This window comes from Pelobates fuscus, chromosome 5 (genome assembly GCF_036172605.1).
Source record: "Pelobates fuscus isolate aPelFus1 chromosome 5, aPelFus1.pri, whole genome shotgun sequence".
Taxonomy (NCBI): domain Eukaryota; kingdom Metazoa; phylum Chordata; class Amphibia; order Anura; family Pelobatidae; genus Pelobates; species Pelobates fuscus.
Window position 1 is genome coordinate 34,296,924 of NC_086321.1, and position 144,179 is coordinate 34,441,102.

At 41.2% G+C, this 144,179-nt stretch overlaps 2 protein-coding genes across 2 annotated transcripts; one reads left to right on the forward strand and one right to left on the reverse strand.

Annotated features, from left to right (window-relative positions):
• The first annotated feature begins 4,884 nt into the window (after positions 1-4,884).
• CCNH (cyclin H) lies at positions 4,885-16,671 on the forward strand. The gene is made up of 9 exons (XM_063456756.1): positions 4,885-5,048; positions 8,338-8,460; positions 9,089-9,162; positions 9,714-9,924; positions 11,472-11,635; positions 12,600-12,670; positions 14,244-14,355; positions 15,219-15,279; positions 16,522-16,671. The coding sequence occupies exons 1-9, from the start codon at positions 4,932-4,934 to the stop codon at positions 16,558-16,560; spliced, it is 972 nt and encodes a 323-aa protein (XP_063312826.1). The 5' UTR covers positions 4,885-4,931; the 3' UTR covers positions 16,561-16,671.
• A 2,091-nt stretch (positions 16,672-18,762) lies between these two features.
• RASA1 (RAS p21 protein activator 1) lies at positions 18,763-86,160 on the reverse strand. Its single transcript, XM_063453706.1, has 25 exons — positions 85,722-86,160; positions 61,728-61,880; positions 60,258-60,393; positions 58,993-59,063; positions 57,582-57,699; positions 48,678-48,709; positions 45,107-45,159; positions 42,604-42,754; positions 39,776-39,854; positions 39,476-39,593; positions 37,753-37,909; positions 36,556-36,643; positions 35,304-35,381; positions 34,769-34,926; positions 33,783-33,859; positions 32,401-32,573; positions 32,166-32,325; positions 31,031-31,173; positions 30,495-30,610; positions 28,834-28,920; positions 26,714-26,781; positions 25,526-25,614; positions 20,612-20,689; positions 20,093-20,227; positions 18,763-19,577 (listed from the first exon to the last, which is right to left on the reverse strand). The coding sequence occupies exons 1-25, from the start codon at positions 85,943-85,945 to the stop codon at positions 19,494-19,496; spliced, it is 2,826 nt and encodes a 941-aa protein (XP_063309776.1). The 5' UTR covers positions 85,946-86,160; the 3' UTR covers positions 18,763-19,493.
• Positions 86,161-144,179: the final 58,019 nt, after the last annotated feature.

Consider the following 144,179-nt stretch of genomic DNA (forward strand, 5'->3'; position numbering starts at 1 on the left):
TTTAACCGGTTAACTGCTGACTGTCAGCAGTCCTTCACAGGTGAGCTACTACTTTGTGCTCCACTGTGGTAAAGCATAAGATAACTCAGTGCAGGCAGCCGTTGTTACACTAGAATATACTGCTAGGTATCTTGGAGAAAAAACGGAGCCAGGTCAGCAACCCCTTACTTTATACTTTACTGCTTGACAGCAACCTTAATTTATTATCAATACGCTGCTATGATCTAGGCAGCTTTTGTGATATTTAACTGGCTAATCGACGTCTGTCAGAAATCTGTCTTAGCTGAACCATTATCTTGGATCTTTCAGAGGTTAAGCACCATAGAACATTATCAATTATTGTATGTTGAGCTTACCCATGTCGTTAGTTGTACTATCATGTAGGGATTTACTTATCCATAAATCTGTTAACTATTGACAGCACTGGTTTAGCAGTTGTCTTATCTCCCCCTCTTGTTACAGCTATTAGTGATATATAATATAGTATCACTTCTATTACTTGGGAATACACTGATGTTATATTGTAGCAAAACAGTATTGCTTCAGCATTAGTGTTATTATGTATACACTTTTACAGCTTGTATAAGTAGTCAGAGTTTTACTCACTGTATAGTCTCCACCCACTTCTGTTGTTCATATGATTTTTCTTTAATATATTTTTATTTTAGATTTATTTATTAAAAGTTACTTTTTAAGCCTATAATCTTCTCAGTAATCTTCTCTATGATGTTTCCCCAGCTAGGAATGGCCATTTAGCTGATCTTTGTGTGCTTTCTTGATCTGGTGGGTGGACCTATGTTGGACTTCCATCTTTAGGATTGCTGTTCTGGTCACAGCTATAATGGTACTTGGAGGTTCAAAAGGAGCGTCTGTTGGCCTTTTCTTCTACTGCATTTTGAGTAATGGGTAAGTTGACTCATGACCTGATATAGGAAGAGACAGAGATACATCACCACAGATGTCATTTAATTGGTTTACAAAATTAGCAACATATAACATTCTAGCAACATCCACTTCCTCAATTATTCTCTGAGGTCACTTACTTGAATAGGGGTAAGGGAAGATCTCACTGCATGGTACAATCTGGATATAACTATAAAGACAATAGCCTTGTACCAATTTAATATTAAGATTTTAAAATGGGACAAGTATGTTGTCTTGTTAGATGTAATCCTGAATCCTGGCTCAAACTGATTGCGAACCGCGGCGAGATAAGGAGAGTCGTGGCACTGCTCCTATATACAGCAAAGATGCCGGTCCCTCTTCCCTGCTGGTTCCTCTTCCCTGCTACTTCCCCCTCCTTTTCACTCCACACGCTGTTTGAGTCAGCCTTAGAAAGGGGGTCTTGTGCAGCTTGCGAACTGAGGTACACAAAGCATTCTCGCTCCTACTATATCAAAGTCAGACTTCCATTCACTACAACAGCTTATATTTTATTTTGGATGTTCCCCTTTTTTGTCCCATCCTTTAAAGGACCACTATAGGCACCCCGACCACTTCAGCTTAATGAAGTGGTCTGGGTGCCAGGTCCAGCTAGGTTTAACCCTTTTTGCAGTAAACATAGCAGTTTCAGAGAAACTGCTATGTTTACTTTAGGGTTAATCCAGCCTCTAGTGGCTGTCTCATTGACAGCCGCTAGAGGCGCTTCCGCGCTTCTCACTGTGATTTTTCACAGTGAGAAGACGCCAGCGTCCATAGGAAAGCATTGAGAATGCCGCGCATGCGCATTCAGCCAATAACGGAAGAAGAGGGAGGAGAGTCCCAGCGCCGAGGGAGCGCGGCACTGGAAAAAAGGTAAGGGATTAACCCCTTCCTCCCCCTTCAGTGCCACGGGAATGGGACCCTGAGGGTGGGGGCACCCTCAGGGCACTATAGTGCCAGGAAAACGAGTATGTTTTCCTGGCACTATAGTGGTCTTTTAAGCATATTTTGCAAGCAATGTGTGTGCAACCACTGAAAATATAAAGAATCAGATTAAAAACCAGCCTTAAGCTTTAAACAACTTTTAACAATTTACAACTTTATACAATTGGTGGGCTGGCTAGAGGATACTTAAACTGCTTTCTTAAAATACTGGAAAGCTAGGGTGGACCTACTATCTACTTACTTAAAGGGAGCTGCACTTTGTGTTCCAACTAAGGTTCAGTATTTTGAGTAAACACACCCGGGAGGCACACATATAACTATGAGGCACAAAAAAGTAAAACAGTTATGCACTCACCGAGTCGAGGTATTCAAAATCTAGGACGAGCCCCCCAAAACTGTTTGTACATCTGTCCTTGGTGATCACCAGAATTCTTCTGTATGGCTTTATAGCTATATCCAGATCGTACCGTGCCCTGGGATCTCAGGGACACTCAATGACAGACCATGAAAAGGAGTCAGTACAGAGAATGTCCAATGTTTATTAAACAGAACAAAGTTTATAAGGCAAAATTAAATAAAGGAGAGTCTATGGTGAGTTTCATTCATCACCAGTCAAATATTGACAACTATTACTAAACACAATGAAAAGCCTTGTGCAAAAAGCATTAATATAGGCTAGGGATGTGCATGGGCAAAAAATTTGGTTCAGTTCAGCATTCCGAAATGCGGCACTTTGGCAATTCAGGACTTCGTCAATTCTTTTCGGCACTTCCGAAATTCGGGACTTCGGCGATTTGGCACTTTGGTTCGGCTCTTCCGAAATTTGGCACTTTGTGAATTCGGCACTTCAGGACATCGGCACTTCAGGACTTAGGGTAAGTGTATGGTTAGGGGTATGGTTGGATTAGGAGTAGCGTTAGGAGTAGGGTTAGGGTTAGCAGTAAGGTAAGGGTTTGGTTAGGAGTAGAGTTAGGCTTAGGGTTGGGTTAGGAGTAGGGCTAGGGTTAGTAGTAGGGTTAGGAGTAGGGTTAGGGTTAGTGTTGGGTTAGAAGTAGGGTTAGGGTTGGGTTAGGAGTAGGAGTAGGGTTAGGGCTTGGTTAAGGTTGGGGATTGGTTAGGAGTAGAGTTAGAGTTAGGGTTGGTTTAGGAGTAGGATTAGGGTTTGGTTAGGAATAGAGTTAGGCTTAAGGTTGGGTTAGAAGTAGGGCTAGGGTTAAGGTTGGGTTAGGAGTAGGGTTAGGGTTGGGTTAGAAGTAGGGTTAGGTGTAGGATTAGGAGTAGGGTTAGGGTTGGGGTTTGGTTATGAGTAGAGTTAGAGTTAGGGTTGGGTTAGGAGTAGGGTTAGGAGTAGGGTTAGGAGTAAGGTTAGGAGTAGGGTTAGGTTAGGATTAGGAGTAGGGTTAGGGTTGGGTTAGGAGTAGGGTTAGGATTGGGTTAGGAGTAGGGTTAGGATTAGGGTTAGGGTTGGGTTAGACAACTCGGTTCCATGCTGCCTAATTTCAATTCTGTGCATAAATTATATCTGTTGTCAGCACCCACTATATGTTGAATGCAGACATTAAAATCTTTTGTTTGCCTTATCAGACTTAACATCACTGGGCTAGCACGGCCACCTAAGATTACAAAATATATATAAAATGAAAATATATAAAGTGAAATATAACGCAATCTATGTATATATGACCAATAATGACTTCTGGCAACAAAATGTATTTTATTAAATTAAAATGTGGAAGTAGGGTCTCTTAGATTACGGTGAGCTTTATTGCTATAGAGCTAATTTATACACATGGCTCATTGCTGTGAGTTTTATTGCCATGAGGCTCTGTGAGCAAGTCATAAACACTGCACTATATTGTGTATTTAATGTTTGTGGAGCTTTGTGATAGACACAGGATTATTTACTAAAGTGGGAATTCAAAGTCAATTTTAAATTTAAGGCCGGACTTGGATAATTTTTTCCACAGTTTGGTTATTTTGACATTAAAGGAACACAATAGGGTGAGGAACACACACATGTATTCTTGATCTTATAGTGTTTAAAATACGTTAGGTGGCCCCACTTAAATGTAGAGTAAAAAAATAACCTTTATTCCATTTTATTTGGTTATTTTGACATTAAAGGAACACTATAGGGTGAGGAACACAAACACGTATTCTTGATCCTATAGTGTTTCAAACACGTTAGGTGGCCCCCCTTAAATGCAGAGAAAAAAAATAACTTTTATTCCATATTTATTTCTGACCCCACCCCCGATCTGACTTCTTGGCTAACATTATCAGAACTGATAATCTCAATATTTTCCCACAGTCAGTTCTGATGATTTAGGCAAGGAGGCAGGGTGTGACGGAGCCAAACACCACCCTGGCCAATCAGCACCTCCTTATAAAGATGCATTGAATCGATGCATTGAATCAATGCATCCCTATGGGGAACGTTCAGCTTCTCCATGCAGAGCGTGGAGATGCTGAACGACAGTGACGCCCAACTCAAGAAGCGCCTCTAGTGGCTGTCTTCGTGTCCGCCATTGGAGGTGTCCCTAGGGAGCAATGTAAACACACAAAAGCAGTGTTTACATGAAAATGCCTGCAGGCACAGGATATAGACACCACAACTGCATTCAGCTTCTGTTCTGGTGACCATAGTGTCCCTTTAAATATGAAATTAACTTGAACTTCAATTTGAATTCTCCCTTTAGTGAGTTTTATTGTTGTGGAGCTCTATACTACACATCACAGCATTAGAATGAATAATGTTTATTGCATTTTTGTAAAAAATAAAAAAACTACATGAACATGTGATAGGACTGCCAGGTCCACCATGTTTAATAATTAATGCCTCCTGTCCAGGAAGTTGTGATGGATCCAGCAGACAAAGCTGCTAACAATGTGTATATAGTCAATAACGTGTCACGTGCTGCTGCACACAGCCGCTGATTGGCTCACTCGCAACTCCCGCACACACAAGCCGCGCCCTCCAGCGGGGACGTCACTGGAGCGCCGTGTTCCTCCCTAGTCGTGACGTGACGTGATACCTGCGCGCCGCTGTTGACATCAGGCAGACCATGTATCACATCAGCACCCAGAAGAAGCACTGGACGTTCTCCAGCGACAGCGAGCCGGTCCGGCTGAGGGCTCAGGCCAACGGCAGGTGGCGAGCGAAGATCCGAGCCACGGGGAAGGTACGGAGATCTAACCCTGGGCTGGACTGCAGCAAGTCCCCGCGATCTGGGGCTCCTGCAGTCATAGAATCTGGGGGGCTGCAGTGACGGGGTCTGGGGCTCCTGCAGTGATCGGGTCTGGGGCTCCTGCAGTGACGGGGTCTGGGGCTCCTGCAGTGACGGGGTCTGGGGCTCCTGCAGTGACGGGGTCTGGGGCTCCTGCAGTGACGGGGTCTGGGGCTCCTGCAGTGACGGGGTCTGGGGCTCCTGCAGTGACGGGGTCTGGGGCTCCTGCAGTGACGGGGTCTGGGGCTCCTGCAGTGACGGGGTCTGGGGCTCCTGCAGTGACGGGGTCTGGGGCTCCTGCAGTGACGGGGTCTGGGGCTCCTGCAGTGACGGGGTCTGGGGCTCCTGCAGTGACGGGATCTGGGGCTCCTGCAGTGACGGGGTCTGGGGCTCCTGCAGTGACGGGGTCTGGGGCTCCTGCAGTGACGGGGTCTGGGGCTCCTGCAGTGACGGGGTCTGGGGCTCCTGCAGTGACGGGGTCTGGGGCTCCTGCAGTGACGGGGTCTGGGGCTCCTGCAGTGACGGGGTCTGGGGCTCCTGCAGTGACGGGGTCTGGGGCTCCTGCAGTGACGGGGTCTGGGGCTCCAGGGATGGGGATCCGGGTCTCTAGTGACAGCCAGCTGGCTGGGTTCATGGGGAATGGAGCGCATTCCATGCATTGCCATTACCACCATTCTGGGACACCCACTGCTCTGGTCACTCCAGGCCATGGGAAATGAAATTACCCCAAACATGTATTCACAGTGCTGGGTTATAGTACTGGATCGGAGCTGGGTTATAGTACTGGATTGGAGCTGGGTTATAGTACTGGATTGGAGCTGGGTTATAGTACTGGATTGGAGCTGGGTTATAGTACTGGATTGGAGCTGGGTTATAGTACTGGATCGGAGCTGGGTTATAGTACTGGATCGGAGCTGGGTTATAGTACTGGATCGGAGCTGGGTTATAGTACTGGATCGGAGCTGGGTTATAGTACTGGATCGGAGCTGGGTTATAGTACTGGATTGGAGCTGGGTTATAGTACTGGATCGGAGCTGGGTTATAGTACTGGATCGGAGCTGGGTTATAGTACTGGATCGGAGCTGGGTTATAGTACTGGATCGGAGCTGGGTTATAGTACTGGATCGGAGCTGGGTTATAGTACTGGATCGGAGCTGGGTTATAGTACTGGATCGGAGCTGGGTTATAGTACTGGATCGGAGCTGGGTTATAGTACTGGATCGGAGCTGGGTTATAGTACTGGATCGGAGCTGGGTTATAGTACTGGATCGGAGCTGGGTTATAGTACTGGATCGGAGCTGGGTTATAGTACTGGATCGGAGCTGGGTTATAGTACTGGATCGGAGCTGGGTTATAGTACTGGATCGGAGCTGGGTTATAGTACTGGATCGGAGCTGGGTTATAGTACTGGATCGGAGCTGGGTTATAGTACTGGATCGGAGCTGGGTTATAGTACTGGATCGGAGCTGGGTTATAGTACTGGATCGGAGCTGGGTTATAGTACTGGATCGGAGCTGGGTTATAGTACTGGATCGGAGCTGGGTTATAATACTGGATCGGAGCTGGGTTATAGTACTGGATCGGAGCTGGGTTATAGTACTGGATCGGAGCTGGGTTATAGTACTGGATCGGAGCTGGGTTATAGTACTGGATCGGAGCTGGGTTATAGTACTGGATCGGAGCTGGGTTATAGTACTGGATCGGAGCTGGGTTATAGTACTGGATCGGAGCTGGGTTATAGTACTGGATCGGAGCTGGGTTATAGTACTGGATCGGAGCTGGGTTATAGTACTGGATCGGAGCTGGGTTATAGTACTGGATCGGAGCTGGGTTATAGTACTGGATCGGAGCTGGGTTATAGTACTGGATCGGAGCTGGGTTATAGTACTGGATCGGAGCTGGGTTATAGTACTGGATCGGAGCTGGGTTATAGTACTGGATCGGAGCTGGGTTATAGTACTGGATCGGAGCTGGGTTATAGTACTGGATCGGAGCTGGGTTATAGTACTGGATCGGAGCTGGGTTATAGTACTGGATCGGAGCTGGGTTATAGTACAGGATCGGAGCTGGGTTATAGTACAGGATCGGAGCTGGGTTATAGTACAGGATCGGAGCTGGGTTATAGTACAGGATCGGAGCTGGGTTATAGTACTGGATCGGAGCTGGGTTATAGTACTGGATCGGAGCTGGGTTATAGTACTGGATCGGAGCTGGGTTATAGTACTGGATCGGAGCTGGGTTATAGTACTGGATCGGTGCTGGGTTATAGTACTTTATCGGTGCTGGGTTATAGTACTTTATCGGTGCTGGGTTATAGTACTTTATCGGTGCTGGGTTATAGTACTTTATCGGTGCTGGGTTATAGTACTTTATCGGTGCTGGGTTATAGTACTTTATCGGTGCTGGGTTATAGTACTTTATCGGTGCTGGGTTATAGTACTTTATCGGTGCTGGGTTATAGTACTTTATCGGTGCTGGGTTATAGTACTTTATCGGTGCTGGGTTATAGTACTTTATCGGTGCTGGGTTATAGTACTGGACCGGTGCTGGGTTACAGTACTGGACCGGTGCTGGGTTACAGTACTGGACCGGTGCTGGGTTACAGTACTGGACCGGTGCTGGGTTACAGTACTGGACCGGTGCTGGGTTACAGTACTGGACCGGTGCTGGGTTACAGTACTGGACCGGTGCTGGGTTACAGTACTGGACCGGTGCTGGGTTACAGTACTGGACCGGTGCTGGGTTACAGTACTGGACCGGTGCTGGGTTACAGTACTGGACCGGTGCTGGGTTACAGTACTGGACCGGTGCTGGGTTACAGTACTGGACCGGTGCTGGGTTACAGTACTGGACCGGTGCTGGGTTACAGTACTGGACCGGTGCTGATCCAGTAATATAACCCAGCACTGATCCAGTAATGCTATAATGCTTTGTACTGCAGACTCTTGCCTTTACTTGTCTTTCATTAGCATTATTGATAATTCAATAATGCTCCTTTAACATTGTGCAGGTATCATACTGTCTTTCTTTGATGTATGTTATTATATTTATACTGTCTCCTTTTTGGCTCAAGTGACTTCACATAAAAAAAACCTGCATGCAATTATTAAATAATTTTAGTAAGAATCTGTTGACAAATGTTTACTTGGTGTGTTCTAAAACATCTCGTGTCATGTATATACATTTTGAAATCATATTCTAATTACAACTTTATTTTAACTCATGCTTTGCATTTTATTTCTAGGCACAATTATCTGAGATATTCAGTTTGGAACCTCATGAAGAATTAATTATCTGCAAATACTATGAAAAGAGACTGCTTGACTTCTGTAATGCCTTCAAACCTGCAATGCCAAAATCTGTTCTGGTGAGTTGAGTCTTATTTAAATTGTGTCTTCATGGACTGCTTTAATTTAGAAGTAAACTATACATAAACATTAGAGGAGGCAAGGCTCATAGTTCATTCTACCGACTGGTATTAATAAATGAAACACAAAGCTTGGAGGAAAGTGGGGGGTCTGTACACAAACCTCTAATCACCTGTTTTTGTCAGAAGCAAATCCAGAAAAAAGATAAAGTGTGGATTGGGAACAAACCCACACAACCATGGCTTGCACATAGACCAGCATAGACTCCACATGGCATTCCAATAAATATGTGCTAAGTCCATATGCACAATGCCTGGAGGGAGCAGCGTGCCTTTTTCTTGTATACAAACTATCACTGCTCCTTCTTGGTGTTTGAGAGGGAGGTATGCTAAGAAAATAATATAGCCCCAATTTCTCTCTTGACTAGAAGGATGCACAACTGTGTGTTTCTGTGCTGCTTTAATTTCAGATTCTTAAGAATTGTTTTGTTGAAATCATCCACTAGGATAGATATTACCTCTTGCTTGTAGTTTAACTGTATGTAGTTAGTGTACATGTATGAGAGATTTGATACATGTAAATGCCTGTTTTCTTTTAATTTCAATGATTTGTTCAATTTTTTTTCAGGGAACAGCATGTATGTACTTCAAACGCTTCTATCTCAATAATTCGGTCATGGAGCATCACCCACGCATAATAATGTAAGTTTGTACAGTTATGCTACTTTTTTCCATTCATCTTGTATTTTGTTATCATCCATATTAATGATCAAAATAATTCTAATGAGAGATGTATTTACGTCCATACTACTTTAAACACATTACGGTCTTTTTCTCTCATGATGATTGCAATATTTATTTTGACTTGCACTCAGGTAAAGGTACCCAAAAATAACTCTTCCATAATGTTGTAATTCTGTTACTACATAAATGCTTCTTACCTACTCGCCCTTCTCTGTACTTCCAGTATGCTTTTTAACGTAAGAACTGTTCAGTGCTGGTTGGTGAAGTCTTAAGATTGTTGGGTGCCAAAATCACGCCCAGAATTGAATGCTACCTTTTAACTCTGTAGTAACCTTCTTCTGACATGTTATCTGTCCGGTAACCCTATGTATTCAACCCCTAGTGGTAGTCCCTATACAGTACACAGAGCTTCATGCAATACACAGAGCTGTGCACATCAGAGAGATGTCCCAAGTGCAGCTATGGGCAAACCTTCACTGAAGTTTTGTATTCTTTGTTTTGTATTTAAGGCTGACCTGTATGTTCTTGGCTTGCAAAGTGGACGAATTCAATGTATCCAGCGCTCAGTTTGTTGCCAACTTAGGGGAGAGTCCAGTGGGACAGGAGAAGATTCTTGAACAGATTCTGGAATATGAACTCCTCCTGATACAACAGCTGAATTTCCACCTCATAGTGCACAACCCATATAGACCCTTCGAAGGATTTTTAATTGATCTAAAGGTAATATATTGTGCAAATTGATGACTAATTATATAGATGACTGTACAGTATTGCTTGCTCTAGCATCATCGGTGTAAAAATGTGCAACTGAAAGATAACACCCATCAGAATGACATTAACGAAACACTCCAGTCACCAGAACAACTCCATTTAAATTAAGTTTTTCTGGTGCCCGGTGGCTCCTGGATGCACACTTACCTTAAGGGGTTAAACCATTCTCGAACAGTTTAACCCCAAAGTTTGCTTCTAGCATTGATCTGCAGGTCACCCAAGCAGCATTCGGCTTCAGAATCTCCGTTACAGGAAGCACGGAGTGTCCCCAGGCAGAGACGACGTCCTAAGCCAATCATAGCTCACCATTAATTTTAAAAAGAAGAGATATATATATATATATATATATATATATATATATATATATATATATATATATATATATATATATATATATATATATATATATATATATATATATATATATATATATATATATATATATATAAAAAAATTTTTTTTTTTTTGGGGGGGGGTTACATTTTTTTTTTTTATTTTTTTTATCAATGGGAAGCAACTCATAGACTTAGATCATCAGCTGACTGCCATAAGCCGACCGGTGGGTGGAGACCACAAGCTCCCCCACCTTAACTCCTACTGGACCACCTAGCAATATTGTCGTCATCCCGACCCCCCCCACACTGCAGAAATCTTTGCAGGTGGGGACAAAACAGAACATATTGCACATTACACATGACCTGCAAACCTCTCACACCCACATATTCAACATGGCCAGCAATCCTCTAATAGGCACGTCTAGCAAACATATTGCACACAGCCTGCACGCACACACAATGGGGGAAGCAGAGGATTATTCACAAAGCTCCAATTTTTCACAAATTAGATTTGAATTGAAAACCAAGGCAAAAAGCTTTGAGTATAACAGAGTTGGTGTATTTTTCCATAATTATTATTTTTTCTTTTTTTTAATTTTATTTAATTTGTGAAAATTTGGAGTTTAGGAAATATACCTGCCAATATCCAGGACTCTAGGGACATTATATTGTGTGTCAGGACACGTATATTGGGCTACCACCTTAGACCCTTGTACAAGTAGATTTTGAAATGTACACACCCCTGCAGATGTAGATCTAGTCTTAACCATGTATTGACGGGAAAGCCAAGGCAAGACCGCTGTTACAAGTAGCCATTTTAACCTTAAGATTGTAAGCTCTTGGCTATCTAGCTAAGTACGTGAAATAAAAGAGCTTCCATAGTTAGATCTCCTCTCACGAACAGGTCCGGCTTTATTATAATTTGTATTGGTCTTTGTATGTTGTAGTGTCTTTTTTCCCAACTGTACAGACCTGCAGAATATCTTAGCTCTTTCTAAACAACAACAATAACAGTATACTTATGCCATATAGCAGTCTTTCAAAGGCTATTTATGGACCATAGTAATTGCATTTCATGAAGGGTATTTCAGAGCTACATGTGTGCACCTTTCAGTCTTCAAGAGACCTAATACACCTAATTTTATTTCCTTTCTTCCCCAGACACGTTATCCTGTGTTGGAGAATCCAGAGGTGCTGAGAAAAACAGCTGATGACTTTTTGCACAGAGTTGCACTGACCGATGCATGTTTACTGTTCCCACCGTCATTAATAGCCCTCACAGCAATCTTATCTAGTGCCTCAAGAGCAGGACTTAATGTTGAAAGGTATTGCTTTGACAACACTATATATTATTTCAAGCAGGCTACTCTTTCACTATATGCACAATGTGGGTCACAATAAGTCAGGAAGGCATTTTTTAAATGTGTAATTTAAACAAAAATATAGATTATCTCTAAACATGTTATAAGAAATTATTGTTTATTTTGAATTTACTTGTTTTTATTTTTAAAATATAGACATGCTCACTTTTCCCCCCCCTATATATGCCCTCAATTGCTTGGTATGAAAATTGAAAGGAACCATGTAGTGTTCAAAATACAATTTTTAGGTTTCCAGCTCCCCCTTGCCTCCCTTAAATAGGGTAGAAACTCAGTTTTTCCAGTGCCACATGGGTCTGATGGCTTGCCCCCTATCCACCTCCTTGGCTGACTTCATAAGAATTATCTCAGCCAATCCAATGCTTTTTATAGAATATCATTTGATTGGCTGAGATCGTCAATTCTGATGATCTCAGCCAAGGAGGTGGGTCGGAGCCAAACACCGTGCTGGCCAATGAGCACTTCCTTATAGAGATACATTGAATAAATGCATCTCCATTGGGAAAGTTCAACGTCTCCATCCAAGTGTTTCACATTTTCTCATTTTAAACACTGATTTGTACACATCTTTATAAATTCAATCTGGAGTTTACATCAAAAGTATCCAAAGTGTACTCACTAATTTGAGAATTGTGGAAAATGTAATACATTTTTTTAATGCCCAGCTGAAAAATTGGTTAAAAGGCTTTTCCAGTTCTTTTTTTTTTTTTTTTTTTTTTTTTTTTGTACAATTTGTAATCCCTTTGCAAGTTCTCCACATTTCCCCTATTTTGGTGTCTGTGTAACTTCTGCACTACCTCCTCTCCATTCTAATGTAGAATGTCATGTGATAAGAATCTGTTTGTCATTGCTATGCTAATAAAATAAATGCTGAAATATATTTTAATATTTTTTTTTTTTTTACTTTTAGTTATTTAACAGAATGTCTTTCCCTAAAGGACGATCGACAAACCATGGCCAATCTACTAGATGAAATGAGAAGTATGTTAATTCTTACATATTGTTAGATGGCAAGAATAGTTTTGTGTGTTTTTATAATATACTATGCTGTCTAAAGCAGGAATTCAAATTTCATGTCCTATCCTACTAGCCAGTCTTCAAAGTTACTTGCCACTGCAAACCTAGAGGGCCATTGTACACTCCCCAGGCTAGTGGCAAATGTTGAGCAATGTCTACCCATCATGCAACTGTGATTAACTGAAAACCTATTCCTAGCAAAGTTGGATACAAGTTAGTTCACTTACAGTTTTAAAGGGACACTATAGTCACCAAAACCATGTCCGCTTAAAGGACCACTCTAGGCACCCAGACCACTTCAGCTTAATGAAGTGGTATGGGTGTCAGGTCCAGCTAGGGTTAACTAATTTTTTTATAAACATAGCAGTTTCAGAGAAACTGCTATGTTTATCAATTAGTTAAGCCTTCCCCCTATGTCCTCTAGTGGCTGTCTCATTGACAGCCGCTAGAGGCGCTTGCGTGCTTCTCACTGTGATTTTCACAGTGAGAGCACGCCAGCGTCCATAGGAAAGCATTATGAATGCTTTCCTATGTGACCGGCTGAATGCGCGCGCAGCTCTTGCCGCGCGTGCGCATTCAGCCGACGAGGAGGAGAGCAGGAGGAGAGCTCTCCGCCCAGCGCTGGAAAAAGGTAAGATTTAATCCCTTTCCCCTTTCCAGAGCCGGGCGGGAGGGGGTCCCTGAGGGTGGGGGCACCCTCAGGGCACTCTAGTGCCAGAAAAACGAGTATGCTTTCCTGGCACTAGAGTGGTTCTGGAGCATAAAGTCTGTCTCTGCATGTTTGTATTTACAATGCTTTAGTGTTTCTTTGAGTTTCTGTCTATATACCAATTTTTGGCAGCTGCATTTATAATTGTGATTTTAGTTTTCAATTTAGCCACCTTTTTCATTCAATGAGTTCTTCATTTCTGCCTCTTGTATAAAAACACAATATGTGACCCATAATATAACAATGACAGGATTATCCACTAACGTGAGGATTGCTGTACATTTCAAATTTATGACCAAAGTGACCGAACTGGAAACCGTTCACTTGCAGAATTTTAACAGTTTGGCTAATTTGGTCTTAAATGTGAAATTCCCTTCTCTGAACTGAAAATCTCAGTTTAATGAAATACCCCGTATGTATTGCTGTATGTCACAAAGTATTATCAGCAAAACTTAAACCATCCTATGTAGTTCACATATAGACCGCAAAGTATTATTCGGCCAGTAGGTGGGGGAAGAAAAGCCAACTTCAAGTAGGTACAGGCCTGTTAGAAACTACAGGGGTTTCAGATACAGCATGGATATCTACCATTGGCAGGAAGAGACAACGTAAAGGAACTTTATAACCTTCAGACACATCATTGCATGGAATATGGATATAGCTTTAAATTCTAATTTGTTTTCTTTTTTTTTTCTCCTGTTGGAGTTTGTGGCATCTACTGTATATACTTACACTTTGCATTTACATTTATTTAATCCTTTGTGGCAGCACAGCCCTACAGCTGCTAGAAAAGCAGCACATTATTAATTCACTTCTATTTTTATACAGGATTAAAATTGTTGGTATCAAAATATGAATATGCCCGACCGGAAGATGTTGTTGCCTTAAAGAAGAAATTGGAGAAATGTCATAGTAATGAAGTAGCTTTGAATGTGAATGTGTAAGTTGGATATTTAATTTACTTACATGGTCATTATTTTATTTAAAGGTTGGTGTCCAGGAGAGATCACGGAGACTTACTGTCCCTCATTTCTGCACAATCTTCCACATGGAGCTGCCTCCTATATGTACCTTGAGCATGCACAAGGCCATGGGATCTTCCATAGATCATCTCTCTCATGTGCAATGAGATTCCATAGGCATTTATTAATGTGTAATGAGTGAGAAGATGGTTGTTCCGATGAACTTTGCTGACTGGATATAGCAAGCTGACACTGTCTGGCTTATTCAGATGCGAAAGTTCCTGCCTTGCAACATAGATGAAAATATACTTTATATCAGAATTGACATTGTGTGAAAGTAGACTCGTCCAGGTTAGTTAGATCCGAAAAGCTTGGCCATAATATAGGCTTACACCAAATTGCTTGAAATTGTTTGACTTCATAAGCTCCACAGTGCACTATGGTGCTTAGAGTACACTTTTAATCAATTTTTTTTTTTTTTTTTTGTTATTCCATATCTACCCTACTCTTTACAAATTGCATAATGCCAAGATCCTAGTGTGTTTATTCACAAAAAGTGAGAAGCAACTGGCTTACAAGCTTTAGACCAGAATAGCAGAGTTGATAAAACTGTCCAGTTCCCCATAAGTTTGTATTTTTTTTTCCTTCTCTGCTATGTTAGCCTTCCTGTAAGTTGTCAACCTGTCACAAAACTCCTTTGCATAATCACCAGGCACCTGCTAACATGAAATAACTGTAGCACTGCTACGGTGCAAAAGTATCTACTGTTTTATGGGTACGATGTGTTGCCTAATGTACAAATTATGAGCGGTCTTCTTTGCGTTTTTTTTTTTTTTTTTAGAAGGAAGAGAAAAGGCTATGAAGAGGATAACTATATATCAAAGAGGTCCAAGACCGAAGAGGTTTGTAAATATTCACTGTCTTGGGATTTAAAAAACAAAAAAAAATTCTGAAAGAGCTAACTCCCAGATGTTTAAAGGCCCATGACCGTCTACATCAGGGGTGCAAAAAAGCTTGATCCCCCAAAAGCTAAATCTATTAGTTGTTGTCCCAGGGAACATTTGGAACATGATGATCATGTTATTTCCTAACTTTTGTGGTCCACAATGTGAATTAAGGGAACACAGATAGCTGGGTGAGTACTTTTCCTCACTCACTTTGAGTGCTTCCTTTATGTGGTTCTTGAACTTCTCCTAGAAATGAATTGGTTCCAATACCTCTCTGTGAGAAGCATTGTCGGCTTAGGGTGGTGCTTTCCACTCATGCATTTTGCATCCCTTGAGAAGAATTTGATTGATCATCACTATTGGAGTGTACCTTGAAAGTTGGTTATTCAGGGTATAGCATCATGGTGTGAATTATGGGATTTCTAAATTTTAGTGTGGCACTTGCAGTAATGAACCATTACATTAACTTTCATATAAAGGCACACCTTTTTGAGACTCCTGCACAGATAGAAGCAAAACACGTTTTCTAGTATTAAAAACAATCGCTTAAAGCATTTTACTGGGCTGAGGTGTGCTGCAGACATAAGTACAAAACCTTCTATATTCTGTGATGCTATGGGTGGAATTGCCATGTGAGTGCGTATTACAAAACAAGGACCCATGATTCCCTTTTATTCCAGAAGTTTGGTCCTTAAGGGGTAAAATAAAAGCACAGCCCTTTGCTAACTTTTAGCTAGCTGTCAGATTGTGCAAACATCTTCAAAGGGTCAGTTTTAGCTTTATTCATTTTGGTGCTTTTTCTTGATTTGCGTGGGTAAACACTAGCGAGGTTATTTTAAGTGAGATTTAGACATTTAAGGTCCAAGTCAGCTTACGCTTTCAGTTTGACTTTTTTTTTTAAAATGTGAAATTCAATTTGAAATCTCGCTTTATTAAATAACCCTGTTAATAGTCCTGTTACAAACAGCAGCGTTATCACTTTAACACAAGAGAACACTACAATGTGAAGAATACGTTATTTTTAATATAGAATGTAACAAATCAATATGTGGCTGTTTTTAGGAAGTTAAATACAGATGTAGTATAAAAGTGACATTTTAGTAACTGTTTAGCGAGGGGATCAAGGAGCTTCATAATTTAAACTATATTGTGTTTTAACTTTAGTGCCTTTAATAAAACATTGTTTTTTGATTATAGGAAGAATGGAGTGATGATGACCTGGTGGATTGTCTATGAGCCATGGAAGCCTTGGAATTGTAGGCACAACACTTGTGTATGTGTTCTCAATCCGAGGGCTTTAACATTCTATGTGCATACATTTAAGCCAGATATTTATATTGTTACAATAAAGTATTTTTTTTGTGTAAACTTTCTCTGAATGATTTAGACATATACAATATCAGATACAGTTTAAAAAAAAAAAAACACACCCGGAAGTTGTAATGGGTAAAAAAAAAATTAAGGAAATCCAAAACAAAATCCAATTGTCACTAAGACTAATGCTATCCGGTAGGGAGGAAAAGTGGGATGGAAATGCAGGCCATATGAGAATATGAGTGGGGAAGTTTGTCAAACTGCATTTGTATGGTAGTGATTGGATATTATATAGCAGCCAGGGTGGCAACGTTGAATCATACTCATTAGTCTGATTCAGGGCCATCTTCAAGGCCCAAGTAGTCTAATTATATTCTAACCCACTGTGTGAGTCCTGATTTGTGATGTTGGCACCAATAAAGTAGAACCAGACTGTTTGTGGTTAGATTTTTTTTAATGAGATGTTTCTATATTTCACTCTAGACAGGTTAGTATGGTTTGTGCAGGGCAGTTTAGGCATAAGAGTGTTCTACACCTGTTTGATCATGTTCAAAACCAGTCTCTAAAATTTGGAAGTAGAACGGATGCCTCAAATATGAAACACCGCCAACATAAGTAGGGTTCTAATGCATGTTGAGTATATAGACTTATTTCTCTGAATGTAAAGCTTTGGTGTGTTCAATTTTGCTGCCATTGTTCACTTCTATACAAGGTTGCATGGGTCCTTTTCCTGATAAATAACCTTATAAACTTTGGCGTCAAAGTGTTTTCTCTCCAAGAAAAGTCTGTACAGGGCTGAGATTCCACAAGACAAGTGAGCGTTAACACAGTTAAGTTCAAGACGTGTGAAAGTTTGACTAACCGCATTAAATTTACTCACAGAGCCGATGGCAAGCGTGGATAGGTTTATCCTTTTTCATAGAAGTAAAGCCGGCTTCCCATTCCATAAGTGGAAAGTTCAGGTTGTTCAAGTGGTCAATGGATTTGGGACCGACGAAATGCCACACCCTAGCTGCATTTACAGGGTTGCCCCAATAAAATAAGTGGCATATTGTAAAACAAGTTATTGCTGAATATAAGCTTTGACCTTGGAAAACTCTTAAAAGAAGCCCAGAGACACAAACAGAGACCACTACCTACACTATACTCAGCTTGTCAATATAGGATATGGGAGTGGAAAGGCTGGGCTGATTTTCATCCTGTATGAGAAGAGGATATCTAGACTGTTGTACAGAAGAAGCAGCAGCAGGGTTGTCTGAGAATACCTACCTCCAACAGTTTTTTTGTCCAAGAAGCATTGGGGTAGAAAGAGCACAGTGTTCAGGAAACCCAGTAAATTGTTGAACCATAGATGGCAACCGATACAATTAGGTGACAGGGGGCATGGGAATACACGGAGTGATAAACAATATGCCTTTTATTTGTAGGAGCAGAATCCATTAGGGCTGTAAAATGGAAACACTAATCAGGATTACATAACGGTGCTGTTTAATAGTTTCCCCCTCACATAGATCCATTTCATTCTAAGCACCATTATTCGATTAAAGCTCATGGTACAAGTTTTAATGCACTCCATGCCACCATCAGAGCAGAGTACTCTACTCACCCCCTTTTATCCAATTTATGCTGGGCAGCTCCTCCTTCCTTGATCTCTGTCTAATACATCTCAAACAGTGAGGACAAATTGTGTATGTGCAGCAATTGACAGACTTTCAAGTCTTTACAAGTTAGTTCCTCAAAGAGCTTCCTTACGAAAACTAAAAGCATCTTTCAGGACAAATTGCAGGGATAAAGTGTACGTGAAATAAAACCACTAAAGTATGAAGTGGTTTTGGTGCTTAACTCACATTGGGGGCACCACCCACATATTCTGCACCAAAACCACAACAATGATTTTATTTTTGATTGGTTACAAAAAGTATCAACTTTTTATTGTACAATATACATGGTTTCCAATCTAGCATGGGTATGTTTGGCAGCCTTTAGTGCAGTTTTGCTATACAAAAATCAATATTTGCCAATTTAAAATACATTCACTTGATAGGAATGTTCTTTGTAGTAAAATAATTTAGTGGAAAAGGAAAAAGTATCCGATTTAAAAACTATACACAACAGACCAAACAATACTTTACAAAACAGTTTAATGCATGCACATCAGATACAACAATAAATTTATTGAACTCAATTATTTACTGGTGTAAACATTTTACAAAAGCTTTTCACGTTTTTTTTTCCCCCTCTGAATACATGGTGTTGATGGAATTTTTTTACCAGAATCAGTGGCACATAAAAAAAAAAAAATATTTCTGTTTTTCATAAACTTAATATGATCCCAGAAAGACAGAACAAAAATAATAAAAAGTAGCACTTGTTCCTTGTCAGTTTTGAAATTAAACGATAATGCAGGTTGGTTGAACAGTCGTGAGCAGTAACAGAGACGAGTTCGAAACACAGTATAAAAATAGCTTGTAATCCAGTTAGAAATGACTGTCCGTCAACAGGTTTTGGGTGTATAGACTTTGGCATGATGCGTGGAAATGTGCTATAGTTCATCTCAACACAACTTGGTCTGTGAAAGATAATCAGTAGACAAAGGCTCAGTTCAGTGGAAGTCAGTTCAAAGTGTGAAGGAAAAAAAAGTGCAGTTATAACGCACAGATAGCTTAAAAACAAAAATCTGCTGGCATTAACATTTACCAACAGAATAATGTTGCTGCATAGTCCCACATGTAGCTTAGCTGGTGGCTAATATGTGCCGTTTTATTTGTTCGGGAAAGAGCAGGAGGAAGTGATATTGTGAACTGATTTCCAGGTGCGCGCATGCTCCATCCACCCAGCTTGCGTGCTCGTAGCTGCTACCTGGTGTTGTTTGTTACACAATACTGGGTTTGTTTTTGTTGAAGCAGCTCTGTAATCGCCAAGAGTTTTTTCAGAACATGCTGTTGAAATAAAAATAAATAAATAACGGTTTCAGTATAATTTATCATTCTGCCGAGATGGTTATATCAAGTTACAAATTTGTCCAAAGTGGGGTTAGCCAGCAGGTGGCTCTTCAGTTATTTTAAAACCAGAATTACAACAGCATAGGAATTACTCCTGCTCGAAAGGTAGTCTTAAAAACTACTAGTGTAGTAAGTAAGCAGTGTACCCTGCCACGCCAATGATAATTTCTGAACATCAGTAGAAGGATGGCATTTGAAGAAGATTAAACACCATAAGCTTAATGCTGCACTACTGATGTATATGAATTGTAAAGGAGTGCACAGGTAACTACTGCATGTATATGTGATATTATAAAACACATAAATATACAAATATACTCGCATATCGCCTGCTCCTAAACAAGCCATTTTTCTGACCACTGGACTTAATGTATTATTTCAAGTGCTTTATAGGAGTAATCGTGTGTTTACTAAAAATATTCTTATACTAGTGCCTGATAAAAACGTTATACCTGTTGTGCGCCTCGTTCATTGCTAATGGTACGGAGTTCATCAGAATGTGCAACACACATTTCATGTAGAGCTGCCAAATTGCGGGACAGGTCGGTCCTAGAGTGCTCAGTAGGATCTGGTAGTTCAGGTACATTCTGAAATTGAAGCAATGCAGGTTTGTTTTTTTCCCTTAAATATATATATATATATATATATATATATATATATATATATATATATATATATATATATATATATATATATATATATATATATGTATATGTATACAAACAACCACTAAGTGTAACATATATAGCACTTAAAAAGAGCTGATTTATTTGTAACAGTCATACACAATGTGTGGGTGTCGCATCCCCTACAAGTAAATTAAGATTTAATATATTGTGCTAGTAAAATTGTCTCAAGGTTTGTTTGTTTTTCACTTGGAGGAAAAACCAAATTCACAATATGTATTTGTTTCCTATTTTTGCTGTACCAACTATTTCCATGACACTAAACACAAACACATTCCTACTCACCCCAAGTTCATCTAAGAACATGATCATGCGATGCTTGTTACTTTTAATGAATGGATTTACCCCTTCCATGTAGGGCTCCTAGAAACACAAAAGCAGATATAAAAGCAGTTTTCTACCTCAAAGGGACTTTTCTTTTTTGCCACGCACGATAGATAATGCAGACACAGAACACTAATCACTTTAACATTACTAATCTTGCAAACGTTTTGATTTCATACATAGAAAGCTGTAACACTGAGACTTTCCAATTGACCCAGACTACTTAAAAAAATAAAATAAAAAAATTATCAAGATTTACTTGTGCAAAGGATGGATGACAGTTTCTTGTTTTGCCAAAGACCGGCAAAACACACACAAAAAACAGCTTTGCTATAAAATACACAAAGAACGGCAAAGAAGCACAGAATATGATATAATAGCAGACTGTCTGATAACTGAACATACAGTTTACTTAAAATAAATCAAATTACAATAGCACTCTACAAATAGAGCAAGAGTCCATCAATGTTACAAGCGACAGATTGCTAAATGCATCAAATCTGTACAGTGACAAACAATATGACGTTGAATAGGTGAGCTATTAAGTGCTAAAATCTACTGAGAGAGAAGGTTTTTTTGTTTCAAGTAATCTACTAAGAGAGAAGGTTTTTTTCTTTCAAGTAAAAAAAAGAATTGATTAAAATCCACACTCCACATGTAGAGTGACAATTTAATTCTATAGCAAGCCTAGCAGCCAATCAGATACAATCTATGGTTTGCATTTATAATGTCCTTGCTACACACATGGGTGGGCTTTATAAGAAATCGAAAAATAATTTAAGTAATTTATATATGTCATATAACTTGCCAATAGTATGCATAATCTTCAATATCAGCAAGGTGATCTGCAGCTTTAGAGTTTTTGGTGTGTAATGCAGAACACAAACAACGTGATGTTTATATCCGTATGTGTGATATTTTCAAATGACACGTTACACCCCCTCTCACAGTAGATTTGAGCCAAGTTCACTACAGAAAACGCAATCACCACAAATTATTTTAAAGGTGCAGTTCCACTTAAGGCATAAGTCTTCTAAAGTATATTCAATATACTATAAAAAGGGCAGATTGCCCTTCTAAAGAAAACATATGTACATTTTGTCAAGAAGACAGTTCCAAAGTTTTGGGGAATTATAAGTGTTTGCTGACACTCCAGAGAGCTACAGTGAGAGTGGCAAAATAACATGAGAAATGGACTGCATTTACAATGAGATGAGTATCATGCAATGGCAAGTGCAAAAGCGATACCAGTTAAAAGATTAAAGAGAAAAAAAATAACTCATTTTCTTACAGCTCCGGAGGAAAAAACGCAGCTTTGTGGCACAGCAGCAGCATGTTCCTCCCGTGCCAACCAGAATAAAAGGAATTGTTGTTAGAACGTATTATGTACTTAATGCATGTAAGAGTCTCAGAGCTCCAAACTGGTGCTGGTACTTCCTGTATGCCCAAAGTCTTTTTCATATTAAAATATGGGGGGCATACGGGGCGATTTCATATTACACATTTATTTAGAGTAGTTTTATTCAGACACATTTTAGTTGCCAACATTCGAAAGTGCTTCCGTGGGCTCCTGGCACTGCACACACAAAGGCATACCGTAACATGAATAAGTATATAATGGATGCCCGTTCACCATACACATTTGCAAGTTACAGAATTCATTAATTCTGCCTTTTGGGAATGAGCCTTAAAGTCAGTAAGATTAGTAATAATATAGATTTATAACAACTATTACACACTAACATGCATCAATTACATTCCGAGGTTTATTAAATACTACATGGGAATTATTCATTTGCTCAATATACAACAATAGTCCTGCTCCGTTATACGGCAAGTGAACTACACTTGTACCATTAAATAATTGCTACTGGTTTTGAAATTATTGTAAACTAGTTCTTAGATAAGGACTTACAGAAAAGTTTGCTCTCAGAGAACCAATTTAGGAAGGCCAAATTATTACACTATCTGTAGTTATTTGACTATTTCCTACAGATTGCTAATACATACATGTCAGAACAGTAACCAACATCTCTGAAACCCAAGATTCTGCCAGATGACATTGTTAAAATAAAAAAAAACAAAGTTTTAACAATTATTAACCCCTTAACGCCGTTACGGCGTGCTATGCCGTCACGGGTTAAGTGGGCTTTAAAGCCGTTATGACGGCATAGCACGCCGTAACGGCTTGCAGCCCCAGGAGGTAAGATGTACTTACCTCCGCCGCGATCCGCTTCGGGAGGACTGCCTCACAGCCCAGGCAGCCCTCCCACGGCAAATGAGGCCCCCGGGGGCCATGTGATCGCTCTCAAAGAGCGATCACATGGCCCCCTATAGCTGGCTGGGGATCTGCCAGCAGGGGGACTGTTTGAAATATCAGACAGTCCCCCTGCTGGTGGGAAGTATAAAAAAAAAATAAGACAAGTGTAAAAATAAATTAAATATATTTTTACATATATATAATATGTATATATAATATATATACATATTATATATATGTAACGTCATACAAAGTGTATTTTAATATTAGTATATATTAATATTAAAATACACTTAGAATGACGTTATATATAATATGTAGATATATTATATATATATAATAGATGTATATATATATTATATATAAATACGTATAATTAAAATAATAAATAAATAAAATAATAAAATAAATAAATAAAATATTGAAACAAAATTTAATATAAATTATATATGCATATGTAATTTCATTCTAACTGTATTTTGTTATTAATATATATATATCGGTAACAAAATACACTTAGAATGACATTCTATATATATCTATATATATATATATATATATATATATATATAAAAAATACAAATAACCGCAAATATATATATATATATATATATATATATATATATATATATATATATATATATAGAGATAAATACATAAAAGATTACATTAGTATACACGTAGAATTGAAATACCTATAAATGCATATATATTAAAATTCTACATGTATATTTAAATAATCTTTTAACGCAATTATGTGATTTGATTAATTAAAATTTGATTGACATGCCTGGCAACACAGGGAGAAAGTGCAGCGAATTTAATTCGCAAGCACTATATTTGACCCTGTAACTCTCCAAGACACCATAAAACCTGTACATAGGGGGTACTGTTTTACTCGGGAGACTTCACTGAACTCAAATATTCGTGTTTCAAACTGGTAAATTGTATTACAACGATGATATTTTAAGTAAAAGTATAGTTTTTTGCATTTTTTACAAGCGAACGGCACTTTTATGGTCTATATTATTGTTGTAATATGTTTTACTGTTTTAAAACACTAATATTTGTGTTTAGTGAAGTCTCCAGAGAATAACAGTACCCCCCATGTACAGGTTTTATGGTGTTTTGGAAAGTTAGAGAGTCACATATAAGGCTTGCATTTCATTTTTTTCACATTGAAATTTGCCAGATTGGTTATGTTGCCTTTAAGAGCGTATGGTAGCCCAGGAATGAGAATTACCCCCATGATGGCATACCATTTGCAAAAGTAGACAACCCGAGGTATTGCAAGTGGGGTATGTCCAGTCTTTCTTAGTAGCCACTTAGTCACAAACACTGGCCAAATATTCGTTTTTTGCTTTTTTCACACAAAAACAAATATGAAGGCTAACTTTGGCCAGTGTTTATGACTAAGTGGCTACTAAAAAAGACTAAACATACCCCACTTTCAATACCTTGGCTTGTCTACTTTTTCAAATGGTATGCCATTATGGGGGTAATTCTCATTCCTGGGCTACCACACCGTCTCAAAGGTAACATTACTAATCTGGCAAATTTCAATTTGAAAATGGAACGTTCTATATTTGACCCTGTAACTTTCCAAAACAACATAAAACCTGTTAATGGGGGGTACTGTTGTACTCGTGAGACATCGCTGATTACAAATATGTGCATTTTTTTTGCAGTAAAACCTAACAGTATTATGACATTCACAGTTAAAATGTCAGACGGAAATGCAAATTTTAAAACAAAAATCTTATTTTCTCACATTTTTTTTAATTTTATTCATAATGAATTATGTTCCATATATGAATAGTTAATGATAGATTAAAGCCCTGTTTCTCCTGAACAAAATGATATATAATAAGTGTGGGTGCATATAATTTGAAAGAGGGGAACTACGGGTGAACAGACATATAGCGCAAATTCCAGTTTTTGTTTACATTTTGTTTTGATCAGAACGTGTACTATTGACTCCGTCCTGAAGGGGTTAACCTAATTTATTGTAGATATGAACATTTGCAGAAGGAGAAGTTAAGCAGAACAAGAATATGAATGGATTAAAAAAGACAAAAAGTTGCAGTTGTAGTGATTGTTTTTCATATAAACGACCCCCCAAACTAAATGTGTTTTCTTTTCAAATAAGCAAAGGACACAGGTTGCTTCTAAGTTAGTTCTACATACATCACTAGAAGAAAGGAGGATTTACATACAATGTGTGAATAAAGGTTTCATAGCTGGGTTAAGGGAACTCTCCAAGCACTCATACTAAAACCATACATACATCTGACGAACCACAGTTGCAGGATTTTATACAGATTTGTTTACATTATACCAAATGCATGTTTGTCGATCCTAAAAATCTGATCCCGAGTTGTCAAACTGAATTAAGCTCAGAACCATTTTCAGACGACGGTGCCATGTGTACATCCACAATGCAGATGCTGAGAGTGGTGACTGAGTCCACTCAGATAAACGGTTACCCACACGAAGTAAACAGAATGCTATTTATAGCAGTATGGTACCTATACAACTTTTGATGCAATCCCCAATTAACTGCTAAGCAATAACACCAAATAATTATGGCCTTTTACTATATTTTGTCAACTTACTTTGGCTCCAAATTCTACCAAATTTGCTAAATTTTGAAGAGACTTGGCGACCAGCGTCAACGTTCTTGCTGCAGTTGGAGAAGGAGAATCTGGCAAAGGGTAAACATCAAATAAGTTACTTAATCTGAAAATAAACAGGACACAACCGGCACAACATTTAAAACCAAATAATCTAAATTAATATTCAAGTATTTCCTAGGCACAATTGAGGTAGCCTAGCTTCATCTAGATCAGGGGTGTCCACTGAAATAGGTATAGAGGGTCAAATGCATACATTTTATATACACATATGCACACGCAAAGAAGAAATAGCATGCACAAAGAACAAACTTAACATAATGTAGTGTTTATTATTTACAACAATAATAAGGTGTATTTGTGTGTAGTTCAATGCTGTTTGAAGTAATGGCATTTAAATTCAGGACTGTGTTTGCATGTTTGAGAGCAAGGGTGTATGTGTGCATTGTTGGTGTTTAAAAGCTGGGATGTATGCATTGCTGCACACCGACACAAATATGCATGCACACACACTCTGTTACATAGAGACACAGGCACACATACAAAAAAATGACACACACACGTATAAGTAACAATTAACATTTTAATTCAGTTTTTAGCTTCCCACCACATTTCGTGTGTGCCTACTCCTGCCTCCCCACACGGCTCTCAGCCATCTAGGAGTTGGTGAACTGGTCTGTTGTACCACTAAGGGGTGATTGGGCCCTTCATACAAGAGCCCCCTCAAGGCCTGCCTAATGGACCTTTCTTTACTGCGTACACACATGCACGCATATACATTATTGCGCGCACACAGTTTCTGTGGCTTAGTGCAGTATAATGGTTAATATAAGGGAGCAGAGGTCAGTCCCTCTTTTTAAGCCCTAGACAGCAGTCCACTGTGCATCCATCCTTCCTTCCTACCTACCTACCTGCAAGTCTCTCTTACAAGCTGCTGGTGCTCCAATCCTGCCTTTAGTCTTTCCCCTGTGCTGCTGTCTGGAAACCAGAAGGAAGTGAAGTTTAATCACTTCCTTTAAGCACATTGGGTAAAAGCTATGGGCTGAATTTGGAGGCTCTGGAGTCCGTATGTTTGACAGCCCTGATCTAGATAATTTATAATACCACACATGGTACTTCATCTAAAAACATTGTAAGCTAATGACTTTGTTAATGCACATTTTCATTTACCTGAGATGATATTAAACATCCTTGGATTGAGTATGGCAGGACAGATTAGTCGTAGGAACACAAACCCACTAGAAGAGAAAATAGAGAGGAAAAGATAAGTAATTTTTTTCATCTACACAGAAAAACATTTAACTTAACGTGTTTCACAACAGCTTCGTCAGAGGTAGGTACAACTTTGTATACACCTCTGAAGTTTATTTTAAATATATATCTTGGTATATCTAGTTTTTATTCATTATTTTTATTGTTTGATGTAATAAAGTATATTCTTTTATACTACTAATTTATTACATCTCATCTGTACCACTCGTTCCAATATATCCTCAGGTGGGGGGATTAAACCACCTCTGCTTACTACCACCACAGTAGATACTTTGCTTATCTCAATGCAAATAGGATATTCCTTTCATTTATAAACCCACCCATTGTGATACTGTTCCATTGGTCCCTGTGTTCTGGTTCTCTTTCCGCACATACCTCCTTGGAAGTGAAGCTCACACTCTGTTCCAGATCCACCTCTATCCACTGTATACCGTCCACAACTTTACTAGTAGAGCTTTTTGTAGCTGTTGGAAGTGCAAGTATGTTCTCGCACTTTAACATTTGGCTATACGCACTATTTTTAAGGTCCTTGCTGCGGATTTCCAATATTTACTTGTATGTATTGCATATTTATATCACCTTGAGGTTTAAGTGAAACTCCTATCTCCTTTTACCTGGCGTGATTACCATTTTATTTATTTTATGTTTTGTTTATGGTGAGGTACTGAGAACACCTTCATGTGTGACATGTCATGATTCCCTTTTATTCCAGAAGTTTGGTCCTTAAGGGGTTAAGTCACTGTACCAGCGGATTAACCAATCAGAGGTCTCTCATTGAGAAGCCTCTGTGCTGGAGCTGCGATCGTGACCTTCCTATGATTCTCAATGAGCTGTAGTACAGACTCCCTAACACTGCACAGCTTCAACTTCCATTACGCTCTGTGAAGCTAGTGATGCGGTAGAAAACCTTCCTGGCTGAATGACAGCCAGGTAGGTGTTTCTGCCCCCAATTCTACAACTAATTTTGAAAATCGGCACTTTTATAAACAGACAAACAAGTATGACAGACTCCAGACACTAAAACCCGACTTCAGCAAATTGTTCCTTTAACCCCTTAACGACCGAGGACCATCATTGTAATTTTTCAATTGCCGACCGATTACGGTCCTGAACCGACCTAACGGTAAGGTGTACTTACCCGATCGCCGTTGTTCCCCCGGCATCGATCGGCGGTGCTCCCGGTGTGGGGAGACTGCCTGCAGCCCAGACAGTCTCCCCGCGGCGGATTAGGACCTCTGTGGCCAAGTGATCGCTCAACAGAGCGATCACATTGTCACAATAGGTGTCAATATGTCTGCCTGCAGGGGGACTGTCTGTGCTGACAGGCAGTCTCCCTGCATGTGTAAAATAATTTTAAACAAAAATAATTACATATGTGTGTATATATATATGATATATAATGTCATATTAAGTGTATTTTTATATTAATATATAAATACACTTATAATTAAATTACACACGTATACATAATATATATAATAACTATATATATTGTATATATATATATATATATATATATATTATAAACTACAAATAATAAGTAGATTAAATAAAATTAAACACGACAAAAGTGTAAAAAGAGGCCTGGTCGCAAATGTACAACATGGCCAAAACAGTCCAGTCCTTAAGGGGTTAAAACTAGATTTCTGGCAAAATGGGAGCGCTTCTTCTGTATTTACTAACAGTTATTGCTTGTTATGCAAGAAAGGACTATGGCAAATTGCTGCACATTAGTGAAGTCAGCTAATGACAGTTTTTTTACTCTAATATGCACAAGGGTATTGAGGCAACTCCTACTAAAACACTAAAATCAAACATTAAAAGATCAACAAAGGAACAAGTAACTTTTTGTACTCGAATATTACACAAGCCCAATAATCAAGAATAGTAGATAGGGCTGGAGTTATCTTACATTCACAGATTAACCTTTTAAGACAGCTGGTATGTATAGTTCATAAAGAAGTTGAGAATTTCTTATTTCTCTACATAACACATCTGATTTATTTTATTCAACTTACCTAACAACCCTGGTCCGCATAGTGTTATTTGAAGGCCACTTTTGTTGAACAGACTTTTGTAAGCATCCATAAATATACCTCAAAGTCCTGTTTGGAGAAAAAAGAAGTAAAGAAAAAAAAAAAAGTTTAGTACACAATTACAAAAAGCAAACCACACTAGCTTTTTAAAATATTTGTTTTAAAGCATCTAAAATAGATCACTTATCATTGATGAATGAATATATCCATTGCAGTGAACATGGCAGAAGCTCTATGTAGTGGTCATGGCTGCGAGCCCAAAACGTATTTTCTGGATTGTGGTTAAACGGTTTACTTCTGGTGGTCTGACTTTGTGAGATTGTAAGACATGTTTGAGCCATAGATAAGTGAAGAGCATTCTAGTAAATCGGCTGTAGGTGGATGCCAGTGTCGGGAAGAAAGTCACCTTCAAAACAACTGTGCTATAATTCTGCTCTCCTAGGTCCACAGTGGCACGTCTGAGGTTAAACAGTTAGAGGGGCGTAAAGTAGCAAAGACGTCTGTGGTATCAAGTGAGAGGCCCGGTAGTACTATGCCATTAGGTATACCAGTGGGAGAGATAGAGCGTTGACATGTGATGGTATGTTTGACAGGGGAAGCCATATTAGCTCCTTGAAGGAGTGTGAATGGAGAAATGTGTTTTCCAGAGCCACTAATTGGAGCGGGTAGCAGTGGGGCAAGTTCTGGAACACTTGGACAACCAAGGAGGCAAACCACGGGTTTGGGTGAGTGCGGAGAAGGCCATGATTTACTCTGGGCGTCCTTGTTTCCAAATAAAGGATATGTGGTTTTGAAACAGTTTCAGTAATTAGGTTCAAATTGATATTGGCAGAGAACACAGGAAAGTGCACTAATTCGAAAGTTAATTCTCCCTAACCAATGATTTTTTTGTTGTATTTGTATCTAGACTTGAGCATGGCAAAAAGAAAATGGTCAATTTAAACTGATTTGTCCAGGTGGGGTGCCAGTTTGCAAGTACTGGCCAGCCACCACAGGACAGATTGTTTCACGAAACAAACAAAATGGCATTTGTTTGCTTTGTGATGCACCCATATGGTGTTTTGAAGTTGTAGAATTTAGATGAACTACTGATCTCTCCAAATTAGGACGAAATAGGATCAGTCCAAAACCAAATGCAGAAGTCGTTTTGTATCCTACATTTTGATGGGCCAAAATGTGACACCAATGCGGTATACAATGCACCGAAACGGCTTTGTTCACAGTTTTTATTTGTCTACTCATAATACAAACCATTTTATATTAATAGAAAAAACCTAACCCCACTTCAAGTTTAAAAAAAAAAAAAACAACACAACACCCAAATCATTTCAGAGTCAAATAAGTATGGCAAACATTGAGCTGGTAATCTTTCATTTAATGGGTTTAAATCTATTTAGATAAAGAAGCAGGAACTTAAGCCTGCAAACAATACGGATGCTTAAAATGAATTGGCTTTCTATCAAACAAAACATTCACTTTGTGGGGTTGAGGACGGGATGCTATTATTACTAGTTTATACTATACACTGATACTATCCAACTCGCAAAGATACATTTTTTTAATGTCATTCTAGATTAAGAATGCATTTTTCAGTACAACAAGGACATTTTTCCTACTTCTCTACAGAAAGTCTATTTACTTACGGAGGAAGTATCTCTGCTGCCATAAAGATTTTCTCTACCAACTCTGAGAGTATGGTCAGTAAATGTGCCAAATTAGCATTTACATCTTCATTTTTTTCCAGCTTTGAAGGATTTAACTTTAAAGAAAGCAAATATCAAGTTAAGCATTTAAGTTACAAACAGAAATTTAATTTAAAGTATATTTTATACACCGACTAGCTGCAATCTGGCTTAATTTTTGCTTCTCAGACTCCCCCCCCCCCCCCCCCCCAAAAAAAAAACAAGTGTTAAGAAACACACTAGCCATTTCATCATTGAGATATATATATATGTATATATAAAAAAAGTTTTCTAACTAAATAAATCTGTTTTCTCTGACAATAGAATAGAATATAGGACCAATGCTCATTTAAAATAGGTTTGCAAGATTTATATTGTTTAGTTAATTTGGCAAATATTTAACTGCACGGTATTCTTGTGTTTCTTACATTAAAAGCCCAATTTGTCCATATTATTATAGCAGTCATTGTAACATTGTATAATTTCACACGACTCACCTCACAAGACAGCTTACTTTCCAGTATTTTTAAAATAGTATCTTTGAGAGCATGATGAACAAACGGTGTTGCAGTGGCTTTCATATATTGCTCCATAAGTGTGCTTGCTAATGTGGTTGCACGAAACAGAGTTGTTGCCTCATCTGTAAAAAATAATTTAATTTAAAAATAAATAGAAGAGGTATTGCACTTAACAAGGAGATGATAAATGTTGCAGACTACACAGTCTGTAGCAAGGAATTATAAAATATATTTACTTTGATAAAGAATTACAAATATGTATGTTAACAGCACCAAAAGCACAGTCATCGAGGCTAATTAAAATTAAAGGGAATGTCCAGGAACCATAACTACTACAGTTTATAGCTACAGCTCACTGTAGTGGTCATGATGTCAGGTCTACCTTGGCCCAGAACCTTGTTAATGAAATTGACCTTTTAGCAACAGCTTACCCGCTAACCTGCATCTCTACCAAGCTCCTAGAATTGCTGGATGAACCCGATCTGGTTGCCATTAACTAGCCAAGAACGTCAGCTAATCAAAGGCCCCGATGCACAACATTGACATTACTGAGACCTCTAGTTCTGGGCTGCTTGATGGCACACCACAAAGCTGCCAGAAATGGAGTAACATCTTCGTCGGGCAATGGGTTAAGCTTGATAGCTGCATCATTTCATAGATAAAACCTGCATATACAGACTCCAGGCACCATTACAACTTCAAATTACTGAAGTGGTCAGAGTGCTCGGAGTAATGATTTAAAAAGAATACTGCTATAATTAGTAGCTTACTGGTAATGGAGGAAACCTTAGTGAAATATGTCAATGTTCTAAAACAGAAGCAGCAGGAAGATATATTATTGGTATTTATATAGCGCCAACTTATTCTGCAGCTTTACAATATTATAAAAGGGGGAAATGTAACCATAAATGAGACAATTACAAAATGTTATAGAAACAATAGGTAGATGGGGACCCTGCTACAACAAGCTTACAGTCTAGACATACACACATTTTGTGTGTAAACTCGACTTGATAAATAAATTCATTCGGAAAGCTAGAGATAGTAAACCAGAGATAGTAATTTTACACAAAAAGTTAAAAAAAAAAAAAAAAAAACATCAAAAAACATTTACCTTCCACACTAATTTCTTTGTCATTTAGTGTTCTCAAAAGTAATGATTCCATTTTTTCATGCAGAAAAATGCGTAATAAGATGCTAGCCAGTAGTGTTCGGTCCTGCCCACATACATGTGATAATGCATTCACTACGTGAAGTTCCTTCTGTAGTATAAGCTACAAAATAAAACAAAAATTAGATTTTTATGCTAATTAGCAATATGAACGTAGAATTTATGGGAATATAAGTACCTCTTTGAACTCATTGTACTCTTCCTCAGGCATTATTTTCTCCATAGAGTATCGTACCCGGACACGCAAGGAACCTGGCTCTATACCTTTTAGCGGTATGTGGGAACTGAGTTGAAACCACTCATCTATTGCATGCCCTCTTTGCAGTCGATTTAACTGGCATCGCATAAACACTAGTTAAAGGAAAAGAAAGACCAATAAATGCTTAGGGCAAAGCTGTGCTTTACAACGGACTGGAAACGAACATTGTAAATAGTGGGTCATTAAATCAATTTTAAAGATTAGCTATACAACTTGCAGCTGTCAAATACACAAATGTTAAAAATCAGTGTCATAGGTCATGCTATAATGGAAAGTCAAAACTTCTAACATGCATAGGGCTCAATTTAATAAGATTTACATATGATTCAATAAGGTTAGAAAGACTTTTCAAATGATTTATCAAGTCACCAGTAAAGTCTATGGGAACAGTTCTAGATAAATCAACTGTAAAGGTGTGTTTTTTGTTTGTTTTTGGAGTGTTATTCCAAGCATCATGATCACTTGGAAATTGATTTGGAGTAGCTATGATGCTCAAAGTCTGTAGATGCAGCATTTCACTGTGAAACATTCACTGTTTAACCCCTTTGCTGACGGAATTGTAACTTCCCCTCTGGCAGCATCATTACCCAGCCCAGAACAGGAGTTCCAGATTGGCAAAAGCTAATTTTGTGCATATTTCCATGGGCTGACAGATTGTCTAACGCTGCCTGAGTGGCACGATCAGCATGTGGCTTAAGCAGAAGTCAGATGTGATTCAGCTAGGATGCAGGAGCCTCAACTACTGGCAGGATCCATGTAAGAGGGAAAACCGTTGCAATACTTTTTGCCCTATTATGATGGAACAGCACCAAGGTACTCCCGACAGAATAACGTAGCTATTCCCCAAACGTAGCATTCAGATTGTGTTATAGCTCTTAAATAGAGCCAACCCCTCAGCAACGTCACTTTCAATTTTGGCATCAAACTGTGTACGTGCTTTGTATTTGTGGTGCATAAAAAATAATAAAAAAAAAAGACACCGGGTGGAGCTGATCCCATGTCATCATATGCAGCAGCCTGGCTCACTATGTTCCTGGAAGTTTATTATGGTGGAGGGAGAGGTGAAACAAAAATGTTGCTGCTCCGGACAACCCACATCTCACCACCTCACCACCTCACCAATACTAAATGAATGTGAAAGCCTGTTAGCATCATATCTGAAGTATAGGCTATTAAATTGGAGATAAAAAAAAGAGGTTTCAGTTTTATACATAGGTTGAAAGTATAAATCGAGGGGATAGAAATGCATGAAAATATGCTTATGCATACTGTGAGGGGACAAAGAAAAATACTATACTTACATATGTCAGGATCTTTGCTTTTCTTTGTTTTGTTACTTAGACTAATCTCAAATCTGTTGATGTCTGGCGATAAATCACTAAAAGAAAAAAAAGAATCAAGAGTTTTTGCAACAAGAGGCACACTAAACTCAAAGTGTAGCAGATGCATCTTCCATGCACATAAAGTTAATTTAAGAAGCAGCCTCCATTATAGTTTATCTCGGTCCTTGAATTAATTATAACATCTCCCAAGCGTCCCTATTTTGTTCCCAAATCTCTTTTTTCTAGGAGCTTCACATTGTTGGTGTGTCTCAATGTATAATAGAAAATGTCCAGGCACTCCATAAGCTTCAAGCACATTTAATGGAACAAACAGAGCACTGCGACGTTTAAACCCACACTTTGTCAAAGACCCAAGTGTGGGTCGAAACGTTGCAGTTCTCGGTTTGTTCCAATAAATGTGCTTGAAGCTTATGGAGTGCCTTGACATTTTCGCTCTACATTTTCATTTCATAAGATGGTGTTTAGCACCCTTACCTTTTGTGAATTGAGGGCGTTTCCTACTTGTTGTATTGTGACTGTATAATAGAGCTCCACAACAATAATACTCCCAATAATGTGTATTTTAAATACAATACATGTGTTTAGAAAACAGTCTGTGTAAATATGATACATTGTTGTTCTTCTAAATTACATTTTAGTTCTATAAATTGTTATTCGTAAATCACCAAAATGTCTCAGAACAGTCCCACCCTTGGTCACATCCACACTCAAAGCCTTAAAATTAAAGTATCCCTCTTTGTCCATTTCAAATGTTAGGAGGGATGTTATAAGCCCTTTAAAACATGGGCTAGTTTAGCTGAAGCTCTTTCAAATAGTAGAAAAAAATCAAACAGAATTATTTGCACAATAAGCCAATGATATCAAGACGGAACAAAAAAAGTACATAATGTCAGCATCCACCGTACAAAGCTGTCTGCGATAGTCAAAAAAGTCCTTGTACTTACTCAAAGAAAAACTCTTCTGACCAAACCGGATTCTGACCGTCTCGAGCATGTGTCTTTGCTACCTGCACACAGTTCAGGTAGATATTACAGTACGGGCTAGTAAAATGTTTCACTGGGAGCTTATGAGCTTCTTCTACATGCAAATTAAGACTGCTGACCTAGTGAGAGGGAAAAGGTAGCATTTGGGTTAGCATTTGAATTAAGAATGCACATCTAGATTAAGAACAATCTGTTTAAAAAGTGCCTTTTTTAAATCAACATTTCAACCTAACAAAAAAAATACTGCCCCTTGAACTATACAGTCCTAGAACATGACAACATGATTTTAATTGTACACTAACTGCTTGAGGAAAAACTATTACTAGTTGAGGGTTATGGCAAATTCCTCAGCGCGAGATATTGAGTAACGGGAACAATATGTTTTGTTAACGGATTGCAAATATACCATTGGAACTTAAAAGGGTAAATGGAAAAGTGATGAGATTGGCATCACAATTACTAAATATTGAAGAATATAGAGAAATTTGAAACTAACCTGTCGAAGACGCTTATTAGAGGACGATTGTGTTGCCTTTCGTAAACTGCAAAATGCCTGCAAACTTTTCATCCAGTCCTAATGTAATTACAAATATTACATAATGTTACACAACAGTTTACCACAAAACAATCCCAACGTTTCCATTTTTCATATGTCATGTGAGGACAATCTCTTCTAAAGTTTAAGAACTCCACTGAGCTGACATACTATCAGGAACTTTAGCCACTTTGTTGTCTCAAAGGGTGGGAAGTCCTGACTTACTGAATTTATTTTAAGCATATACATTTTTGTATGAAAACACAATGTTCTATTATGTTCCTCATAAATATAACTGTCAATCTAATACTATCTGTTAATATAAATGTGCGGACATAGCGCAGAGCATGATGGCTCACTGAAAGTGGCTCCAGCAGCAGACACACTGGGACAGCCAAGTAAACATAAATATACACATTTTCCTCAATATTGGCTCTAAACCATGATGACTTAAAAACACACACACACACACACACACAGTTCAAGAATGATCTATAGCAGGGGTCAACAACCTATGGCACGCCTTTCTACAACACTCAAAGCTATTAGTACCAACAGGCTCTGGCCTATCAGGAGTTCCAGAGGAACTGAAGATATCTGCTAGTGCAAAAAGGAAGAGGGGGCAAGCCTCATTTTACACATTGCAGCACTTAAAGGAAGTGATCCCAGATCTATGAACGGGAATATGCACTGGAATAGAGCAGCCCTAGAGATGTACATGTCTAATTCGGTCCCCAGGGAGCCACCCACACTGCTAAATATACACAGAGCAGCAGAATAAACCTCCCCAATACACAAACACATGACTGACAATCCACATACATGCACACAATGCCACAAGAAGCCTCTCACATGCAATACCACAAGCAGCTCCCCCCACACACACACCCCAAACACACAATGTGACTGACATACATATACACACAATTCCAGTGGAAAGCAGCCCTTATACATAGCCTACGTGCATAGGTATTATACACAATACCACAAACTACTCATGAAGATATACAATATAACAGCGCACATACGCACAAATACAATGCTACAAAGCAACTGCAGCACCCATAAATAAGCAGAAAACAGCAACACATGAATTAAAAAAAAAAAAAAAAAAACCAGGACTGTCATGCCAAGGTTGCCTACCCTTGATATAGAGTGACAAATGTTAGAGAAAAATTGATCAGGCAACTTGAGTGAGGACTAGCGTATTTACCTCAGACTGTTCTGGAGTCTCACCCGCAAAGTAAAATATGTAATGCTCCTCACTAAAGTGCTGAACTACAATCTGGAAACAGTTTGGCCTGAAACAGAAATTAAAAAGTTGTTCTATTAAATAATAGAAAAGATACACATTGATATTATAGATCTACAACAGAACCAAAGCAAAGAATTGGGAACGTGTTTAGGGTTGAAGCATTTGTTTGGAGAAATTGTTTTCAGGTTGACATGCAAACTTTTTTTTTACACATTAAGCTGAGAGCCAAAATAATTTTGCATGACATAAAAAATTGTGCATAGGTTACTAAAAAATTAAAGTGGCACTCCAACCACTCCTTTCACAGAATTTGATACACGGAGAAGCTATGCTTCCCCCTTATCCTGCACAATATTCACACTTTCTACCTCCATAGCTCCAAGATCATGCACAGTGCACAATCCCCATTTAACTTGTATGGTCTCTTTCATAGCTTTCTATAAGATAGCCGACACAGAAGCTGTGTGCATTTGTGGCTGCCAGGAAAAATTCATAGAGTAAAAAAATTCATAGCCAAGATAGGCTTTGCAGGTAATTTTATTATTCAGTTATTTATTGAATGAAACTTCTTGTTACCAATGGACTATATACAAATATTCTGTGTAAAAACAAATTCTCAACACTCACTGTGAGTGTCCTTTTAACCCCTTAAGGACACATGACATGTGTGACATGTCATGATTCCCTTTTATTCCCGAAGTTTGGTCCTTAAGGGGTTAAATGTAAGGTTTATCATTTGTTACAAAGACTAAACACGCTGGCAGGGTTATGCTTCTAAAGTTAGTGCAAATTTGACTTGCATGTTCCAGCAATATTCTCTATAACCAAGCATTACATGAAAGTGCTCCAGTAAAGCGCTTTAAACTGAACCAATGCAAAACAGCTGCATTCACCTTATTATTCAGTCAGGAGAACATGTCAATATATACGAGTATACGAACAAAACTGTACATTTAATAATCCATTAACGACCAACATGGTTTACAAAAACATAGAAACAAATTCACTATATTTACTACATATTTGAAACAAACCCCCACATATCAAAATGAAAAATAAATGAAATAGCGCAGCTTAATTTTTAGCTGCTTTTTTCTCTTTCTTAAACAGTACATTCTTTAAAACATGGTTAACAGAGGACTTGGAACCTCTCACCTGCCAAACAGACTGTCATGGACTACATAGACAGAACACACACTCAAATCAATTAATCCTTTGGGCTTTGTGGCACGCTTTTCACTTTCAAAAAAAATAAGCTGGGCATCATTACCCTCTAAGATAAAATACAAGTTCTTCCACCTTTTGCCTTTACCTGCAAACAGAAAGAACAAATACATGATGAGATGAGTTAAAAGAAATAAGATATCTTCCAGCTCTCAACTATCAGGTACAAATTAAGCAGTGAAAAAACAAAAAAACAAATACATATGTAATTTATCAACAATTAGGAGTGTTCCTGTTGGAAGTAGTAAAGTTTATTGTAATTTGCTCATTTCTAATCATAAAATCATTGTTTAAAAATAAATTTCGCCAATGACACACAAAGCCATACCCTCACACACAACTTAACCAACTCTTTCTCTAACACATACATACACAAATAACCACACTCACAAGTTAACCATGTGAGCCATTCACATACAGACATACATAACTTGCCTAGATGCACACAAACATAAAATCAGACATTTTCATCCGATATATATATATATATATATATATATACACACACACACACACACACACACACCAGTCAATCTATTCAACTTATCCTGCCCTCTGCTGCTCATCTAATCATCGGCTAGGTGGGAAATTGGAGCTCAGTAACCGTTACTGTAATGGGAAAGCAGGCTGTCTCCACCACTTCACCACTTTCCTTGCACTTCCAAGTGCTGTATTACAGAAGTGTGCCTGGTAGATGTGATGTAACACCACTTTCTTTACAGAAGTTTCTCATGATGCTGCACAAGAGATCTGGGAAGATGTCTGCTATCGCATAGAAATAGCCCCGTCTCCCAATAATACCATGGAGAGTGCTGCAAATCTCCCATCTCTTTTTCCTGACAGTGACAAACAGCATGGGGACGATAGAAAAAATAAAAACAGGGCAGTATGTGTTAAGGGAGCTAGCCACAGGGGGGTATTTCTGATCTCTCCTGAGCAACTGAAGGCAATTCTGAGGCCAAGTTGAATTTTTTTTTTACTACTTTGGAGACATGGATTTGTTGATTCATGCAAGATAGTATGTATTAATCAAAAACCTTAGAGATATTTAAACATATGCTATATGAAGAGCCACTAAAATTCATCTTTACTGGTTAAATAATCTGATCGTATATGAAGTTCACCAATTTATTTTATCCCTGGTATTCTAACAGAGCCCATTATCTTCTTGATATCGGAGTATAACCTCTTTCTTGCTCACACAAAGCCCTTATTTTGCTTCACACATTTATTTTTATTTATTTTTTGTAAGATGGGAACTATTCACCTCCTTTACTACACTAAAATGTTTTTCTTTGCTGTATTACTGGCTGGCCATTTTACAAAGAGTAACTTTCCTATCTGCCCTGCACAACAGTTACACTATAATCACTCTTTTCTCCACATTCCTGGTTTTGTCCTACAAGTCTCAAATAATTCCATCTTTAAAATATACTCCCATAAATTCCTACTGCTTGAATGAATAATTTCACTAGAACTGTAATAATACATACAATTTATGATTACATTTAAAATGTATCCTCCCAGCTGCACAATTTCTTTGAGGAGATGCCTAAGAAGATCAAAATTGAATCCTTATTCATAAAGACAATAAGTAAAATAATGAATACAGACGCACATATATCATAGTATTTACAAATAAAACCAGTCTTACTCTTCTTCAGAAGGTAGCCTTTTTTGACAATGTTTTTGTAAAATGCATCCTTTGTTTTGCGTCTTATTGTGTTGTAGATTTCTTTGCCTTCCAAATCATTTAATACTTGCTCTTGATGCTGGTAAACAAATAACAGGCGTCATTATTACTAAATCAGTCTTCAAATGTTGCAGTTTAAAAATTAGAATTGTTACTTCTAACAAGACATATGCACATTTATTACATTCATAAAATTATTACAAACTCAAACCTCAACACATTCCACACTACCAAGATTTAAATAGCAAGTTTGTTTCTTACCTGCACTGGGACAGGCTCTTTTAGATAATAGCCTTCCACAATTTGTTCTTTTCTGTAGTGCTCTATGATGTCGTCAATTCTGTTAAAAAGCAGAATTGTTTTTTATTTTCCTCGAAAGTTATATAGATTACATACCAATTACATGCCGGTGAGATAGCTTAGTTGGCTAATGCATCATCAGTAGAATGACAATCCAGGGTAATTAATATGGGGTATATCCAGCCTTTTTTGTAACCACTTAGTCACAAACACAAACCAAAGTTAGCATATTTGTTTGTGTGTTAAAAATGCAAAAAACAATTATGAACGCTAACTTTGGCCAGAGTGACTAAGTGGCTACTAAAAAAGACTGACTATACCTCATTTGCAGTACCTTGGGTTGTCTTTTTTTGCAAATGGTATGCCATCATGGGGGTAATTCTCATTCCTGGACTACCATACACTCTCAAAGGCAACATAACCAATCTGGCAAATTTCAATGTGAAAAAAAATGGAAAATCAAGCATTGCATTTGACCCTTCAACTTTCAAAAACACTATACAACCTGTACATGTGTTCTACTCGGGAGACTTCGCTGAACACAAATATTAGTGGTTTAAAACAGTAAAACGTATCACAACAATGATATCATCAGTGAAAGTGCTGTTCGTGTGTAAAAAATGCAAAAAAAAACGTCACTTTCACTGACAATGTCATCGTTGTGATATGTTTTACTGTTTTGAAACACAAATATTTGTATTCAGCGATGTATCCCGAGTAAAACGGTACCCCCATGTACAGGTTTTAGGGTGCCATGGAAAGTTACAGGGTTATATACAGTGCTAGCAAATTAAATTATCTGGATTTTTGGCCTGGGTTGTCAGGCAGGTCACTAAAATTGCAATCAAAATGACTTAATTATGTAAAAATATGACAAATATGCACATAGAATTTAAAAATATACATATATACATATGTATATATATATTTATATATTGGAAGTCTACATGTAGAATTCTAAAAAAAAAAATATATATATATACACACACACACACACACACACACACACACACTTCACATTTTTAATTTATATATACATAGATATTATATTTATATTTTCATTCTCAGTGTATTTTGAGATATATATATATATATCAAAATACAGTTACATATAATTTATTATTTTACTTTTAAATTTATATTTAATTATAATATACACACACACACACGTGTAATTTTACTCTAATATGTATATATTAATAAAAAAACACATTTCGTATGACTATATGTATAATATCTCAAATTATATATACATACACACACACACACACACTTTATTTAATAACTTTTTTTATTTTACAGATGCAGGGAGACTGCATGTCAGTTCAGGCAGCACTATGGAGGCCTATTGAGGCCATGTGACCACTCTTTCAGAGTGATCAGATGGCCCGCGGTGGCCTACTTTGCCGAGGGGGATCTGTCTGGGCTGCCAGGCATCCCCCTCCCCCCCCGGGAGCAACGGCGCCGATCGGGTAAGGAATATATTTGCCGCGGATGTACCTTAAAGACCGTTTTGTCGGATGTACCTAGTACGTCCGTGATCCTTAAGGGGTTGGGAGCACCTGGACAAGTCACTTTATGTAGAAAAACCAAAGAACAACTATGCGGGATACGGCTGAGTAAATCTAAAAGGGAACACAAGCCACTTTATGGTCTGGGGAGAGCTCAATGCAAACGCTACATAACCTGTTACAGCAAATGCAAGAACATCAATTAGTTTATCCAATGTTATCTTCGTATTGCATTGAAACTGGTCAATGGGAGCCAAGAGTGTGTTAAAAACGTGTTTTGAAGACAATCAGGGAGTGCTTACTAGCTTTTTGCGAAATTTATCACTGAAATTGTAAATCTGTAATACTGACAATTTAAAACTTTTTGTTGCTTGAATTAAATTAATTGTTGCAATAAAAGATTCACACATCATACCTCATTTAAGAAAAAAATACCAAAGTAAATAGCCGCAATCCCCTCTATAAATTAAAATGTGTAATACATAGCATAGTCTGCCCTCAATCACATGTACTTTCCATTATAAAGCTAATTCACTGCAATCTGCATTTTTACATCTAGCTACTCAAAATTAAGCAATACACTTCTGCTTTTTTGTCCTACTGATCAGGCAGGTATGCTGTTTATTGGAAACGTAAAGGGCTACTGTAGTCACCAAAACAACTTTAGCTTAATGAAGCAGCCTGTGTACAGATCATGCCTCTGAAGTCTAACTGTTCAATTATGTAATTCAGAAATTAAATCACTTTTTTTTCTGTCTATTCGGACCTATCTGCGTCTCTCTTTTCTGATTCACAGTCTGTGTGAAAATAAAAAGGTTTAATTTTTAATCAGATGTAACTTAGTTCAGAAGTTTTTATCTCCAGTTCTGTAAACCGAGCTTTACTTACATATAGGATGCTCCTGCAAAGTCTAGCAAGCAACTAACAGTGCATGAGATAACTTCTAAATCAAACAGACAGCAGTAAAGGAAATGTAAATAATAGCTCTCACTTCACATGAAGTATTTAGGAAGTCTGTGTGAATCACATGCAAATGAGGTGTGACTAGGGCTGCATAAACAAAGTAATTTAATTTGTAGTGAGGCTCCAGGTGTATGCTATATACACCAAAAGTGCTTCATTAGGCTAAAGCTGTTTTGGTGACTGTAGTGCCCATTTAACCAGGCTTTTGAAGGTTTTGAAATTCTACAAGATACATTGTGCCATATATTCATTAACTGAATTTGGTCTTTAACTTTATATAATCAAGACAACTAATAACATAGTAATAGAGGTTACCTGTTGTAGTACCGACCTCCCATCACAAATTGATTGTTTGGTGTTGGACTGATCTTAAATCTCTGGATGTTTTCACTGGTACGGAAATAGAGTGAGTAGTCACCAGGAGTATTGTCAGATGGTCTCACCAAAAAGCTGCTAATTTGACCAACTAAAAATCAAAGTCAACATTTACAAGTTATTTTATATTTCAACTTTTAAGACTGTTCTATCGTGGCTCAAAATTACCACTAGCTGCTGTTGAGTGAAAAGTAAAAAATTCACAGCAGTGAATCTGCCATAGACCAGTAACTTTTTGGCACGTCTAATAGAATAGTACTTGATATTCTGGGCCTTGGTATCGTTTCAACTCCACTCCAGTACAATTTAAGATGCAGGAGGAGTATTCATCACAGGAAGCATAATTTACCAATCAAATTCAATACAAATAGCATCCATGTTTGTCCCAGACTGCCAAAATGCAATTGAGATCCTGCTAATCTTAAATGTCCAAGTAAAAACAGGATCCACAAATCAAATCTTAAGCTTGTGTCGCTGAAGCAAGTTATACTGTCTTCTATAATACTGCTAAGCGGAACACATATTTAAACCATTAGCACATCTACTTAACATTCTATTATTACGGTCTTATGAGCAAGTAAATTGTATTAAAACAGACATTACCAGAGAATTTGATACTGAGAGAGAAGTTACATTGTTAAATTGTGTTTACTATTGCTACGTCTTGGTTGTTACAATGTGATTTCTACAACTAGGGCAGGGGTCACTGTCTACTAAACTGCATTTGGATTTTTTATTTTATTTTATGATCTTGTGAACAAATAAATTGTATTGATCTGACACCATGAGATATAGATCGATAGCTATAGACAGACAAAAAAATGTTTTTGTGTGCCCTCTGATATATTATTTTAACAATATAAAAATAAAACAAATTACTGGATCAGATGTAAAAATATCAAGCATTTGCAAGACATACTGTAGCTATAAGCACCATAAATTAAAGCATCTTTATATTTTGCATCTCCCATTTTTATTAACGTCCCTATCCTATCTCCTTACCTTTATCCATTGGTAAAGATGTAATTTTATGAATGCAGCCACTCTGCTCTGCATTTCACTCAACTAAAAAAGCACAATTACCCGTCAAATCATCCTGTTATGTAGCTCAGTACATTACATTCACAAAGTAGAGGCAAGACATGCCCCTTCTAGTACCAATCAAAGAGAGTGACAATGGAAAATACTAATGTAATGTAGTGAACTGTGTAACTGAATGAACCTCTGAGTAGCTGGGCCTCTCTCTAGTAAATGAAGCACTACTCTGAGTTCCTATCACATTGCTGGCAACGAGTCAAGAGTCCAGAACTCCTTCTGGTGTTCCTCTTATCTAACAGACTCTTACTTTGCAGTCATGGATTTAAACACTTTACTTCAATATAGTGGTTATATAAAGCTTAGCCTTTGGATAAGCACTCATGTTTTATTTGTACATTAGAGGGGAAAAATATTGGTGAAATTGTGCAAGAATTGTCTGTGAACCAACTGAACTGCGGTAAGCATTTTTTTCCCTAACATTTAAAGGGTTACCGTATGATACATGAGTAAGAGTTGAGTCACTTTCCTTCCCAGGTTAACCAGCTAATTGATTCAGGTGGGTGTGAGCAGGAGTTCAAATTACAGACTGAATTCTGGGTTTGTGCCAAGCTCTGACGTTGCCCACCCTCATCTATAAATTATTGATTTCTCACAGCCATAGTGCCAATGTCCATGCTATAAGCATGTTTTTGCAGGAAATGGGCGTATTCCTGAAGTTCTTTAGCAGCCTTTGACGTCAACTTCACAGGTCTTTGCTAATTTGCAGGAGGTGAAAAAATATTTAATTCTAATTTACAAGTTCACGGAGGGTGTGATGACCAGACATTTGCGTGCCAAGATATAATACAAATAATTCTGGAAGCTCTGCATACACAGATAGCCAAAGCACTAAAACAGATATCAGAAAGGCCTAGAGGTCAAAAAAGGAGAGATTTTGCATCTGCAAACTGTAAAAACAGATCTAAACAGAATTATGTTCATTTTCAACAGTTCATGCTTAAAGTATGCTTCAGTGAAATGTCAAATAACTAGTATAAAAAAAATGGTTTCTATAAATGACCAAAAAAAAAAAAAAGAATATGCAGAAGTAGTTACATGAATTAAAACCAAAAAAAACAAAAAAACTAATTTAGAATGATTCAGATTAGATTAATTCTTCTCATGGCAAAATAGAGTGTGCTTATTCAAATGGTTCTCAATAAATAATGCTTCTAAGAGATGAGCAACACGGCATAGCTAAATGAAGATAGTTCTTCAGTTGGACCTAGACATGCAAAGCACTTCACTGAGCGAATAGATAATCTAGCATTAAGGTTCAAAGCCAAGTTTCAAGTGGCAGATGTGGGGGGCAAAAACTTATGGAGGAAAAAAAAAAAAAAATTACAACATGCATATTAACATTTACCTGTCATGAGAAGGTTGTAAGCTTCTTGCTTGGATATTTTTCCATGGAACCATCTTTACAAATGTAGAGAAAATGATAGATTGAGGGGAAAAAAAAGTTGTTGAATCACCAGACATGCTCAAATTGTTTTTTAAAAAACTTTAAAAAGGTGGGGAGGGTAGACTCACAAGAGATTCTTAAAAAGGAATCAGTAAAAATATATTTATCATTGAGCTTTTGTGATAACGCTGTTGTTGTGTTGTCTACCAATTTAAAAAAATGACACAATGAAACTAGGGAGATCAGAAGCACTGTCTCCAAATAGTTTTCATATATCCTCAAAATCATATCAAAAGTTTGCAATACATTGTACTAGCAGTGACATCCAACATTTGCCCTACAGCAGTAGCATCCTTTTGCGTTTGTGACACACAGTTTGCATGGTACCTCAGTAGATAACTCGCTTATGAGTCCCATTACATGGATGATAAAGGTTACACATGTGGATATGAGACCAGCAAATAGCCACAAGGAGAAAATCTCCACATATGCACCGGTTATTCACTTAACCCCTTAAGGACCAAACTTCTGGAATAAAAGGGAATCATGACATGTCACACGTCATGTGTCCTTAAGGGGTTAAATTAAATTGCCCCAGATCAAGATTAGCAGAAATCCTTAGGACTGCAAAATCCAACATTTCGAGGTTTTGTCTAAAAAGTGGCCTGCCTATTTTCACACCATAATCTTGTTGTTTGTGTCGCATTTTCCTCCAGAGCCTGAAAAAAATAATAATCCTTCAATCTTTTATTTTTGTGATTTTACTATGGATTGCATTCACAAAAGAAGATAAATCAGTAATATTAGGCAGGAAAAAATTAGCAAAAAAAAAAAAAAAAATATTTGCCAAAGTGAGGCTCTGAATGAGATTGCAATATTTTCATACCTACTAGGGAGAAAGTGCTAACGCTTTGAAGAAATCCAAGGCATCCTATTAAGTTAATAAATGTAAATTCTTTTTACTTAATTTTATCAAAATTTTTATATATGGACCGAATTTGGCTTATAGTGAATAACCTTGCCTGATCCTAATACCCAAGGAAAGGAAGTAGCGGATACAAAATAAAATTAATTTTATTATACAAATAATATATTTGTGAGTGAAAAATGCAAAAAACTAATTTGAACGCCAATTTTTGCCAGTGTTTGTGACTAAATGGCTACTAAAAAATACTGGACATACCCCATCTGCCATACCTTGGGTTGTCTACTATTGCAAATGGTATGCCATTATGGGGGTAATTCTCATTCCTGGGCTACCGTACGGTCTCAAAGGCAACGTAACCAATCTGGCAAATTTCAATGTGAAAGAACTGAAACGCAAGCCTTATATTTGACTCTGTAACTTTTGAAAACATCATAAAACCTGTACATGAGGGGTACTGTTATACTCAAGGACCTCGCAATCGCATGGCTCAGGGGGGCCAGAATGGATGAGGGGGACTCCCTGGGCTGCCAGGTGAGTCCCTGAACCGCGCAGGTTCGCCAGCGACTGGGTAAGTAGAAAGGACGGCAGGGACGTGCTATGCCGCTCCCGGGCGTTTAGAGCCGAGTCCCCAAGGATGGCATAGCACGTCCGCCATCCTTAAGGGGGTTAAAAGGACACTATAGTCACCAGAACAACTACAGCTTAATGTAGTTGTTCTGGTGTCTACAGCCAGTCCCGGCATGCTTTTCAATGTAAACACTTCCTTTTGTAAGAAACACTTCCATTGCTGCCTAGTTTCACCTCTAGTGTTAGTCATTCAGGTGGCCACTAGATGGTACCTTCAGTCTCCACGCTCTGCATAGAAGAACTGAATGCTCCTTTTAGAGATGCATTGATGCAGTGTTTTGCTGCCATGCTGCCCATGCGCAATATCCTCCCAATGCTTTCCTATGGGAAAGCATTGGTTTAGCTTAGATCATACAGATTGAGGATCTCAGCTATGGAGGTGGGACCAGCTGTGGCAAAACAGACATGGTTTCAATGCTCCCCGGCCTGCTGCGTTCGCTAAAGGGCTAACAAAACTGTGACCTGGCATCTGGGATTTGTAGAGCTCTGATTTATGGAGTTCATTGGAGACTGTTGCATCTCCAAGGCTCTTAGCAGTTGCAATAAAGTACTTGATTAGGGCAATTTGTTAGAGAACAGAGTCTATTCTTTACAGCATTTAACAGTATGTTTGATTTGTGTTAAATTCACTGAGCGCATTGGGAGCTTTTTATGCAATGTATTACTTTGCTTAAATAAATATGCAGAATTCTATCAACATTTACATTTTAGAAAGTGTTTTTTCTTTAATTCCACTTCTTCCATTGTTGTACACTAGATTTCTCCAACTGCTTTTGGAGTATGATCCATATACTTCTGGACTGGATTAGCAAATAGGAAAAATGCAAGCAGTATCAACAGTATAGATCTGCGATATGTCTGGCTTGCACTGTACATAAATATTAAAACAAGTCTTGCCAACTATTCAATTACATTTAAAGGAATACTATAGCATTAGGAATACAAAACCGTATTCCTAACGCCATGGTGTCTCTGCATATGTCTTTAGCCTCACTCCCCCTCTCCAGCATGTAAAGTGATTTTTTTTTTTTTTCACTTACCTCATTCCAGCGCCAATCTTCTCCTCTAGCGGCACCATGCTCATGGAGGAACCTAATGTGCATGCACGGAAAACATCACAAGTGCTTTGTAACTTCCCCATAGGAAAGCATTAAATCAATGCTTTCCTTTGGGTATTTTGAAGTTGCTCAACTTCCACAAAGAGTTTTTTGAAAATGCAGGAAGCTCCTCCAGTAACGGTCTGGAAGACTGCCATTAGACTATGTCTTAACCCTGCAATGTAAACAATGCAGTTCTCAAAAACTGCAATGTTGTACAATGCAGGGTAAGCGGACAGAGGCACTTCACCCAGACCACTTCAATGAGATGAAGTGGTGAGGTGCCTATAGTGATACTTTAAACAGAAAGGTGTGGGGAACATGAATGCAAACCTTACATTACCTTAGTAAGCAAGTCATGCCATATATATTTACTGATGCAATCGTTCCAAATTTCCCAAATATTTCATCCACTCACAAAAAAAGTGCTTAGGTGCAATCATTTCATGTAAGAATATTTAAAAGCTGTATTTCATGGATAGGTTTTTTTTTTAGAGTTATTTTTAACCCCTTAAGGACACATGACATGTGTGACATGTCATGATTCCCTTTTATTCCAGAAGTTTGGTCCTTAAGGGGTTAAAATACTGGACAAAAAATTTCAATACACAACTTGACAGATTTACTAACTAATTCTTCCACATCAAAGAGAATGCAAAACAGGTTTCCCCTTGAGCAGAAAGCTGAAGCCAAGCAGACTGAATAATAGCTCCATATTAAAGGTCAAACTCCCCTTTAACAAAGGACAAATATAATCTGGGGCTGAAAGGGAGCAATTGGGGCAGGAAGTCGTAATGGATATGGGTTTTGCTGTGAGCTACAAAGACAGAACGCAGGATGAGGTTAGAAGAATTTCAGAATGGTTTAGACATATACTTACATCTTGCCTTCATGAGGATCTTCCTCCCTCCCCTGTAAAATAAAAATGGAAATTAAAATGAAGTAAAAACATATTGTCAAGATTCAGAAAAAAAACTTTATCTATATTCATGTTTAAAGTTGCAGCCCAGGATATATTAATGGTGACCTTATTTTTAAAGCATTACATAGAAACAAATAAAAAAAAATACAAAACTAAATAAATAAGGATAAGCATTTGAGATTCCCTGCACATAACCAGGTTTTGCAGCTTCTGCAGTGAGCTCACTTAAAAACCCAGAAGTGGCTCAGCCTATTAGGATTCTGGCATTACTATTGTATCTCCTGAACCTCATTAGAGGTTCAATTAATAGCAATTCCATGTATCAGATGAGATGTATGCAAGTGCTCTGTAAGCAGAAAGAAGCTGCAACCGCTGACTAAGGGAAACTAGACAGCCACATGCTAACGACTGCTCTATAAACCTAAACAGAAAGAAAGAAATGGGAAAAAGAAAATCTGCCCCTTAGAACGTGGGTGGAGTCTATTCCCATTTATTGGCTACTCCCTTTAAAGTACAAAGTCACATAAGTGTGGTAATAAATCTTTAATCAACGTTAAGAGTAATTTTGGCTGGTAACAATTTTACCAGAAAAAATAAATACATTTTATTATCAAATACACCCTACAAGTGTTTAAAGTGAAAATATAAATACAACCACCTATTAAAAACCTGGAAGGTTGCTCCAATAATAAACACCCCGATATTGGCACAAGGAGCCTAGATGGATAAGTATCGAGAGCCCTTTAAAAGGATCAAATAAATGACATCCATATCTCCTAATCGGGGTGAGAGTACTGTCTATTCTGGTTCCAGCAGCACATAATATTATGGATACTTGCTATAGATGCAGCAAAATAAAGTATTCTGGTTCTAGTATCACAAACTAGTATGAATACTTGCTGTAGAGGCAGCACGTAGAAAGTGGAGAAAAATAGGATTTGCCGTAGTTAGTCAAAAGGGGGGGGCATACAGGTGAGTTCGAAGTGACCTATTGGAGGTCTGCTAGAAGACCACAGAGAGAGCTTCCCAGCAGGACCTAAAGGTTTTCAAAGTAACGTGCCTGTAAATGCCCTGAAACTAGCTGACAATTCCCCCACCAAATAAACTGCTGCTTCAAGGCAGCCTAGCAGTATCCCTCAAGCTTGCATAGTGAGACCAGTGTAGACCAGTGTAGACAGCGTAGGAGCCCAGGTAAGTAAATTAGCAAATCAGCCCATCTGCTCGACGCGCGTTTCGGCGTTTCTAAACGCCTTTGTCAAGAGCTAACCAGGGAGTGATCCCGGACCTGTTTATAAAGGGGGTCCACTATACTCCTCCCCTCGTTAATCCTCCAATCCGTCATCTCGAAATTAGGGGTTGGTCCGAGTGGGGTTGATCCTTTTAAAGGGCTCTCGATACTTATCCATCTAGGCTCCTTGTGCCAATATCGGGGTGTTTATTATTGGAGCAACCTTCCAGGTTTTTAATAGGTGGTTGTATTTATATTTTCACTTTAAACACGTGTAGGGTGTATTTGATAATAAAATTTATTTATTTTTTCTGGTAAAATTGTTACCAGCCAAAATTACTCTTAACGTTGATTAAAGATTTATTACCACACTTATGTGACTTTGTACTTTAAAGGGAGTAGCCAATAAATGGGAATAGACTCCACCCACTTTCTAAGGGGCGGATTTTCTTTTTCCCATTTCTTTCTTTCTGTTTAATTTTTCTACCTGGGGTTAAGCCCCTACTACTCCCTGTAACCTCCCTTTGAGGTTTGGAGGTGATCTATTTCACACCCATAACCTCTCTCTCCGTTTTCTATATATAAATTTTAAGGTTTCAATACCTAGGTTACGTATCACTTTAAATACTATGGCCGGTTTTTTATCTAATAAACAGGATTTTAACACCTGGTGCAAAGACGCTGAAAACGTATTCTCTAACGATAACCTTGAGAACAATTATGTGTCCCCTGATATTAATCAGTCCTTCAATGCAGTAACAAAAACATATAAACAACAAATTAGGACTTGTTGGGAAATATCCTCCTTGGAAAACTATATCAAGAAGGATATGATCCCGAGGGGCCTTAGAGTAAGAAATATCCCGACAGCGTACACAGAGAACCCTGACTTTATGAAGGAATGGGAACTCTCAGCAGGGATTTGCTCTAGGAGGTTTATGGAAATCATTTGCACCTTTGAAAAAGCAAAACTAGAGAATACCAATCTAAAACTTGGAGAGGAAATTGAGAAACTCAATCAGTTCAAAGGTGAATCCATCTTCCCACCACTTGAAAGCAAACTTAAATTAAACTTGGAGAGATATCAGGAATCAATTAAGTTCAGGAAACATCAGAAATTCCTTAGAGACTCTAGGGATTACCAAACAGGTAATATTTACAATTTTCCCACCCGCCGCTTAAGACGGAATTCTGAAAACTACTTAACCTCCGATTATGATTCCTCTGACCCTGATTCTAACAATACACCCTCAAACTCACAACTTCCAACCCAAACTCCTCCCAATACTAGTAATCCCCGTAGCATTTTAAAAAAAGGGGTGGATTTTTTAGAAATAAGCCAACAGGAAGAACTCCCCAATTACCAAACACGGTTTCAATCCAGAAACAGAGACAGAGGGAGAGACAGAGAGGGGAGGAGAGGGGGAAGAAGGAGACGCTACTAAGACCTGATTCTGAATTCACAACTGCCCATACCCCTAAATTGCAAGTAATTAACTTATCATCTTGTCAATTAGATGAATTCCAGCTCAATATTTTGGGGAAGGGACTTTCTTTTGTTCCCACTCCAGCTTTCGACAGATTTATGTGGACCAAAGATCTACATTTATTTGTACGAAAATTGGCATTACATAAATTTCACGAACTGAACAAAGAAAAGAAAGCTAAATCCTTAGGCCTCTCTAGCAGAGATATCGAATGCCTTAACACTCTAGTCTCTCTCCTTGATGAAAATGACCTACAATCATCAATTAAACACACCGAATTAAAACCTAAAAGCCACTTTACCCCCAACTTGTCATCCTTCAGGAATATTGATTTATTCCTTGAAGCCGTCAAAAGCGAGATTGATGGTATAGAACACAACAACCTCCACTCCCTCCCTAATGACAACTTGTCCAAGAGGGAACAGACTGCGCTGAAATCACTCAAAGACAACAATGACGTGATTATCAAGCAGGCAGACAAGGGGGGCAGTGTTGTGGTCATGGATACATCTAACTATGAGAAAATGGTGAAGAGGGTTCTGAGCAATACAGACACCTATAGTATCATCCCCTCCGACCCTACCAACACCTTTCTCAGTAGCTATAAAGCGATTCTGGATGAAGGCCGCAGTGGAGGGTTGCTATCGGATGGGGAATACCACTTTATCCTCAACCGTCAGCCTAGGATAGCAACCTTCTACTGCCTGCCCAAAATCCACAAATGTCTAGAGGATCCACCAGGCCGCCCAATAGTTTCTGGGATTAACAACCTAACCCAGAATGGCAGCCTCTATATTGACCAGATCCTTAGACCTTTCGTGGAACGCCTACCCTCATACATTAGGGATTGCTTCTAAACCAAAGAATCGAACCCACCGCAAATCTGTGTAGTCTCGATGTGGAGGCACTCTATTCCTCCATCCCTCACCAAAGGGGGATTGAACACGTTAAACACTTCCTAGACAGAAGAGGGCCCGAATACCAAGCACACACCACCTTCACCCTAAAACTTCTCAACTTCATACTGTCTCACAATTACTTTTTGTTCCATAATAAATACTACCACCAGGTGAGAGGTACGGCGATGGGCACAGCTTGTGCGCCATCGTATGCCAACCTCCACCTGGGCTGGTGGGAGGAACAAATTTGGGCTTCTGACATCCTCTCTCGCTTTAGACCCAAGATTGCCTCTTGGTACAGGTACATCGACGATGTCATCATAGTGTGGCAGGGTACCTGTGAGGAATTTGATAATTTTGTGTCCCTCCTTAACATCAACGACGACAATCTTAGATTTACGGCAGAATTTGGGGGCTCAAATCTAAACTTTTTGGACCTAACCATTTCGGTCTGTGACGATGGCTCCTTGAAAACTACCTTATTCAAGAAACCCTCGGCATCTAATTCCCTACTTAAATGGGATAGCTTTCACCCTAGCCCTCTGAAACAGGGCATCCCTACTGGACAATATCTCAGACTACGGCGCAACTGCACGGATATATTGGACTTCCAACTGAAAGCCAAAACTCTGAGACAACAGTTTAAGGAGAAGGGATACCCTAATAGGTGCCTTAAAAGAGCCTATAAAAGGGCGCTCCTAACTGACAGAGGACCTATTGACAGAATCACCCTGTATTGAGAACACTACCAAGAAAATAATCAGGATGATAGGGACTTTTGACACCGGCTGGAATGAAGTCAAACATTCTATACAGAAATTCTGGCCTATCCTCCTAAAGGACACCCATCTCAAAGATGTACTGTGTCCCCAAGCCACCATAACGGCCCGCAGAGGCAGGAACCTTAGGGACATCTTGGTTCCCAGCCATTTCACGATTAAACAAAATCTAAATCTTACTTGGCTGGGACGGAAGGTCCCGACAGGCTCATATGCCTGTGGCAGATGTGTGGCATGTAGATACATTCTTAGAGACTCAAAGAAAATAAGTGACAGTGAAGGCAAACAAACCTACCAAATTTCCCATTTCTTCAACTGTAATTCAATGGGGGTAGTATACCTTCTCACTTGCAGTTGAAAAATGATGTATGTGGGTAAAACTTTCCGGGCCTTTAAAGAACGTATTAAGGAACACGTTAGGTCCCCAAAAAATCGTGTTGATACCCCAATCTCCAGACATCTAAAAGAGAGTCATGGCGGGTCCTCTAAAGACATACGTTTCTGTGGCTTGGAATTAGTGAAGCGTGAACAAAGACGGGGTGATTATGATAAAATCCTACGCCAAAAAGAATGTAGGTGGATCTACAAACTTAAAACCTTGCACCCAAGGGGTTTAAATGAGGGTTTTTCCTTCTCCCCATTCATATAAGGCACCAGCCCTTGTATATAGTTTGTTTTTTCATTTTCTTTTCCTTGTATTATTTATTATTTTTACTTAACCGGCAAGCACTATTCAGTGTTTCCTTACTAATAGTGATCATTTTACGTACACATTTCATGGTAGTAATAATCTTCAAATACCAGCGATGTCTATCTATGCTGTCCCTCCCTACTTAGGGATCAACACTGACAACATATCCCTATAGCTACCGGATCAAGGGAACATTCATCTATTGCCTAATTTACACATCGTTCTGGCACTGCTAGTACTGCAACAAAAAACTGCATTTATAGGTGCTACAATGTGGACGGTGACCTCACTGCACAGTGGATAGACCCCTACACTGGGACATGCCACTTATGGGAGAATTGGCCCCTCTCTTTGGACGGAGCGATAATATTTTCGCCCTGATATGTCCATATGGCTTCCTGTAGCTCCCTAGACTACGGCAGACTTATGTCTACATTGTGTGTGATAACTAACACATAATGTGGACACTTTGTATCCATATGTATCTGTTCACCGTCCTTACTCCGGTACACAGACGGACGGGCATCAGAGTTGTTTAGCACTGATCCCCCTACCTTTCCACACGCCCCCCGCCCCTCCAGGATTGGTCCGGGGAAGAGAGTGGGCGTGGAACCCCACTCAGACCAACCCCTAATTTCGAGACGACGGATTGGAGGATTAACGAGGGGAGGAGTATAGTGGACCCCCTTTATAAACAGGTCCGGGACCACTCCCTGGTTAGCTCTTGACAAAGGCGTTTAGAAACGCCGAAACGCGCGTCGAGCAGATGGGCTGATTTGCTAATTTACTTACCTGGGCTCCTACGCTGTCTACACTGGTCTCACTATGCAAGCTTGAGGGATACTGCTAGGCTGCCTTGAAGCAGCAGTTTATTTGGTGGGGGAATTGTCAGCTAGTTTCAGGGCATTTACAGGCACGTTACTTTGAAAACCTTTAGGTCCTGCTGGGAAGCTCTCTCTGTGGTCTTCTAGCAGACCTCCAATAGGTCACTTCGAACTCACCTGTATGCCCCCCCCCTTTTGACTAACTACGGCAAATCCTATTTTTCTCCACTTTCTACGTGCTGCCTCTACAGCAAGTATTCATACTAGTTTGTGATACTAAAACCAGAATACTTTATTTTGCTGCATCTATAGCAAGTATCCATAATATTCTGTGCTGCTGGAACCAGAATAGACAGTACTCTCACCCCGATTAGGAGATATGGATGTCATTTATTTGATCCTTTTAAAGGGCTCTCGATACTTATCCATCTAGGCTCCTTGTGCCAATATCGGGGTGTTTATTATTGGAGCAACCTTCCAGGTTTTTAATAGGTGGTTGTATTTATATTTTCACTTTAAACACTTGTAGGGTGTATTTGATAATAAAATGTATTTATTTTTTCTGGTAAAATTGTTACCAGCCAAAATTACTCTTAACGTTGATTAAAGATTTATTACCACACTTATGTGACTTTGTACTTTAAAGGGAGTAGCCAATAAATGGGAATAGACTCCACCCACTTTCTAAGGGGCGGATTTTCTTTTTCCCATTTCTTTCTTTCTGTTTAATTTTTCTACCTGGGGTTAAGCCCCTACTACTCCCTGTAACCTCCCTTTGAGGTTTGGAGGTGATCTATTTCACACCCATAACCTCTCTCTCCGTTTTCTATGCTCTATAAACCTATATTATATTATTTACATATCAAAGGTTTTGACAGTTTGACATAAATTAAACAGACAGAAACATATTGATAAAACAAAGGTGAAAATGAAGAACACCACAGACTAACAGAGAAGGTGTATTGGTCAGATGTAGATTTGAAAAATGAGAGCTGGTGTTTATAGAATATGCTTTAAACTCATGGGATGAGTTATGAAAACATAGTAAGGGAGGCTACAGTAGCCTTTGCATGGTGTTGCAAATTATGGGGCAACACGAGAAAAACATTGCTGAGACTTAGACAGCCTTGAAAAGACATTCCACTGCCTAAACACCAAAAAAATAAAGATCAAAATATATCCCAAATGAAAACAGGCACATTTAATTATGCATGTTTATCTAAAAACAGCCAGCAAAACTACAGTTTTACTCTTCTCTGCTGCATTTTGCAAGTACCTTCCATTCTAACCCCACTGAGACTTTCTGTGACTCTCCAATCACAAACATTAAATTGCAGCTCAATGAGTCAAGTCTCAAGTCAAGTGCAAGGCGGGTGCACTGGACAATTGCTGCCTCTGGTGTTTAGCTCCACTGAGCTAAATGACCAGGAAGTAACCATTTATTTATGTTGGTCTGATTTCTATTTAAATCTGAACATTTTGTAAAGAGGGCATACTCTTCACACAAAGCATTTCAGCAAGCTAAATTGATTTAGGGGTCTGAAATGTCCCTTTAAGTAGGAGGAAGATGCAGAGTTGTGGAGGTATTTTTTTTAATCAGTCAATGGAACCAAGATCACCTTCCAGCAGAGAAGGAAAGTTAGTGAAGTCAGATGAGTGATAAGCATGTATAGGAATGTACATAATGTATAGAAGCAGCTTTAAATTCATATCTTGGGCAAGACAGACGTTCAACTCAGGGATTTCTTGATAAACCGGAGAAAATGGACTGAAATGTTGAAACAATGTTCATGCAGCCCTATAAGTTGTACTAATGTCCTTGAGTGCTTCTTTCATTGACTAGTACTTTGACTGGAGACTGCACCTAGAAAGTGTAAACAAGAATGGCACACTGTCTGGAGATCCCCAACACGGCTAAATGTACATGTTCGGTGCCATTAGGCACAACATTCTAAAACGTTCCCTACTCCCAAAACCAAAAAGGGCAGACGAAATAAGTATAATGACATTATTAACTGGCCACTGCAGGCATAATGCAATCTGCAAGCAAAAATAAAAAGACAAAACTTATTTTCGACAACTGCATGTATAAATAGATGTGTGTATATTTCTGCGTGTAGTATGTTGTGCTAGAATATGTGAGTATAGCAAGAAGTGGTAAGGGTAAAAGGGGTAAAGGTTAGAAATGGGTTAACGTCGGTAAGATTGCATAGAGTGCATTTAGTGTTAAGAGGATTTAAAGCTTGAGAGACGTTTACGTTATAAATAAAGTTACAGTATGAGGGATGTTTAGGATTATTGGGTTCAGGGTTAGAGTGGGGTTTATTTAGAATTTGGTTACACTGGGTGTTTTAGGATTAGTTTGGACTAGAGGTGGGTTACATTTAGTACTGGGGTAAATTAGGTGTTTAGTAGCTAAACATTGGATTAAGATTATTCTTTATACAGTGCCAACATATTCTATAGCACTGTACAATAGGTGGACTAACAGACAATTATTTGTGGAATAAGGTAGAAATGAAAACCCAGGACTTGCGGCAAATGTAATTTTCAAAACACAGCTAAACTGTAAAACCAAGTTTTGTTTTTTGTTTTTATTAGAAGGATGCATCCATAGTGTTTTTTTAACATTTCCACTGTAATGAATCCCGAACTAAACAGAGGGATCCAATCAGCAACAGATGCTCATTGTTCCCACTGTAAGACATGTTGCTTCAGGTCAATGGAAGAGATTTTAAACGGGTCTCTCCAGTCACATTCATGTGAAAACTAGAATCTCTCATAACAGGAACAATATCTGCTGAATACACTGGTGCTCTCAGAGTTTTCCACATGTCACATGCAGTTTTTCAACCTGCACTGATCACATTTCCACGTGTAAAAGGAAAAGCTTTCAAGAAAACAAGGAAAAAAAACAAAAAACACCATACAACACAAAGAAAATATTTACTGACCACTTCCTTAACCAAGTCTTCAACAATAAGACCCTGTTCGTTTGTACGTAGATTGGTGGCCCACATCCATCCATCTTCTAATTCATTATGGACAATAAACATATCTCCTTTTAAGAAACTGCAGGGAGACAATTAAGAATTAGTTTTTAATTGCAATAGAGAAAGTGAAAAAACAAAACAAAACAAAAAAAACTCCTGATTTGTATGTTTTGTTTTCATGAACTGCTTTGCCATGGAAAAAGTAACTGCTATTAAAGTATAAAAAGAAGAATATATTTACTGATGGTCAAATATGTGTTGCAGTTTAGGTTGAAATCAGCACTATGATATTATTAAATTACCACGGAACTAATAAATCTAAAGGAAGAAGCAGATACATCCAGTGAGTATCCTATCTGCACAATTAGAAATGCATAACGCCAAAAGTTACTGCTTCTGTGAATACATCAGGATAAAACATCTTTATTTACAGTGCATTTATTTATTTCTAAATGTAATCAAGCATTCATTTTTTTCAAAGGGACACTATAGTCACCAGAACAACTGCAGCTTGATGTAGTTGGTGTCTACAGCCTGTCCCTGCATGCTTTTTAATTTAAACACTGTTTACACTAGTGCCTAGAAACACCTCCAGTGGCAGTCACTCAGCCACTAGAGGTTCTTCCTTAGTCACGTCAAGCGTCTCCACTCTACGTGGAGAAGCATAGAAATCCATTGATTCAATGCATCTTTATGAGGAGATATTGATTGGTGCAGTGCTATATTTTGCCACGCATGCTAAATAGCCTCCCATTGGCTGTGATCGTCAAAATTGATCATTTCAGCCAAGGAGGCGGAGTGGCGCGAGTGACAGCCTGTGCAGAGCCGAAAATAAGGTGAGCAAATTAAAGGCAGGCAACGGTGGCTAGACACCTAACCAGAGCTTTTACCACTATAGTGTCAGGAATACATGTTGGAATAGCTCCCGACGGATTCCTCTTCTGCAACTGTCACTAGTCTAACCTTTTCCTTACCTTTTTGTGTCACTTTACCCCACTCCCTCTAGCATGTAAGCTTATTGAGCAGGGCCCTTAACTCCTCTGTTCCTGTGTGTCCAACTTGTCTGGTTACAACTACATGTTTGTTAGTCCACCCATTGTACAGCGCTGTGGAATTTGATGACGCTATATAAATAACATAATAATAACAAAAATAATAATTCATGACACTATAGTGTTCCTTTAAACACGGATATACATGAATAGCTATAAAATCCACTCGTTTGTCTCAGTCCAATAAAAAAAGACATGGAAAAGCTACAATAAATTTGTGTAAATTAACAGAAAATATACAGAAAGAAAGACATTTCATTTTTTAAAGGTAATCACTAACTTACTTTCTACATATAACAAATGGACTCGTCAAACATTACCTAATTTCATCTGTATCTGGCACTTTAGTGTAAGGAAGAATGGCTCGAACTCTCCGTCTGTCTTCCACAGGCTAAAAGAAACAAATGCAATCTTAAATCAAACATTTTATGCATGAAATTAACAATTGAAAGTAACATTTAAGGAGCAAACCATTGTGCTGTACCAATTATTGTACAACGGTGGCTATCATGCTTCATAAGAGGATAGTGCTAGATATGCTTTTTAAATATCCTATAGGGATTAATAAAGTGAAATTTGTGAATTGGCAAGTATGTAACCAATTACTCATTGCTTTTAATGATTTGAACCCATCTCAGTGAGCTCTTACAAGAAAAGAACTCTGTGAGCGTTAATACATCCTATCTCCATCTGATGGGTCATTCACATATAGCTTGGCTGCCTAAGTCGCGAGTGCAAAAGGTTGCAGCTAGCTCCGCCACAAAAGTTCCAATATCTCTGCAATATCTGTGTGTGCAGTGTTCCAAGCAGAAACGCTGCACACACAGATTTGATTTTCTATGACTAAATGATCTGCAGCCATGCCCTGGCTACCCAAAGGCTCATGAAGAATAAACGTAGTTTAGCAACATATTGGAAGATTATTAGCTGCTGACTTATGTACAATCAATAACGAACACAATTACAGAAGATGAATCCGTGAGTTATTCACATGTCTGAAAACACAAAAAGACACGCCAAGCACAAAAACAACTTAAAACAGTGCTGTCTTTTCCCCTTTGGGTTTTCCTTCCTTCTTTGCTTATATCTTGCTGATTTAAAAAAAATAAAAAATAAATTCCTTTCATTAAATGTGATCAACTTTTGAAAAATGAGAAGTGACAATTTTAGCGCTGAACATTGTCAAGTTTTCTCCACTTAACTACTATGCAAAAAGGACAGTAGTCCCTACTTTTCCTTATGTATATAAATTTAAACATTTTTTTATTTTTTTTAAATGAATAAACAGTGAAGCCAAACCCTATCAAACACAATTAAGCTGTGTTGCTGCCAGTTTTGGTCCTTTAATGAACGTAATGCAGTGTGGACACAACTACCTAATCCAGGGAAAGAGTCGTCATCTCTGGGCGTAAGTCACAATTGGCTAAGGCAACTCAGCACATGACAAATGTTCCCTGGCTTAGTTACACTTCATAACTTATTTAAAAAAAAATAATTGTATTATATTCCAAATTCTATCTGGTCTAGACAGCACTCAAATCAAGCATTATTCAATCTATTTTTCTACATAATAAATACCACTTACCTCTGGAGGTGCAACAGGAAAAAGAAGCTTCTCTTCTTTTAGCAAACATGACACATGACTATAGTATCCTATAAGGTCTGACAGTGAGGAAAATCGTCGCCCTCCGATGTAAAAGTCCCCACACATTGCTATTATCCTACAGAAACAAACATTTCACAAATTAGGATTTTCTAGCTTTCAACATAATGTATATTGTAAGTTTATGCACACTGAACAAAACTATGACAGAAAAGGGCATGGCTCTATAAATATGAAGTCAAATACTGTAAATGAAAATTAGACTACCGGTCATTTCAATGTGTCCACAGTTCTTAAAGAAACACTCCCCTCCTCTAAATCACATTAGTTTGCTGAACAGCTTTATGTTTGAGTTTGTCCTTTTTTTTTTAAATTTACAAAAAAGAGCAGGTTTCAGTAGAAATTAAAGGAACACTATAGTCACCTAAATTACTTTAGCTAAATAAAGCAGTTTTAGTGTATAGATCATAACCCTGCAATTTCACTGCTCAATTCACTGCCATTTATGAGTTAAATCACTTTGTTTCTGTTTATGCAGCCCTAGCCACACCTCCCCTGGCTATGATTGACAGAGCCTGCATTAAAAAAAAAAAAAACATGTTTCACTTTCAAACAGATGTAATTTACCTTAAATAATTGTATCTCGATCTCTAAATTGAACTTTATTCACATAGCAGGGGATAAGAAAATCTTAATTAAACAGAACTTGCAATAAAGAAAGCCTAAATAGGGCTCTCTTTACAGGAAGTGTTTATGGAAGGCTGTGCAAGTCACATGCAGGGAGGTGTGACTAGGGTTCATAAACAAAGGGATTTAACTCCTAAATGGCAGAGGATTGAGCAGTGAGGCTGCAGGGGCATGTTCTATACACCAAAACTGCTTCATTAAGCTAAAGTTAGTGTCAGTGTCCTGCTCAAAGTGCAGTTGAGGTGTTAAATCAATCTTTTAGTTCATACACTCCACAATGCAGCTCACTGAGAAGTACATGGTTGGCATGTCAACTGCATACATGGTCTATCTGCAAGACTTTTCAATGAGATGTCTGAGTGGACAATATCCAGCACAAAGTCTGCAATGGACAAAAAGAAGAGGTCTAACAGTATCTGCAAAAACTGTTCCTGTAGCTAAAGCAATCTAACTTTCTCCCTCCCCCCCCCCCCCCCCCCCCCCCTAAAAAGGCAACCACCCACATGGAGTGTTCATATAACAAAAACTTTGTATGCAATGTGGAAAATATGTTCTAGTTAAATAGCCATAATAAAGCTCTAAAATCTGGTAATAAAGATTAAAAATAAATAAATAAAATAAATAAAATAAAAAAGAGCAAGAGAATAAAAAGAAAAAAAAATGGTGGTGCTAAGGTACCATTTGGATACATTTGTAGTTAGGATGATATAAAGATGGACAGATAAGAAACAGAAAACTAAAGGCCTCACATGTACTGTTGCTTACCTAAAATGGGTAACAGCATTGGTTTTACTAAGGAAGGATAGCACAAATGAGCCCGGCCTACGATCACTTTCTCTAATAAGATAGCTTCCAGTCCTGACGGCTTGATAAAGGCGCTCTTCAGCAATAGTCCTATCCAGCTTGCCATGATACCACCTGAAAGATTAAAAGAAAAAAATATATATAATTGAAGACATCCAATTTGTTTCAATTATATGCAACGAATATCAATAGAGACAAAAACTTGTTTAATTTTTAGGGTTTTACCTACTGTTCTTAATATCAATTTAGTGGTCTGGATGCCATGTGCCCCCTTTATAACCTGGCAAATTAAAATATTGCTGTGTTGAAGGAACAGCTTGGCTTTCTTTGCAGGGTTAGTCTGTCTCTAATGGTGGTTATAGTGCACTAAATGCACTGCAGGGAAAAAGCAGAGAAAGAAACCAACACAATCAGATGGTCTTAGAAAGACCATATTTGATTTTCGCAGCGCTGCGTTTTAACGCGCATTTGCACTAGCCTTCCAAAGCTTTCCTATAGGAAAGAAATGGATAGGCTGACTTTATCAACATTGATATTCTCAACCAAGGAGATCAGCACTGCAAGAGAAAACATAAGTAAAATCAAATGTATTTATTTAAATTTTTTTTTTTTTTTTTTTTTTTTTTTTTAACACTGGCAGCGTTGGCCCGCTCACCTAAACTGTGACTAGGGCACTATAGCGTTAGGAATACACATTTGTAATCCTGACACTATAATGTTGCTTAAAGTTCATGTACTCTATATACAATGGGAAAAAAAAGGACACAAATAATACAAACTTTAAATTAAAAACATAATTCAGGTTCACATTAAATAAAAAAAATGTCTAGGAGTGTATAAAGTAGTAAACATGGTTTTCTAAATTGTGAAGACACTTCAAAATCATCTGCAAAATTATTTGACACCACAAAAGATGGACACACTATACGTATCATAACTAATACGACCCATTGTTGCAGCTATAGTTCAGAGAGTCTTTGGGTGTCATCCCCACACACTTTTTCTGTCAAAATTCAGGACTCTCCTTGGCACCCAAAATCAAATCCTTTTGCAGCGGTCAGCAAGATTCACTTCCACACTCCTCTTCTCAGAAAAGCTGAGTGATTTAACTCCCAAATGGCAGAGAATTGAGCCGTGAACCTGCTGGGGTACGATCTACAGACCAAAACCACTAAATTACGCTTAAGTTGTTTGGGTGACTATAGCATCCCTTTAACTAAAAGCAAGCTTTGGGATGCGCTTCTGGTTTGGTAGTGAAAGTCTAGATGTGCTAGGCACATGCCTGTAAATACTTTAACCCCAGCAGTGCCACACAGATTTACATCACGATAGAAGAAATGCATTTTTCCCCCCTTTATTTATGATGCTATTTTCACCACAGTAAATGCTTATTTTTCTGCAACAAGGTATTGAGGAACGGTCACTTCCAGAAAAGTGACAGTCACACTATTGTTTATGTATGTAAAATAGATGGAAATATTTTGATATAGTTCTGGAATATGTGTAGTCTAAGTGGTTCCTCACTGTAAAAACAATCAAGTAATTATTGTCAAATTCATTAAAAGGGACCCTATAGTCTAACAACTACAGCTAAATGTAGTTCTGGTGAAAATAGCATGTCCCTGCAGTCATTTTTATGTAAACACTGCCTTTCTAGAAAAAAAGCAGTGTTTATATTGGTGCGTAGTAATATCTCTAGTGGCAGTCACTCAGATGGCCACAAGAAGTGTTTCCTTGGTCAGTGCACGGATGTTTAGTGTCTCCACGCTCTGCATGCAGGCATTGAACTATCCCTATAGACCCAATCACATGTGTAAGGGTTTTTTTTTTTTTTAAATCGCTTTTCCCCCCCACGCTGTGCTGTTCTCACCGCAGCTGGCTCTACCTCCATGACTGCAATCATCAATCTTAATGATCTCAGCCAATCCAATGCTTTCCTGTAGGAAAGCGTTGGGAGGCTATTGCACATGTGTGTCAAAACGCCATGCTGCACCAATCAGCAACTCCTCATAGAGATGAATTGCATTAATGCATCTCTATGGGGAACATTCAGCGCCTTCATACAGAGCGTAGAGACACTAAATGTAGGTGCTGCGTACTGTGCAGCACTGACTCCGGATGCATTCTAGAGGCAGTCAGAGTGGCTTTCACTAGAAGTGTTACTAGACAACAATGTAAATACTGCTTTTTCTCTGAAAAGGCAGTGTTTACATTGAAAATTGTGGAGGGACAGGTTATAGACACGAGAACAACTCCATTAAGATGTAGTGGTTCTGGTAACTATAGTGTCCCTTTAAGAATTGTATTTTTGACATTGTATTACATACTTACACTGGAGGGGGACACGTACAACAGCTCAGGAGCTCTGTTAATTGGCAGAGCATTGAAAAACCTGGCTCCTAACTTTTTTTTGCTGGCTCCTAGATTTCAAGCAAATTTGTCAAGGGGGGTGCAGTTTTGTTTTTTTCTATACTGTACTTTTCAAAACAAACCTACGTTTCTATGAAAAAATTTAAGTGTTTTTTTTTTTTTTGCGGCCCACATAAACTTAAACCTGGTTTATTTGGCCTGTGCTAGCCTTTGAATTTGACATGCTTGATCTATACGAACGATGTTTGGGAGATATAAACGACCGACTGAGGGGAGCATTCGACATTTAAAAGCGTTCGGATATTGTACATGGCTTTCATATAAAAACTCTCGAACTGAGACGGGCCGTTGCCACGATTTCACTGGAACTATTTTGGGGTTTCCACCTTGTGGCCAGCTGGTCAAAACTGTACCTTGATGGAAATTCCAAACCACTGAACCGATCAGAATGCTTTTTGGATATGTTAAGTACTCAGATCAGGGCTATCTGGGGTTGTGACTCTCGAGGGGTTTCCATGGATTTTGGGGGTACTTTTGGGGTGTTAATTTTTTTTATATTTTTCTGTGCCTGGGAGATAATGGAGTTGTAATTTTCCCTGACTCAACCATCTCTCAGGCACAGGGAGTTTACTGTATGTATAAATTAAGAGTGCTTGCCTAAATTAAAAAAGATCTACTCCCAGCATTCAGTCTCAACTAATGCGTGGAGGAAAGGCTATGCCAGCGATATCTATGCTGATGGTCTATAGAGTTACTTCACTTTGGGAAAGGAAATCTGTGGCAGCAATATACTGGCGGTCCGCCACAGGTGGTGAACATCTAACACCAGGTAAGCTGACAAACCACTTTTAAACAACATCTTAATGTAGTTGATTTGGTGTATAGCATCTGTCTTCTTACTTTGCAATGAAAAACACAAATTTTGGAAAAGAGCAATGATTACATTTGTTAAAGAACACTCGTCAAGTGACTGAAAAAAAACTGGAAAAATAAGTAAGCCTTCACATTCAGTGTTATCTCACACAGCAGGATGATGCCAAAGAATGCTTCTCATAGAAGAGGATTTACAGAGTGCATCTATTGTCTGCCGCAGTGGTGCAGGTCTTACCTCATTGGCTAAGAGTGGTCCGCTGCCCCTAAATCTAAAAGCTAAAGAGAGCTAACAGAAGCTCCTGCTAGGAGCATCCAGCTCTCACGCCCATCTGCAGACAGGCTGGGAGCAGCATAAGGCCGACCATTACATAACAATTTGACCACTTACACTGGAGGGGGACACTTACTACAACCGCTCAAGAGCTCTGTTACCGTATATACTCGAGTATAAGCCTACCCAAATATAAGCCAAGCCTCCTAATTTTAGCACAAAAAAATGAGAAAATTATTGACTCGAGTATAAGCCTAGAGTGGGAAAGGCAGCAGCTACTGGTAAATTTCTAAATAAAATTAGATCCCAATAAAATTACGTTAATCGAATATTTATTTACAGTGTGTATATATATAATGAATGCAGAGAGTGTGTGTGTGTGTGTGTGGATATATAATGAATGCAGAGTGTGTGTATGTATATAATGCATGCAGTGTGTGTTTATGAGTGTGTGCATTATATATATATATATATATATATATATATATATATATATATATATATATATACACACACACACACACACACACACACACTGTGTGTATATAATGCTGTGTGTGTATAAACTGGGTGAGGGGAGGGCATTTTTATTATTTTAATATATTTTTTTAACATTATATTAATATAATTTTTTTTTTTTATATTAAATTATTTTAATATTTATTTAATTTGTAACAGGTGGTCCAGTGGATGGGCTGTGCAAGCTCTTACTTACCTTTGTAGCAGCTCCGGTCAGCTCACAGTGTAAGTCTCGCGCGGAGCGTTGCCACGGTGGCAGGTGTCTCGAGACTTACACTGTGAGCTGAAAGGGAGCTAACCGGAGCTGCTACAAAAGTTAAGTAAGAGCTCGCGGCCAGCCCCCGCTAATGAGCCCGGCGGTCCTGGTCTGTATTATGGCAATGTAAGTTGCCATAATACAGACCTTGACTCGAGTATAAGCAGAGTGGGGCTTTTTCAGCACGAAGAATGTGCAGAAAAACTCTGCTTAAACTCGAGTATTTACAGTAATTAGCAGAGTTCCATTCAAATAGTGAAACTAAGTTATCAAACTAAAAAAAACAAAAAAACCAACACACATGTAACACTGCTCACAGATCTATAAAAAAAAAAAATTGTACATTAGCAACATGCTCGTTTGCAGAATCAAAGCACAATTAGAATAACTAAAGGATTTTAATTCTAATGAATGAATCACTTTTAAATGAGCAAATGAAAATAAAAACAATAAAAACAATTGAACAATGGGATTTAGCCAAACTCAGTGCAGTGATAGTGGTTTATTTGGGTAGTATTCAGCAATTAAAAGAAAGAAAAGCATGAACTCAATATCCTCAGGAAACCCCTCACTGTACACATTTTTAAAAAAACAGGATATATGTAGACTTGAAATGTTATAAGTAGGATAGTATTTGAGAGCTGCGGTTGTTGTATCCATGCATGTAAAGAACTTTTTCCAGAACAGAAAATATTAAATATTAAAAAAAAACTACAATAAATGTTATATGCCAGAAGTGCAAGCCCTCACAGTAGTAAAAGGAGAAAAAACACTTTTCATTAACCCGAAATACAAGCTGAAAGCAGCATCTGGGGCAGGGGTAGCAGCACACTTCAATTTGGTAACAGAGTGCTTTAACAGGAGCCAAATTCAAATTTTGCACCAAGCAGTGAGATCGTATCCGCGCAAGTTCATCATATTCATGATAGTGTATTGCAGCTCTTTCCAAATGTCCCTTCTCCTTGCTTCCTGCCAACACAGCCCATTTCCTACAGCATTAATGGAACTTGCGACAGTCATATGCTTTCCACCATAGATCAGGTAGATTTTTTTTTCCCAAGGTGCACTGCTCTCCACAAGCCAAAAACAGTGGTTGGCCTAGCACCAGAGTTCCCCCTGACATAGCATGCCACCTGTCAGAAGAAAGAGGGAAAATAAAAGAAGTACCTGTACTTATCTGACTTCATTGAAGGACAGACAGGTACAGGGGAGGTTTGTTTTTTAGTTTGGCTAGCTGCGCGAGGGGGGAGGGCAGGGCAGAGGGAAGTATAGTGTTCAGAATACAACTTTGTATTCCTAGCACTATATCATCCCTTTAATGGGACACTCCAGACCCGTAAAGCACTTTAGCTTGCTGAAAAGCTTTCTGTGTTAAGAATGTGTTCCTTTTTTTTGTGTGTTCTATTTCTTTTTTTAATTTACTAAAATGTGCAGATTTCAATAGAAAGTTACACTTTTATAAATTATACATGTTACACCCCGCTGGCTTTTCAAACAGATCCGGTTACTTCCTGGTTTGGTTATCTGAGATGCACTGAACTCAAGAGGCAGCAATTGCCCAGAGCACCTGCCTTGCAAAGAGCACCTGCCTTGCATTGACCTGCGTTGGGAAGTCTTTGAACTGTCACAGAAAGTCTGGGCGGGATTAGAAGAGGAGGATTTGCGAATGCTTCAGACAAGAGATCTGCAGTTTTTGCAAGCTGTGTAAATACAACTCCAATTCATAATTAAATGCATGATGGTTTTCATATGGGGTATATTACTAAACAGTGATTTGTATTTTGTATTTGGACAGTGGAGTGTCCCTTTAAATAAGGGTTGCTGGCCACCTACAGCCTGAACCCAACGGGAGCTATGGCTAAGGCAGATAATGTTAAAGCTTTAAGCCGGATAACCCAATGAATAATAGCCTCAGACTTGATTCCACCCCACAGCCAATCAGTATCCTCCTATAATTAGCTGTAGGGCAGTGATGTCCAACTCAGAACGGTTTTCGCATTGTTTCGTATATACTCTGAAATGATCTAATGAGAAAGTTGCTTTGTGAAAAGAGAGGGTACGGTTAAGGGCATAGTTGTAGTGTCACAATGTATAAAGAAAACATTTTTTATTTTTAGCAAGTCACATTTGAATGTGAACAAAACTGTGCATTAATACGAGGACAAAATGACACGCACTTCAATTTTTGCTGCCCAGAGTGTTATTTTATGTATGCCTTCACCGGAAATCTCTATCTTTATGAAAAAGACATAACAGTGAGAGTTAGTTCTGCATGACTGGTATACCTTAACGGTAAGCAGGAATGTAAACACTTCAAAATGTAGGACAGAATTGGAATTGCAAAATAAGCTTTACCAACTGAAATTTATCAACTGGCCATTTAGTGAATATATAAGAAAACATGTCTGGGCTTGTAAGAAAGGTCTTACAGACACCAAGGAGGAAAAAACTCTTTACAGAGTACACATACTATCTATACATATCTATTAGCCAACATTGTGTTAAATTAAATACTGGTAATTACGAAACGCTATACACCTGACGGAGATTAAATCCACCAAGATAGGTGGTATTGTGCAAAGTTGAAAAAAAAGACTAGGTTCTAATCAGGTATAGAAAGAAAAATAACTAAACAAAAAATATAATACTCATACTACCTGTGGTAAAAGCCACATCCCGTGAACAATATTTACAGCCACAAAAGCTTCCTGCCAAGTAATCAAATGTCAGTGGTATTACAATATAAACACCAGCATTAACCCTAAATATGCCAACCATGACAAAGGATTATTCTATATATTTATTTATAACAAACATTAATGAACTATTATTAAAATATTTTGTGCTTTGTGTAGAAAGAATGGTTCATGTGTAAAATGTATACTTGGCCAGTGTAGGACAGTAACAATTAGGACCTGACTATCACTGGTCCTGGGGGCATTTTAAATAACTAAACAAATTACCGTTTAGGACAGGGGTAGGCAACCTACGGCACTAGTGCCATGCACGGCACTCGAGGTGCCTTTGCATGGCACTCAAGGGTACAAGAGCCAAACAGGCTCTGGCCTGTCAGGAGTCCCAGTGAAACTTAAGATATCTGTTAATATGAAAAGGTGGTGAAGGACAATCCTCCATTTATGCATTGCAGCACGCAGAGGAAGTGATCTCAGATCACTTCCTCCCAGCACTTGTGAATAGGAATCCACACTGAAGTAGAGCAGCCCACAGCCTCCTGTTGCAGCTTCTGTCCTTGAGCTGTACCTGGCCAGCCTGGTCCCCACTAAAACCCAAGGAAGCCTCAGAGCTGCAGAATAACCCTCCCCTCATTCAAATAATACAAACACACACACAGTCCGCACAAACACAACACCACCAACAATCCACATACATGCACACAACCCCACTTGCAGCCTCTCACATGCAATACCCCAAACAGCCCCACACATACACACACTACCAAATACACAATGTGACATATCCATCCACACACAATTCCACAAACAGCCCCCATACACAGCCCAAATTCATAGGTATTATACATGATACCACAAACTATTAATGAACATATACAATATAATAGCTCATATACGCACAAATACAATGATACAAAGCAAATGCAGTATAAATAACACAAGCAGAATATGGCAACATACACACCTCAATTTAAAGAAATAGGACCGGCACGCTACAGGACATCACAATCATATTTTGGCACAGTGCTGCTAAAAGGTTGCCTACCCCTGGTTTAGGAAGTAAATATAACCACGCTGGTCACAGTAGTGATAAATTCAGCTGTTTTGAACTGTCTCTGCGCACAGACATGTTTCTCTCCCTGCGGTTTGAAAAGGTCTCATGTTGGTTTTCCTTTATGTAATTTTGCCAGTCTTTCTGTAACGGTCCTTCATGTTTAACTAGGAGAGTCTCTCTGTAGCTCCCAAGCAGTTTGAGCACAACTGCAAACAAATGTTTGTAGTTTATGGAAAATATAGGTTTTATTCTTTGTGTACTTTATAAAAGTATGCACAGATTTGATATTACTCACAATAAAGGGTTGTAAGTACAACTTTAGTTCCTGGGACAATCCATAGTTTTGGGTAACTGTCCTGACAAAGACTGGCCATGGGACCAGAGCGGCATTCTGACAGTCCTACAGTTCAACTTGCCATTATTAATACTAACCCCTAAAGGGCCACATGACTGCCTATGGCATCACACAGTGCAGATCTGTAATGCATGGGCGCACTTAAGCAGAATGGATGAACTTATGGCAAAAACGTATTGGTCACAATATCATTGCATCTCAAGAGATCATTGGTCCTTAAAGGTTAAATAAATCCATAAGTGACATTTTATATTCAGATTTCCTTTTGCTTACATCCTTTATGTTAAAGGGACATTATAGTTAACAGCATAATGTAGTGGTTCTGGTTTCTATAGCCATTCCCTCCAGGGTTTTCAATGTTAACCGGCTTAGCTTAGGCTTCGTAACAGTAAACGTTAAAGAAGTCTGTAATGAGAATTCTATTTGAATTGCATTCATGCACCGCATAAATATTTGGATGAGCAGGGGAGTAAGTATATATTCCTCTTGTGACATGCGTTGTTTATTAAGTGGGCTTACAGCAACAGTATTTTTTTTTCACAATTACTGCAGCTATAAATAACTTTGTGCAAGGTGGCCTTCTTACGCCATAGGTTTAGATGGAGCACGGAGGGTCCCTTCTAATTGGATGCATACAGCAGCTGGGATAAGGACAGAATGCGTGGTATAACAATATGCACAAAGGAGAAAAAACAATTACAGGTTTTACACACTGAAAAGGCAGTGTTTACATGGAAATGCCTGCAGGGAAGGAATATACTTACCAGAACAACTACATTAAGCTGTTTAAAATTTAAATAAAAATCGGAAATATATATTCCATTATAGGCATATTCTGCAATAGTTGCACTGATAGAATAAATTTTGAGGTAAGGACATTTTTTTTTTTTTTTTTTAAATCCACTGGAAAAGAAAACCAAAGGAGGAGTAATAATGGTAAAGTATGATTCAAAGCAAGGCTGGCAAACCTGCAGCCTTCATGATGTTGTTGAAATACAATTCCATATGCCCAACCCACTTTTGAAGTACATTCTCCATCTCATTTTTAAGTGAACGCAAGTCATTCTTTGCCTACAATTAAGCCAAACCGGTCTTCTCAGGAGATGAATAAAGCAGGTTATTAAGAAACATACAATGCCGCTAGTCACGTATATTTAAAAGTCTTTAGCTGAACAACATATTTGAACATGCCGACACGTTTTAAGATACAAAAGAATTTGTCCAATGTCTGGAAATTAAGGCGTTAATTACTGCTCAGAAAATGTCCATTACAGGCACTTTACCAAGGAAAAATTATGCGCACGCAAAGTCATGCGAGTACACATACAGAGCTTCTCCTATTGGTTATGGTTTTAAACCAAATATGGATTGACTAAGATATATCACACTCACCTCCAGACTAAAAGGGGACTTCAGAGGAATACGATATAGTTAAATGAAGTTTAGAGGGAAAAAAATGTGAAGAAGTTGGACAGGTAAAACTCATTACTACCGGAAAACGGATGAAAGCACATCAAACCAAAAGTCTACCAATGAAATAATATGCATAATGAAATTACTACAATACGGGTTTGCTTCTTTGTTTATTCATGTCCAGTGTAAATTTTGAGTCACAATGTTTTAATGAGTAAAACAAGATCCTTATGGTGGGGGGGTAGAGGGGGGAAGTGACTGAAAACCCCTTCCATCTAAAGTCATTGGATGGTCAATACATTGTTAAACACAGATCTGCACACACCAGTCAAACCATAAGACTAGCTTTTCCCACAGAAAACTCAAATTTGCAGTGATGCAAATCCCTTGCAATAGTAACAGCGCTGCAAATTTGAGATTAATTTAATCCATGATTAAGGGGGGGAAAAAAAAATCTTAGTACATCTAGTACTTCACTGGAGCACCGATTAAGTGTACCTGTTATTAACACACACATTTAGCTAGATGTTATGTGCATTACATTTAGTTTATACAATGTACTAGCAAATAAAAACATTTAATAATAATAAAAAATTGCATTCCAAGTCCACAACTGACAGGCAGGGAGGGGATGAGACAGGAGAATTTCCCTTGTTCTTCAGGACAGCAATTATATTACAAACCTTACTCATCTAAGCAGCATCTCTTACCCTAGCTAGAAGAATACAGGAACAGAATGTCTACATGAAGATGTCTGGTCACTGGCACTGTTTGGGAGTTTATTCTCAAACAAGGCAAATCCAATAAAATTTGCAAACTGGGTATAGAAGAGACTTGTGGTACATGTTACATAACCACTGGAAATTCACCATAATGGCTGTGCTGGAACAAGGTAACTAGTTATTTTTATAAAAATTTCATCTGAATAGATTATTCATCTCTTTGATAAATTATATTATACCTATGAAGGGGGTCAAGGCAGATGTGTAAATCATAATTACATTCACAGAATACATTTTTAAACCTTTTTGAATGTGCCAATTTTTTTTTTATTTGCAATTAAAATATAAAAACAATTCTTTAATAGTGATGTCCCGAACTGTTCGCCAGGAACCGTTCGCCGGCGAACAAAACTTGTTTGTGGCGAACACGGTGGGCGAACATATGCGATGTTCAGTCCGCCCCCTATTCGTCATCATTGAGTAAACTTTGACCCTGTACCTCACAGTCAGCAGACACATTCCAGCCAATCAGCAGCAGACCCTCCCTCCCAGACCCTCTCACCTCCATGACGAATAGGGGGCGGACCGACCATCGCATATGTTCGGCCGCCGCGTTCGCCACGAACTGCTATGTACGCCGGCAAACGGTTCCCGGCGAACAGTTCGGGACATCACTATTCTTTAACACTCCATGTTTTCAAAATGGTTTCCTCTCTTGGCAGTATGAATAATATATGTATGTACTTGGAATCGCTTTTCTATATTTCATGTAAAAATATAAAAAAATATTGTATAGAAAGCTTAAATTCAAAAAAATTTATTAACTATAGTAGTCATTGGAATATAACAAATGCCTGTCACATGCAGAAATACCAAGTAGCGGACCATGGGTACCCCGACTGGTTATCTTCCTTCAGCCACTCTGGAACCATCAGCACAAGTAAATACCCATTCCCACAGTAACCAGACAAAACAGTCCTGGGAGTCAACTGAACTGATTTATGTAATGTTTAATGGGACATGGTACAGCCAATGTATCCACAGACCCTCCATACAATTACACAAAACTTTCACCAATGGGAATACAGAACAGGTCACAGAGAAAGAACTACAAAGCAACAAAGTGATTACGTACAATCTCCAATACTGTGCCTCCCACAGCAGGTGGTCACTCACAGTGCAGCATTTAACTTTATTAACAAACAGAATAATTTTTTTAACACCTAACTATACTTTAGGGTTATAGAGCTGCTGCCCCACCCTTTGTTGACCCACAGTTGCATATACAGACACACACACTGCTCTATGTAGAATACAGGTACACAATACAGCGATATCTAGACACATGGAAACCAGTCACAAAATCCGGCCATCCATCATATATCTCCCCCTATAGAAGTAGACACACTTGTGGCCAGACCCACGACGGGCCTGCAACAAGTCTGTTTGATCCTCCTATGTCCACAGTCCAAGTCCTTGGGGGTCCAATGTGACTGGACAAGTGTGTGGGCACATGTAGGCATGATACTCAGTGATGGCATTCTGTCACATACCAGTTACATTTTCATAACACTATGTATGCATCCTGTAATGGTATAAATGGAGTCCACACAGAGATAGGTGCAGGATCAGTCAAATTATGGAATGAATGGTTACAAGAGCGTTTACTAAAAAGAAAAAGAAATGCAAACATCATCTTTTATTTTTTAGAGTTCCATTGCACTCTATGAACATCCATATCGGACATTATCGAGGCGTAACATATAGAAGTAAACTTCTGACTGATTGTCTCTGACTGTCTAATTGACAGCTGGACTGAAATCCATAGTTCTTATAAAATGTAAAAAAACAAAACACAAACCTCCAAACAAATAATATAGGGTCAGGAACACAAACATATTATCCTGGCACTATAGTGTTAAAAACACTATGTAACCCCCCCACAGCCCTCCTAAACATAGTAAAATTGTACCTTTATTCCAGTCTGCTGGTGCTGGCTCTGCCCCTTAACTGCCTCTTTTGCAAGCATCATCAGAAGTGATCTACTCAGTTAAAGACAATGCTTTCCTATATAAAAGTATTGGATTGGCGGAGACTGAAGGAGGCAGATCAGGGGCAGAGCCAGCACAAGCTAAACACAGTCCTGGTACAACGCAATATACACACTACTATAGATAGTGATTGTAGTGAAATATATAAACACAGTCCTGGCCAATCAGCATCTTATCCTAGAAATGGATTGAATCAATATATCTCTATGAGAAAAGTTCAGTGTCTCCATGCAGAGAGTGGAGACATTGAATGCCAGTGTGCAGCACTGCTCCAGGAAGCACCTCTAGTAGCCATTTGCTGGGTGGCTAGGCTGTAAACACCGCCTTTTTCCTGAAAAGACAGTGTTTGCAAGACAGTCCTTGCAGGGCTGATTGAATACTAGTTTTTAGTGTTATTTTTTATTTATGATACGCCCATTAATCCTTGATGTATTTTATTAAATACCTAAATTACTAAAGATGATATCACAGAATAAAATAATACTAAAAACTACCGTTCATCTATTACCCTTCCAGATTAAACTGGAATTTTAAACTTTGTCATACCAAATGTTAAGATCAGGCAAAGGTAAAAATGCACAAATTGCATAGATTAAAACTTAGTAGAATGAGCAATGAAATGTATACACCGAAATATTTGATCTTTCTACCAAGTTTTAATCTATCTGCAATTTGAGCAGGTACATTTGCCTATTTATTAATTCATTTTTACTTAAAAAAAAAAAAGTGTGTGTGTGTGTCTCTCAAGGCCACAGTCCTGAATAAAACACAGAGCATCCGCAAGTACATCACGAAGATGGCTCCCAAAGACTAACTGCTAAGTGAATGCCAACAGACAGAGGATGCAGAAAAGGATGAGGCTCCATGGCAAGAAAACCCTCCTCCATTGGGTGTACCTCCAGCAGATAGTGGATGTGTCTCACATGACAAAATCCTACTAGTGGTTGAAAAAGGCACAACTGAAAGACAGCACTAAGGCATTAATCCTAGCAGCGCAGGAACAGGTACTCAACACCAGATTGATAGCAGTAAGGGTCTACCACAGAGGCAAGACCCAAGGTGCGGACTGTGCAAAGAGGCCTAAGAGACAATCCAGCAAATAGTTGCCAGTTGAAAGAGGTTAGCAGGAACAGCATACACTGCTCAGAATATGGGCTGAACCTGCCTAGGTTCAGATGGGAGATACCACAGCAGGTAGTTGATAATGATAGGGATAAGATCCTGTGGGACTTCCAGATCCAGACAGACATGTACTGGCCAAACTACCTGACATTGTGGTGGTAAACAAGAAGCAGAAGACTGCAGTTGTTGTGAATGTGGCAATACCCACTGACTATAACATCAGGAAGAAGGAACATGAGAAGATGGACAACTACCAAGAACTGAGCTAGAAAGGATGTGAAAAGTGAAGGAAGTAGTAGTACCAATTGTGATAGGAGCACTCAGGCCTGTGACTCCCAATTTGGGTGAGTGGCTTCAACAGACTGTAGGTGAGACATCTGAGATTGTTGTCCAGAAAAGTGCAGTTCTATGAACACCGTAGATACTGCGCAGAACCTTCAGACTCCCAGGCCTCTGGTAGAGGACCAGAGTATGAGGAATAAAATATACTACCCATTAAGGATGAGAAGATCCTGGGTGGTATATTTTATTCCTCTTACTCAGGTCGTCTACATCTATATATATTTTAACAGATTCTAGGTTAAATTGCTTTTGGGTAGTGTGACCAAACCCAAAGTCATGCTCTACCCTGCGTTGTTGGATCCCTCATATATGAATGAAACGTCTATATAATATGCAAAATAATTGAAACTATAAGAGTATGTTTTAAAACAAAACATGTGTTCAGGTAATGGTAGATTTGTGTAGAGATTGTGTTACTTTGAAAACTTTCAACACACAGAATATCTGTACCAGTTATCAACATCAGTATCGGCTCTGAAAAATGAATATCGGTTAACCCCGAATATGTTGCTGGTCCTTAATGGGTTCAAATTAAGTGGCTGTGAGCAGTTATTTTGCTTTCTAGGATAAGGTTACTGATAGACCAGTTTTTAATTATTTGATGACAATGTTCATACTTGTTTACATAAAAACAAGTTTATTTATATTATCTTACAAGTTACACACTTTTCACAAGTAATATAATCACAAATAAAGCAGAGATGTCACTTCCCTAGAAGTGACATTTCCTTAATCCCTTAACCCTGTAAGCACAGTTGAATGTATACAGCACTGTAGTGAGTAAGGCAATTGATTTCACATGCCGGACATGTCAAGTAAAAACAACTTTTGGTAAAACAGAATCACAGCCCTTAACCAACTTTGGGCCGTGCAAGTGTCTTATTTCATGTAAAAGGCCAACTTCAAAAAGGTTCTCTCTCTCCACCATGTAGTCTTATCAAAATATTTGCCCATTTATTACACAGTATATCATACAATTTCTTTATTTGTAACTTAAAAAAAATATATGCATTAATATAACTTTCGGCAGTAGTATCAAACATTTTCTTTCCTTAAAACAATTCTGATGACAGTCACATCTACAAGACAGTATGGTGAAGTTACTGAGTGTTATACACGACAAAACCCAGTGAATGGTGGAGCGCTTGAAAAATAACTTACCCCCCTTGGGAATCAAAGTAACCTAAGGGGGGAATAAAACACAATAGTGTAGGGTGTTTTGGTATAATCAGAGTGAAGTAACCAAAAAATGGTTCACTCACGTGGTTCTGAGCCTAAACAGGACAGGCTCAGATTGGAGGGCGCGAATCTGCCCACCAATGAAACCTACAGACAGCATTTAAAAGAAGACAGGGAACCAAGAGGCAGACACCGATTGAAAACGCCGACCAGGCGAAACGCGTCTCGGATCAACTCAGAAGTTTGGACATTTTTCTCATTTATACTATTTGTTGTTTTTATAGTTATATATATTTTTTATCAATAAATGTACTTTTATAATTTGTCCACCTGAGATTTTGATTAGTCTACACCTACAGTTCCTGCTTCAACTAAAGAAGGGTATGTGTCCTCTTATAGACACATTTGCTGAATAACTTAGAGCCAAGTCTTAGGCTCTATATAAGGTGAGCAGTTCCATTTATTTACCTGCACACACTGGTATCCTGAATTTATTGCACCAGATATTGGTATCGGTTACATTTTACAGAAAGTGAAACCAGAGAACCATCTTTTAAAGGGTCTGTGTCTCCTTAAGGACACGTCCGCCTGAGAGATCTGAGCCTGTCCTGTTTAGGCTCAGAACCACGTGAGTGAACCATTTTTTGGTTACTTCACTCTGATTATACCAAAACACCCTACACTATTGTGTTTTATTCCCCCCTTAGGTTACTTTGATTCCCAAGGGGGTAAGTTATTTTTCAAGCGCTCCACCATTCACTGGGTTTTGTCGTGTATAACACTCAGTAACTTCACCATACTGTATCTGTGAGTGCCAAGTTGTGAGAGGACGGCACTTTAGGTGGTAGCAGCTTTATACACCTTTACCTACTTTTAAGCGCCATTACACACAAATTCTATATATTTTACACATCTACAAGACAAGCAGCTTGGGGTACTACATATTTTATGAATAAACAGTTTTTAATCTTTGTTAAAAATCTTGTATTAGTGTTCTTTAGGGTTTGCTGTATATCAATGTCTGGAAGCCATAGTTCATGTCTCTACAGAAAGAATAAATAAGGCAATATATTATTACTGCACACAGTGCATGACTTGATGAGTAACCCACTTTGCATTTATAAGAACAGATTAAGCACCATAACCGTGACATGCTCAAAGTGGTTGCAGTGGGCATAGTCCCGGATTCTTGGTCAAACTGCTTTTGAATGTGGTCTGACCAAAATCAGTCACCAAGGCACGTGCAGCCCAGCTCTCCCTAGCTGGACTACTCATATAAAAATTAAACTGCAAGATTAGCAATATTAATTGTAAAATGATTTCAACTATAAAAGTATGAATTCAAGCAAATTGTTGTAAAGCAGTCTTCAAGACCAACAGTACTGTTATTTTTGTGTCTTTATGGTTACTACATCCATAAAGCAGGCAAAACATCATTGGAGATGTTGTCCACAACATCTGGAGCAACAAAGTTTGCCTACCCCAGGTATAAACAGAACACACAAAAGAAAAAAAAAGAAAACTAATCTCTGTGACAGATAAAAATAAATTAAAAGAAAACTGTAGTCATATGATTCATTCCCCAAACCAAGCAAAAATAAGTAATTCTGGTAATTTTCTGTACCTGACTTAGTTATGCAAAAATTACAAAAAACTAATTTAAAAAAAAAGTTTCCAAATTACTTTAGATGTATTCATATTAAATATACCTACTGTGCACACAAAAATCTGGTAATAAAGTAAATCTGTCAGTCATGTATAAGGGATATGTGGGTGCAGAGGTTAATTATAGCGGACAAAAACAACACACAGAATAAGTGTCAAAATAGATTGACTGTTTATGTTCCAAACAACTAAAGCAGTCTTTGTCCTTAAGGAATTAAAGAGGGTCTAATCATGTTTGTGCTCTTAGTTAGAACTTTACATGTACCAATAAACTGTTTACATATATCCAACAGCAAAACACCATCTGTTCACATTATAGTTAAATGTTTTGCTTCAACACACAGGAAATGTGAGATATGCCACATTAGAAAGGGTTAGGGAATGTAAACTGTTACATTCATGCAGATTATTTAACCCATTAAGGACCAAACTTCTGGAATAAAAGGGAATAATGACATGTCACATGTCATGTGTCCTTTAGGGGTTAAATGAAAACTTCAAGCAACAAGACAGCTACAACCTGCTGTAGTGTTTATGGTGCCAAGAATCATCTAGCCCCATTCTTCTGTTAAGAGTCAAATGGTTTTCAAAACACTTAAGAAATCCAATTCTGTCAAAATTGGATGGAATGCATTTGTACAAAATGTGTCAGCTAGACAGAATTGATATCCAATGCTGAATTAGGAACTTCCGCTTATAGGGACACGCTAAGGGCCAAATAAAAAATAAATAACTGTTAAGTAGCTAAATCCCTAAAGAATTTTTTTTAATTGGGTGGGTAGGCTTTAAAAAGCTGCAGATTCATTGTCTGAAACCTTTGCAAACTCACCTTCTAACCTGGTCTAGGCTTTCTGTGTCTGTCCAATCACAGACTTCCCAATGCAGCTCAATGTAAAGTCTAGCAAGGCAGGTGCTCTGTGCATTTGCAGCTTCTTGTGTTTAGCTCCACTGAGCTAAACTATAAGTGATTGGCAGCAAGGAGGTGTAAAAAAAGGTTACATTATAAAAGTGACAATTTCTATTAAAATCTGCACTTTGTAAAATATATAAAAAAAAAATTAAAAAAAATGATACATTCTGCACACATAAAGTGCTTCAGCATGGGCACACGAAACCACAATAGCACACTGTTATTGCCATTGTTCTTAGAGTTATCCGTCACTTTTATCCGAATAAATCTTATTGAAGGATTGTGGTGTAAGTAGATACTTCTGGAGTCTGACACCAGCATCCCACAAAGCTCCCGGTGCACTTATGCACACCTGGGAATCTTAATATCAAATGCAGTACAAGATTATGCTTATGTGGGCATTCATTTAATAGTGAGCTATTGGGTTGGGGGGAAATCCAAGAAGTGACATATCCACTTTACTCCAACAAGAAATGTTCATATGCTCTAGAGTGGGCAAACAAAGGTATCACTACAAGCTAAACTGATCGTTTTAGAGGGCTGCTTATTTCCCAATAGACAGAAAATGACAATCAGAAAGATATGTATTTAAAGAAAGACTAGAATTAAATATATTTTTTTAATCTTAAGAGTGTTCCAATGCTGTAGATTCAGATCACTCCCAGAAAAACTTTATTCCATCACAGGTACAGTCTCCACGCAGCAGGCGCTCTGCTTCTAAGATCGCCATAATCTTGGATTAATTCGGCATGAAAGGGACACTATATTCACCAGACCCACTACAGCTTAATGTAGTGGTTCTGACATCTATAGCATGTCCCTGCAACCTTTGCAGAGAAAAGGCAGTGTTTACATTTCTGGCTAGATCCAACTCTAGTGGCAGTCACTGAGACTGCCACTAGAAGTGCTTCCTGTGTCAGTGCTGCAGTGTCCAGCACGGGGCATTCAGCATCTCTACGAGGAAATGCAGATTGGCACAGCGTAGCATTTTGCTACACATCTGCAATAGCCTCCCCATGCATTTCCTATGGGAAAAAGCATTGGATTGGCTTAGACCATTATAACTGATGATTTCAGCCAAGGAGGCAGGGCCAGCCATGGCAAGACTGATTTGGCGTGAGAGAAAGGTACCAGGAACCTATCACTGCATTCCAGCCCCAGTGTCAGGAATGCATGCTTGTATTCCGGACACTAGAGCTCCATTAACTGCATTCAGTGTCATCATGCAGTGTGACAACTGATGACATTTGATTTTCGAAGAAGGAAGTGCCACTCAGTCTTACAGCCATTAGAGGTCTGATCTCTGGCAAACGTAAACACAACCAGAGAAAAGGAACAGCATTTTTACAACAAAACCACTTTAAGAGTGTACTTTTAAATATCAAGAAGTTGGGTGACAGCAGTAACCCTTTGAAGCACCTCTCCTACCAGCAGCCTGGGACATATTCAGAGTGGGAGAAGAAAGTTAGCTTCATCAAGAATACATCATGCTCAGGAGAGGGGAGTATTATTTTGAGTTTATATTTTAGGTATAGGTAATTCCTTCAATAAAAAAAAAAAAATAGATATCAAGTAACAAGCATATCTTTTGTAACTACAAAATAGTTAGCATGCACATTGCTATTCACAATTTAACAGTTACATGTAATGATTGGTACAGAGTTAGTAAAGGAGATAACTTAAAGGACCACTATAGGCACCCAGACCACTTCAGCTCAATGAAGTGGTCTGGGTGCCAGGTCCACCTAGGGTTAACCCTTTCTGCTGTAAACATAGCAGGTTTACCTATGGGTTAATCCAGCCTCTAGTGGCTGTTTCATTGACAGCCGCTAGAGGCGCTTCCCACTGTGAATTTCATTGAGAAATGCTTTCCTATGGACTGATTGAATGCGCGCACATTCAGCGCTGACATCAAAAGAGGGAAGAGAGTTCCCCAGCGCTGCAGAAAGGTTAATGTTTAACCCCTTCAACCCAGCAGGAGGGGGGCCATGAGGGTGGGGGACCTAAAGACCCTATAGTGCCAGGAAAACAAGTTTGTTTTCCTGGCACTATAGTGGTCCCTTAACAAAACTGCATTTTAAATCTACTTAAAGGGACACTATAGTCACCTGAACAACTTTAGCTTAATGAAGCAGTTTTGGTGTATAGAACATGCCCCTTGCAGTCTCACTGCTCAATCCTCTGCCATTTAGGAGTTAAATCCCTTTGTTTATGAACCCTAGTCACACCTCCCTGCATGTGACTTGCACAGCCTTCCATAAACACTTCCTGTACAGAGAGCCCTATTTAGGCTTTCATTATTTTAAGTTCTGTTTAATTAAGATTTTCTTAACCCCTGCTATGTTAATAGCTTGCTAGACCCTGCAAGAGCCTCCTGTATGTGATTAAAGTTCAATTTAGAGATTGAGATACAATTATTTAAGGTAAATTACATCTGTTTGAAAGTGAAACCTGTTTTTTTTTTTTTTAATGCAGGCTCTGTCAATCATAGCCAGGGGAGGTGTGGCTAGGGCTGCATAAACAGAAACAAAGTGATTTAACTCCTAAATGACAGTGAATTGAGCAGTGAAATTGCAGGGGAATGATCTATACACTAACACTGCTTTATTTAGCTAAAGTAATTTAGGTGACTATAGTGTTCCTTTAACAAAAATGGTACCACATTTGCTCTACAAATAAGGTATAAGCTGAGTACAGGATCAGAAATTTGGAATACATGGTCCTCTAGGGCAAGCAATGTTAATATATCAAACCGTGATCATTATTGATTTGAAACTGATGACAGCAACAAGGCAGGTGGAACAGTGGAGGCTGACATAGAGGGCAATGGGTAGGTTGACTCAGATGTTGAATACAGGTATAGAGCAATAGCCAGGAAGTGGGGGGAGAAGGTAGAAGCCAAGTGTGTAGGTTTGATTCATGTGTTAACTGTTCTCCAGCTATGGAAACAAAATTCAATAATAGCTGAAGTGCCAGGGTGGAGTTTGTATTATGCGCCTCTTAAAAAAAAAATAATAATAAAAAAAAAAACTCCAAAACTGAAAAATGTTCAGAGAGACCGATTCCAGAAAGAATCAGCAATGTAGCTTTTAAGCTGCCCCGAGCAGGGTACTGACCCATGAGTTGTCATGAATATAGTACTTACTGGTTAGAGTACTAAGAAAGTCATGATTTGTGGGTTTTTTTGTGGGCTATGGCAAGTGATACTCTTGCTGTTTTGTTGACCACAGAGAGTTAGGTTAATTCTCTTTTGTGGCTGTGGTTAGTGAAGTAATACTAGGTCCATGGTGAGCGGGTTACTTGTTTAGTCGCTGTAGGAAGTGTTATTACTGGTTAGTAGCTCTGCTTATGTACAGTTTAACATGCTTTGAGATGAGAACCCTTACCGGTCAGTCATTAAGTCACAGAGGGGCACCCTTACCGGTCGGTAGGTGGGGCACCCTTACCGGTCGGTAGGTGGGGCACCCTTACCGGTCGGTAGGTGGGGCACCCTTACCGGTCGGTAGGTGGGGCACCCTTACCGGTCGGTAGGTGGGGCACCCTTACCGGTCGGTAGGTGGGGCACCCTTACCGGTCGGTAGGTGGGGCACCCTTACCGGTCGGTAGGTGGGGCACCCTTACCGGTCGGTAGGTGGGGCACCCTTACCGGTCGGTAGGTGGGGCACCCTTACCGGTCGGTAGGTGGGGCACCCTTACCGGTCGGTAGGTGGGGCACCCTTACCGGTCGGTAGGTGGGGCACCCTTACCGGTCGGTAGGTGGGGCACCCTTACCGGTCGGTAGGTGGGGCACCCTTACCGGTCGGTAGGTGGGGCACCCTTACCGGTCGGTAGGTGGGGCACCCTTACCGGTCGGTAGGTGGGGCACCCTTACCGGTCGGTAGGTGGGGCACCCTTACCGGTCGGTAGGTGGGGCACCCTTACCGGTCGGTAGGTGGGGCACCCTTACCGGTCGGTAGGTGGGGCACCCTTACCGGTCGGTAGGTGGGGCACCCTTACCGGTCGGTAGGTGGGGCACCCTTACCGGTCGGTAGGTGGGGCACCCTTACCGGTCGGTAGGTGGGGCACCCTTACCGGTCGGTAGGTGGGGCACCCTTACCGGTCGGTAGGTGGGGCACCCTTACCGGTCGGTAGGTGGGGCACCCTTACCGGTCGGTAGGTGGGGCACCCTTACCGGTCGGTAGGTGGGGCACCCTTACCGGTCGGTAGGTGGGGCACCCTTACCGGTCGGTAGGTGGGGCACCCTTACCGGTCGGTAGGTGGGGCACCCTTACCGGTCGGTAGGTGGGGCACCCTTACCGGTCGGTAGGTGGGGCACCCTTACCGGTCGGTAGGTGGGGCACCCTTACCGGTCGGTAGGTGGGGCACCCTTACCGGTCGGTAGGTGGGGCACCCTTACCGGTCGGTAGGTGGGGCACCCTTACCGGTCGGTAGGTGGGGCACCCTTACCGGTCGGTAGGTGGGGCACCCTTACCGGTCGGTAGGTGGGGCACCCTTACCGGTCGGTAGGTGGGGCACCCTTACCGGTCGGTAGGTGGGGCACCCTTACCGGTCGGTAGGTGGGGCACCCTTACCGGTCGGTAGGTGGGGCACCCTTACCGGTCGGTAGGTGGGGCACCCTTACCGGTCGGTAGGTGGGGCACCCTTACCGGTCGGTAGGTGGGGCACCCTTACCGGTCGGTAGGTGGGGCACCCTTACCGGTCGGTAGGTGGGGCACCCTTACCGGTCGGTAGGTGGGGCACCCTTACCGGTCGGTAGGTGGGGCACCCTTACCGGTCGGTAGGTGGGGCACCCTTACCGGTCGGTAGGTGGGGCACCCTTACCGGTCGGTAGGTGGGGCACCCTTACCGGTCGGTAGGTGGGGCACCCTTACCGGTCGGTAGGTGGGGCACCCTTACCGGTCGGTAGGTGGGGCACCCTTACCGGTCGGTAGGTGGGGCACCCTTACCGGTCGGTAGGTGGGGCACCCTTACCGGTCGGTAGGTGGGGCACCCTTACCGGTCGGTAGGTGGGGCACCCTTACCGGTCGGTAGGTGGGGCACCCTTACCGGTCGGTAGGTGGGGCACCCTTACCGGTCGGTAGGTGGGGCACCCTTACCGGTCGGTAGGTGGGGCACCCTTACCGGTCGGTAGGTGGGGCACCCTTACCGGTCGGTAGGTGGGGCACCCTTACCGGTCGGTAGGTGGGGCACCCTTACCGGTCGGTAGGTGGGGCACCCTTACCGGTCGGTAGGTGGGGCACCCTTACCGGTCGGTAGGTGGGGCACCCTTACCGGTCGGTAGGTGGGGCACCCTTACCGGTCGGTAGGTGGGGCACCCTTACCGGTCGGTAGGTGGGGCACCCTTACCGGTCGGTAGGTGGGGCACCCTTACCGGTCGGTAGGTGGGGCACAGAGGGGAACCCTTACCGGTCGGTAGGTGGGGCACAGAGGGGAACCCTTACCGGTCGGTAGGTGGGGCACAGAGGGGAACCCTTACCGGTCGGTAGGTGGGGCACAGAGGGGAACCCTTACCGGTCGGTAGGTGGGGCACCCTTACTGGCTGGTAGGTGGGGCACAGAGGGGAACCCTTACTGGTTGGTGGGGGGCTGAGGGAGTACTTACTGGTTGGTGGGGGGCTGGGGGAGTACTTACTGGTTGGTGGGGGGCTGAGGGAGTACTTACTGGTTGGTGGGGGGCTGAGGGAGTACTTACTGGTTGGTGGGGGGCTGAGGGAGTACTTACTGGTTGGTGGGGGGCTGAGGGAGTACTTACTGGTTGGTGGGGGGCTGAGGGAGTACTTACTGGTTGGTGGGGGGCTGAGGGAGTACTTACTGGTTGGTGGGGGGCTGAGGGAGTATTACTGGTTGGTGGGGGGCACTTACTGGTTGGTGGGGGGCTGGGGGGGTACTTACTGGTTGGTGGGGGGCTGAGGGAGTACTTACTGGTTGGTGGGGGGCTGAGGGAGTACTTACTGGTTGGTGGGGGGCTGAGGGAGTACTTACTGGTTGGTGGGGGGCTGAGGGAGTATTACTGGTTGGTGGGGGGCTGAGGGAGTACTTACTGGTTGGTGGGGGGCTGAGGGAGTACTTACTGGTTGGTGGGGGGCTGAGGGAGTACTTACTGGTTGGTGGGGGGCTGAGGGAGTACTTACTGGTTGGTGGGGGGCTGAGGGAGTACTTACTGGTTGGTGGGGGGCGCGCTGAGCGGGATCTCCACCTCCTCCTCCTCATATTCCGGTCCGTCCAGGGAATCCACCTCGTCCACGGGGCCCATCACTCCGGCCACGAGGGACAGGGGTGGAGGCGGCGGCAGGAGAGGCAGCGGAGGGAAGGGCTCGGGGCCCCGGGACAGCACGGCCTCCCCGCCTCCTGTCACCAGCCCGTAGGAGCTAGAAGCCGCAGACATCCCGCCGCCCAGACAGACCACGGGCCGGCGGCGGAGAGAGGAGCCGGGGCTGTGCGGGTCACCGTGCGCCCGGAGTGGGGGCCGCTCCCTGCTCCTCGCGGGTCCCGATCGCTCGGCTGCAGGACGGACACACCGAGCTGGCTGTGCTGAGGGGGCGGGGAGCGCACGCGACGCATCCGCGACAGGCTCTGGGCTCAGCTGATTGGCTGCCCGCTTCCTCGGGAATGAGCATCCGCGCGCCCGCTCACTGCGTGGGTGAGTCTGTGTATATCCATAGGGAGCTGCAGCTCTGGATTTTTTTTTTTATTTTTATTTTTTGGGTAAGTACTTTATTAACACATGAAATAATGAACAGACTGAACACTCTGTGCTGTCATGTCGAATAACGCGTTATAGTCAAACTTCCCTGAAATAGATTTTAACAATATTATAGTAAAAGAATCCAACTTTTATAAAGATAATGGAAATCCCACTGGAGAATATATCCTATTACACACACTGCCCAGAATTTAAAGGCACACTCCAGGCACCAAAACAACTTCATCTAAATTAAGTTGTTATGGTGCCAGGAGGTTCCTGGAGGCACTCTTCCCCTAATTGGTTAAACCATCCTTTAACGGTTTAATCCCAAACTTGCCTACAGCGCTGGTCCCTGATATACATTTTAACAATTACTTTATTTTATTTACTTATTTTGCCAGGAGAGATACATTGAGATTTTTCCCATATTCAACCATGTCACGGAGGAACACTTACAAATAGTTTGTTTGTTCCATATATAATATGAGACAGTAATTTCTAAATACATTGCTAGACCTACAATAAACATATAAAATAACATACGCTACCTTTATAGTCAGCTTTTTGGAGCAGCTTTTTATACACATAATACAATTTACAAAGCATTTTTTTTGTAAAATTACTCTTTAGCAAAACTGCCAAAATATACTCAATTTGCATTTCACACATTATGTCTTTTACAGAGAAAAAAAAAAGTGCTATATGTCAAGACAGTCTTGATATTGACAAGAGCACTACACTGTATTCTATATCTGGGCATTAATGGGTATCACACCTTTAGGTTCTATTGCACTCTATTACTATGCTGTATTAGGCACTGTATAATCATAAAATATGATTACGGATTTGGAATTATTGTAGTCTATCTGTAACAAGTGCTATATTACACATGTGCTCTTTCTCCAGTTCTTCCACACTTTTTTTGCCCTAATTTTCAATCTTTTACTTTTATTTCCACTGCTTTCTATATCTCATTGTTGTGCACTCTTTACTTAGATTCCACACCTTTACTCTCCACTTGTTTTTGTGTTGTATTTTATGTTTGTTTCATTTTGTACAACACATGTGGATCCTGCTAATATTGGAACTATTTCATACTAATACTAATAACCAGTATTTTTGGGGGGTCGGGGGTTAGTGGCTGCCTGCATACAGTACGTGTGTTTGTAGATATACAGGAAAGATTTGCGTATGTTCTAGAACACGTCACCTGCTCAGTGGTCTGCCTCAGAGCCACATTAAAGATAAAAATAAAACACTATAACTGAATTATAACAATAAAAATGACTGCACACAAAGCTACCACCACAGCACTAGGTAGCAGCACAGCAGTTGCCACAGTATTTGGAGACACAGCACTAGCTATAGCACCAGAATGTGCCCACAGTACCAGATTGCATCCACAACACTTCCCGCACCTTATAAATGCCAGTAATAACAATAATAGTGAAGGGCCCTGGAGGGGCATCCATTGGAGAGTCTGTTTGAAAAATAGACATTTTCACATGTGTGTCTCTTAACCCCCGTTTTGTGTTTCTTATCCCATCTTTTGAATATCTTACCCCTCTTAGTGTATCTACCCCCATTAGTTTACTTTATCCTTCACTTTTCCCCTTTGTGTCTTACACTCCCCTTTGTGTGTATCTTACTTCTCCTAGCTCCTTTGTGTGTCTCTTACTTCCCCCAGCCCCTTTGCGTGTCATTGTCCCCTTCCCCAGTTCCTCTGTGTGTCTCTTTATATTCTTCCCAGCCCCTCTGTGTCACTGTCCCAGCCCCTCTGTGTCACTTTTCCAGCTCCTTTGTGTGTGTCATTGTCCCCTTCCTTAGCCCCTCTGCGTGTCCCTGTCCCCATCCCCAGCTCCTCTGTGTGTTATTGTCCCCTTTTCCAGTCCATCTGTGTGTCCCTGTCCCTTTCCCAGCCCCTCAGTGTGTGTCATTGACCCTTTCCCAGCCCCTCAGTGTGTGTCATTGACCTCTTCCCCTGCCCCTCTGTGTGTCATTGTACTCTACTCCAGCCACGCTGTGTGTTCCTATCCCCTTCCCAGCCCCTCAGTGTGTGTCATTGTCCCTTTCCCCAGTCCCTCTCTTTGTCATTGTCTTCTTCTCCATTCCCTCTTTGTTTTTGCTTCCAACCCCCAGACTGCTAAAAACACACACAGAGACTGCTGAATACATGCACACAGGCTGCTGAGTAAACATACTGCTAAATACATACACACATACTTCTAAATACACACACACACAGACTGCTGAATACACACACGCAGATTGCTGAATACACACAGAGACTGCCGAATACATGTCAAAACTGAATACACACACAGACTGCTGAATACACACACACACAGACTACTGAATATACACACGCAGATTGCTGAATACACGCAGAGAGTGATTAATACATGCACTCACTGCTGAATACACACACACAGCAAGCAGCCCTCTCTCATTTATTGGCAACACCAAGGATCCAGTCCCTCCATAGGTTCAATATGACATTTTTCAAAGGCTGGGATATGGTTATAAGGTATTAAAGGCTAGGATAAGAGATAGAAGTTTGATAGAACCTGCTAGAAAGATTACAGGCTTCTCATGACTCACAGCTACAGTCTAGGAGCAAGACAGCAGGTTTCTGACATGTTGGACATTAGGAAAGGGTATACTGCCCTTTCCAAGTGTATTTTGTATGCTCTGTGTAGCCCCAAACACACTGTGGACAGCAGTAATGCAGTGGTGTATCCTGGTTTTGTGCTGCCCTAGGCAGGACAAAACTCAGGCGACACCCCCACCCAACCCTTCTCCCGCCCCCGTCCCGCTTTCTAAATACACACACACACAAATTCACTGACAGATACGCATACACTAGCTAACAGACACACACACACTCACTAGCAGACACACACACTCACTGTCAGACACACACACTCTCTGATATATAATATAATAATATATAATATAATATATATAATATATAATATAATATATATATAATATATAATATAATAATATATAATATATATATATATAATATAATATATATATATAATATAATATATATAATATAATATAATATATATAATATAATATATATAATATATAATAATATATATATAATATATATATATATATATTAATATATATATAATAATATATATATAATAATATATAATAATAATATATAATATATATATAATAATAATATATATATATAATATAATTAATTTAACCTACCCCCCCAGCCTCCTTACCTTTGGGAATGCTGGGGGGGGGTTTCTTTACCTCCCTGGATGGTCTAGTGGGGCTGCCGGTCGGGCTGCTGGGCTGGTTGCTGGGCGGGCGGCTGGCGAGGGAGCTCTTCCTCTGAGCTGTCTGCTCAGCTCCCTCGCGCGCCGCAGAGTGAGGCTGGGAGCCGGAATATGACGTCATCTTCCGGCTCCCAGCCTCACTCTGCGGCGCGCGAGGGAGCTGAGCAGAGAGCTCAGAGGAAAAGCTCCCTCGCCAGCCGCCCGCCCAGCAACCAGCCCAGCAGCCCGACCGGCAGCCCAGTTAGCCGCAAGGCTAACAAGGCATTTGCCCTGGGCATTTGGGGGCGGCGTTTTTTGCCGCAACCTGGAAAATGCCGCCCAAGGCAAATGCCTTGTTTGCCTCGCGGCTAATACGCCCCTGCAGTAATGCACCTAGTTAACCCTTTCGTGACTGTAACCATTTCCCTTTTCTCTAATATATCATAGTCCACATATGTGGTAACAATGAATCAGACTAAATGGGACATACAGGAGAGATTGAACTTTAAAAAAAAAACTAAGGACTACATCCTCCTATTCTGACTTCATACATGAAGTCCTGAATATTTTTTTATAATCCTGAAGGTGTTAAGTCCATGTGTTATTAGATTGAGATTTCTTTTTTAGCAGAGCCCGTCAATCCACTGGTGTCCCCCACATTCCCCTCATGCCTCACTTACCTGATCTGTAAGATGCCTCCCCCCATGCCTCACTTACCTAATCTGTAAACTGCCACCCCCATGCCTCACTTACCTAATCTGTAAACTGCCACCCCATGCCTCACTTATCTAATCTGCAGGCTGTCCCCCAAGCCTCACTTACCTGACTCTGTAGGTTGCCCCTCATGCCTCACTTACCTGATCTGTAGGCTGCCCCCCATCCCTCACTTACCTGATCTGTAAGCTTCCACCCCATCCCTCACTAACCTAATCTGTAGTCTGCCCCCCATGCCTCACTTACCTAATCTGTATTCTGCCCCTCCCATCCATCACTTACCTAATCTGTAGTCTGCTCCCCCATGCCTCACTTACTTGATCTGTAATGGTAATAACTATTATATCCTTGAATAAGCTATTTTTCCAAAGCAACAACCTGACTTTGTTTAAAACATATTTACAAAATCTGATAAAACGAACTCTTAGTGAATATATTTTTCTTATATACTTTTCTTTGAGAAATGCCAGATTTATGGTTTTTGGATGTGTAATATAAGTGTACTAATATGGGGAAATAGTCTTTATTGAATCATGGTTAAATTCTGAGACATTTTGATATATAATTTGTCAGGATCCTACTTAGCGACTTGGGCTGAATTTCTCTTACATTTCTATTCCTGTAATCAGTTAGTACGGTAATAGAATTACTGTATCCGTCTTTTGATGATCTCAGTGCTCCAATGTTATGGATAAACGATCACTATTGTATATATTAGAGTGACATATCAGGACCATTAGATGAATATCATATTACAGTTTTGTATATATACATGTACAGCATGACATCATTATATGACTTGGGGAGAGTGACCAAGCATAGTGTCAATATACAGTACATTGTGAATACCTATCTCATGTCCAATCTTTGTAGTGCTTTTGGATTTATATTCTCTATAAAAAAGATCGTTCTAGCAGTTAAGCATAATCTTTATTTTAGCTTTAGCTTCCGGGAGCTTGCCGTATATTTTCCCTTAAACACCTAGTGCCTCTAAGCCCATCCATATAAAATAATGATACAATTAATCCTCTGATCACTTCTTTCCCTCTGTATTTTAAATATACACTTATACACAAGGATGGTCAAAGAAGGGTTCTGTGAATATATCTGATATATCATTTAATTCTCAGCTGCTGTTTCACTCATCAGAAAAGACAAGCGAAAAGACAGATAAGTTGATACCAGCAATACTAAAACTGTTACAGGACTATTGCTTTATTCAGTTATCATATACACACCATGCAAATATGTTTTAGCTTCCGGGAGCTTGCCGTATATTTTCCCTTAAACACCTAGTGCCTCTAAGCCCATCCATATAAAATAATGATACAATTAATCCTCTGATCACTTCTTTCCCTCTGTATTTTAAATATACACTTATACACAAGGATGGTCAAAGAAGGGTTCTGTGAATATATCTGATATATCATTTAATTCTCAGCTGCTGTTTCACTCATCAGAAAAGACAAGCGAAAAGACAGATAAGTTGATACCAGCAATACTAAAACTGTTACAGGACTATTGCTTTATTCAGTTATCATATACACACCATGCAAATATGTTGTACAGTCAAAGTAGGAACTATAGAGCCAACCGGGAAGTTAAAGGTATAAAAGGAAGACTTTTAGCTACATCCACCTTTGCTCAAAGCTGCAGTTATAACCATGTCCAGAGAGACATAGATAAGGACTTCTTTGAAACATAGCCTATTCAATGAGTATAGATTTCCTTGAGTGTCCCTTTAAATATTATGTAAACAGCTGTGAACAAATTGCCTCTGGGTGTACAAGAACAATTACATTTAGTAACTCGAAAGTATTCGAAAATCTCTGCTACAGTCAGTTCTTTGTCTGAATGCATGACAGATTAATGGCAATGAAAGTGTAAACACAAATCGGGCCTTTGAGAGTTTATGCCAATTTGAGTTTATTAAATTATGTTTAATAACCTTTTTGCGTTGACTGTTTGACCAAGTGTGAAATTTGTAAAGCGATAAATGTCCAGCTGAAGGATTGTACACGCAGACTTTTTATTTGGTGTCTTTCAGCATATGAGCAGAATGCAATTATTTCATGATGATTGTACATCACTATCCTATTTTATTTACTACAATTCTGTAGCTTGCGTTTTATGCTCTTTGTAGCTGTAAATCTAACTTTTTTTTAAATCATTTTACAGTATACTAAGGCATAAAGCTGCCTGAAGTTGTTATGGTAAACAAACCACTAGTGGTGCTAAGTGAAATAGTGATGTAGACGGTTACAAAATGGAATACCCGTGAAGCGATCAGTTACGCATGGGCAAAGTCACTTTAATGCCGTCCAACAGAAATTTAAATTACCATTCCTAGGGTCCTGTCCCACCTCTGATCCCCGGTGTGCCTTCTTTGGAGAAACCAAGGAACTGACCCCAGAAAGCATCACGCAAGCGCATTTTTGAAAGAAAGAAAAATCATTCTAAAGGTTTATCCACAATATTAAATAATTTGAAAAGTGAATCCAAATTTTAGTGTAAGAGCAAGATGCACAAAATGTGTTGGGCTCTACCCAGGAGTGGAGGCTACTTTCTTGTGCAGTAAAAGTTATGTGCTTCAAAAACACAACACAACTAGATTCTGCTTTGTCATTCTAAAGAGCTGGGAGTCTGAGAGAAGTCTCTCCTTTAACCCCTTAAGGACCGGCCTGTTTTTGCGATGTTTGTACGTTAAGGACCAGATTAGTTTTAAAGGGACACTATAGTCACCTGAACAACTTTAGCTTAATAAAGCAGTTTTGGTGTATAGAACATGCCCCTGCAGCCTCACTGCTCCATCCTCTGCCATTTAGGAGTTAAATCCCTTTGTTTATGAACCCTAGTCACACCTCCCTGCATGTGACTTGCACAGCCTTCCATAAACACTTCCTGTACAGAGAGCCCTATTTAGGCTTTCATTATTTTAAGTTCTGTTTAATTAAGATTTTCTTATCCCCTGCTATGTTAATAGCTTGCTAGACCCTGCAAGAGCCTCCTGTATGTGATTAAAGTTCAATTTAGAGATTGAGATACAATTATTTAAGGTAAATTACATCTGTTTGAACGTGAAACCATTTTTTTTTCCATGCAGGCTCTGTCAATCATAGCCAGGGGAGGTGTGGCTAGGGCTGCATAAACAGAAACAAAGTGATTTAACTCCTAAATGACAGTGAATTGAGCAGTGAAATTGCAGGGGAATGACCTATACACAAAAATTGCTTTATTTAGCTAAAGTAATTTAGGTGACTATAGTGTTCCTTTAACACTTTTGTGGTGTTTGTGTTTAGCTGTAATTTTCCGCTCTCTCATTTACGGTTCCCATACAAGTTATATATTGGTTTTTTTCACGACGAGAAGGGCTTTCTTTACATACCATTATTTGTATTATGTCATATATTGTATTAAAAAAAAAAATGAAAAAATATGGTGAAAAATAAAAAAAAAAACATGTTTTTGGACTTTTACTTGAAAAATCTTTTACTTATCTACAGAAGCTAATGAAAAAAACTGCTAAATAGATTCAAAATTTTGTCCCGAGTTTAAAAACACCCAGTGTTTACATGCTTTATTGCTTTTTTTTGCAAGTTAAAGGCCTATAAATACAAGTAGGAAATTGCTGTTTCAATATATATATATTTTAAATGTATCAATAGTGACATTGTAACACCGTTATCTGTCATAAATGCCCGAAACACACCTAACATGTACATATTTTTTTAAAGTAGACAACCCAGGGTATTCAAAATGGGGTATGTCCAGTATTTTTTAGTAGCCACCTAGTCACAAACACTGGCCAAAGTTAGCATTTATATTTGTTTGTGTGTTAAAAATGCAAAAAACGCTAACTTTGGCCAGTGTTTGTGACTAGGTGGCTACTAAAAAAGGCTGAACATACCCCATTTGCAATACCTTGGGTTGTCTTCTTTTGCAAATGGTATGCCATCATGGGGCTAATTCTCATTCCTTGGCTACCATACGCTCTCAAAGGCAACCTAACCAATCTGACAAATTTCAATAAAAAAAAAAAAGTAAAATCAAGCCTTATATTTGACCCTGTAACTTTCACAAACACTATAAAACGTCTACATGTGGGGTACTGTTATACTCAGGAGACTTCGCTGAACACAAATATTAGTGTATCAGAACAGTAAAATATATCACAGCAATAATATCCTCAGTGAAAGAGCTGTTTGTGTGTGAAAAATGCAAAAAACTTCACTTTCACTGACAATATCATCGCTGTGATATGTTTTACTGTTTTGAAACACTAATATTTGTGTTCAGCGAAGTCTCCCGAGTAAAACAGTACCCCCATGTACAGGATTTAGGGTGTCATAGAAAGTTACAGGGTTAAACACAGTGCTAGCAAATTAAATTATCTGGACTTTCGGCCTGGGTTGGCAGGCAGGTCCCTCGAATTGCAATCATTAAAATTACTTAATTAGGTAAAAATATTACATAAATATGCACGTATAATTTTAATATATATACATATTTATATATTTGACGTCTAGGTGTATATTTATGAAATTATTTATGTCATTATGTATGTGGACATATGTATATTTCGTATTAGTTTTTATTTATTTATTTATACATAGATATATATATCATTACATTCTAAGTGTATTTTTATATAAATATATATATATCAATATCAAAATACTGTTAGAATAAAATTGCATATATATATATATATAATTTTTTTTAATTATTAAAAAATATTTTTATTTTTTGTTATTTATTTTTATTAACATATTATTTGTATTTTATAATAATATATATATACCATATATATAGTTATTATATATATTGTATATATTCGTGTGTAATTTAAATATAAAAGTATTTTTATATTAATATACGTATATATAAATATAAAAATACACTTAGTATGACATTATATATATGATATATATACATATATTATATATAGGTATATATAGATATAATACATGTATATATATATATATATACATATTATATATTTTTTTACACTGATTGTTTTTTTTTTTACTTTATTTTTTTGATTTTTCACTTGCAGGGAGACTGCCTGTCAGCACAGACAGTCCCCCTGCAGGCAGACACATGGACCCCTATTGCGGTCATGTGATCGAGTGATCACATGGCCGTGGGGTCCTGATCTTCCGAGGGGGGACTGCCCGGGCAGACAGGCAGTCCCCCTGGACCGGGAGGAGAGCTGATCGCCGCCGTGGGACCGACGGCGATCAGGTAAGTTGCCCAAGACCGTTATGACGGTTCAGGACCGTCAGCGGTCCAAACGCACGTTTTACCGCTGACGGTCCTGGACAGTCAGCGGTCCTTAAGGGGTTAATGTATACTGTGTATACATGTTCTATACACCAAAACTGCTTCATTAAGCTAAAGTTGTTCAGGTGACTATAGTGTCCCTTTAATTTAACTTATGCATGTAACCTTTACACGTATCCTCAAATGTGGCAATTGAAGGGTCTTTTTTCTTACTGTTAATTAACCTGCTGTCAATTATTGAACCTGCTAAGCCAGAGTTAAAGGGTTACGCCAACAACCATTACTACTTCAGTGACTTGAAGTTGTCATGATGGTCAGAGTCTGTATGTGCAGAGATTCTGCTTGGCACGTTGCACATTCAGAGATATTTGCATTTGTATGCCAGGGGCTAGTTGCACCCCCAGCTCACATGACTGTTCTTGATTGCCGAATGTCAATTCTGTGCATATTTTACATCTGTTGTCAGCGCACACTGGCAACAGGCGTAATAATCTGCTCCCTTGCAAGCAACGTACCTGCAAGGGGAAAATCAAATCCCCTTACTTCCCTCCCTCCCAGCCTCCTTCTACTACTTATCTACTTGAATTTAAATATATATATATATTTAATTAAAGATCCCTTCCTCCCTCTCACAACTCCCTCCCCTCTCGCTGCCTCAGATTGCGCGCATGCACTCTGAGCCGCTGGAAACACATAAAAAACGCTAGGATTAGCACTTCCTAGACTGTTCATGACTTACTGTAAATTCTGCAAAATCTTGACGATTTGCAGGAAACAGATGAACCTCAAAGCAAAGTATATCTTTAGCATTTATAATTATGTTTACGTAGCTTTAATTCATTGTCAATATAATGTAATAATACTGGAGATTATTTTTAGTCTGGATCATTTTATTAAGCAAAATTCATTCCCACTTAGTCAGAATCGCCTACCTTGCATCTCACTTAGTCACTTTCTGATGTATTGCAGTACAGTCATGCTGAGAAAAATATTTTGCAGAGTACATACTATTGGATGTTTGTGCTACTGTAAGCGGAAATCAGTGTACTCATATATGGGGGTGAAGAAAAAATACTCCATTGCTAGAAACTAGAATATTTCACATTCAAAGAAAATGTAATTCATTATGTGTTGCCAATATGGTTGACATAATACAGCTTGATTCGTTACCTGCTTATCAATGTTATGCCTTAGGATACCATAGTGTTACCTCACTTTATACCAATATTGTATAAAATCAATGAGAGTATATACAGTGTATAAACAGTATACATATCTAATCACACCATAACTGTATAATATATACAGGTTTATATGTCCCAACATTTTAAATGGACAAAGAGGAACACTTTAGTTTAAGGGGTGTGAGTCAAGGTGTGGCAAGGGGTGGGACTGTTCTGCGAGATTTTAGGCGACTTGCCAATTACAATTTTATCACATGACAGGAGGCTTCGTATTTTGCATAATCTTTCTTTACTAACTCCATAGCAGCAAAGAAAAGAGTGACATAACTTTTAACCAATCATAATATAGAATAGGGTATAAGAGGTGTGACCTATGACATCATTTCCTCTTTCTTTGCTGCTCCATCACAAGCTAAGTACTATATTTTGTGTCTCTATACTTGACATATTTTATTCATGCATTTGTACTATTACTGTACCTTTTAATATTTACACTGTTACTTCTCATACCCTATCTGTATACAATGGGACCCTGACTGGCTCCCTAGGTGTCTTTCACGGCTTCACCGCCGTCTATATTTCCCTCCATGTCTCTATTTCTGCCAACGGCTTTTCTGTGCGCTCGCGCACATCATTTTCGGTAGTTTTCTACCGAACGCGTTGTTCTGTAGTTTTTTGCGCATTCGCCTGTTTTATGCGAATGCCGCGGTTCTTCTATGCAATCGCTCATTGACTTTCATTTCTTTCTACCGAACGCTTCGTTCGGTAGTTTGAAGCGTTCGCCTATTTAAGGCATTCACATCATTTTTACAGTTCGCACGTTCGGCAGTTTAACTATACGAACGGTAAACTTTCAGTTTTGCCGCCCCAAACTAGGGGAGGTACTATCCTCCCCACACTAAGGCTGTCAGTCCGGCAGCCATCTTAAAGGGATAAACTGTGCCTGATTTTCTGCTCCAGCAATCCTGCAAGCAATTGAATTTCTTTTTCATTCAGTGGGACCAGGTTAGTGCCTTACTTTAGGGGTTGGTTTAGCCAGTTGGTCTACACCTTATTCTGGCCGGGGTGAGCCCCCATTTTATGCTGCTAAACAGACCTGTTTAGGCAGGATTCCTATTACCTGGGTGAGCCCCAGTAAACAGCCCTCTCTTCTTTACGACCTACCGGTCTCTAAACTCAGGTTATTTAGTCCTGATACTATACCACCCCGGTCCCCAGGCCTCTCCACCTATTGTGCCTAAGTGCCCTCACGCAATTTATCGGGTGAGCCCCGAATTCTCATTCATTATAATGGAGGAATCACAAACCTCAGACCTCCAGGCCATAATAACAGTAGCCGTGGCTGCAGCTATGGAACAAGCCGCTTCCAAGTCGCTCCAGACAGACTCTGAAGTCCCCAAGCCCATCTCTAATCGGGTTCATTATAAAGCGGACTCCGAGGACTCCGACTCCTCCAGGGAGCGTTCACAACGGCGAATGTAACCCCACGCAAGGCTAAAGGGAAAGCCCCTGCTGATCGCAGGAAAGCCACGGTTCGTGCAACCCACGAGCTCACACAACTTTCCTCAGGTGAGGAAGATGTAGAACCCACTCAGGCACTAGCTGTGCTGGATGAATGGCAGGCGGCAGCCTCCGACCAAGGGGACTCAGACAGGGATTCCACGGCCAACTCTGACCCTTACTGTATAAGGGAACAAGGTCTGGGTGAGCCCCAGGACTCCATGGCAACACCCATGGATAACCCACAGGAGGGCATGGAGATTTTCCTCGATAATTCGGGACTCCAAATGTTTGACCCACGAAACATCCGGCACCCCCGTTCGGAAGAATGGTCACCACCTGAGCATCTGGCAAGGTTTATGCACTTCTGGCTCAGAAAATCGTTGGACAAGGAAGTTAGAAACCGGATGAGATCCGAATGCCCTCGGCCTGGTCTCCCAGACAAAATAACACACACCCCAGAATTTGACCCGCTCATGACTACGTTCATGTCCCGAGGGGGTCGGGATCCGCGCAAGGGCATAGAGCGCGGTTTCAAAGGAGCGCAAGACAAACTGCTAGATGCCATTGGGCCACTAGCCAGAATAATGGATATGGCGGATGAAGCCTACGAGAGGGCTGATACTTTTACCCCAGATACGGTGCGTGAATGGGCACGAGATACCCGGGAATGGGCACAAAGATGTTTCTGTTTCCTAGGGAACACCAACGTAGCGCTCTCTTCGGAGAGGCGCTGAGCAGCACTTTACCGTATCAACGAAAAACTGGTCGAACTGGGGGACAAGGAATTAGGACCCTTAGCACAGGGTAAATTATTTGGAGAGGCCTTCCTTAAGGAATTAAATAAAAGGGTCAACATATTCACGTCCCTTAACAAGGCACAATCTTCGATGCGGAAAGTCTTCCGCGGCTCTCATACCCGTGGGGTTTTTGGAAGGGCTGGACGGCAGAGGGGCCGTGCCGCCAGCCGTTTTTGGCCATCTGGCCCCCGTACAACAAGGACTCAGCAAATGTACTACCCGGATTCATCTACCCGACATAGATTCCACCAATTCAGGGGATTTGATCATGGCCGAGGCAGCCGAGGACGCTCACGGGCAAGATTCTCCAACGGTAAGTCGGAATCTTACTCTGTCTCTAACCTCCTGTCATATCGCAGGTCGTGTTTCTCTTTTTTTCCAGAACTGGAAAGAACTATCTTCAGACGCGTGGATACTCCAGACGGTGCAGGCTATCGAATAGAGTTCGACTCGACCCCGCTCCAGCGGGCCCCTCCACGTCCGATTCAGACTACACGGGCAGATGCCCGCCTCATAGACGCGGAACTCCGAGAACTCCGCTCCAAGGGTGCCATCCAACCGGCTCCGGATGCCACCGGTTTCTACAGCAATATCTTCCTGGTCAGGAAGAAAACCGGCGAATTTCGCCCTGTTATCAATCTCAGGGAGCTCAATTCTCACGTGGTATACCGTCATTTCAAAATGGAAGGTCTTCTCCGGGACTTGCTTCGACGCGACGACTGGTTCACTCGTCTGGACCTCAAAGACGCGTACCTTACCATTCCGGTACACCGAAGCAGCCGTCCCTACCTCCGTTTTTTCTGGCACGGGATTCCCTGGCAGTTCACCTGTCTCCCGTTTGGCCTCAGTTCGGCCCCGTGGTGCTTTACCAAGATTATGAAGCCAGTAGTGGCGAAGCTCAGATCCCAAGGCATAAGATGCATCATCTATCTCGACGACATCCTGATCTTCGACGAGGATGCAGAGACTCTTCGGAGACACACGGAAAACACACTACTCCTTTTGGACTCTCTGGGCTTTGTCGTCAACCGTCCCAAGTCCGCATTGACCCCGGCTCAATCAGTCCAATTCCTCGGATTCGTAATAGACTCCACATCATGCACTCTCCATCTCCCGACTACCAAAATTACAGCAATCCGCAGGGAGATCCGAAAAGTTCTTCGTCGGACTACCATACCTCTACGATTACTGGCACGGATTGTCGGCCTTCTCTCCGCATCCATCCAGGCCATTTTTCCCGGACCCCTGCACTACAGGGCCATGCAGCGCCTCAAGGCAAGTTTCCTTCGCAGGCAACCAACATACGACCAACCGGTTCCAATGTCGGCCGAGGTTCGGGAAGAACTACACTGGTGGCTGAACTGCATGCAGGCTTGGAATGGCAGGGCCATATTCGGGAACCAGCCAGACTTCGTGCTGGAATCGGATGCCAGTCGTTTAGGCTGGGGAGCAACAGACGGAACCACCTCCACAGGAGGAGTCTGGACTCCAGAAGAGCTCTCGATGCACATAAATTGCCTGGAACTCTTGGCCGGGTCCTTCGCCATTCGCAGCCTGGCAAAGAATCGATCCAACTGCTGCATCCTACTCCGCATGGACAACGTCTCAGCGGTCAGATACATCAACCGCCTTGGAGGCACTCGTTCTCGAGCACTGGCGGATCTCACGAAAGAGATCTTCGATTACTGCCTTCCACGCAACATCTCCTTGCTGGCAGAGCACTTACCAGGAGACTCCAATACGACGGCGGATTGGTACTCACGCCACTGGCGGGACGCCAGCGATTGGCAGCTAGACCCTCATATTTTCACGCTACTGGATGCACAGAGGGGCCCTCTCTCCATAGACCTATTTGCGTCCCGCAACAATCGACAAACAGAGGTTTTCTTCAGCTGGCTCCCAGACCCAGAGAGCCTCGCAACGGACGCGTTTCTCCAACAGTGGCCAAGGGACGGTGCCTACGCATTCCCTCCTTTCGCAATGATAACGAGGGTCCTTGACCGGATCCGTCTACAGGGAGTGAGAATAATTCTCATCACGCCGCTCTGGCAGAGCCAGCCATGGTACCCGGACCTTCTGGAACTTTCAATCGAAGATCCCCTCCTCCTTCCAGATGCCCCAACCATCCTCAGGAACCCATTGGGCCTACCTCACCCACTAGTCCTGCAGGAACGCTTGCCCCTTGTGGCCTGGACTCTTTCCGGGGCTCCTGGAGAACCGAGGAATTATCGCAGGAAACTAAGGACCTGCTATGGGATTCATGGGCACCAGGAACAAGGAGGTGCTACTTATCAGCATGGCATTCCTGGACAAGTTGGTGTGTGGGACGGGACCTCAATCCCTTTACTGCACCTACTCACTCCATCATGAATTTCCTGACCTCACTCTTCACTGCCGGAAAATCATACCGTTCCATCAATGTGGTACGGTCGGCTATCTCAGCGGCTCATACTCCGACTGTTGGTAAGGACCCGCTCATCTGCAGACTGCTCCGTGGCATGCGCCTACGGCGCCCCCCGGAACCCAAATACTCTAGACTTTGGGACGTTGGTGTGGTCCTCCAATTCTTACGAAATTGGCCTCCCAACGAAGAACTGTCACTCCGCCAGCTTACCGCAAAATTCACCCTCCTGCTCTGTCTGGTTTCTTTCCGACGGGTATCGGACGTACGCGCATTTGACGCCAACGCGTTTACCTTCTGTCCGGCGGGTGTCACCTTTCGGATCTCACGTCGCACTAAGTCCAACTCTCACTCGGTTTTCTACCCTTTCTTCCCTTCTGACCCTCAACTCTGCGTGGTCTCAACCCTCCGTCAATACATGGAAGCCACCGCGACGTTGCGGCAGCCTTCCACTCATCAGCTTCTCATCTCTTACGTCCGCCCTTATGGTCCGGTTTCGGTCACTACACTGGCCAGATGGGTTAGATGTCTATTATCCCTTGCCGGTATTGACCAAGCTTTCGGAGCACACTCCGTGCGTGGGGCAGCGGCCTCTTCCGCTTATGCGGCATGCGCGTCCCTTTCGGACATCTTGCGAGCAGCGGACTGGACCAGAGAATCTACCTTTAGGACATTCTACTTTCGTCCTCTGGATAACCCAGCTTTTTCTTTTCTTTCACAGCGTTGAAATTGCAAAATACGAAGCCTCCTGTCATGTGATAAAATTGAAGATTATGCTAGCTTTAGTGTACAGATAATCTTAATTTTAATAACGACAGGAGACGAGTATTTTCCCTCCCTGTTCTCTTTCGTTCTTCCCTCCCTTTCATCTTCACCTCTACTTATGACACTTGACTATCTCATATGGGGGTATAATGCCTGACTCGGTAACACTTGTTTCAATGTCTTATTTTCATTCACTTATGGTTCTATATATATACTGTTTGGGGTGGGATACTTATTTAACACCATTAGGGGAGGACGTTTAGTTTAGTTTATTCACATTTTATTAGTCAATATTGAGTTGAATTAAGGGACAGACAATCATTTCTGGACTCTAACGCACCTTATACTCTCGTTTCAGCTTAAACAGAGGTTACACGGAATCATCAAAGTCTCCATACAAGATGTCTTCATCACCGCATCAGGAGATTTATCATCAGGTCTAGGGAGACCATCGTTTGAAAATGGGATGCCTTCATCTGCATTCTACCTGTTTCGGTTCAATTTATTCTGATTGAGTTTCCAGTTTCTTATTTTATGGACTTTTCTAATGTTCTGTTATTTCTACATTATTACCTTGTGATGTCGCAAGTTTAAAGAGGAAATGATGTCATAGGTCACACCTCTTATACCCTATTCTATATTATGATTGGTTAAAAGTTATGTCACTCTTTTCTTTGCTGCTATGGAGTTAGTAAAGAAAGATTATGCAAAATACTCGCCTCCTGTCATTATTAAAATTAAGATTATCTGTACACTAAAGCTAGCATAATCTTCAATTTATAGAACTAAAATGTAATTTAGAACAAGATAACTATCTTTTTTTTTACACAGACTAATTTTTAAACACATCTATTGTAGTTTATAGACACATTACTGTGAGTTTTATTGTTATACACTCAGACACACCAACAATATGAAGCTCCTAGAAAGGAGGAGACAGTAGCATAGAAATGAGGAGGATAGAAGGATTTGGGCTCAAAAATAGGGACTGTCCTTCCTAAATAGGGACAGTTGGGAGGTATTAGGTGTTTGATTTGTAAAATGAGAATTAATTAACAGCAGTAAAGCTTGGATTTTCACTCATATGAAACTGAGCAATTACATACCTCTCGATTTACTAATGAGAAAACCTGCATTAGGAATAAAATTAGTTAAGCTTGCATATTCAGTGGGATGTACTAGTCTAACTTGTTAATATGTAATTTGACAGTTCCAGTGTAATTAATCTTCCAGGGAAAATCTTTTAAACTGCAAAATAAGATACGCCTGTTTACATTGTTACGAGTCGGCCTCTTCCAAGGGAAACCGACAACCTGCTGTCAAACACTTTCAAACAAACAGCGCCATTAACCAAGTTCTATCAATATGGCAATTGAAAAAAATAAACATTTAGAAAAATTGAGTGTGTACAGAGGAGGCTTTACTTATCGCTGCTCAGGACAGTGGTCACATATTGTTTCCTCTGGCGACAACTAAACCCGCTGCTGTATTTAAGTATGTACAGAAGAGACTTTGGTTTTTGAGGGCAACAATAATATGTGACCATTGTTCTCGCTGGTGAAAACCAAAGCCTCTTCTATATTTGAGTGAGTACAGTAGATGCTGAAATACAGAAGAGACATTAGTCTTTGCTGCTGACAAAAGCATGTGATCTTATTCTTGCAAGCTATTCTCGCACGAGATATTGAGGGACTGAGGGTTGAATTATTATGTGTTCTTCTGGTGTATGCATTAAAACTTTGATGATTTGTTACACCTTAACCCCTTAAGGACCAAACTTCTGGAATAAAAGGGAATCATGACATGTCACACATGTCATTTGTCCTTAAGGGGTTAAAGGGTTTCTGCAAGCACCATGACCACTTAAATGATTTAAAGTGGTCATGGTGGTATGAATATGTCTCTGGAGCCAGCACAAACAGAGATTAACCCTTTTGGCAGCATCATTGGAGTGTCGGTGGGGTGGAGTTACATAAGTCAAAGAGCATCACTTGATCTCTGCCTAGAACAGGTGTAGGATATACAGCGTAAATGTCCCCTACTTCCCTGAGTATAGGGCTTTATACATCTAGTCTAGTAAGTATGTATTAATGTCACACGTGCAATGCATTTTTATGGGAGATTAAGAACTTGTTTGGAGATATTTCTCCTCTGGTGTAGTGCACTAGGTATGGACAGTAAATACCATTTTGGTATACCTTTGATATATAGCTCGTGTATTAAAAAAAAAGTCCACACATTCCCAAATAATGCTGTCTTCGCTGTTGACCGTTAGTTCCTTGAAGCATTTCCATGTCACACTTTCAGATGTTAAAAGAGGAAGTAGAATGTGTGAATACTGTGTGGGCGAAAACTGCATGCGTCCCTATTTTAACACTGAGCTCCGACAAAGCGCAGAATGTGGTCAGCAAATGAGGAGAATGCTGTGCTTTGCCCAGTTAAAAAAAACTGTTATCAGTGCTATCAATAAATTTATAGTCGCTCTGGTACATCTGCTGCCATTTTCTTTAGCAGTTCCATTCGTCTCATCTGAAGAGCGGAATTATGACTGGAGTGTTAACTACATATGCTTTATACCAAGCTAGACTTTGTATTATAACATCAGACCCCCGTAGAGCAGAGTAAGAGGTTCCGATTAGCGATTTTTTTTTCCTGGTCTGAATTAACGCAACAGCAGGAAATTTAATGGTAACATTTTATTTAGTTATTTTTAAAATCTTATATAGCTATATATATGCATATTTTTTTTCTCTCTATCCATATACTGATTAAAAAGAAGGTCACTTCCAGAATGGACTGTCTGTTTAAGAATTTTACTGGCACAATATAGTTCAATAAATTAGTTATACAGTTTTTTATAGTATTTTCTTACCAAATTATACCACATTTAATCATACATTTGTCTTGGGAGAACAAATACACTTTTTGTTTTGGCAAGCCTTGTAGATAGAGAATTACTTGACATTCCTTAGTTCCTGAATAAAACTGGTCATATTTCTGTCCAAGAGAAGTGATCACACAAAGCTGTAACTGTTACAGTAATGTATGCTATTTTGATCTACATTTCCTCAAATGGTCAAAGGTTAGTTTACTGAATGTCAAAACAAACATTTAAAGTCTCGCATTTATTTATTTATGCATTTTTATGTATCTATGCATTTATATACATTTTTATTTATTTCAAAGGGAACTTCCTGGTATATTTAAAGGGACACTATAGTCACCAGAATAAGTACAGTTTAATGTACTGGTTCTGGTGTCTGTAGTATGTCCCTGCAGGCTTTTCAATGTAAACTCCGCCTTTTCAGAGAAAAGGCGTTGTTTACATTACTACCTAGGAACACCTCTAGTGGCAGTCACTTAGACAGCCGCTAGAAGTACTTCCTGGGTCAGTGCTGCAAAGAGGCAGAGCAGGGCGGGGCAGAGCCAAACGCCACTAGACCTGCATGGTTTGTGTGTGAAAAATACAAAAAACAAATTTGAACGCTAATTTTGGTCAGTGTTAGTGACTAAGTGACTACTAAAAAATACTATACATAACCCATTTGCAAAACCTTGGGTTTTCTACTTTTGGAAATGGTATGTCATCATGGGGGTAATTCTTATTCCTGGGCTACCATACGGTCTCAAAGGCAACATTACCAATCTGGCACATTTCAAAGGGAAAAAAAGGAAATGCAAGCCTTATATTTGACTCTGTAACTTTTGAAAACACCATAAAACCTGTACATGGGGGGTTCGGTTTTCCTCGCAACAGAAATATTAGTTTTTTAAAACTGTAAAATATATCACATAACAATTATATCATCAGTCAAAGTGCCATTTGTTTGTGAAAAATGCAAAAAAAAAAAAACGGCACTGACGATATCATCGTTGTGATATGTTCTACTATTTTGAAACACTAATATTTGTGTCCAGCAAATCCTGATTAAAACAGTATCCCCCATGTACAGGTTTTATGGTGTTTTCAAAAGTTACAGAGTCAAATATAACATTATTTGGAAGCAGACTCTATTAAGTAGACTCTTTCAAGTAGGAGTTAAAAAACCAGCAGTTAAAACTAACTAGGGGTTTAAACTATCAAGGTAATTTTTAATTTTTTTTTTATTTATATATATAGATTTTTTTTATTTTTTTACTTATTTATTTATTTTTTTATCTGTATCTGGGGAAATGAGTGTTAGCAAGATTGTTAGTTTAACTCAATGCACATCTTGTTGCATGTATGGATGCCTGGATGTACCCGTCCATGGTCCATACCTCTGTGATGGTTGTGTGCGAGTGGCTTCTCTGGAAGCTCAGATTGGAGATCTTGAGAAGCAAATCGCAACTTTGAGGGAGATCGACAATCTTGAGAGGAGTCTGCTGCTGACTGAGCAGAGTTTAGTGGGGACAGGTAGTGGAGAGGGAGGAGATATGACAGATGGGGAACAGGCATGTAGCTGGGTGACAGTGGGGCGAGGAAGCAGGGGGGGAGGGAAGAGGAAAGGGCTAGCTAGTCCTGATTTGGTGCAACCTAGCAGATTTGCCCGTCAGAGGGAAGATGTCGGGAGCATCAGCTCTGTAGTAGCTGTATTAGAGGAAGCTGTTACTTCTAACAGCCGAGGTGACAGCCCCTCTAGTACGGGTGGGGATCAAAATGTAAGGAAGGCAAGACAGGTTGTGGTGGTAGGGGACTCTATCATTAGGAGAGCAGATAGGGCAATCTGCCACTCTGATCGGCTCAACCGGACAGTTTGCTGTCTCCCGGGTGCTCGGGTCCGGCATGTTGCTGACAGAGTGGATGGATTATTGGGAGGGGCTGGGGATGACCCAGCGGTCATGGTCCATGTTGGTACCAATGACAAAGTAAGAGGAAGATGGAAGGTCCTAAAGAATGATTTCAGGGAATTAGGTAGCAAACTCAAGAAAAGGACCTCCAAGGTGGTATTCTCTGAGATATTACCTGTGCCACGTGCTACAGTGGAAAGGCAGCGGGAGATTAGAGAGGTTAATGCGTGGCTGAAGTCTTGGTGCAGGAAGGAGGGTTTTGGGTTTTTAGAGCACTGGGCCGACTTTGCGATTGGGTACAACCTATATAGTAGTGATGGATTGCACCTAAACGGAAGGGGGTCTGCAGTGCTGGGGGATAGGATGGCTAGAAGGTTGGAGGAGATTTTAAACTAGTAGTAGGGGGGGAGGGTCATAGCAATCTACAAAATGGAGATAGGACAGAAAGGAGATGGGCTTTAGAACAGTATAAGGAGGGTGGAGACGGGGGGAGGGGCAAGCTCAGAACAGAGAAGCTATGTAATGTTGGTAATTCACAAAATAAACAAGAGACGCATGATAGTCTGAAAATGTTTGAAAAATTAGCATTTAACTTTTAGGCTTTTTTTTCTTGGGTCGTTCCTTATTTGAACTAAAATATTCCCCCCCTTACTTGCAAATATTGTAAACATTTATGGAAATCCTACTTACACGGTATCATAACAAAGAATTCACCTAACATTCCTAAATCACAATGGATATGGATTGACACCTGACATATGACATATTGACACCTTGACATATGGATTGACACCTGTCCTCAGAGACCCTGATACACACTGACACAGAGCAGAATAGGGACTGTTCCCCCTACATAGGGTCACTTGGCAGATATGGATGGACACCTGTCCTCAGGGACCCTGATACACACTGACACAGAGCAGAATAGGGACTGTTCCCCCTACATAGGGTCACTTGGCAGATATGGATTGACACCTATCCTAATGATCCCTGATACACACTGACACAGAGCAGAATAGGGACTGTTCCCCCTACATAGGGTCACTTGGCAGATATGGATTGACACCTGTCCTCAGGGACCCTGATACACACTGACACAGAGCAGAATAGGGACTGTTCCTCCTACATAGGGTCACTTGGCAGATATGGATTGACACCTGTCATCAGAGACCCTGATCCACACTGACACAGAGCAGAATAGGGACTGTTCCCCCTACATAGGGTCACTTGGCAGATATGGATTGACACCTGTCCTCAGAGACCCTGATACACACTGACACAGAGCAGAATAGGGACTGTTCCCCCTACATAGGGTCACTTGGCAGATATGGATTGACACCTATCCTAATGATCCCTGATACACACTGACACAGAGCAGAATAGGGACTGTTCCTCCTACATAGGGTCACTTGGCAGATATGGATTGACACCTGTCCTCAGAGACCCTGATACACACTGACACAGAGCAGAATAGGGACTGTTCCCCTTACATAGGGTCACTTGGCAGATATGGATTGACACCTATCCTAATGATCCCTGATACACACTGACACAGAGCAGAATAGGGACTGTTCCTCCTACATAGGGTCACCAATTTTAGCCCAAGGCAGCTCATCTCATCAGGCCTTTTTGGTCGAATGTATCGCCCACTGTCAGTCCCTTTGGGATCCATCCCTCATTCATCTTAATAAAGGTGAGGTAATCTAGACTTTTTTTACCTAGGCGACTTCTCTTCTCAGTGACAATAGCTCCTGCTCCACTGAAGGTCCTTTCTGACAGTACACTTGAAGCGGGGCAGGCCAGAAGTTCTATTGCAAATTGGGATAGCTCAGGCCACAGGTAAAGCCTGCACACCCAGTAGTCAAGAGGTTCATCGACCCTCAGAGTGTCGATATCTGCAGTTAAGGCGAGGTACTCTGCTATCTGTCAGTCGAGTCGTTCTCTGAGGGTGGATCCCGAAGGGCTGTGGTGATGCGTAGGACTTAAAAAGCTCCGCATGTCCTCCATCAACAACACGTCTTTAAAGCGTCCTGTCCTTGCCGGCGTGGTCATGGGAGGAGGAGGATTACTTTCACCTCTTCCCCTGTTAGATTCCGTTGTGCTGTGACATCACCCTTATACGCTGTGTAAAGCATACTTTTTAATTTATTTTGCAAATGCTGCATCCTTTCCGACTTGTTGTAATTTGGTAATGTTACGACACTCACCGCCTGGAGAGTGAAGCCGCCGTTTAGCCGATAATCCCCTTTCTCCAGAAATGCAATTCCAGCATAACCGATCATAAAACTCCCGACCGGAGCATACGAATGCGGTAACTCCCGATCAGCAATCCATCCGAAATCCTTCCACAGCTAGAAATAAACGAAAACGCTGTCCCAATAGTCAATCCCTCCACAAACGAGACAAAGCTCCGTTTTGAAGGTCAAGCAGAATGTGTTTAATGGGGGCTACCTGCCCAGTATTTATGCAGGTCTCCACCAGGTAGACACTCCCCTAGGGGACCTGGTGGAAGACTGTAAAATATATTAAACAGTAACCAATCGCAGTGGCTATAACACAAGCCCTCCCCATTTTACCCATAATACATCTCTTCCTATCCTGGAGATAATTAGGGAAAAACCTAATTAACTCCGAGGATAGGAACCATCGCCATTTTAAACACAAACACAAAAAATGCAATAAAATACATAAAATCCGAAGTACCGAAGATATAGTGTTCGTGCAACGTATCCCCAGATAGCCTGAATCTGAGGGCATATTCCTACCGAATAGCGCTCAGATCCGAAATACACAGTCCAATCGCCATGGAGTCAAAGTCTCTCATAAGTCTTTCGGTGTACGAATGACTCCATGGGCCGGCTATCTGGGTAAGTCCATACGGATGAAGAAAACCCCCGAACGGAACAGGGTTCGTATGCCTCCAAGGGAATAGAAGGAGGGACGGCCGTCTCCAGCGGTGTTCGGTAGATAAAGAGTCCGTTTTTAGATCCATGGGTTTCACACCGAACACCGCTGATTCGCCTCGTGTCCAAAATGGCCGCCGCCTCGTGGTCGGCATACGAACGACGACCACCCGTACGATGGAATGGAGAGGTGTTTGCGGTTAACCACAGCGTTCTAATGTGTGGTCAAGGTGTTAATGAGCCGCACACTCCTCTCCTGGGTGGCCGATGTTCGGTAGTTTTACTCGGTACTTTAGGAAACGTAAAAACAACAGCGTACGGACAGGAAATCCACGAATCCAATGGGAACAGATGAACCCGCAATACAGGTCTATGCAGCAGGGTTCGTCACAGGTAACATTTCAGACACTTTCTGCTTATACCGGCGGTCTAGTACAGGTCGTTCTACTTCAGCCTTTTTATACGAGGGTCCCTCAACAGGAACGACAGCATGAAAGACCCCATTTGCACAAGGTTGGATGCCGAGCTACTAATTTCCCGTTCCTCCTCCTCAGTGATCTCAATGAAGGTATGTTCTTCCCCCCCAGCCACGTACAACACCACGGGTACCAGATAGGTGACGACGAGCACCCTGGGATGCCTGTTGTGGTTGGTCTTCCTCCTCCTCCTCAAAGCCACGTTCCTCCTCTGACTCCTCTTCCTCACAATCCTCTTCCAGCGTTGCCACAGGTCCAGCAAGCGATGCTGATAAGGCTGTTTCTGGTGGTGATGGTGACCATAACTCTTCCTCTTCCTCTTCACGCTCATCTACGGCCTGATCCAGCACTCTTCGCAGGGCACGCTCCAGGAAGAAAACAAATGGTATGATGTCGCTGATGGTGCCTTCGGTGCGACTTACTAGGTTTGTCACCTCCTCAAATGGACGCATGAGCCTACAAGCATTGCGCATGAGCGTCTAGTAACGTGGCAAAAAAATTCCCAGCTCCCCAGAGGCTGTCCTAGCACCCCGGTCATACAAATATTCATTAACGGCTTTTTCTTGTTGGAGCAGGCGGTCGAACATTAGGAGTGTTAAATTCCAATGTGTCGGGCTGTCGCAAAGCAAGCGCCTCACTGGCATGTTGTTTCCCCGCTGGATATCTGCTTCAGGACTGCTTCAGGACGTCCTGTATGCCTGTGTACTTATGCACAAAGCGTTGTACGATCAGATTACACACATGTGCCATGCACGGCACATGTGTCAACTTGCCCAACTTCAATGCCGCCAACAAATTTGTTCCGTTGTCACAAACCACTTTGCCAATATCCAGTTGCTGCGGAGTCAGCCACTTTTCCACCTGTGCATTCAGGGTGGACAGGAGTGCTTGTCCGGTGTGACTCTCTGCTTTCAAGCAAGTCAAACCCAAGACGGCGTGACACTGCCATATCCAGGATGTGGAATAGTACCTGGGGAGCTGGGGGGGTGCCGTTGATGTGGAGCAAGATGCAGCAGCAGAAGAGGACTCAGCCGAGGAGGTTATGGAAGAGGATGGAGTAGGAGGAGTAGAGGAGGTGGCAGCAGGCCTGCCTGCAAGTCGTGGCGGTGTCACCAACTCCTCTGCAGAGCCATGCATTCCATGCTTGGCAGCCATCAGCAGGTTTACCCAATGCGCAGTGTAGGTGATATACCTGCCCTGACCATGCTTTGCAGACCAGGTATCAGTGGTCAGATGGACCCTTGCCCCAACACTGTGTGCCAGACATACCATTACTTCCATTTGCACAATCGAGTACAGGTTGTGGATTGCCTTTTGTGCAAAGAAATTTCGTCCAGGTACCTTCCACTGCGGTATCCCAATAGCCACAAATTTTTGAACGCCTCAGACTCCACCAGCTTGCATGGTAAAAGCTGGCGGGCTAATAGTTCAGACAAGCCAGCTGTCAGACACTGGGCAAGGGGGTGACTTTCTGACATTGGCTTCTTACGCTCAAACATGTCCTTGACAGACACCTGACTGTGGGCAGATGAGCGGGAACTGCTCAAGGCGAGAGATGGAGTGGCAGATGGTTGAGAGGGGGCAAGGAGGACAGCAGTGGTTGACGTGGCTGAAGATGCTGGACCAGGAGGAGGATGGCGGCTTTGAGTTTGTGTGCTGCTTGTACTCATGTGTTGATCCCATAGGCGTTTGTGATATGCGATCATGTGCTTACGCAAAGCAGTTGTACCTAGGTGGGTGTTGGACTTCCCACGACTCAGTTTCTTTTGGCACAGGTTGCAAATGGCATCGCTGTTGTCACAGGCAGACACACAAAAAAAATGCCACACTGCTGAGCTCTGCAATGATGGCATTCTGGTGGTGGACACAGCATGCGTTGATTGGCGTGCTGTCGGGCTGACCCCGGGTGCTGATGCATGCTGTCTGACTGTGCCACTAGCTCCTTGCGACGACCTCCCCCTGCTTCCAACTCGTCTCCTCCTCCTCTCTGTCTCCCCATCTGAACTTTCGCCCTGTTCTTCTTCTTGCCGAGTGGGCACCCACGTAACATCCATGGACGCATCGTCATCATCAACCGCTTCACTTGTATCTGACAACTCAGCAAAGGAAGCAGCAGCGGGTACAACATCATCATCATCACACCGTACGTCCATATGGTGTAATGCTGCCTGACTGAGACATATCCCTGTTATCTACATCCTCTGGCAATAATGGTTGCGCATCACTCATTTCTTCAAACGGATGTGTAAATAACTCCTATGACAGATAAAGTGAAGCGGCTGTGGTGCTAGTGTTGGTGGTGGCGGCAGGCGTGTGAGTGGTATCTTGAAAGGTGCCCGAAGCTAAGCTGGAGGAGGATGGTGCGTCAAGGTTCTGAGCGGAAGCTGTAGAAGATTGGGTGTCCTGTGTTAGCCAGTCAACTATGTCCTCAGAACTTTTCAAGTTCAGGGTACGTGGCCTCTGAAAATTGGGCATTATTCTAGGGCAAAAGGGAATCACAGCACCACAACCACAACGGCACCTGCGGGGTGGCCTGCCTCTGCCTGTCATTTTTTTTGGATTAGTGGTACTATGCGTGCAAGCTACTGTGAGACCAGATATGAGTGGCAATGTGCACTGGCAGAGGTTGGCAGAGTACACGCTGTAGGCCTGACACACCCGCTTGAAGACAACTAACTGCTATTCAATCTATAACAGTGAAAAAAGTTTTTTGGTTTTAAATGCACGCTATTGTGACACCAGATATGAGTGGCAATGTGCACTGGCAGAGGTTGGCAGAGTACACGCTGTAGGCCTGACACACCCGCTTGAAGACAACTAACTGCTATTCAATCTATAACAGTGAAAAAAGTTTTTTGGTTTTAAATGCACGCTATTGTGACACCAGATATGAGTGGCAATGTGCACTGGCAGAGGTTGGCAGAGTACACGCTGTTGGCCTGACACACAGACGCTTGCAGACAACTATCTGCTATTCAATCTATTACAGTGAAAAAAAGTTTTTGGGTTTTTAAATGCACGCTATTGTGCCACCAGATATGAGTGGCACTGTGCACTGGCAGAGTACACGCTGTTGGCCTGACACACAGACGCTTGCAGACAACTAACTGCTATTCAATCTATAACAGTGAAAAAAAAAATTGGGTTTTTAAATGCACGCTATTGTGACACCAGATATGAGTGGCACTGTGCACTGGCAGAGGTTGGCAGAGTACACGCTGTAGGCCTGACACACAGACGCTTGCAGACAACTAACTGCTATTCATTCTATTACAGTGAAATTTTTTTTTTTTTTTTTTAAATGCAAGCTATTGTGACACCAGATATGAGTGGTGGCACTGGGCAAGTGGGCACAGATTTCTTTAAATTGTGGTTTATTTATCAGCGTTTTACTTATGAAAACGGTTAGCTGAACTGAATTTCCGTAAACCTCTTTTCGTGCTTCCTAACTGCATGAATAAATGTGTTAATGGGGAAACATTGCATGAGGGTGGGAAGGAAATGGAACTGTGACTTCATGTTAACACAGTACTGTAATTCACAAGAAGAATATATTTTATGGTGAGATGGGACAGCATACCTTTCAGCCATCCCAAATTTAGCAGGACAGTTACGATTTTGGGGTCCTGTCCCATGACTGGTCTCTGATGTCTTGCAAAATTTGTCTTGTCCAATGCAAAATATATTCAGGGCATTCAGCCCACATTGGAATGTTTCAAGGTGGCTATCTGCAAGTGCCTCCTTAAATGGGGTTGGCCAGTGTGGTGTCAGTCAGGGCAGTAAGATTAAACCACGTCCTTTTCAGTCCCCGTGATTTCTACAGACAAGCCCACCCCCTGTGATGCTGCAAGTATTGCCATAATTTGTTTGCCCACCTCAGCTCGTACATTCATGTCCCCAATATTAGAAGAGTTAAGATGCAAAAAGTTGCAAAATTGTGGGTTGTTATTTTAGTTTTTTTGCAGATACTATACAAAACTAAACATGCAAAAACTACTGCTAATTACACACACAAAAAAAAAATACCTGAAAGTTGAGATGCCTGGAGTGTCCTTTTAAATCTGGGGTCTTAAAGTTCTAGGCCATGGTTCATTTCCCACCTCTCAATATTTATGTGTGGTCTGCAGCTATCCATTCCAGTTTGACCAAGACATTCTCGGAACAGAGTCCTACCTCTATAAATCAGATTGCAGATGACTTGGTCCACATAAGCATAGGAATGCACCTTCCACCAAGGCTTGACCAAACTTCAGGTGCACTTGTGGATGTTTAGGGGTAAGTGTGTGAGTTTGTGTGGATCTGGGAGTATAAATCTGTGAGTGTGCACTTGTTTCTGGGGGTACAGATCTGCATAGGAGAAGACAACTTGGCCGGTGGTTCCTGGGTAATTTTAACCTCTGAGACCTCTGCTTCAAAAGAATAGGTTTGTGATAAGGCATTGTTAACTTCTGTGCAGGATATTATATTTATGGCACAGCTGAATAATGTAGTTATTATACACAGAGGAATATAACACCGGAAATACCTCTTGTATAGAATAAAAAGTGGTCACACTGGAAAACCAAGGTTAAAAACAGATAAAGACCGCAAAGATAAAAATATAAAAAGAGGAAGTGAGGAAATAGAACAAGTAACCATACAAAGACAAAATCCACTCCAAGGCAGCTGATTTATACTGTAACATACCACAATATATATGTACGGTATATATAAAATGAAATGTCACATTGCACAGAAATGTAAAACATGAAATAGAAATTAAAGGGACTGCCAGTATTAATCCCTTATATAAATAATGTATTAAAAATAATTTAAAATAGTAAAAAAAAAAATATATATTATTTTTAAGTTCCTGCATTTGATGCTAATTCCCAGGTTTTCAGTTTATGCTGTGAGCTCACATTGGAAAATGGTTCAACCAATATGAATGCACCCCAAACTATTGCCCAGCAGGTGTTCGTGGTGTATCTTCAGTCCGTACTCCAACCTCTGATGCTCGCCTTCAAGATTTCTCGAGGGCTGCACCGTTCCTGTGGAACTCGCTTCCCTCCTCCGTTAGATGCTCACCCAGACTCCACTCCTTCAAAAAAATCGTTAAAAACCCACTTCTTCATAAAAGCGTATCAATTAAACTGTTAATAGCTCTCAACTGATTCCTCTTCTGCAACTGTCACTAGTCTAATAATATCCTTACCTTGTTGTGTCATTTCACCCCACTCCCTCTAGCATGTAAGCTCATTGAGCAGGGCCCTCAACCCCTCTGTTCCTGTGTGTCCAACGTGTCTGGTTACAACTATATGTCTGTTCGTCCACCCATATTAACGCGGTGCGGAGTTTGACGTCGCTCTATAAATATCATAATAATAATAATAATAATATATATTTCACATGTCAGCAAACCTCTTGATTAGATAAAATAAATATGACACACTAATTGCGCAGAGTACTTCCATCAGGTATATGTTACGCTTGTATTAAAATGTAACGACTATGCACATAAATGGTGAGACTTCCTTACTTTCCCCCGGCTGCTATTATTAACTGACCCTTTGCATTTGGTGTTATCATGGGCTTTTTAATTCATAATGAAAGGTAAGTGACATTTCAACTCCTTCGGTATGGTGAAACTTTAATTCTTGATAATATTACTAAGAATCATCTGCAGGTATTTTCCGTGGGCACTGTAGGCTGGAAATTACATGGGTATTCTAGGTTAAAAAAATAACAAATGAATTCAACAAAATTCTAAATAAATAAATAAATAGCACATCACTTTAGGATCCTAATGATCTTGCTCTTTGTTCAAACGCCTAGACGTTATATTGTTACCTTTCAACTCTGCTCAACTCAACTCTCTCAGGAATTAGCTTTACCAATGAAGACCCTCTCATTCTGGTCTACAGACTGAATTGTTTGACTTGTTTAACCTAGCACTGCAAGGGTTAATGTTAAGATAGGGTATTAGGAGTTTAACTCTCTTTGCAGACATTGGAAATGTGACAGTCAGTATCCCACATAAAGGTGACCTATATATGTGTTTTAACAGTTATAAATGGTACTCTGCCTGTTTGAGCCTGTTTATCAAGGAGTGTGGAGGGTATGTGATATAACACATTTTATTTTTTTTTATTTATTTTTTAATTCTTTATTTTGGTGTGCAATAAAGAGATAACATACAGGCTGGTAGTGCCACAACAGCATTTACGAGCTTAACGAGGTCAAACAATAATGTACAGTGTCGTGGCATGAGTGACGATTGCACTTTTTTTTTTAAGGAAACATGCTTCATTGTAGATAATAGTATAACATTTGAGTTATAACCTTGGTGTTGTAAGCTCTGGTATTTGTAGTCTTCATAACATAACATAGGGCCACCAATTTTATGTTACTTACACGGCTGCAGAGAGGACAAAGCAGCGAGTTGACAGGCCGTGCACTCTACACTAGTATTTTACTACACATTAGTGTGTCATTGGCATAGGTTATGCCTACTTAGTTGTGCTAGGTATTTCAAGCTGCATTCTGTATATGGCAGGTAACATTAGATAACGATTTAAGAGATTATACTGTTTAGGTAATGGTAACCGGCTTGGCCGGACAGTGAGATTATCATATCTAGTAAAAACAAAATAATATACAGCGTTTCAGCCAGTGAGCCCTGTTTAAGCTCGGTAATCTACCTCAAGGCGTGGCCGCCATTATATTATATGCTTGACGCAAGATGGCCGCGTCTGGCTACTAATTGAAAACCAGCACAGCCCGCGTAGCCAGTTTATGCATACAAGGAGGACTGTATATAAATGAACAATCTAGATTATGCCCAACATAGGAAGGAGTTTAAGAAATAAAGATAAGAGGCAAAGCATAAACCAAAAACAGAAACACTCTAAGAATCACCAGTGAGTAAAAGCAGGATAGCGTTCGTTTCTGTGTGGTTACACACTGAGTCTCTTGCATATAATTGGTGGCCATAAGGTCATCACAGTGGGGACAGTTAGCCCGATATCCGTCTGGTGTTACTTAGAGTTCCATGGCCGTGTAGTATGCTGCAGCGTGTCTCAACCTGCACCGCGTCCGGTATGGCTGCGGGGAAGGGTATGCTGCCCGTCTGCCAAGGGATTAGCCGATTCCTTTAGGTGAGGCTTGCACTGATGGCGTCGTGTAGATATGGGTTACGGTCTGCCGCTGTGCATCTCTCTGGTTCTTTCCCGAGGCCCATCTGTTTTGTTCTCCGTTCCGGTGAGTCTCGCTGTCGTGGGCTGGTGCTCGGGGGTTGGTGTGTTTGGCAGGGTGATCTGAGATACCCGAAGTCTTCGAGGGGTGGCCCGATTGGGTATCTGGTTTGGTCCCGCTTTGGCTTGTCTGGGGGTCAGTGCGGTTGCATGTGGGGTATGTCATCTGTGTTCGCCCCCTTGTTAGTCGGCGCTGTGTCCTTCGGGAGGCCGCTCTAGCGGTTCTTGGCGGGAATCCGCACAGGTGTCGCCGGATTACTGGGCGAATCCATGCTGCCGCGGTTCTCCTTGCCAGCCTGAAGGCCCGATTCCTGTCCCGCAGCTTCTCCCAGATGCTTGCGCAGAGCTGGCCAAAGAAGTCCAAGGTATGTTTAGGTGGTTTGATGAGATTACCTTGCGTCGCCATCTTGCTAGTTCTCTGGCTATGTCGACTCTCCACATTGTTTGTCGTTTGTTTTCTCCGCTTTACTGGGGTGGTCGCCCCCAGCGTGGACCGGGATATCCCCCGCCGGTCCAGAGGGGGGGGGTAGCAGGGCAACGGTTGAAGCAGGCTTGCGAGCAGTTCCCGTGCCGGGCGATCGGCCGCCTCCCCCAGGCTTTGGGCTCCGCTCCATTTGAGGCCTCGTGGTCGGATCCAGCTCTGGTGACCTGATTTTGATCGAGACGGGTATCTGCGTGATCTGTGCAGTGTCCCGCATTCTTTTCCGGGCACCTTGTGTTGCTGGCTTTGCTTGGTTGTCTTTGATTATCGTTTTTGTGCCAGTTAGTGCCGGAGCTGTTAGAAAGCGCGTCCGGCCATCTTGGCAGTCAGGCCCCGCCCCCCGATATAACACATTTTAAAGCTCTCTGTGCACAGCTTCAGTTCTGCTCAGCATAAGGGACTTGCAGTATATTGATCAGTTTTCGGTTTCTAGAACTGTATCTTATAGAAATGTGTTTTTCTTTATCATGGCATGCACAACTGTGTTATTGGATAGTAGTTAGTTCTAGCAGCAGTGAGCACAACTAAAAAGCTGGGAAATTGTGGGGGAGGGAAGGGGGGGGGGTCCATCAAGATCACCCTAAACCATACTTCATTTGAGTAGTTGCCCTAAATTTTAGAAGTAAATCTAATCCATCAACTGCTGCAGAATACAGCTCCTCTTATGTTTTCCGAACCTTAAAGGAGAACCGTCAGCTCAAAACTATATATTTGTTTTATATAATAATCTTTTCATCAGGATTTATAAGGAAATCTGCATATTTTAAAATGAAGTATATGTAAAAAATAAAACAAAACAAATAAAAACCTGAGAAAAGCTCATCCCTACCTTTAATATATGACAGGATCCTTCAGGCGTATGCATACGCATTGGGTCAGACAGTATTTTAAAACAGACAGTTTATCTAATCTTCCTTGCTTCGGTGCAGGGAGTGAAGCAGTGAAGACCATAGAGACTGTTTTGTATGTATATGGCTGAAGTATCCTTTCATATACTAAAGGTTGGGAGGACATGTTCCCATTGTTTTTTGTTTTTTTTTTACATATACTTAATTTTTCTTTCAATACTTAATGAAAGGATTATTATATTTAAAAAAATATATATTTTTTTTACAATTCTTTATTTATTGCCACACATATCATAACATAAGCAATTAAATAATTCAAAAGGTATAGCAGCATATTTTCATACAGTGAACCAGGGCAACAAGCCCTAAAACAGTAAAACAAAGGTTACATAATACAGAGGTTATCGTGGAATGGTAAGTTCATCCTGTAGCATCCACTAGTGACTAGGCACATTGCACATTTGGGGTATGCCATTTATGTATTCATTAATGTGGTGGAAATGAATGAAAATATTTGCAATTCTATAATATTGTACATTTGGGGATGCACACCAACCTTGTGTAAAGGTTATAAGCAAGTGGTGTCTTGTGAAGTAGGGAGGAAAAGAGTGAGGTACATGTGAGGGAGTTAAGGAGAGTGGAGGAGAAGCTGGAGAAGAGCCTCTGCCACCGGGGATGCAATTACGCCCATAAAGCCCAAGTTAACAAACCACCCTCATTCTACCCAGAGAGCCCATGTTTTATCAAATGCGGGGATAACGTTTCAAAAGTGTGCTGTCAGTTTGTCCATTAGGACATTATCCTGGATTTTTTATTTTACCGTCTTAAACGGTGAGGTCTCCTCTTTTAGCCAAAATTGGCTGACTGATATATGACTTGCTAGCATAAATTACTCAGGAGTTTCTTCTCGTTGGAGCTAAAACCCTCTAAAGGATTTGAAAGCAAGAAGAGCCAGGGATCCATTGGTGCTGCTCTTTGTAGAATTCAACCGTCGAGAGCCCTCACATCCCACGAGAACGACACTACTCTTGGACATCACCACCACATGTGGTGATAGGTTTCCCTATGCCCTCATTGCCTCTAGCAGCCGCCTGATTCTGTCTTCCCAATACGAAACAATTTAACTGGTGTGGTGTACCATCAAAATAGGGTTTTAAATGATTGATTAAAAAATAGGTTTGGGGTTGTAGCGGAGAGCTGATTTCTCGCAGCTATTCTCCACTTTAGATCCAAGGAAGGCTCAGGAACAAGTCATCCACAGCAGAGTTTCCAGCAGGTAAAAAGGTACAGAAATATCCCCACAGCACTCCCAATAAATGGACGACACACAGTTTCAGGAGTAGAACTGACTATCGTTTATTCCAAGGTTTCTTATAAAGCCTGCTCCCATGCAAGGGAGGGAACTACAGTAATTATGACAGTAACCAATGCAGTGCTTGTTACCTCCCACACATCTCCTCCCCTCAGAGAGCGTCATAATCCCCTTAACTTGTACAGTACTTTACCCCCAACTTGGATGTACCCCTAAACCATCACATATCTTTAATATTAGGGTACCGCTAGGTAGCCCTGATCTGGGTGAATATAATATCCAAAATTCACCCAGATCGGACCAGTGGTTCGGCAGTTACAGGCAGGTGAAGTTTGACCGACCGCACACGAGTTGGTATCCGAAAAGGGTTCCATGAGAATGGGCCCTGCGGTCGGTCTCCGTTCGGCAGTTAAAACAGACATTTATAACTGCCATCCATACTTTAATTCCCCTAGATAGTGCTTCCCTCATTCGGTACTTTGTAACTACCGAATGGGGATTCGTTAACTCTCTCCGTTCGGCAGTTACGGAGCTCTGGAGGTCTCAGCGGTGTTTGGTTGTTTGAGTGTCCGATTTGAGTTCCAGACACTCGACGACAAAACACCGCTGAGATTTTCATGCGTAAGATGGCCGCCGCCACGTGTACGCATGCCGAATGGCGGCCACCCAGACACACTGTTAATGAGCCTGTTAACTTGCGGTTTGGAGAGAATGTGAACCTTAATTGCTGGCACACTTCTCTCCGGGGTGGTCTCTCCGTTCGGTAGTTTCCAGAAGTATATAGTACGGATGGAAACTACCGAATAACATACAATTCACATATTACATAGGCGAATAGCAATTTCAACATAGGTAAAAATATAACAATTACAGTCAAACAGGCATTTTGCAGGACAGGCTTACTGCATTCCGCTACACTGCTCCCCCTTGCCCACAAGCCGGCATACACAGTCTGATCCCACACGGATCGGCTTGGGGATGACCGGGGTGCTCACGGATTATTTCTCCAGATCAGTTTGTCGTGACAACCCGTCGGCGTTCCCATTTTGCTTACCCGGGCGGTATTGAATGTTAAAGTCAAAGGGCTGCAGCGCCAAACTCCAGCGCAGCAGCCTGGCATTGTCCCCAGCCACCCGGTTCAGCCAGACCAACGGGTTGTGATCCGTGAGCAAAGAAAAAGCCTGTCCATACAAATAGGGTTGTAATTTCTTCAAGGCCCACACCACAGCCAGGCATTCCTTCTCGATGGCGGCGTAGCTTACTTCCCGAGGTAAAAGTTTGCGACTGATGTAAGCCACGGGGTGTTCTCCGCCATCGGCCCCGACTTGGCTCAGTACTGCCCCCAATCCAAACATAGAAGCGTCTGTGTGAACAAGAAAACGTTTAGTTGGATTGGGAGCGGCCAAGACAGGGGCATTAACAAGTGCATCTTTCAAGTGTTGGAATGCCTGCTCACACTCCGGGGTCCAGGTTACTTGGCGGGGAAGGTTTTTACGGGTCAGGTCAGTGAGGGGTTTGGCCAGGGCACTATAATTGGGCACAAACTTCCGGTAATACCCTGCTGTCCCTAGGAAGGCTAATACCTGGGTTTTAGTTTTCGGGGTAGGCCACTGTGCTACTGCCTCTACTTTGGCTGGTTCCGGCTTTTGTTTACCACAGCCCACTCTGTGGCCCAGGTACTGTACCTCGGCCATCCCAATGCTACATTTCGCTGGTTTTAAGGTCAAGCCAGCCTCCCTGATCCTGTCTAGAACCGCTCCTATATGGGCCAAGTGTTCCTGCCAGGTATCGCTAAATATGGCAATATCATCGAGATACGCGCAGGTATAGTCTTGGAACCCATCTAGGAGGCGGTCCACCATCCGTTGGAAGGTAGCCGGCGCGTTTTTCATCCCAAACGGCATGACCTTAAATTGGTACAAGCCGAATGGGGTGACAAAGGCGGACTTAGGGATGGCGTCCGGGGCCAAGGGAATCTGCCAATACCCTTTACACAAATCAATAGTGGTAAGGTATTGACCCCTGGCCATCCGGTCCAGCAACTCATCTATCCTAGGCATCGGGTATGCGTCGGATACGGTTTTCTCATTCAATCTCCTGTAGTCCACGCAAAAGCGGGTCGTGCCGTCCCGCTTTGGTACGAGGACTACTGGAGAGGCCCAGGGGCTATCGGAGGGCTCAATGACTCCTAACTGAATCATCTCTTCAATTTCCTTGCGCATATTCTCCCGTACCGCTTCAGGGATGCGGTACGGAGTCTGGCGCATGGGAAGTTGGCCAGGGGTTTCTACTCGGTGGGTAGCCAGAGGGGTGTATCCAGGTACATTAGAAAAGGTCTCCTGCTTTTCTTGCAGTAGTTGTTGTACCTCGATACGCTCCTGTGGGCTTAACCGATCCCCCAGTACAACTGCTCCTAAATCCCCAGCCATCTGTCCGTCCTCTAACAGATCGGGGAGGGGTAGGCTGTCGCCTTCTTCAGAGGTGGGGGCGCAGATAGCTGTCACCTCCTCTGATCGCTCTTGGTAAGGCTTTAGCATGTTCACATGGATCATGCGTCGCCCCCCATTCCCTGCGCAGTGGCCAATTATATAAGTGGTGTCACACCGTTGCTCTACCACCTTATAAGGGCCTTGCCAGGCGGCCTGTAGCTTATCGTGTCGGACAGGTTTTAAAATTAAAACTTTCTGTCCGACCTGAAAGCTACGGTCCCTGGCGCCTCTATCGTACCAGGTGCGCTGACGCGTCTGAGCTGCCTGTAGGTTTTCCTTTACCGTCTTTGTGAGAGCTTCCAGGCGATCTCGGAGGGCCAACACATATGGTACAATAGGGGTGCCGTCAGCGCTACGGTCTCCCTCCCAGTGTTCTCTAATCAAGTCTAGGGGTCCCCTTACTCTCCTCCCGAATAGCAGTTCAAAGGGAGAAAATCCCGTAGATTCCTGCGGCACCTCCCTGTAAGCAAACAGTAAGTGCGGCAGGAATTTTTCCCAGTCTCGGTGGGTCTCTGCGAAGGTTCGGAGCATCTGTTTTAAGGTGCCATTGAACCGTTCGCAGAGCCCATTAGTCTGGGGGTGGTACGGGGCACTAATGATGGGCTTAATCTTACAGAACTTCCAGAGCTGTTGGGTGACCTCTGCCGTGAACTGAGTGCCCTGATCCGAGATGATCTCCCTGGGTAACCCCATCCGGGAGAAAATCTGCATCAGCGCCTCAGCCACCGTCTCTGCATGGATATTAGTTAAGGCTACCGCCTCGGGGTAGCGAGTGGCGTAGTCCACTACGGTCAAAATGTACCGTTTGCCTGATGGGCTAGGCTTCCGGAAGGGGCCTACAATGTCTACTGCAACCCTATGAAAGGGTTCCTCAATTATGGGTAGGGGGTGCAGCTTTGCCTTACGCTTATCCCCCCTCTTTCCTACCCTCTGGCACGTATCGCAGGTGTTACAATACCTGCGCACCTCCTGGCTAATCCCTGGCCAGAAGAAACTTTGGGTCAGCCGATATCTGGTACGGCTGACCCCCAAATGTCCGGATAGCGGAATATCGTGCGCTATCCGGAGTAATTCGGTTCGGTACCTCTGCGGTACCACGAGCTGTCTTGCGGTTATGGGTTCTGACCCAGCTACCTCTTTACTTGTTTCCCGATATAATAACTGCCTGTCCCATACAAATCTTTCCCCCTCCGCCCCAGGTTGGATAGAGGTGACCTTGTCTCGATATACTTGTAAGGTAGGGTCAGTGATCACCTCGGCTACAAACTCGTCAGGAGGGGCCCACGGCATACAGTCTAGGGAAGGGGAGGAATCTCTTACCTGGACCTCCGGCAGTGCGTTGTTGTTGTGCTGGGTGCGGGCCTGTTGCCTGGTGAGTACTGGGTGTGCTTCCTCAGTAGTTTGTGGTTCAAAGGCAGAGGTGAGTTTGCCCAGATCATTCCCTAGAACCACCTCAGCAGGTAATTGCGGCATTAGTCCCACTTCCACATTCCCAAACCCCGCACCCCAATGCAAGTGTACCCGGGCTGTGTCTAGCCGATACACGGCTCCCCCTGCAACCCTGACAGCCACAGTCTTATTCAGTTTGGCTTTGTCCGAAACCAAATGACTTTGCACCAGGGTGATGGTGGCTCCCGAGTCTCTGAGCCCCTGCATAGGCTTCCCTTCGAGATATACGGTCTGCCTATGGTGCTGTCGATTATCCGCCTGTGCTTGTAAGGGATTGGCCTCATGCAGCACTTCCCACTGTTCCACAGTCGTGACTGGAACGGCAGAGCTGTAGGTAAGTGGTATCTCATCTTGGTAGTGATGTGCGGCTGCTCTCGGTGGTGGTGGTGGAGGCCCTGGTCGGATCCAGGTGTTGCGGTCTCTAGACTGTGGACACTCTCGTTGAAAATGTCCCCACTTCTGGCATCGGTGGCATTGCACAGAAGCAGGTGTGCGGTATCTCTGCTGTGCTGCCGCTGGTGCTGGTGGAGGGAGTTGTCTTGGTGGAGGTTGAGGGTTAGGAGAGAAGGAATTCACCCCTGGTGGCCGCATGGCAGGTTTGGTACTCACTGCCTTGGTTTGTCTGCGAGCGTCCATAAAATCATCTGCCTTTTTGGCAGCCTCGGTGAGGGTGATGGGGTTACGATCCCTCACCCATTCCTGTAGTTCTGAGGATATCCCCTCATAAAACTGCTCCAACAGCAGCATTTGTAACAAGTCCTCCATGGACCGTGCTTTACTGGACTGCATCCACCCAAGAGCTGCCCTTTCTAGTCGGCAAGCCCACTCTGCGTGCGAATCTTTGTCCGCCTTTTTCAATTCCCTGAAGCGCCTCCGGTATGCCTCTGCTGTTATTGCATACCGGGCCAGGATAATTTCTTTTACCCGATTATAGTTCCTAATTTCAATATCAGGCACAGTGCGGTAAGCTTCAGCTGCCCTTCCTGACAGCCGTCCGGCTAATATGGGTACCCACTCTTCCCTTGGTATGTTATGCAGCGTACACAGTCTCTCAAAGTCTTGGAGGAAGGCATCTATATCCTCCTCTGCTTCCACATACGTTTTAAAAGCTTGATAGGGAATTTTGGGCTTACCCTCTTGTGTCACAGCTCCTGCTGCACTTCTTTCTGGTGTTTGTGGTCTCCTGTTTCTCATCACAAACTCCTGTACCTCTGTCATCGTTTTAGAGATGATCTCTGTTGGTGGGTTTTCTCCATAAAAGGCCAGTCTGAATTGTAAGTGCCTTTGGAACTCCTCCTGTTCTGTTTCAGGTCTTTGTTCCGTGGCCTGGACCTCTTCTGCTCTGTACTCTGCCATTACTTCGGTGATAAGCGTTGCTTTGGATTTGCTGCTGGCAGAACCACCTTTCGCTTCCAGAAGGTCTTTCAATGTGGTTCTCTTTAGCGTAGAAAGGTCAATCTCCATTAATCCTTGTTCCTCTGTGAGTCTGGATCCCAGCGCTGCCAACCAATGTAGCGGAGAGCTGATTTCTCGCAGATATTCTCCACTTTAGATCCAAGGAAGGCTCAGGAACAAGTCATTAGTAAATCCACAGCAGAGTTTCCAGCAGGTAAAAAGGTACAGAAATATCCCCACAGCACTCCCAATAACTGGACGACACACAGTTTCAGGAGTAGAACTGACTATCGTTTATTCCAAGGTTTCTTATAAAGCCTGCTCCCATGCAAGGGAGGGAACTACAGTAATTATGACAGTAACCAATGCAGTGCTTGTTACCTCCCACACATCTCCTCCCCTCAGAGAGCGTCATAATCCCCTTAACTTGTACAGTACTTTACCCCCAACTTGGATGTACCCCTAAACCATCACATATCTTTAATATTAGGGTACCGCTAGGTAGCCCTGATCTGGGTGAATATAATATCCAAAATTCACCCAGATCGGACCAGTGGTTCGGCAGTTACAGGCAGGTGAAGTTTGACCGACCGCACACGAGTTGGTATCCGAAAAGGGTTCCATGAGAATGGGCCCTGCGGTCGGTCTCCGTTCGGCAGTTAAAACAGACATTTATAACTGCCATCCATACTTTAATTCCCCTAGATAGTGCTTCCCTCATTCGGTACTTTGTAACTACCGAATGGGGATTCGTTAACTCTCTCCGTTCGGCAGTTACGGAGCTCTGGAGGTCTCAGCGGTGTTTGGTTGTTTGAGTGTCCGATTTGAGTTCCAGACACTCGACGACAAAACACCGCTGAGATTTTCATGCGTAAGATGGCCGCCGCCACGTGTACGCATGCCGAATGGCGGCCACCCAGACACACTGTTAATGAGCCTGTTAACTTGCGGTTTGGAGAGAATGTGAACCTTAATTGCTGGCACACTTCTCTCCGGGGTGGTCTCTCCGTTCGGTAGTTTCCAGAAGTATATAGTACGGATGGAAACTACCGAATAACATACAATTCACATATTACATAGGCGAATAGCAATTTCAACATAGGTAAAAATATAACAATTACAGTCAAACAGGCATTTTGCAGGACAGGCTTACTGCATTCCGCTACAGGGGTGATAGTTGTCCTTTAACTCTTCACCCCAAAGTGGAGGAATTAAAGGACAGACATAAAGGAAATGCTGAAAGTAAGGCATATAGATAGTGAGGACATAAAAAGAGAAGATGAGATAAAAAAAACTAAGGAGAGAGGTGCAAAGATAAAAGTGGCAGCAGTTGCCCACCTCTCTGACCAATATAAGGTGGAACATAGTGCCAGTGACTTAATAAACACTCATTAGTAGATAATACCTGTTAGCTGCCCATATAAGCTAAACTGATTTAATATTTGCTAATCATTAAATTCCTGTTTGTTGCGACCATTATTCCATTCTATTCTATTTTATTTTTACTTTTAATTTGCATCAGGGCAAACATGACTACATCAGTATGCACTTTGCAATTAGATATGGATTCATTTAGGAAGAAAAAAGACCTCCCATTAAAACATATTTTCTCAGAAATGCTAAAATACTTTTGTTTAATTTGCTTACATAAAACAAATGGAAGGAGACAGTAGATTGTATAATATCGTAATATGGGTTTCGCAGCTTAAAGGCACATTTTTTTATTGCATTATCTCATGGGATGATATCATTACTTTGGGAATGAATCAGTAGTGAAGTATAGATCCTGATGTAATCCTCAATAACAGTCAAGGATATTGAACAACATTCAGCGGTTCAGAATAGTCACATTTCATATTTACAAAGTCACAAGTGGGCTTGACTTATACTCCATCAGGGCAGCCAGCAGGAAAATAGTTAAAATAAAACCCTAGGCAGGTTTTTAAAATGTCAAATTAAAAACACTATCAAGGTCAACATGACCCCCATATTAGTATAAGGGAGATGTAAAAACCTCCCTATGGCTTGTAGCACTGCCATTCAGTATCTCTACCCTGCATGGAAACACTGGACTTTCCTCATAGAGGTACATTGATTCAATGCATCTCTATGAGGAGATGCTGATTGGCCAGGGTGGCATGTGACTCCGCCCCCTGCCCATCTCCTTGCCTGAGATCATCAGAATTGGTAATCTCAGCCAATCCAATGCTTTCCAAAGGAGGCAGATCAGGGGCAGAGCCAGCACCAGCAGACTTGAATAAAGGTAAGATTCTACTATATTGGGTCAGGAATACATGTTTTTGTTCCTGACTCTACAGTATAGTGTTCCTTTAACTATTTGCTATTTACCTAAATAGTAATTCAAATTATCATTCACTTGCAAAAAGCAAGTGAACAATCATTTATAAATGTGCATCATACTGGATGCATTTGACCCTGATTTTTTTAGTTGGTTCTTTGTACATATTCCGAATCATATACTTTGTTTAGAGTACAGATGAGAAAAGCACTGATTTAAAAACCAGACACTGAATACATCTAGCCAGTTGGTGCAGCTTGGGTCAGGTTGGAAAAATTCTAAGTGGAATTAGCTTGAATAAATATGAGAGAATTACCCTGCTTTTCTTTTCAACGTAGCATATTGTGTTTTAATATAAACAGGAAAATAGTTTGCTCTCTGCAAGAATTCCAGAAGACATGGGATATGTTGATTTACCAGATATGCTAGACAGCTAGAGTCGAGTCGAGCTATGTATTTGTCCATCTCGCATGAAGCATTAGGACAACCTTAGATAATGAAGTCAGAGTAGAACCATACCTCAGCCAGATTACCTCTGCTTATATTTTATAGTATTTTATGTATTGATTTGCTTGTGGGCTTGAGAGACTGTGTTAGGCTGTGTTTTTGATTGTATTGTGGACTTGAGAGTGTGTTAGGTCAGCGTGCGTTAGATAGGTGTCTTAGAAGGACTCAAAAACAATAGATTATAATTTAGGACAATGCTCCACTTAAGAATTTTGTCAGAGATTTTCAGAGCGTTCTCAAAGTGTTATTAAGTGGTGCAAAAATGTAAAAGGGGAGGAGATACCAATGGAATGTCCCATAGTTTCAATAGTTTCCACAGCGAATGCACTCCTTCTAGTATTTTAGACCACTCTTTTGAAGACAACACTTTGATAAATCTCTTGCACAGTTTGTAGTTTTCACAAGTGTCATTTACCAAACCTTTGATGCTTGCTCACTGTTCCCCACTATTCTATTGAATATGATTAATTTAAAATAACTTTCAGTTTAGAAAAATATATTAAAGAAGATATTTGTGATTACTTGACCACTGACTATATATTTCCATACACCCAACCACTGCCCCCCAATAAAAGACCGGACACATACATGTGGATAAGTGGATAAGGGCAATGGCCACAGCTTTATTTAAACCAGGTAAACATTTTATAAAACCCGAGACACCTCTTTATAATAGACACCTCTCAGGCATATTGAACCCGAGACAACTCTTTGTCAATGTGGTCATTTACTGACCCACCCGGTAGGAGAAATGATGAATGAGATGGAAAACCGTGGCATCCCTCTTGGGCATTAAGCAAGAAATCAATGGGGCCCGCCATACACCCCAACCAGACATCCTTCTCCAGCTTATCTGCCATGACTTTGTCTTGTCCCTCATCCGACCACAAATTACCCACAAAGGAAGGAGACTCTGAATACACACATCTTTTCCATGCTCATTGGTGTCCTCTGACCTAGGTACGTCATCTTTTTGCTGATCGAGCTGCCGTCCTGAACACCAAAGTCCATCCCAGAACCAGCTGCCATCTCCTGGTGGTCATATCGAAACCAGCTTTGGCTCCATGAACATTATATTCCCCTCTATTCAAATCCAGGTAGCCAAACAAGACTGGAGCCTTCTCTGGGAACCTGCAAACTAAAAGTCTCATAAGCATGGCAAACCCCTGCAACCAGTTACCGGATGTATATAGAAGTTACTTACACTTGTCTGCCTCCGTCGTGTCACCCAGCCATATCCTGTCCACCATCTCACGGTTTGGAGCGACCTACAATAAATTAACAAACTCACCCGTGACAATCTTCTCCTGAATGGTCAGTGCCATATACATACCCAGAGTGGACAGTTTGCACCCCAGTAAATGCAGGCGAGATCCTCCCACCGGAAACCTAACCAAACCCCCCTCAGGATCTTACAAGGAAACATTGGGACACTAGCAACAAAGACACTAGGCCCCCCAGGAAGCTATGAGCAAGCGCACTGCCTCACTTTGTTCCTGCACCAGCTAGACCCTACCCTGCTCGCCTTCCCTAACTCCCAGACCCGCCAGCACTTCACAGGCGCTGGCAGAATACTCACTAGTAGCAGTAGAGGGACCAGGCACCGGCCTCCCAAGAGACTCCTGTCCATCTGATCACAATCCCGAACTGGACTAACTGGGTTCAGCTACTGGGGACCTGCATCAGTATGGTGAGCCTGCCCGGTCTGTCATGGTCTGTCACTGCCATCCACTCTACTGCCTGCCACCTGAGATCTTGATTCTGGCAAGGCCTGTGACAGCTGTGCTCTCCTGCGTGGCGCTGTTACGTACACTCCTTGGGGGATGAAGTCCCAGGATATTTAAATTCTTTATTTTTGCAGTGCATATCAAGTGAACAGACACATATGAGGTACCCCAACGGCAATCCTCATGCGTTTTTGAGACATATGTAACAATGGGGTAGACGAGTATACATGCACTTCTTTTTTTATGTTTAAACAGTAGTAGTATTCACATACAATAATCAACAGCTAGAGCCAGCATGAACTGTGGCGTGTAGGTTATCAAGCCTAAGACATTGTGTTTTTTCAGGCAGTTGCGTACTGGAAGTAATATTAAATTGCAAGGACTATAGCTTAACAGAGACTATCATTCACTTCCCATACCTCCAGGAGGAGCTTCATTTACTGAGCTGTGTTTATGTCAGGGTACCTGAGGCCTCTACCTCTAAGGGAGGTAGAGATTTGGTGGTTTGCCCGTCCAGGCGAGCTGTTTCCTTCGTTCCTCGCGGTTCATCCAGTCACTTAAACACCGGCCGCGAGGAATCCACGTCCTTTTCTAGCAGGACGCTCAATACGTGACGTCATGACGCTATCACGAGCGACCTGTCACTCAAGTGTCCGATATCCAATCGGTACTTGTCAGAGGCGTGATTACCATCCAGAGCCAGGGTATTTAAGCTTACTTCTCTCTTCAGCTCATTGCCCTGTCGTGGTTCTAGCTTGTCTAGTCACTCAGTGCTCTGGTATTCTAGTTTACTCTATTTGGTTTTGACTCGGCTTGTTGTACTACCCTGCTTCTCTGTTCTCCCTTGACCCGGCTTGTCTCTCGCTTATCTGTCTTCCCGTTCCCTCGACCTCGGCTTGTCTCTGACTATTCTCTATTACTCTCGGTACGTTAGTCCGGCCATTCTAAGGCCCGGTATACGTACCTTTCCACTCTTTGTACTCTGCGTGTTGGATCCCTGTCCCGATCCTGACATTACGACAGGGCCAATGGATCCTGCAGGTACAAACAGTCAGCTTGGTTCTTCTGATCCCAGGTTTGACGCCATGGAGCATAGGATGGATCAGATGGCCCTAGCACTACAGGCACTTTTGTCTCGTGCTAGTAACCCACCTGAGGAGACACGTACTCCTTCTATTTCTCCTGCAGTCTCAGGTCTAGAGGTAGCCACTGTAGGTGCTTCTTCCCGTATTACCCCACCAGTACGTTATGGCGGGTCACCGGAGAAGTGCCGTGGTTTTTTGAACCAGATCAGCATCCATTTCGAATTACAACCCCGCTCTTATCCTACAGATAGAGCGAAGGTTGGATTTGTTATTACTTTACTCATTGAGAAAGCTCTGAGATGGGCCAATCCTTTATGGGAGAATGATAATCCACTAGTCTATAATTATAATGCCTTTGTAGCTGCGTTTAGAAGAACTTTTGACCCTCCTGGTAGAAAGGTCAATGCAGCTAGATTACTGTTGCGCCTTAGACAGGACAATCAAACACTTGTGGACTATGCACTAGAGTTCAGGTCCTTGGCGGCAGAAGTTAAGTGGAACGAACAGGCTTATATAGATGTGTTTCTGAATGGGTTATCAGATGTAATTCTTGACGAGGTCGCTACTAGAGAACTCCCTGAGAATTTGGAGGATTTAATTTCTTTTATATCTCGTATTGATGAACGCATAAGAGAGAGGCAGAACACTCGAGATAGGACCCGTAGACCCTCCTTTAAACTAGCGCCTACCTTTCAAAATTCTGAGTTCGAGGACTTACGTATTTCTGAACCTATGCAGATAGGCAGTACTCATCTCACAGAGAGAGAGAGACAGTACAGAAGAAGGGAGGGTTTATGTATGTATTGTGGAGTCAGAGGGCATTTACGCCTAAATTGTCCTAATCGTTCGGGAAACGCTCGCACCTAAGTTTCTCTAGAGGACAGGCCTTGGGTGTTTCTACTTTGTCCTCTATTCACAACTACAAAGAGTTCAGGCTTCTGTTACCCGTTTCTTTGAGGTGGGAGAAGGGAGTAGTAAAGACTATGGCACTAATCGATTCTGGAGCTGCTGAGAGCTTTATAGATCAGGGTTTTGTTGCCAAGCATGCTATCCCATCCCAGTTAAAAGAGACACCACTGGCTGTTGAGGCCATCGATGGTAGACCGTTACTTGAGCCTGTTATTTTCCATGAGACCATACCGATTAACTTAACTGTTGGCATCCTACATAAAGAGGATATATCCTTAATGCTCATTTCTTCTCCGTCTATTCCCATAGTCCTGGGGTACTCCTGGTTGAGGAGACACAACCCTATTATTAATTGGGAGTCAGGGGAGATAGTTTCGTGGGGAAAGAATTGTCAAGAAAAATGCTTGCGGAAGGTCTTACCTCTCGGATTAACTAACACATCGACTACCTCTGACAATCCTACAGAGACACAAATTCCGCCTCAGTATCTAGATTTAAAGGCAGTATTTGACAAAAAGAAAGCCGATACCTTACCCCCACACAGGTCCTTTGATTGCAAAATTAACCTACTCCCTGGTACCATGCCTCCCAGAGGTCATGTATACCCATTATCTACGAAAGAGAACTCAGTTCTAGAGGAGTATATTCACGAGAATTTAGACAAGGGATTCATCAGGAGGTCCTCCTCCCCTGCCGGGGCTGGATTTTTTTTTGTTAAAAAGAAAGATGGTTCTTTGAGACCTTGTATTGATTATCGAGGCTTGAATAAGATAACCATTAAAAATGCCTACCCGATTCCCTTGATCACCGAACTCTTCGATCGTTTGAAGGGCTCTACAATTTTCACCAAGTTAGACCTCAGAGGGGCATATAACTTGGTGAGAATCCAGCAGGGACATGAGTGGATGACGGCATTCAATACTCGCTATGGTCACTATGAATATACGGTTATGCCTTTTGGGTTATGCAATGCACCAGCGGTATTCCAAGATCTGATAAATGAGGTTCTTAGGGAATTTCAGCAAGAGTGCGTCATTGTATACCTAGATGATATACTTATACATTCTAGTGAGATTGAGACTCATCACAAGCAAGTCAGGAGGGTTTTGCACAAGCTTCTTCAGCATGGTTTGTACTGCAAGTTGGAGAAATGTAGCTTTGATCAAACCCAGGTAACCTTTCTCGGCTATGTGATCTCTGGGGAGGGATTTAAGATGGATCCGGATAAACTCCAGTCCATTCTAGAGTGGCCTTTACCCAAAGGTCTTAAAGCCGTACAGAGATTTATTGGTTTTTCCAATTATTATAGGCGCTTTATTAAGGGCTACTCTTCAATTATCGCACCTATCACTAATATGACCAAACAGGGGGCTGATACTAAGAATTGGACTACTGAAGCTCTTCTTGCGTTCAAAACTCTCAAGGAGCTTTTCGCTTCCGCTCCAATTTTAGTTCACCCCGACACTTCCCTGCCTTTTCTGCTTGAGGTAGACGCATCAGAGACTGGTTTAGGTGCTGTCCTATCTCAAAGGTTGGGTGTTGATAAACCATTACATCCATGTGGATTTTTCTCTAAAAAATTGTCCGGTACTGAGAGCAGATATGACATTGGTGACAGAGAATTACTAGCGGTTATCAAAGCTTTGAAAGAGTGGAGTCATTTATTGGAAGGTACTTTACATCCTGTTACCATTCTAACAGACCACAAAAATTTGTCTTATATCGGAGAGGCCAAGCGTTTGTCCTCCAGGCAGGCTCGTTGGTCATTGTTTCTTACCCATTTCAATTACGTTCTGACTTACAGACCTGGCTCAAAGAATTCTAAAGCCGATGCGCTATCTCGCCAATTTGAGCCTTCTGCTTCAGTTGAACCACTTGTGTCTTCCATTGTACCCAAATGCAATATTATTGCTAATACCAGTCTTAAAATTCATTCTCCGCTACTTGACCAGATCTTGAAGTCACAACATCTAGCTCCCGGAAACACTCCTGAGGGAAGAAACTTTGTTCCTCCTGAACTTCAACTGGAGCTCTTACAATGTTTTCACGAAAGTAAGATAGCTGGTCATCCTGGTATTCGCAAGACATACTCTCTGATATCCAAGGATTTCTGGTGGCCTTCACTTCGAAAAGATATTGAGGAGTTCGTCGCAGCTTGTGAGACTTGTGCCAAGACTAAACTACCTCATGCTTCTCCATGTGGCCTGTTACACCCCTTGGACGTTCCTGAGAAACCTTGGTCCTGTTTGTCCATAGACTTTATCGTTGATTTACCTGCTTCCAAGAGACAAACTGTTATTCTCACGGTGGTGGATAGATTTACTAAGATGGCTCATTTCGTACCATTACCTAAACTTCCGACTTCTCCTGAATTGGCGGAGATTTTTGCGAGAGAGGTTTTTCGCCTACATGGGATTCCTTCGGAGATTGTTTCTGATAGAGGTTCTCAATTTGTCTCACGTTTCTGGAGATCCTTTTGTTCTCAAATGGGTATCAAATTGAACTTCTCCTCTGCCTATCACCCTCAGTCTAACGGAGCTGCTGAACGTACTAATCAAAAGATCGAACAGTATCTACGTTGCTTTGTTTCCGAACACCAGGACGATTGGGTCGGTCTGATTCCTTGGGCGGAGTTCGCACACAATAACCTTGTTTGTGATTCAACTCGCTCTAGCCCTTTCTTCATGAACTATGGCTTTCATCCTTCGATTTTTCCTTCGGTTTCCTCTTCTCAGGGGATACCGTCGGTTGATGATCATGTCGCCAACCTGAAGAGATTATGGGATCAGACTCGGCAAATTCTATTACATAGTTCTTCGTTGTTCAAGAAACACGCTGACAAGCATAGAAGAGCGGCTCCTGTTTTTGTTCCTGGGGATAGGGTATGGTTGAGTACTAAGAATATTCGCCTAAAAGTCCCATCTATGAAGTTTGCTCCTCGCTACATAGGTCCTTACAGGATTCTCACTCGTATCAACCCGGTTGCGTATCGCCTTGCTCTGCCACCTGCCTTACGCATTCCTAACTCTTTTCATGTCTCCTTGTTGAAACCTCTTATTTGCAACAAATTCTCCTCTAAGGTTTCCTCCCCTCGTCCTGTTCAGGTGGAGGGTCGGGAGGAGTACGAGGTCAGCTCCATCATTGATTCCAGAATTTCAAGGGGAAAATTGCAATATCTGGTCAACTGGAGGGGATATGGTCCTGAGGAGAGGAGTTGGGTACCTCAGGAGGACGTTCATGCGTCTCGCCTTCGCAGAGCATTTCACCTCCGCTTCCCATCTCGCCCCGGTTCCTTCCGCCCGGTGGGCGTATCTGAGAGGGGGGGTACTGTCAGGGTACCTGAGGCCTCTACCTCTAAGGGAGGTAGAGATTTGGTGGTTTGCCCGTCCAGGCGAGCTGTTTCCTTCGTTCCTCGCGGTTCATCCAGTCACTTAAACACCGGCCGCGAGGAATCCACGTCCTTTTCTAGCAGGACGCTCAATACGTGACGTCATGACGCTATCACGAGCGACCTGTCACTCAAGTGTCCGATATCCAATCGGTACTTGTCAGAGGCGTGATTACCATCCAGAGCCAGGGTATTTAAGCTTACTTCTCTCTTCAGCTCATTGCCCTGTCGTGGTTCTAGCTTGTCTAGTCACTCAGTGCTCTGGTATTCTAGTTTACTCTATTTGGTTTTGACTCGGCTTGTTGTACTACCCTGCTTCTCTGTTCTCCCTTGACCCGGCTTGTCTCTCGCTTATCTGTCTTCCCGTTCCCTCGACCTCGGCTTGTCTCTGACTATTCTCTATTACTCTCGGTACGTTAGTCCGGCCATTCTAAGGCCCGGTATACGTACCTTTCCACTCTTTGTACTCTGCGTGTTGGATCCCTGTCCCGATCCTGACAGTTTATCAGTAGGCAGTCTACATATGCTTACTCGACTTATGTGTATCATTTATCTAATCAAGGCCCTTTGCATAAGAAGACTAATGGGCTGTGAGCCCGGCAGGGAACAGATAGATAAGTGACTTAAAGAAAAACCAAAAGGAATTATATGGAAAGTGAACTAAAAAGCTAACTAAAGAGCATATATACAAGCTTTGTTCATATCTGAGTACGGTCACATAACAGCATTACTCGCCGTGCCCCAACAGTTTTAGCAAAGTTATGAGTTACACAGAATGACATAGTGGTTGCGAAGTCAGAGCAGTGTGTTATAAAAGGGGACAGTCAAGTTATGCTTAGGTTATTGCTGGGACTTAAACAAGCTCGATAAATTTGAACAGCTTGCAGGCGTCGTGGCGCTCAAGAATAGCTGGCACTTTTTATATTATGAGAAACAATAAAAATCATAGGGTAAAACAAGTTACATGGGTAGAGCGTATATGACAGCTATGCATATTGACATGTACTCATTATCTAGATTGCACATTACTAGCAATAAAACATTGAGATGAACATATAGGTAAACCAGTGAATGGGCTCATTATGAAGCTGTGAGCGTTCATACAAAGGTAGTTAACTGTAGTTAGGGTTAATTCTGCTTCGTGGCCACTGGGTACTGGTCGCACTGTAAAGACTCTTAGGGAATCGTTAGTTTTAATTTCTCTGCCAAAGGACTGGTGTACATTACGTGCTGTCCGTTTATCCTGCACCTCTTGTGGGCCATCGGATCTTGGCAGGCTGTATGGTCAGTCAGCCGACGCCTGTTCTGCTGGGCTGTGGTCGCTGTGTGTGAGCCTCCTGGGCCCGTGTTCTCCCGCTTGCGTGCCACGGAGGGGCTCTCCAACTATGCCTCCCACCGGCATTGAGTCTCGCTGCCCCCTGGTCTTCTTTAAGGCCGACACCGTAAGTTTGCAGGTGCTTTGTTGTGCCTCGCTGGGTGAGGGTTGCTGGGGTTGCTGGGGTGCTGGTGAGTCGGCATGTTGCTCCCTGAGGCGTGGGGACGTGCCCGTTGGCGCCTCGGGTATCTGGTGCTGCTGCTCTCCGGCATCGTCGTCTCCCGGGAGCCATCTTGGAGGCGCGAGGGGCATTCCCGCTTAGGAGCCGCCGGGTTGCTGGGCGGATCCAAGCTTCCACCTTCCTCATCTCCCTTCTGTATGTCCGTACCTCGGTATAGTGCTTGGCCCAGAGGCCGGCGCGCATCTGGTCATGGAACATCCATGTATCCGCAGGAGGCTTAGAGCGCACACGTGTGAGGGTCGGCTGTGAGTGAGCCGCCATCTTGTTTGGGTCCAGGCAACCATATGTAAAGATAGGAGTTTCTCTGAAACTGCTATGTTTACAGCAGGCAGGGTTAACCCTAGATGGACCAGGCACCCAGACCACTTCATTAAGCTGAAGTGATCTGGGTGCCTATAGTGGTCCTTTAAGTAATAAAAAAGCAAAAGTAAATACGGTAGTTAAATTAAAAAAATATGGAAGAATTACTCCAACCAAGAAAACAATGTTTTATTAAAATACCTTTTTGGTTGTTTTATCTCTTCCTGTAAAAGTTTTTCCTGACAAAATGTAAAATAGATTTAAAAAAAAACTCATCTTAACTCCAGCGCTGAGGCCAAGTTCTACCTGCAGCCCATTTCACTTACATCCCAGTTCCCTTACTTTGTGGTCCAATGAAATGCTTCTCAGTAAGGATCTATTGTGTATGCTCAGCAATTGCACTTGCTCTGAGGCATGCAGGGGTAGGGTGGGACAGACGCACGACAGAGAGGGGGAAAATGTCTCCACTGGACACTGTATACGTCCATCGCCAGCATGCTATACGAGCTGACAATAAATGTATTTCATGCACAGAATTTAATTTAGTATGGGTTACCCTTTAGACAAATTGATAAGATATCTCTGTATGCGGAATGTTTTATAAAGCTTGCACCTTGACCACTTCGAAACAAGTAAGTGACCAAGTTGCTTAAAGTACTTTGTAATTGTTAACAATTTAAAATTTGGAATGATTTCCCAAAATTCTAAATTAATAACAATCAAATAGTACAGTGGACACAAACAATTATTACACCCACTGTGGATTGCACATGCATTAGTCAGCTATTATTCGGGATGAAATCATGATGTCCAGAACTGCGGTGTAATGTCTACGGGTTCTATAACGCCTACAAAACATTTTTTCAAAGAATTTCAAGCTTTGACTCAAATGTTTGGAATGAGGTTTGTTTACATATGTTGAGTACACTGGGTTTGGTTCCCATCAATACATGAAATGTCTAATGTTATGTTGTAGATTGATTGAGAGCATATTGAGCCAGAAAACGTACAACTCAAATGGCTGTACAAATTTAATTGTAATAAACCTTTGAACTTGACACCAATCGGATTTATAACTGGACACCCTAGTGAATTTGAACAGTTGATCCCAGTTGGGAACAGTTTCTCCAACAGGTATTAGGAGCATGAATAAATAACGTATTCTTTGAGTGCCAGGTACCACTTCAGTATCAATTTTATGACTTTCATATGAGAAAAGTATTGGTAGTTATAATGTATGTTGGGAATTCCTGGACTATTCACGTGACACAGCATAGACAAGTGTATGTAACCTATGTTTTCTATGGAAAGAAAAAATAGCTTGTTACAGTATTTGTATATAAGTAGAAGGGACCTTGGTTTGAAAGTAAGGCATTTGTGAAGTAAGTTTTTGATCACCTCATGCTGTTGGAACTCTGAGATATCGGGTAAGATGTTCCCAAGCCTCTGTTCTTGGCCGTCTTTTAATCTCCAATTGTCTCTCTTGGTGACCTTATTAAGTTATCTGGATTTCAATACCATCTATATGCTGAAGATGCTCAGATAATAATATGGGAATTGAAACTGGAACATTAGCAATCTAAAGTAAATAGGGCAAGAGAGGGCGTAACCCTAGGTAAAGAGTACAATAAAACTGAGCAATTGCCCTAAATGCGTGAGATTATGTAAAACATAGTGTTTAACTTGTTTGTTATTAAAAACACATAAAGCATCTAGTTAGGTTGGTTATAAAGAAAAGCCTTATGTAATCAAATTGGTAAAATTGGAAAAAACTAAGTGGAAAGAGAAATAAAGAAAAAAGTGTAGATTGGTACAAAGAACAATTAATCATAAAATTTGAAATCAATATGTATGTATCCTGCTAACACATAAGGTAAAAGGGTATCGGAACTTATATAATGATCGACAGGCTGTCTGAGACACAATATATTCTAGTTAAAGGACCACTATAGGCACCCAGACCACTTCAGCTCAATGAAGTGGTCTGGGTGCCAGGTCCATCTTGGATTAACCCTGCCTGCTGTAAACATAGCAGTTTCAGAGAAACTGCTATGTTTACATTAGGGTTAATCCAGCCTCTAGTGGCTGTCTCATTGACAGACGCTAGAGGCGCTTCCGCGCTTCTCACTGTGATTTTCACAGTGAGAAGACGCCAGCGTCCATAGGAAATGCTTTCCTATGGACTGACTGAATGCATGCACGTCTCTTGCCGCGCATGCGCATTCAGCCGATGACGTCCAAAGGAGGAGGAGAGTCCCCAGCGCCGAGGGAGCCCCTTCCTCCAACTTCTGCCCGGTGGGAGAGGGGCCATGAGGGTGGGGGCACCCTCAGGGCACTATAGTGCCAGGAAAACGAGTTTATTTTCCTGGCACTATAGTGGTCCTTTAAGGATTGTAGCAAATTAAGATGGAGCGGATGTTACAATGTATTTGTATTTAGCAACTAAGTCGTTGGTGTTGCAATGCCCTTGAAGTGGGCTACTGTACAATGATGTCGGAAAGCTCTAACCAAATATACAAACATCAACCCCAAAAGATGTATTTATTAAATTGAAGATACACCTAGTATTAAATAAATAATTAATGGTAATTACAAGCAGGAAAACATAACATACAAAAAATAAGAGTATAACCCCAGATGACGCTGTAGTTATTCAAACAAATACATTCTAAGTTGTGCCTTCGAGGGCACCGGTCTTGATAATTTGAACTATCTGCTAATCTTAAGGCTGCACCATCTGGGGGTCAGATAGACAAGCCCTGTGTTAGTGTCTCTGGCTTCCCCAAAAGTCCATAATCTGTGAGGTAAATCTTAGTCAAATGAAGGGATCCGTAGGATTGTTTGGAGTATAATGTGTTCATGAAAGTCAGAGACTTTATATTATATGCTTTTACCTTATGTGTTACCAGTATACATACATATTGATTTCAAATTTTATGATTAAATGTTCTTTGCACCAATCTACACTTTTTTCTTTATTTTTCGTTTCACTTGTTTTTTTTTCTTCCAATTTTACCAATTTGATCACATTAGGCTTTTCTTTATAACCAACCTAACGAGATGCTTTATGTGCTTTTAATAATAAACAAATGAAACGTTATGTTTTAGATTATCTCACATGTTTAGGACAATTGCTCCGTTTTTTTATACTCAGACAATTATGCTCAGATAATACTCTCCTATCTCCTGCCCTCTTGGAACATGTCACATAATTGCCTTTCTTCTATCTCTAACTTCATATCTTCCCATTTTCCAGACATATTCTTTCCAAAACAAAACTTCACATCACCCCCACCCCTCCAAGTTTGTCAAACTCCATCTGTCTCCTTGCACTTCAATAGGACACCTAATATACCAACCCCTCAGGCCCCTTCCTTATAGTTACGTTTGACTCAGGTCTTACCTTTTCTCCTCACATCCATTATGTCTCCAAATCATGTACTACCACCGCAAAAATATTGCAAGGAACCTCTAAGGCACTTTCTCATGCGCTCATCATTTCCTGACTTGACTTTTGCAACTCACTACTCATCGGCCTTCCAAGCGTAATTACAATTATTTATACAACACCAACATAGAACACTATAATGAATGCTGGTGCAAGGCTTATCTTTCTGGCAAGCCACTACTCCCACACCTCATCCCTTTGCCAAACATTACATTACATTGACTTTCTGTACTCTTTAGGATCAATTTCAAATTGCTAACACTAACCTACAAAGCCTTCAATAATTCCACACCTACCTACATCGCCTCCTAACTTAAATGCACCCCTTCTCATAAAACCCTCATTGAAGGATACCGGCAGTGTATCTTCCAAAAAGTATAAGTTGTATTGACAATTCAAAGTTAAATAAAGTGTATTAATTTCACAGAACTCAAACAAAGGAAATACAATATATACTGTATACAAATTTGTCTCAATTTATTTCCTATGCCTGACACTTCTAGACAGTGAAGCTACCACCATTTAGAAGTGACAATTCCCCCAGCCATCACCAGTGACGGCTCCAGGGAATTGGCTTTATTGGCTGAGAATCCATCAGAAAAAGATGGCAGCACCAGTGGCATTGTCACTCTTGGGGGTCTTTGCAAGTTGTGCAATGATGACTTAAAGGTAGATATTTTACATTAAATATATAAGTTATCCATTTGCTAACTTATATAGTCAATGCTTATGGGGAAAATTAAAAAAAAAAAATCAACTGGTCATAAAAAAAAATAATAATAATCCAATTTTGCCTAAAGAAATAAAACATTTATTAAACTCCAGCTAAAAGTATTTGGTGACAGCAAAATGTGATCAAAATACGAGCATGCCATACAAGATAGGTAGCTGAGCCAAAGAACGGTGTAACTTATGCACAGTTTGTAACCATAATGGATTTAAATACTTTTTTCACATAACTTAAAAACATGGGTTTTTAAAAATATTGGCACTTAGTGACCTTAACTCTAAATCTGACTTGTTCATTTTTATAGCTTATAAAGAGTTTTCACTTTTTATTAGATCATGCATTTTATGTCACTATCTCTTAAGTTATAATACACATTAAGCTTAATGAGTATGCATAGATTCTTGCCATGTGGGATTGATTATATGGTTAATACTATATTTTTCCTGCTTACATATTTTCTGGGTAAAATTGTTCTAATTTATATATCTATTATAAATTGTGTTACAATATATATCTATTCTGCATACCGTTCTGCCCTCTCATTTAAATCTAAATATACACCTTCCTTATACTGTACATATTTGCTCACTGCCCAAATCCAGAATAATGTCTGGCATCTCTCAACCAGCTGATGCACTCTTTTTTTTTTTTTTTTTGCTTACTTTATACATTTGGGTCTACCCAGGTGTTAAACATTCCTAGTGGGTGGTGCTTTTAGGAGTTATATAAGGGTTGTGGTCATTAGCTTAGCTAATATAGCTTGGTTGCTGCTTCTAAGTGCTGCTTCAAAGTATGTACTTGGAGATATTCTGGAGAGTGCTGCTCCAAAGTGTGTGCTTGGATATATTCTGGAGATAAATTGAAAGTAATCTGAGGTATACAGGAGGACAAAAAAAAAAAGTTAAGATTTGTTTTATTTAAATTACTCACCTCATTAAAATGGCAGACTTAGTTCAGCATAATAGTTGTTATGCATTTGTTTCACGATCCACTTTTTGGAGATTTGGATGTTGTCTAATCTGTAGACAGTTCTCTATATTGGGGCAGGAGATGGTATTTTTGAAGTCTGAGCTTCGTAAATTATCTGGTAAACAAACTCAGGCTGGGACTGCTGCAAAACCACTGAGGCGGAGACATACTAGGAATGGCAGATGGATTACTGTAGGATCTGGTAGACTTAGAGTTGTGGATAAAAGGCATATTGCACAGTCTGTTGCTCTATATAATTTATTTTCAGCACTTTCAGAGTGTAATGGTGTTATGGAGACAGGCTCAAGTACTGAGGATAGTGGTGTTATGGAGACAGGCTCAGGCACTAAGGGTAGTGGTGTTATGGAGACAGACTCAGGCACTGAGGGTAGTGGTGTTATGAAGACAAGCTCAGACACGAAGTGTAGTGGTGTTGTGGAGACAGGCTCAGGCACCGAGTGTAGTGGTATTATGGAGACAGGCTTGGAGACTATGGTGAGGCCTAATAGAAACCAGTTGTTGTTAGGGGATTTTATCATAAGAGGTGTGGAGTAGACATGTGCAATTCGTTTAGTTCCGAATGTCAATTCGGTCGGATTTCGGGCAATTCGGATACTTCCGAATGTCTGAATTGCCGGAGTGCGGAAGTGCCGAATTTCCAAAGTGCGGAAGTTTCAAAGTGTTGAAGTTCCGAAGCACAGTATTGCCGATGTACTAATATACCCAGTGGAAGAATGAATGTTACAATGTATACAAGTTTAAATAAAAAGTATACAAACATAGCCAGGATTCAACTGTAAGCATTTGCAACACTTACAACAATCAAGTAACACACATTCATATAAAATGTAAGTGTAAGGGCATGAAGGGGTGCTGCCCTGCAACAGCACTGTCCCTTTAAGTGTGGGAACCAACTTAGCAGAGAAATAATTCTAGGACACGATAAATGGAGTAATAAAGAAAATGTATTAAGGCAAACCAAAAGGATATAGATATATATAATATATACAAAACAAAATATGACAATGCCACAAATATATAAATATATACAATAACCCAATATATACAATAGAGCAGGCAGAGTCCACGATAGTCCTAGGCAAAGGCTTAGTCAGGTTAGTGCAGCCACCAAGTACAAAATGAACATCAAGGGGCAAAGTCCTAAGCAGGTCACACAGAAATAATGCAGCAAGGTCAGAATCACTGGAGAAGGAGTCTAGACAGGAACACTGCAGGCGAACACTGGAACAGGGAGCACAGGACACAGGACCATAAGGACATCGGAACATCGGATCAGGAAACACAGGATACTCAGGATACACAGGATACACAGGATACAAGACACAGGAGCAAGGAGCAAGGAGCCAGAATCACGGGAACCAGGAAACAGCAGGTACAGGGTCAAGGATAGAGGATAATGATCTGACAAGGAGTGAGGGGAGAAACCAGAATATATAGGTGCTAAACAAGGGCCAGGTGTAGTGCCTAACGAAAGGAAATGAGAAACAGTGCCAAACAGAAAGAGTGGTGAGTGCGAGTACTGCACGAGGGCATATTGACTAAGGAGTGTCGTGACAGTAAGTTACTTAGCCTGTCAATGAAATGACAGGAATGAATAAGTAGATAACTCCCTAATTCCCACGGTATTAGGGAGCTATCTACCAAAAGGCTGAAAGACCTAAATTGGTCTTTCAGCCAAATTCAATAATACTATACCGCGAGTAGGGGCA

Excerpts from the sequence above, each read along its gene's own strand:
- CCNH (XM_063456756.1), top strand. The coding sequence starts at position 4,932 with ATGTATCACATCAGCACCCAGAAGAAGCACTGGACGTTCTCCAGCGAC. Across the intron at positions 5,049-8,337 it reads AGATCCGAGCCACGGGGAAG|GCACAATTATCTGAGATATT; the intron begins GTACGGAGATCT and ends TTTTATTTCTAG. Across the intron at positions 8,461-9,088 it reads CAATGCCAAAATCTGTTCTG|GGAACAGCATGTATGTACTT; the intron begins GTGAGTTGAGTC and ends ATTTTTTTTCAG.
- RASA1 (XM_063453706.1), bottom strand. The coding sequence starts at position 85,945 with ATGTCTGCGGCTTCTAGCTCCTACGGGCTGGTGACAGGAGGCGGGGAG. Across the intron at positions 28,921-30,494 it reads GCAGCAGAGATACTTCCTCC|GACTTTGAGGTATATTTATG; the intron begins GTAAGTAAATAG and ends TTCTCCAAACAG. Across the intron at positions 20,690-25,525 it reads TGGTAGAATTTGGAGCCAAA|GAGCCCTACATGGAAGGGGT; the intron begins GTAAGTTGACAA and ends TTGTGTTTCTAG.